At 40.9% G+C, this 140,119-nt stretch overlaps 3 protein-coding genes and 1 long non-coding RNA gene across 8 annotated transcripts; 2 read left to right on the top strand and 2 right to left on the bottom strand.

Annotated features, from left to right (window-relative positions):
- Positions 1-38,798: 38,798 nt before the first annotated feature.
- SLC25A53 (solute carrier family 25 member 53) lies at positions 38,799-49,000 on the bottom strand. The gene is made up of 2 exons (XM_012451648.2): positions 48,943-49,000; positions 38,799-41,312 (listed from the first exon to the last, which is right to left on the bottom strand). Exon 2 carries the CDS (start codon positions 41,279-41,281, stop codon positions 40,358-40,360), a length of 924 nt encoding a protein of 307 aa, XP_012307071.2. The 5' UTR covers positions 41,282-41,312; positions 48,943-49,000; the 3' UTR covers positions 38,799-40,357.
- A 288-nt stretch (positions 49,001-49,288) lies between these two features.
- On the top strand, positions 49,289-52,857 carry ZCCHC18 (zinc finger CCHC-type containing 18). 4 transcript variants are annotated; one of them, XM_012451653.2, is made up of 4 exons: positions 49,289-49,432; positions 49,779-49,830; positions 50,022-50,145; positions 50,554-52,857. In XM_012451653.2, exon 4 carries the CDS (start codon positions 50,672-50,674, stop codon positions 51,794-51,796), a length of 1,125 nt encoding a protein of 374 aa, XP_012307076.1. In that variant the 5' UTR covers positions 49,289-49,432; positions 49,779-49,830; positions 50,022-50,145; positions 50,554-50,671; the 3' UTR covers positions 51,797-52,857. The 4 variants fall into 4 exon arrangements, with proteins under 4 accessions (XP_012307076.1, XP_012307075.1, XP_012307074.1 ...); XM_012451652.2 differs by having other exon boundaries at positions 49,779-49,857; XM_012451651.2 differs by having other exon boundaries at positions 49,289-49,575.
- Positions 52,858-63,540: 10,683 nt separating this feature from the next.
- LOC105716842 (uncharacterized) lies at positions 63,541-95,917 on the bottom strand. 2 transcript variants are annotated; one of them, XR_010337232.1, is made up of 3 exons: positions 95,797-95,917; positions 70,664-70,893; positions 63,541-66,024 (listed from the first exon to the last, which is right to left on the bottom strand). It is a non-coding gene; the product is annotated as an uncharacterized LOC105716842 (long non-coding RNA). The 2 variants fall into 2 exon arrangements; XR_001107377.2 differs by having other exon boundaries at positions 63,541-66,020.
- A 9,128-nt stretch (positions 95,918-105,045) lies between these two features.
- Positions 105,046-134,410, top strand: FAM199X (family with sequence similarity 199, X-linked). The gene is made up of 6 exons (XM_012451655.2): positions 105,046-105,301; positions 114,585-114,804; positions 124,961-125,110; positions 125,358-125,519; positions 126,977-127,243; positions 128,849-134,410. Exons 1-6 carry the CDS (start codon positions 105,105-105,107, stop codon positions 129,017-129,019), a joined length of 1,167 nt encoding a protein of 388 aa, XP_012307078.1. The 5' UTR covers positions 105,046-105,104; the 3' UTR covers positions 129,020-134,410.
- The last annotated feature ends 5,709 nt before the right edge of the window (positions 134,411-140,119 follow it).

Genomic DNA, 140,119 nt, shown 5'->3' with positions numbered 1-140,119 from the left:
GGTCCATTTGATTCGATGCAGAGTTCAGGTCCTGAATATCTTCGTTAATTTTCTGTTACGATGATCTGTCTAATATTGTCAATGAATCTCCTACTATTATTGTGTGGGAATCTAAGTATCTTTGAAGTTCTCTAAGAGCTTGCTTTGTGAATCTTGGTGCTCCTGTGTTGGGTGCATATTAGGATAGATCTTCTTTTGAATTGAACTATTTACCATCATGTAATGCCCTTCTTTGTCTTTTATGATCTCTCTTGGCTTAAAGTCTGTTTTATCAGAAACTAGGATCGCAACCCTTGCTTTTTTTCTGATTTCCTTTTGCTTGGTAGATTTTTCTCCATCCCTTATGTTGAATCTACGTGTGTCATTGCATGTAAGATGGGTTTCTGGAAGATGGCATACCAATGGATCTTGGTTCTTTGTCTAGCTTGCCACTCTGTCTTTTAACTGGGGCATTTAGCCCATTCACATTTAAGGTTAATATTGATATGTGTGGATTTGATCCTGTCATCATAATGTTAGCTGGTTATTTTGCAGACTTGGTTATGTGATTGCTTTGCAGTGTCACTGGTCTGTATACTTCAGTGTGCTGTTGTAGTGGCTAGTAATAGTCTTTACCTTCTATAGTTGGTACTTCCTTCAGGAGTTCTTATAAGGCAGGTCTGGTGGTAACAAATCCCCTCAGCATTTGCTTGTCTGAACGGTATCTTATTTCTCCTTTGCTTAGGAAGCCTAGATTGGCTGGATATGAAATTCTGTGTTGGAATTTCTTTTCTTTAAGAATGTTGAATATTGGACCCAATCTCTTCTGGCTTGTAGGGTTTCTGCTGACAGGTCTGCTGTTTGTCTGATTGGCTTTCCTTTGTAGGTGACCTGGCCTTTCTCTTCAGCTGCCTTTAACATTTTTTCTTTCATTTTGACCTTGGAGAATCTGATGATTATGTGTTTTGGGGATGAACTTCTCATGGAGTATCTGATTGGAGTTTTCTGCATTTCCTGAATTTGAATGTTGGCCTCCATAGTTAGGTTGGGGAAGTTCTTATGGATGATATGCTGAAATATGTTTTCCTAGTTGATTCTATTCTTCCCATCTCTTTCAGGTACACCAAGCAGTCGTAGATTCAGTCTCTACATAATCTCATATTTCTTGGAGGTTTTGTTCATTCCTTTTCATTGTTTTTTCTATATTTTTGTCTGCTTGTCTTACTTCAGAAAGGCAGTCCTCAAGCTCTGAGATTCTTTCCTCTGCTTGGTCTAGTCTGCTGCTAATATTTGCGATTGCATTATGAAATTCTTGTAGTGTGTTTTGCAGTTCTATCCAGTAAGTTACATTCTTCTCTATACATTCTTCTCTACACCAGCTATTTTGTCTGTCAGCTTCTATGATGTTTTAGCATGATTTTTAGCTTCCTTACATTGAGTCACAATGTACTCCTGTAGCTCAGTGAACTTTGTTCCTATATTTCTGTCATTTTGTAGTGGGAAATCAGGGATCTGTAGAGACTGATGGGGTTGCAGGAGGATTTTATTTAACACGATCCCGGGCTCAGCAGAATTGCTTCCTAATTCTGAGCAAAGGACAAAGAAAATGGAGTGCCTTTTATGCACCTGGGTAGTACAGAATGACGAAGCAGAAAGCAAGATTACAGAAGCCAGAACAAAGAGCAGTTAATTAACTTGTGACATGTTTTGTGATGAACTTTACACTTGAAAAGTAACATCTTGAGAAACAAATTTTGCAGTTTTGAGTTTATCTGCTTTGTGACCTTGCAGCTGGTCAGCAAGAAAACCAAGAATATCTAGATGCCTGGGAACTTTGCTAAGAATATAGGGAGGATAGATAAGGTTCAGTGGTTTCCAGAAAGGCAGTTATTCTGCCTTAAACAGAGCTGGGGAGGTATTATATTAAACAGCACACAACACAGCAAAATTTACTTTATTATATAGCAACTACAAATTATAAGGTTTTGTTTTACTATTATTGATATTGTTTAATTTCCTTCTTCATTTTCAACCATCTTAGCCTCAGCCCAGTTCCAAACCCTTGCTGGAGCAGTGATGCAGAAATTTGGAGGAAAGAAAGTACTCTGGCTTTTTGAATTTTCAGCATTCTTGCACTGATTCTTTCTCATCTTTGTGGGCTTATGTATCTTCAGTCTTTGAAGTTGCTGATCTTTGGATTTTTTTTTTATCTTTTATCCTATTTGATGACCTTGAGAGTTTGATTGTGGTATAAGGTGGATTCAGCCAACTGATTTCATTTCTGGAAGATTTTATGGGGCCAACGTTTCAGCTCCCAACCCCTGGACTGCATGCTCTATCTCTGGGGGATTTGTATTGGGCCCTAATTTTGTTCTCTGGTTCCTTGACATTTGGAGTCTGCTATACTGGGGGCAGCAGCAGCAGCCAAGTGCTAGTGAATGCAGGGGTGCCTGCCTCCTTATAGGCATTCACCACAGTGACAGAGGCAAAGCAGCTGTGGGGATCGGGGAGTGGGAGGCCACTGCAGGAGACTGGGCTGTTACAATGGATGTGGTGTTGGCTTGGGGTGGAGTGCTAGCTGGCTCAGGTCTGGGTGCCTTCTCTCTGTCCCACAAGCAGGAGTGATCACTCAGGGTATGGGCAGATCCCATGTTCCCTGTTTGCTAGTGAGGCAAGGCTTGATGGCTCTGTGCCTACCAAGGCTCTATCTCCAGTGGGAAGCAGCAGGAGTTGGGGGCCTACTGCACTCTCACATGCTGGCAGGGCAAGTAAAGCAAAACCCACCTGCATAGACAGATGCCTGCAAAGTGATGTAGGGGGTTGCCATGGGCTTGGGGAAAGCTGCATTATGGGGAGTTAGCATGTGGGCTGGTGCACGGCCATAGGAGCCACCTCACTAAAGCTCTCCACCACTTAGGTATAATCTACCAGCACAGAAGCTATGGTGTGGACCCCCAGGGCACATAAGACTGCCCTGTAAGCAGGTGTGACCAGGCTGGGCCCCTGAAGAGGACAGCAGACCAAGGAGTGCTCAGGTCGCACTAGCCCTGTCTGATGTGCAAGACTGTACTACAGAGATCAGGGCCAACAGTTCCCCTAGTGCTAAAATCTCTTATGGGAGCATGTCAAGCTTAAAGGGATGGCCATGCTTGGCCATGCTCTGCTACAGATGCTCATGCACCAATCCCTCTGGGCTCCACATCATCTGGATTGCTGCTTCACCACTTTGCTTGTCTCCTGGGGGCTGCACCCCAGAGAAACGTGGGTCAGCAATAGCTCAGTGCAGTCAGCCCAGGGTAGAGTTCTTGTGCTATAGGCCCAAGCCATGGGTTCCCTGTCTGGTGACAAGCAGTGGTGAATGTGTGGGACCTATGTGAGACAAACTGGTCTCCTCTCCTTGGGTTGACTGTAGCTTGTTGGAGGTACGAATAAGACACTCAGGGTCTCGCTCATTTGATAGTCCTAGATTTACAAGGACAATTCCACTGCAGAGGCAGAGACAGAAATGCTTTCACTTGCCCCTGGGGACTCTGTCTAGGAAGTTGCCGGGTTGCCACTGGCTCAATAGCTCTGACAGGGGATAGTTGGAGTTCCAGGCCTGGATGACCTGCCTGGTTAGGACAGTATGAGAATGGGCATCCATGTAACAGTCTAGCCGTTTTTCTATAGGGCTGCAGTGGTATGCTGGGGGTCCACTCCAGTCCCTAGTCACCTCAGATGTTCTAGTACATGGAGGTATAACTAGTGAAGGCTGTGAAACAGCAAAGACAGCAGCCTGCCCCTCCCTCTGGGAGCTCCATCCCAAGGAGGTACGGGACTGTTGCCAGCCTGAATGCACCTGTGGGAGGTGGCTGAAGACCTCATTTGGGAGGTCTCTCCTAGTCAGGAGGAACGTGAATAGGAAGCAGTGGAAGAGTTACTTAAGATATGGAGGCAGTGTTGGGAGTTTGAGGAGAAAGAAGTTGCAAAATAATAACTTGGAAAAGTCAGAAAATTAAGGGATGGGGGATCTGTAGCATAATTGCCTGGCAGTATTAAAGTCTGGTTGGAGTTCATGGTCATGAAGTTAAACTGAAATTAGTCATGTGGTTGTAAACTTTTCCCTAGCCAGTTTAGCTGTGTGAGTGCAGGCTCATGGGAATGTAGCTGGATTTAGCCAGGGGTTGTGATTTTGCCAAGCAACACAGAGAGAGGGGCAGGATAGTGGAGGGTGTATGTAGAGGAGTGGTTTTAAAAACTGAGCATGACATCTAAGCTAGAAAAGGAGAAGAAAAAAGACAATAAAGGGAAGAGGAGATAGTAAAAATCTGACAAGGTCAATGGATTGGAGATTCTGGTGAGGTTGAAAGAAAATAGGGTCCAAAGTGAGTGAGCTGAAAAGAGAGGGGTGTATTGTCAGAAAGAGGGATGCTTGAAATTGAGATTACAGAGGGGTTCCCAAAAATTACAGTGACAGGGCTAGGGTATGGCTACATGAGTGAGTACATGAGTGAGCAACTGAGATGGAGTTGAGGACAATGTCATAGAGGACAAATGTTCAAGGAACTGAAGGGGCTAATTTGTCAGATTATCAGAATTATTTTTTTTTTGAGATGGGGGTTTTACTAGGTTATCCAGCCTGGCTCAAATTCCTGAGTTTGAGCCCAACTCAGTCTTCTGGGTAGCTAGGACTATAGTGAGTACCACCATGCCTAGCTTTAGAATGATCAATGTTGACCTCACTAAGAATTAAGATGGAGCAACTACAATTAAGAATGACCATGTTCCCAGAGACAAAATGTCTGAGAAATGAGGGGAGAATATTTCTGACAACAGCAATAAGAGCTAGTTGGTGACTAGCTAGCAAAAGCTGGAAGTTTTTAGGGAAGTGGGAGAGGGATTGCTATCTAAAGGCAGCAATGAGAAGCAGGAAAGTCACTTACACAACCTTTAGGATCTGTGGCACAGTGATGGTAGGAGAGAAAAATCATCTGCTCCTTGTGAGTTGGCTTCAGGGGATCCAGAGTCCTCAGGGAAGGGGCCATTCAGAAAAGAGGCTTAGAATATGGAGGAATTATTGAGGGTACATTGTGTTTTATTTGTAGGGGAGGAATTACTGATGGTGCATTGTGGTTTATTAGTAGGGGAGGAATGAGAGAGTGAAATAAAGCGGGGACGTGGACACAACCTTGTGGAGGTTAGAATGTAGGAGTTGAGAGATGTCTTGGGATTCTTGTGGTGACTGGCACAAATAGAGATAAATGTTATTGTTAGTCGAGTTCTAATAGATTGAAGGAAGATCAGGGTGGCAGGATTTTGAAGTTTGGTCTATGGAGAGGTGGGTATCTGGAGCTTCCTGTCAACCCCAAGATATGTGGGGGATGTGGTCTTAGACTTGGATCACTGGTTCAAACAAGGCTTCATTTTGCTCCTGGAAACAGAAATCACGTTGATCTATAATGACAGAAAACCAGGCTGGAGGGCCACAATGGCCGACTAGAAGCAGCTAGTATGTGTGGCTCTCACAGAAAGGAATGGAAGGGGTGAGTAAATATAGCACGTTCAACTGAAACATCCAGGTACTCACATTGGGATTAATCAAGGAAATAACCTGACTTGTGGAGAACGGAGAAAAGCAAGGCAGGAAAACGGCACATGCAGGAGTGACACAAAGCGAAGGGAAGCTCCCCCACCCAGAGAAGTGGTGAGTGAATGTGTGGCCCTGGGAACCTATGCTTCTCCCATGGATTTTTCCAACCCTCAGGTTCAGGAGATCCCTTCATGAACCCACTCCATCAGAGCCTTCAGTCTCACACACAGAGCTATGTGGAGTCCTGGCAGGGCAGCAGGTGTGTGTGGAGAACCAGGAAATTTAGATACTCTAGCTGTCTGGGCCTCCCAGCAAAAGTAGCTGCAACTCTGGCAAAGCAGGAGGTTAGACCCCTGTACATACTCCTAGGAAAGAGGCTGAATCCAGGGACCAAGCAGCCATGGTCTACTGGCCCCACTTCCACAACACATCACAGGATAAGACCTACTGTCCTGGAATTCCAGCTAACCACCAGTAGTGGTGCTGCACCTACCTGGGACAGAGTTCCATGGGGGAGGGATGGGCCATCATGTTTGCTGTTTGGGTGACTTAGCCCTTCCTGTTTTCAGGCTTTGGAAAATCCAAACCAACTGGGTGTAGAAGGGATCTATACTCTGCTGTAGGAGAAGTTCATTAGACACATTTCTGGCCAAGTTATCTACAACAGTAGCTGTTTGTACTGATTGAGTAATAGAGGCCACAGCAACACAAGAAGATGACTATGGCTGAGACTATAAAGGCTATAAGTGTACCTGTGAATCTTTTCTGTCTGACCTGAGACAGGGCATGGTCTAAGGTGGCAAGAGCAGAGGAACCTTGCAAATCATGTGTCAAATTGACTGGTAGGAATGCCTCAGATTGTCTCCTTAGTACCATGTAATATTTAAATTAGATATATTGTAATTAGTGATACATGAGGCAAACCAAGCCTGTCCCTGCACCTCTGGTCACAAACATGAAGTTTTGGGGTGTAATGGGAATATTGGTTCTCATAAGGAAAATATATGGATGGGTAGTGCAAATTGGGCACTGATCTGTGTGATTATGGATAAAGGTCATAGTATAATTGTTACTAGAATTAGGATATGTCTCATGCTAGGTGTTAAGGGAGGTGCTAAGATGTCCCAGGTATCATAAAGTGTCTTGGTGTGGCATGGACTCTACTTGGGGTCTGGGATATCCCATCCCCCCATTGACCCAAATCAAAGGGGAATGGGACATGGCTATGAAACTGTGATTGATGCCATGATGGACACGGATATCAGTATAGTCACCCTGCAAATGGCCATGGGGCTCCAGTCTAAGATGTTATATTTGCCTAACTTGAGGCTACAGGCTTGTCCCCCGTGACAGACCTCCCAGCCAAAGTGGAATTCATTACTTTCCCAGCTTCATTCTTTAGCATAGAGAGGAATGTTGGGGAAAGTGGCATTGGTTGTGTTGCCCGGTTTGAGGCTATCTGCAACCAAGAATGTTAAGGCATTTCCTTTGCCTTGATGTAGCCATAATTGTGTTTGCATAGGTATACAGTAAGGGTTAGAACTTTTATAACTTACATACAGTGGGAGGATAGTGGAGTGATATGTAGTGTTACCTGGCACCTTAGTCAAATGTGTGCCATTAATGAGGGGCCCCACTGGGGCTAAGTCAATCCCTCCTAGCCAAGCAGTTGTTATTAGAGGCAGGGAAGAAGGTAAGGTAACAGGGCAGAAAAAAAGGCAGATCTAAGAGATGAGCCTAATAGACCATAGCAGGAATGGGTTGCAGGCAAAATGAGAGAATAAAAAAGGTTAATACCCTATGAGATTTGCAGTGTACAACAGAGAGCATAGCAAGGAACAAATTATCTGGAGTGAATGGTATCTGTCTGGAGCAGGATTTGCTCAGCCTCTTGAGTTGTCTTCTTCAGCATTCCCCAGCTAATGTCTGGGGCTTGTGTTGTCCAAGGAAGCCACATTGTCCAGGGCTGCAGGTCCTGCAGGATCATTTCCTTCATTTCTAGTACCAGGTTGGGTCCTAGCCACGCCATGGTAAGGTTTGATGCATTGTGCTGGAATCCAAAGAGGGCCTGAGGAGGTGTGAACGCAAGCATATCCTCTTCCCCATGTCAACAAATCGTTTGGCCGGGCGCGGTGGCTCACGCCTGTAATCCCAGCACTTTGGGAGGCCGAGGTGGGTGGATCACGAGGTCAAGAGATCGAGACCATCCTGGTCAACATGGTGAAACCCCGTCTCTACTAAAAATACGAAAAATTAGCTGGGCACGGTGGCGCGTGCCTGTAATCCCAGCTACTCAGGAGGCTGAGGCAGGAGAATTGCCTGAACCCAGGAGGCGGAGGTTGCGGTGAGCCGAGATCACGCCATTGCACTCCCGCCTGGGTAACAAGAGCGAAACTCGGTCTCAAAAAAAAAAAAAAAAAAAAAAAAAACAAATCGTTTGGACCACACCATACATTACTATTCACATCTTTCCATAAAACTGTGGGTTTTATGTCTTGAGAGGTTTTAGCAAAGTGCTTTTCTATAGCTGATTGAAATTTGTCATTTAAATTTAAGAAACTAAGTATAAATAAGGCTTGTGCTAGTAATATTGCAGGGTCCTTATTCATATTCCCCCTTTTTAGTTTTCTGAGTATATTTTTAAGGGTAGATTGGGCACGTTCTACTATGGCCTGTCCTTGGGGGTTATACAGGATGACTGTGGAATGTTGGATGCTACCTTTATGACAAAATTGTTGAAATTGTGAGCTGGCATAAGCTGGACCAATATCAATTTTATTTTTTGTGGGCCACCCCATAAACGCAAAAGTTAAAAGAAGGTGTTTAATAACATATCCAGTGGACTCTCCAGAAAAAGCATGTGTGCTAATTTGGTGAGAATTGGTATCATCGGATGTATGTACATATCTTAGTTTTCCAAATTCAGGGATATGTGTAACATCTGTTTTCCATACTGATTAGGTTCTAGTCATCTAGGGTTAATACCTGTTGAAGGAAGGGACATGTCTGTGAGCTGGCAATCTGGGCATTGTAAAATAATTGTTTAGCTAGTCTTAGGGTAGGTTGAAATTGTTTAGTTAAGTTTCTGCAATTTTGGCAAAAACAAAATTATGCAATTGGGTGGCTTGATCAAGCAGTGATATCATAACCTGCAGGTCTTCTTGATCATTGCCGTAAGCCAGTGAGCCAGGCAGTGAGCTGTGGGCTCAAATATATGTGATAAAAATAGGATGCGTAAATTGATCTAGCAGTTGCTGAAGTCGAAGAAAAAGGGAACACGGGGTGGGCTTGACAATAGACTTAACAAGGGCTGTCTCAATGTTCTGCAATAAACAGATAAGCACAGTCACTAACAATATTGATGGACTGAGCAGAAAAGGTTTCTAGGGCTAATATTAGAGTTCCAACCTCAGTGCTTTGAATGCTGGTGAATCCAGATCGAGTGAAGGAATTAGGCGGTTCCCACCAAATAGCTGCTTTTCCATTTTTACCAGAGCTGTCAGCAAAAAGCATTAAAGTGTTAAGTATGGGTGAGGTAACTACTTTTGTAGGCAGAACTATAGGAGTATGAGATAAGAACTGAAGTAGTTTGGCAGCAAGAAGGGCTTGTTCTATATGGTCTGCATAATCAGAGAGTGCTATCTGAAGATCTAGAGATAGGGGCAGGACTGCTTTGAATTGCTTTTTACTCAAAGGATTCTTGTTTTTTAATTTATTTATTATACTTTAAGTTCTGGGGTACATGTGCAGATCATGCAGGTTTGTTACATAGGTATACATATACCATGGTGGTGGTTTGCTGCATCCATCTCCCCGTCATCTACGTCAGGTATTTCTTCTAATGCTATTCCTCCCAGATCCCCTCACCCCCTGCTATTCCTCCCCTAGCCCCCACCCCCCAGGCCTCGGTGTGTGATGTTTCCCTCCCTGTGTCCATGTGTTCTCATTGTTCAACACCCACTTATGAGTGAGAACATGCAGTGTTTGGTTTTCTGTTCTTGTGTCAGTTTGCTAAGAATGATGGTTTACCAGTTTCATCCATGTCCCTGCAAAGGACATGAACTCATCCTTTTTTATGGCTGCATAGTATTCCATGGTGTATATCTGCCACATTTTCTTTATCCAGTCTATCACTGATGGGCATTTGGGTTGGTTCCATAGCTTTGCAGTTGTGAACAGTGCCACAATAAACATACATGTGCATGTGTCTTTATAACAGAATGATTTATAATCCTTTGGGTATATACCCAGTAATGAGATTACTGGGTCAAATGCTATTTCTATTTCTAGATCCTTACTCAAGGGAATTCTTATGACATCAGGGTTATAATCTAGCAACAGATTGCATCATCTGAGGCCCATATAGATGATTTTAATAACTAGCTGGATATAGGGAGATAGTGTTTTAGTCCCAGTATGTGAGCAAAAAACCCATTCTAGGAAGCATAGCCCTGGGGCTATCTGTCCTATTAATCCTTTTGGGGAATGTTTAGCAGGAAAAACAAACAATTGGACTGAGTATAATGGGTCTATGTGATCTAGTTGTCTCTGAGAAATAGCTTGTTCTGTTTCCTCAATTTTCTTTTTTTGCTGTGGGGGTTAAATATCTGGGAGAATCTAGGGCTGTATTGCCTTTTAAGATAGAAAACAGATTCTGTAATTTATCAGTCGTTATGTCCAAGATGGAGCAAAGCTAGTTAATATTGCCCAGTAATTTTTGATGATCATTTAAGGTATGTAAGTTGCTAGCATTTAATTTAACCATTTGCAGTCTTACTGACTGGGAAGTTTAGTATGTATCCAAGATATTTCTAAGGAGAAGACATCTGTACTTTTTCAGGTGCTATGATTAAACCTCTTAATTGTGTATTCCTTTGGACAGAGGCATATAAACTTAAAAGTACTGGCTCCATTGGGGCTGCTAGTAAAATATCATCCATAAAATGAATAAACTTGCAATTAGGAAATTCTTTTCTCTCGGGAGCAAAGCCTGATTTACATGATACTGACACATGGTAAGACTGTTCAGCATCCCCTGAGGAAGCACTTTCCAATGAAATTGGTGAGCTGGCTTTTCATTATTGATAGCTTGTATTGTAAACACAAATTTTTCTCTGTCTTGTTCTGCAAGGGAAATAGCATAAAAGCAGTCTTTTAAGTCAATAATGACTATAGGCCAATCTCGAGGAATCACCTTGGGGGAAGGAAGCCCCTACTGAAGAGGCCCCATAGGTTGCAGATTAGGATTAATAGCCTATAATTCATGCAGAAGTCTCCATTTGCCAGATCTTTTGGGAATGACGAAAATGGGTGAATTCTAAGGGCTGTTAGATGGTTCTATATGGTTGGATTTTAATTGCTCTTCAATTAATTCATGGGCTTGTTGTAATTTATCTCCCTTTAAAGGCCATAGCTCTACCCAAACTGGATCTTGAGAGACCTAGGTTAGGGGTAGGGGAGGATTAACAACAGTGGCCATTATTAAAAAAGGGACTGCAAAGTGACCTACCCGCCCCCCCCCACATTGTGTTAATAGGTCCTTTCCCCAGAAGTTAACGGGGTTGGGCATGATTAGAGGTTGTATAACTGCTTTTCTTCCCTCTGAATCACAACATGTCAGGGGGCACGTGCTCTGCTTGACTGTGTGTGCTTCCCTGATGCCGACAATTTTGTTTCTAAGTGACCCAAGGCGAAGTTTCTGGCCAGTTTTAATCACTAATGATTAAAACATCCACCCATGTCCAATAAGCCAGGAAAGTTTTTATTTATAATTTTTAAGGTAATCATGGGTCTCTTCTCAGTGATTAATTAGTTCCAATATACTCCTATGGCTCCCGTGCTTCCAAAACTTCCCTTTCCCCTTTCCTTTCCCTGGACATTGGGGACCCAGTATGATAAGAATAGTAACTAAGCTATTCTTTGATCCAGGGGAAAAATATGCAGACCTTTACATTCCATCATAACTAATATCTCACCTTGATAATCACTATCAGTTACCCCAGTGAGCATATTAATTCCTTTACTGGATAGGCTTGATTGCCCTAGGACTGATCCTACTGTTTCCGGAGGCAGTGGGCCCCAGATCTTGGTTGCAACCTTTTTAGGGTCTTCTCCTTCTTTTAGCACTAATTCATTGGAGCATATTAAGTCCAGTCCTGTGCTCCTAGTGGTGACTTCTCTGAGAGAGAGGACTGTGGGCTTTCTATCTGGCATTGCCCCAGTTTGGAGAAGGGCTGGGGGCCAGTCCCTCATGAAGTTTCTTTTCCAATTACTTAGAGGGTTGCCATTTTCATCAAATTTGGACTTGCATTGATTTGCCCAATGTTTTCTCTTTTTACATCGGGGGCATATAGAAGGGAGTTCTTTTGCTGAGTTACCTCAGTCTCTACTATTGAGGCAGTACTGCTTCATATGATCTGGCTCTCTGCATAGAAAACAATTTGGGTTTTTTTTTCCCTTTTCACTTTAGGAGGATTTAATGCCATAGCCAATATTTTGGCTTTGTGTGTTTCAGTCCCCACCAGTTTACATGCTTGTATAAGTTCTCCGACTGTAGCTGCCTTTCCTCTGATTGCCTGCATTGCTTGCTGGCAGTCGACATTAGCATTTTCATAAGCCAACTGCAACAATATCAGCAGTCTGGGCATGACTAATTTGTCTCTTAATTGCCTGGGTTAACTGATTGATAAATTCAATAAATGGCTCCTGAGGCCCCTGTCAAACATTTATAAAAGATCCCTGTTGAACTCCACTTTTGGGAATTCAGCCCCAAGCCCTGAGAGTGCACAAAGCCACTTGTACATAGGCTTGGGGAACGAAACTAAATTATTGTTGTTTATTGGCATAGGGACCCCTCCCCTGGAGCATAACAGCTGTTATGTCTTGCCCAGCCACTTGATTCTGGTTGGCTTGTTGTTCACACAACTCATCATATTCTGCCTTCCAGAGGAGGTATTGTCCGGGCTTTAAAGTTGTTTTAGCTTGCACTGACCAGTCCCATGGAGTCATACAGAAGTTGTCTGCTATGGCTTCAATTAATCCTTTCATAAATGGGCTAGCAGTTCCATTTTCTCTAATGTTTTTTCTTATCTCTTTATAAACATCAAAAGAAATGGGTTCATATACCTGATTGTCTTGTCAATCTTGCATTACCAGGCAGGACAAGAGCTCCCCTTCTGATACTGCTTGCCTAAGACATGGTCCCATAGCTGTAGTGTCTCCCTTGTTCTTTTTTCAATATATAGGGGAAGGGTCTCAGGGAGAACCTCTGTTTCCTCTGTGGCACTTTTACCCAGTAGTTGCAGGGCTGAAGGAGAAGAAGGAGGCTAATTGCAGGGCTGAAGAAGAAGGAGGCGGTAAGGTAGGTGACGGTTCCTCCTCCCTTCCCTTTTTAAGCTCTTCTGTGTAGAGTGCAGCCAAAGAAGCCCTGACTAAGGCCCATAACATTAAAGATGTTACTGAGACCCATTGCCCTTGTGCATGATGTTGTTTAAGATTTCTCCCCACTTCTTCCCAGAGTTCTATGTCTAGTGTACCTTCTTCCGGGAACCATGGGTTATGGCAAACAACAGTTTGCATTAGGTCCCTTAATTGAGCCTGCAAAACCAAGGCTCTGCTAGCTTCAAGCAGCTGTCTCAATAGTTTTATGTACTATCTATTGTGCTGATAACTGTTGTCCTATGATGAAACCCTAGCTTTAACAATACCCTTAAACTTGGAAATCCCAAGTGGGCACCAATGACTTACTTACTGACTTACTGACTGCACACTCTCTTCACCTTCATTTTCCAGGGTTCCATTGTAATCTGTTGCAGCATTCTTCATGCGGGGGTACCAGCTGTCGAATCTGTCCCACAGACTCTGGCTGAGTGACAGATGAAACGAGTATGCAGACACAGGCATTTTGTTGTGAGCGTGGCTATGGGACTGCACGGCTTAGCACCACTGATGAGAAAGTGCGGCCCCAATAAGCCGGAGATGCTCATATTTATTTTAGTACAGATTTTATGACAAAGGCCTGGAACAAACACAATTTGTGGGTGACTAACATTGTCGATCCCTGAGTAGGGGGCAGTCCTATGTGCAGATGATCAAAGGTCGGTTTTAGGACAACATGAGTAAACAAGCTATTTAGATAAACTCCCCTACATTCCCTTGTACCTACTCCTCACCCTTTGCCTCAGGGTAAGAAGAGCCACCTTCAGCTCATTCTTCCCCAAAGCTTTGCAAAACCTCCCGGCCTTCCAAGAAGGTTTACATCTTTCCTATAATTTCTTCCACCACCCTGACTGATATCCTACAGCCCCGCAACCGCTGAGAGGCCCCAGTGTGTGATGTTCCTCTCCCTGTGTCCATGTGCTCTCATTGTTCAACTCCCACTTATGAGTGAGAACATGCAGTGTTTGGTTTTCTGTTCCTGTATTAGTTTGCTGAGAATTATGGTTTCCAGCTTCATCCATGTCCCTGCAAAGGACTTGAACGAGGATGAACATCTTTTTTAGAGGTTTCCTGGTTATGCATATTTCCTCTTCTGTGAAGTACTTTTTCAGGTCATTTACCTATTTTTCCTTTAAGTTGTTTGTTTTTTAAGTATTGCTTCTTAGGGGTTCTTCACATATTCTGTATCTAATTATTGGTCAGCAATGTATTTTGAAAAAAGTTTCTTTAAATCTGTTGCTGGTCTCCTTTTTTTAAATTATACTTTATGTTCTGGAGTACACATGCAGATCTTGCAGGATTGTTGCTTAGGTACACGCATGCCGTGGTGGTTTGCTGCCTCCATCGCCTCATCGCCTACATTAGGCATTTCTCCCAATGTTATAACTCCCCAAACTCCCCACCCCCTGCTATCCCTCCCCAACCCCCAACCCCAACACACCCCAGTGTGTGATGTTCCCCTCCCTGTGTCCATGTGTTCTCATTGTTCAACACCCACCTATAAGTCAGAACACATGGTGTATGGATTCCTGTTCTTGTGTTAGTTTGCTGAGAATGGTGGTTTCCAGATGCATCCATCTCCCTGCAAAGGACATGAACTCATCCTTTTTTATGGCTGCATAATATTCCATGGTGTATATGTGCCACATTTTCTTTATCCAGTCAATCATTTATGGGCATTTGGGTTGGTTCCAAGTCTTTGCTGTTGTAAACAGTGCCACAATGAACATACATGTACATGTGTCTTTATAATAGAATGATTTATAATCCTTTGGGTATATACCCAGTAATAGGATTGCTGGGTCAAATGGTATTTCTATTTCTAGATCCTTGAGGAATCACCACACTGTCTTCCACAATGGTTGAACTAATTTACACTCCCACCAATAGTGTAAAAGTGTTCCTGTTTCTCCACATCCTCTCCAGCATCTGCTATCTCCAGATTTTTTAATGATCACCATTCTAACTGGTGTGAGATGGTATCTCAATATGGTTTTGATTTGCATTTCTCTAATGACCAGTGATGATGAGCATTTTTTCATGTTTGTTGCACGCATAAATGTCTTCTTTTTAGAAGTGTCTGTTCATATCCTTTGCCTACTTTTTGATGGGGTATTTTGTTTTTCTTGTAAATCTGCTTTAGTTCTTTGTAGATTCTAGATATTAGCCCTTTGTCAGATGGGTAGCTTGCAAAAATTTTTTTCTATCCTATTGGTAGCTGGTTCATTCTAATGATTGTTTATTTTGCTGTGCAGAAGCTCTTAGCTTTAATTAGATCCCATTTGTCTATTTTGGCTTTTGTTGTCATTGCTTTTGGTGTTTTAGTCATGAAGTCCTTGCCTATGCCTATGTCCTGAATGGTTTTGCCTAGGTTTTCTTCTAGGGTTTTTAGGTGATAGGTCTTATGTTTAAGTCTTTAATCCATCTGGAGTTAATTTTAGTGTAAGGTGTAAGGAAGGGGTCCAGTTTCAGCTTTCTGCACATCGCTAGCCAGTTTTCCCAACATCATTTATTAAACAGGGAATTCTTTCCCCATTACTTGTTTTTGTCAGGTTTGTGAAAGATCAGATGGTTGTAGATATGTAGCGTTATTTCCAAGGCCTCTGTTCTGTTCCATTGGTCTATATCTCTGTTTTGGTACCAGTACTATGCTGTTTTGATTACTGTAGCCTTGTAGTATAGTTTGAAGTCAGGTAGCATGATGCCTCCAGTTTTGTTCTTTTTGCTTAGGGTTGTCTTGGCTATGCAGGCTCTTTTATGGTTCCATGTGAAGTTTATGGTGTTTTTTTCCAGTTCTGTGAAGAAGGTCAATGGTAGCTTGATGGGGATAGCGTTGAATCTATAAATTACTTTGGGCAGTATGGCCATTTTCACAATATTGATTCTTCCTAACCATGAGCATGGAATATTTTTCCATCTGTTTGTGTCCTCTCTTATTTCCTTGAGCAGTGGTTTGTAGTTCTCCTTGAAGAGGTCCTTCACATCCTTTATTAGTATTGCTAGGTATTTTATTCTCTTTGTAACAGTTGTGAATGAGAGTTCGCTACAAAGCGAATAAAATACCTTTATTGCTAGGTATTTTATTCTCTTTGTAGCAGTTGTGAATGGGAGTTCACTCATGATTTGGCTCTTTGTTTGGCTGTTACTGGTATATAGGAATACTTGCGATTTTTGCACATTGATTTTGTATTCTGAGACTTTGCTGAAGTTGCTTATCATCTTAAGGAGATTTGGGGATGAAACAATGGGGTCTTCTAAATATACATTCATGTCGTCTGCAAATAAAGACAATTTGACTTCCTCTTTTCCTAATTGAATACCCCTTATTTCTTTTTCTTGCCTGATTGCTCTGGCTAGAACTTCCAATACTATGTTCAATGGGAATGGTGAGCTGATCTCCTTTTCTGCATCCATATTATGTTCATTTACAATGAATGTAACTGGAATAAACCTGTTTATGGAAAAACATAACTTTCAGTATGCATGCAATTCTACTGGTGAGAAAGTATCATGTTAGGCAGATTTTCAAAATGTATCCTGTTAGGCAGATAAGAAAGTATCCTGTTAGCTGCTGCAAGTGATACCCAGGCAAGCGGGCCCTGGAGTGGACCTCAACAGTCCTACAGCAGAGAGGCCACACAGTTAAAAGGAAAACTAAGCAACAGAAATAACTTCATCATCAACAAACAGGACGTCCACTCAGAGACCCAATCATAAAGTCAACAACTACGAAGTCGACAGGTGGATAATCCACAAAGATGGGAAGAAACCAGCACAAAAAGGATGAAAACACCCGAAACCAGAACACCTCTCCTCCTACAAGGGATCACAACTCCTCACCAGCAAAGGAACAAGACTGGATGGAGAATGAGTGTGATGAAATGACAGAATCAGCCTTCAGAAAGTGGGTAATAAGAAACTTCTGTGAGCTAAAAGAACATGTTCTAACCCAATGCAAAGAAACTAAGAATCTTGAAAAAAGATTTGACGAAATGCTAACGAGAATGGACAACGTAGAGAGGAATATGAGTGAATTGATGGAGCTGAAAAACACAACACGAGAACTTCGTGAAGCATGCACAAGTTTCAACAGCCGAATTGACCAAGCAGAAGAAAGGATATCAGAGGTCGAAGATCAACTCAATGAAATAAAACGAGAAAGCAAGATTAGAGAAAACAGGGTAAAAAGGAATGGACAAAGTCAACAAGAAATATGGGACTATGTGAAAAGACCTAATCTACGTTTGATAGGTGTACCTGAATGTGATGAAGAGAATGAATCCAAGCTGGAAAATACTGTTCAGGATATTATCCAGGAAAACTTCCCCAACCTAGCAAGGCAGGCCAATATTCAAGTCCAGGAAATACAGAGAACACCACAAAGATATTCCTCGAGAAGAGCAACCCCAAGGCACATAATCGTCAGATTCACCAGGGTTGAAATGAAGGAGAAAATGCTAAGGGCAGCCAGAGAGAAAGGTCGGGTTACCCACAAAGGGAAGCCCATCAGACTCACAGCAGATCTCTCAGCAGAAACCCTACAGGCCAGAAGAGAGTGGGGGCCAATATTCAACCTCCTTAAAGAAAAGAACTTTCAACCCAGAATTTCATATCCAGCCAAACTAAGCTTCATAAGTGAAGGAAAAATGAAATCCTTTGTGAACAAGCAAGTACTCAGAGACTTCATCACCACCAGGCCTGCTTTACAAGAGGTCCTGAAAGAGGCACTACACATAGAAAAGAATAACCAGTACCAGCCACTCCAAAAACATACCAAATGGTAAACAGCATCAACACAATGAAGAATCTGTATCAACTAACAGGCAAAACAGCCAGCTAGCATCAAAATGGCAATATCAAATTCACACATAACAATATTAACCCTAAACGTAAATGGACTAAATGCCCCAATCAAAAGACACAGACTGGCAAATTGGATAAAAGCCAAAACCCATCAGTGTGCTGTATCCAGGAATCCCATCTCACATGCAAGGATACACAAAGGCTCAAAATAAAGGGATGAAGGAAGATTTACCAAGTAAATGGAGAGCAAAAAGAAGCAGGAGTTGCAATTCTCATCTCTGATAAAATAGACTTTAAAGCAACAAAGATCAAAAGAGACAAAGAAGGACATTACATAATGGTAAAACGATCAATGCAACAAGAAAAGCTAACGATCCAAAATATATATGCACCTAATACAGGAGCACCCAGATACATAAGGCAAGTTCTTAATGACTTACAAAGAGACTTAGACTCCCACACAATAATAGTGGGAGACTTCAACACACCATTGTCAATATTAGACAGATCAATGAGACAGAAAATTAACAAGGATATTCAGGACTTGAACTCAGCCATGGACCAGGCAAACCTAATAGACATTTACAGAACTCTCCACCCCAAATCCACAGAATATACATTCTTCTCAGCACCAAATCACACCCACTATAAAATTGACCACATAATTGGAAGTAAATCACTCCTCAGCAAATGCAAAAGAATGGAAATCATAACAAACAGTCTCTCAGACCACAGTGCAATCAAGTTAGAACTCAGAATTCAGAAACCAACCCAGAACTGCACAGCTTCATGGAAACTGAACAACTGCCTCTTGAATATTGACTGGATAAACAATGAAATGAAGGCAGAAATAAAGATGTTTTTCGAAACCAACGAGAATGAAGACACCACATACCAGAATCTCTGGGACACATTTAAGCAGTCTCTAGAGGAAAATATATAGCAATAAGTGCCCACATGAGAAGCAAGGAGAGATCTAAAATTGACACCCTATTGTCAAAATTGAAAGAGCTAGAGGAGCAAGATAAAAAAAAATTCAAAAGCTAGCAGAAGACAAGAAATAAATAAGATCAGAGCAGAACTGAAGGAGATAGAGGCACGAAAAACCCTTCAAAAAATCAATAAATCCAGGAGCTTGTTTTTTGAAAAGATCAACAAAATAGACAGACCACTAGCCAGATTAATAAAAAAGAAAAGAGAGAATAACCAAATAGATGCAATAAAAAATGATAAAGGGGATATCACCACAGATTCCACAGAAATTCAAACCATCATCAGAGATTATTACAAACAACTCTATGCACATAAACTAGAAAACCTGGAAGAAATGGATAAATTCCTGGAAACTTGCCTCCTCCCAAGCCTAAACCAGGAAGAAGTCGAAACCCTGAATAGGCCAATAACAAGGTCTGAAGTGGAGGCAGCAATTAAGAGCCTACCACCCAAAAAAAGCCCAGGTGCAGATGGGTTCACAGCCGAATTCTACCAGACATACAAAGAGGAACTGGTACCATTCCTTCTGAAACTATTCCAAATAATCCGAAAAGAGGGAATCTTTCCCAAATCATTTTATGAGACCAACATCATCCTGACAGCAAAACCCGGCAGAGATGCAGCAAGAAAAGAAAACTACAGGCCAATATCCATGATGAACATAGATGCAAAAATCTTCAATAAAATACTAGCAAGCCTATTGCAACAGCACATCAAAAAGCTTATCCACCACGATCAAGTAGGATTCATCCCGGGGATGCAAGGCTGGTTCAACATACGCAAGTCTATAAATGTAATTCACCACATAAACAGAACCAAAGATAAAAACCACATGATTATCTCAATTGATGCAGAGAAGGCCTTCGACAAAATTCAACAGCCCTTTATGCTAAAAACCCTCAATAAACTAGGTATCGATGGAACGTATCTCAAAATAATAAAAGCTATTTACGACAAACCAACAGCCAACATCATACTGAATGGGCAAAAACTGGAAGCATTCCCTTTGAAATCTGGCACTAGACAAGGATTCCCTCTCTCACTACTCCTATTCAATATAGTATTGGAAGTTCTAGGCAGAGCAATCAGGCAAGAAAAAGAAATAAAGGGTATTCAATTAGGAAAGGAGGAAGTCAAATTGTCTCTATTTGCAGATGACATGATTGTATATCTAGAAGACCCCATCGTCTCAACCCAAAATCTCCTGAAACTGATAAGCAACTTCAGCAAAGTCTCAGGATACAAAATCAATGTGCAAAAATCACAAGCATTCCTATACACCAATAACAGACTTAAAGAGAGTGAAATCAAGAACGAACTGCCATTCACAATTGCTACAAAGAGAATAAAATACCTAGGAATACAACTAACAAGGCACGTAAAAGACCTCTTCAAGGAGAACTACAAACCACTGCTCAATGAAATAAGAGAGGACACAAACAGATGGAGAAACATTCCATGTTCATGGTTAGGAAGAATCAATATCGTAAAAATGGCCATACTGCCCAAAGGAATTTACAGATTCAACGCTATCCCCATCAAGCTACCAAAGACCTTCTTCACAGAACTGGAAAAAAACCACCTTAAACTTCATATGGAACCAAAAGAGAGCCCACATAGCCAAGTCAATTCTGAGCAAAAAGAACAAAGCAGGGGCATCACACTACCGGACATCAAACTATACTACAAGGCTACAGTAATCAAAACAGCATAGTACTGGTACCAAGACAGAGATATAGACCAATGGAACAGAACAGAGGCGTCGGAGGCAACACAACATATCTACAACCATCCGATCTTTGACAAACCTGCCAAAAACAAGCAATGGGGAAAGGATTCCCTGTTCAATAAGTGGTGTTGGGAAAACTGGCTAGCCATATGCAGAAAGCAGAAACTGGACCCCTTCCTTACACCTTACACTAAAATTAACTCCAGATGGATTAAAGACTTAAACATAAGACCTAACACCATAAAAACCCTAGAAGGAAACCTAGACAAAACCATTCAGGACATAGGTGTAGGCAAGCACTTCATGACCAAAACACCAAAAGCATTGGCAACAAAAGCCAAAATAGACAAATGGGACCTAATCAAACTCCACAGCTTCTGCACAGCAAAAGAAACAGTCATTAGAGTGAATTGGCAACCAACAGAATGGGAAAGAATTTTTGCAGTTTACCCATCTGACAAAGGGCTGATATCCAGAATCTACAACGAACTAAAACAAATTTACAAGAAAAAAACACACAAGCCCATTCAAAAGTGGGCGAAGGATATGAACAGATACTTTACAAAAGAAGACATACATGAGGCCAACAAACATATGAAAAAATGCTCATCATCACTGGTCATTAGAGAAATGCAAATCAAAACTACATTGAGATACCACCTCACGCCAGTTAGAATGGCAATCATTAAAAAATCTGGAGAGAACAGATGCTGGAGAGGATGTGGAGAAATAGGAACACTTTTACACTGTTGATGGGAGTGTAAATTAGTTCAACCATTGTGGAAGACAGTGTGGCGATTCCTCAAGGATCTAGAAATAGAAATTCCATTTGACCCAGCAATCCCATTACTGGGTATATATCCAAAGGATTATAAATCGTTCTACTATAAGGATACATGCACACGAATGTTCATTGCAGCACAGTTTACAATAGCCAAGACCTGTAATCAACCCAAATGCCCATCGATGATAGACTGGACAGGGAAAATGTGGCACATATACACCATGGAATATTATGCAGCCATCAAAAAGGATGAGTTCGCGTCCTTTGTAGGGACATGAAACCATCATTCTCAGCAAACTGACACGAGAACGCAAAATCAAACACCACATGTTCTCACTCATAGGTGGGTGTTGAACAACGAGAACACATGGACCCAGGGAGGGGAGCACTATACACTGGGGTCTGTTTGAGGGAAATAGGGGAGGGACAGTGGGGGGTGGGGAGTTGGGGAGAGACAGCATGGGGAGAAATGCCACATATAGGTGAAGGGGAGGAAGGCAGCAAATCACACTGCCACGTATGCACCTATGCAACAATCTTGCATGTTCTTCACATGTACCCCAAAACCTAAAATGCAATTAAAAAAAAAAACAGAAAAAAAAGAAAATATCCTGTTAGACAAATTTTCAAAATGTTTTATTTAAGTACAATATACATACATACATATCTTAGGTATATATCTTGATAAATATTCACAAAGTAAAGACACCCATATAACCAGCTTTCAGATCAAGACACAGTATGTTACCAGCCCCCTGCCTGCAAACTTCTTTTGTGCCCCTATCCAGTCCCTATGCTCAGGGATGATAACCACTCTCCTGACAATTAGTTTTGCCTCTTTTCTGCTTTAAATAAATGGGATCTTTCAGTATATACTCCTCTGTGTTTGGCTTCTTTTGCTCAACATTAGGTTTGTGAGATTCATCCATGTTGTTGTGAATTTGTAGTTAGTTTATTATCCTTTATGTGCTACATTTTAATGTATGAATATACTACAGTTTATTTATTTATTCTCTTGTTGGTGGACACTTGTTTTTTTTCAGTTTGGAGCTATTTCAAATAATGCTGTTATTACCATATTTATAATGTCTTTAGTGAATAAACATATGAATTTTTCTTGGGTATATACCAAGAAGTGGAGTTGCTGGTCATAGGAAATGCATAGGTTCAGCTTCAGTGGATAGAGTCAACTAATTTTCCAAAAGCTTTTACCAATCATTGCTCATCTTTTAATACTAATGTTAATTCTCATGTCTTTTAATATACAATGTTTGTGGAATCAAATATATCAATCTTTTCCTTTAAAACTTGTGTTTTCTGATGTTGTTTAGGAAATTCTCTACTCTGAGGACATGATTTTTTATTGGTTTTAAGATTTTGGTTGTGTACTTTGGTCTTTTATACATCTGGACTTTATTTTGTAAAAGGCATGGATCTAGATTTTTCTTCAAGAAGGAAACAAGTGTCCCAATCACATTTATTAAATTATTCCTCCTTTTTACACTCCTTTGCAATGTCACTTCTTTCATATACCAATTTACAATATGTGCCTTTTCCAATTTTATAATTAAAGTGTCAAATTCCACAAAAAAATTGGCTTGTTAATATTTTGATTGGAACAATATTGGATTTATGTATTAATTTGAGAAGAATTACCAATTTTCTGACTTAAAGTCTCCCCACATATAAATGAAGTATTGTTGGGAAAGACAACCCATCATGGTCCCTAAGCATTCATGCATGTTCTTGCTGGGGATGCCAAAACTATAAGGCACTGATGGCTCTTTACCTTGGCCATTCTCAGGACCATGTTTGCAGTGAAAAACCCTGAAGGATGAGAAAACATCACAAAAAGCAGGCTTATGTGCATTTTCTATAAAAGCAGTGAATCTTCCAAATGTATTTTTTCTTTCCTGTAATGCAACCCACTGTGCAGCCATCCATCACTGGTCCTTTGCATTGCCCGTATGGGATTTGGGGGGCGTTGGGAAAAAACACAAGCTGACAAGAAGTTCTAGCTACTGCTTTTTCTGAGTAATAAAGTCCTTTGCCTCTCACCCAAGATTCTCATGTTTTCTGACAGAATACATGAAACTGTGTGTGTCAGGCTAATTTGTAAATTTGTAAATGGGGTCCGATTCTAGACCTTTTGTAGTTCTTAACAAGTGTATTCCTCCACTTTCCAATTTTTATTAAATTTCTTTTAGTTCAATCTTATACTTTTCTGTATAATGGTTTATACATCTTTGTTAGCTATCCTCCTAGCTGCCTTAAGATTTTGGGAATATCATGAATGGGCTATTTTTCCTATTGTGTTTTCTAATTGATTGCTGAATTCCACATGCTTTATACATGTCACTAGTATAGCTTCTCATATGGAATAATGTACTGTTTCCCTTGATAGAATGTTGGCTTCTCTTGAGAGCAAAAAACCATGCCTTATTCATGTCTATATTCTCCCAATGAAACACTTAATTCAACTAACATTTATTGAGCATTGTTGTAATTTGAATATGGTTTGTGCCCACCAAAGCTCATATTGAGATTTAGTCTCCAATGTAACAGTGTTGAGAGATGGTGGAACCTTTAAGAGGCTTCTGGGCCACTAAAGATTCACTCTCATGAAGGGATTAAAGCAGTCTGGTAGGAGTGAGTCAATTCTTACTCTTTGTGGGACTGGATTGGTTATGCAAGTGCAAGTTGTTATCAAGTGAGGTTGCCTCTTGTGTTTTGTGTTTTACTGTCTTTGCAGGGAACTGCTTTCCCTTCCATTTCTCTGTCATGTTTTGACGCAGTACAAGGCCCTCATCAGAAGCTACCAGATGCAGCTGCCTCATCTTAAACTTCCCAGCCTGTTGAATCATGAGCTAAATAAACCTCTTTTCTCTGTAAATTGTCCAGTTTCAGGTATTCACTTATAGTAACACAAAATGGAGTAAGAAAAGCATCTACTATGTATCAGTTGTTAAATAAAAAGAGGTATACAATCATAAATAAAATGCCTACTCTCAAGGAGTTTACAAAATGTGAAGAAGACAGACACAGCCACAAAATATTTCTGTTAAGGAAGTCATATTGGCCAGGTGCAGTAGCTCGCACCTATAATCCCAGCACTTTGAGAGGCCAAGGTGGGCAGATTGATTGAGCCCAGAAGTTTGAGACCAGCCTGGGCAACATGGTGAAACCCCATCTCTACAAAAAATACAAAAACTAGCCAGGCATGGTGGTGCACCCCTGTAGTCCCAGCTACTTGGAGGTTGAGGCCGGAGAGTCGCTTGAATCCAGGGGAGGTAAGATCATGCCACTGCACTCCAGCCTGAGTAACAGAGTGAGGCTCTGTTGAAGGAAAGGAAAGGAAAGAGGAAAGAAAAAGGAAAGGAAAGGAAAAGAAAGAGAAGGGAAGGAAAAAGGGGAAAGGGAAGGGGAAAGGGAAAATGGGGAGGGCGGGAAAGAGATATATAAAGAAAGGAAGAAAGGAAGGAAAGAAGGAAGGAAGGATAAATTATGTATTATAACAAAGGTGTGAACAAAGTGCTGTGAGAACAGGGACAATTCATCTTAACTTGGAAGATCCTGGAAGTCTTCAAATAATAAGGAGTGTTTGAGTTGGGCCTCAGACGGTGATCTAGGCTGGTGCAGATGGAGAGCTACGGAGAGGAGGTAACTTCTTATACCACGCCTGGCGTTCAGAGCCTTCCACAATATAGTCCCTAACCTAGCTGCTATATCCTTCAGGAAATAAAAGTTAGCCTTTCATGCCAAATTCATCCATCAATCATATTCTAAACTCAAAATGTTTGAGTTCCCACCTTGTTGTTTTGTCCTATAGCACAATGACTAAGAGCAAAGAATCTGGAGCCAGAGGAATTTGGATTCTGGTCCAGACTCGACAACTTACTGGCTATGAATTCTTGGGCAAATAAGGTTAAAAATGGTGCTTATCTCACAGGAGTGTGTGATCAGATAATTCTTGTAAAACTTTGGCATGGTACTCGGTACAAAGTATAATACTATCAATGCTACCTCTACTTAAACCATCCCTCTCATCTCAAGTCAATTAAAACATACTTATTGTATTATCCACTATGTGCAATAGATTGTATTAAGTATCATGAAGAACATAAAGAGGAATAAGACCCTATTTCTTCCCAACCACATGACAGGTAGAGAATAAAAAATATGTACACGAATAGGCCGGGTGCAGTGGCTCACGCCTGTAATCCCAGCACTTTGGGAGGCCGAGGTGGGCAAATCACTTGAGGTCAAGAGTTCAAGACAAGCCTGACCAACATGGCAAAACCGCATCTCTACTAAAAAAAAAAAAAAAAAAAAAAACAAAAATTAGCCAGGCGTGGTGGCACGCACCTGTAATCCCAGCTACTTGGGAGGCTGAGGCAAGAGAATCACTTGAACCTGGGAGGCGGAGGTTGCAGTGAGCTGAGATGGTTCCACTGTACTCCAGCCTAGGCAACAGAGTGAGACTGTGTCTCAAAAAAATATATATATGTACAGAAATAATCATGAGGCAAGGCAAATTAAAAGACTTGGATTCTTCTAGCTCTGGCCCTCCATAGCATGAAGTCAGACCACATGATGATCAAGACTACTTCTAAGTCTAATATTACAATTCTATGACATCTATGATTTTAAATATTACATCAAGGTTAATAAGTACCAGGGGAAAGTGGAAAAGAGGGAAACCTAATTCTACCTGAGAGAGTCCAAGAAGCCTGAAAAAAGGAAATGACATTTGAATTGGGCCTTTAAAAATGAATAGCATTTGTTGAAGGAAGAAATGAGCGCAATGGAATTCCAGGAAGAGGGGAAAAGAAGAACAAAGAGAAATGTAGGGCACACTTGGGAAACATCCAGTAGTCTTGTGTGGTTGGGACATCAAGATTCATAATATTTAAGTAGAGGAAAGTGAGGTGAAAAAAGTAAGCTGGTGTCAGATTATGGAGGACCTTGAATATCATGCTGAGTGGTTTGGATTTTATCCTGTAAGCTATTCACATTGGAAGGTGACAAGAAGATCCACTAAAAAGAGTTATAGCGGTTGTTCAGGTATAAAATAAGAGATTGAACTGAGGCTGTGGTCTAATAACTGAAAAGACAGAAATTTTTTGGCATTTTTTATATACTACTCTGTGTATATTGTTGAATGATTTTTAATCAAACTTGTTTGGAGGGCAGGGACCATTCTTTCATTCATTCATTCTACAAATATCTATTGAGCACTTACTATGTGCATGACAGTCTGGGCACTGGAAATAGAGTGATGAGTCAGAGACAAGTTCCCTATATGTTAGTACCCTTTGTGTTGAAAATACCAGAAAACGATGATACCATTGGAAGTGGGAAGACTAGGGACAGATTGGTAGGGAGAATAAAGAGTTTAATCTTTGGCATATTAAGTTCGGGATGCCTATATGTCAGTGAAAATGTCAACTAGGCAGTTGGATACAGATATCTTGAGGTTTTATGTACTCTATCTCAGAGTTGACGTTTTTTGTATTCCATCTCCATTATCATAATAAAATTGTTAAGGTTTGCTGTTTACCTTTTGAAAACCTAATGAATTAGTAGCATCTTTATAGATAATAACATAGTACATTATATTGATCAATATATGTTATATTGAATATGTCAACATGAGGCATCAACACATATAAACTAACTTTTTAACAGATATATATTTTTTCTCTTAAAACAAAATAGAAGGACATTATATATAAGAAACTCATTATAATCCCATTATGATAACCCGCTTTACTGTTAGTAATTATTTAAAAATTAAGCAACAAATAAAAATACCACAAAAGATATGTTGAACACTATGAAGAATATTATGAAACTTGGAGAAACATTAAAATTAGAATTTCAACCATTATTTTTGTTTATGTTAAAACTCAACAGCTAAGTTTTGCTCAAATTAAAATCTCAACAGTAATTTTGTGAAAAGAAAATCTCAGCATCTATTTCTGTACATATTGATAAGAATAAGAAACTCTTGAAAAATAAAAATGATGTGGGAAGTCTTTCCCTATCAGATACCAAGACATTTATTATTATTACAACACAGGCAATGCTGTATTGGCATAAGACTAGATAATAAACTAGTGGAATAGAACAGACAGGTCAGAAATAGTCCCAATAATATATGAACACTTGGTATTTGACATAGTTGCCATTCTAACTGAATGGGAGAAGGAAAAACTTTTAAACAAATGATATTGGGACAATTGGATATTCATAAGAAAAAAAATGGACCTCTATTCTCATACTCTACACAAAAATTAATTCCAAATATATTACAAACCTAAATGTGAAAGTCAAAACCATAAAAATTTTAAATGTTATCATACAAAGGAATATCTTTATAATATTGGGGTATAGAAAGATTTCATTGAAAAGACACAGAAAGCACTTACCATAAAAAAGGATTGATAACTTTGATATCTATCTTACAATTAGAACTTATGTTAGTCAAAAGAAATCATTACAATGGAAAAATAAGTGACAAAGTGGGGAGAGTTGTATGGAACACATATAAAAAAGAAAGAACTAAAATAACTTCTACAAATTAATTTGAAAAAGTCATACAGCCCAACAGGAAAAAAAAACGGTAAATATCTAGAATAAATGATTCACAGAAGAGGAAATCCTAATGTTCAACAGGCATGTGAAAAGATGCTCAACATTATTAGTAATCAGGAAAATCAAATTATGAGATGCCATTTACACCCACTAGATAGGCAAAAATTAAGAAGTCTGACAATACCATGTGTTGGCCAGCAGGTGGAGCAATGAGAACTATTAAACCTGCCTATTAAGGGTGTGAATTGGTACATGCCATGAGGAAGTTAGGCATCATCCAATTAAATTGAAGGTGCTTATATTCCATAAACCAGTAATTCCATTCTTACATAAATGCCTTAGAAATACCTGTGTTTATGTACAAGATCAATCATGGTAGCACTGTTTTGTAACAGTCAAAAATTGGATTTCATCTCATCCCAGTTAAAATGGCCATTATCAAAAAGACAAAAAAAATAACAGATGCTGGCAAGGATGTGGAGAAAGGGGAATTCTCATACACTGTTAGTGGGAATGTAAGTTGGTACAGCCATTATGGAAAACAGTATGGGTGTTCCTCAAAAAACTAGAAATAGCACTACCATTATGATTCAGCAATCTCGCTGCTGGGCATATATCCGAAAAGAAATTTTTTTAACAGTATCTTGAAGAGATATCAGCACTCCTATGTTTATTGTGGCACTATTCAGAAGATCCAAGCTATGGAATCAATCTAAGTGTCCATCAATAAATAAATGGATAAATAAAATGTGGTATATGTACACAATTTAATAGTATTCAGCTATTAAAAAAACGCAATCCTGTCATTTGTGGCAACATACATGAGCTCCGAGGACATTGTGTGAAGTGAAATGTGACGTGAAATAAGCTAAGCACAGAAAGACAAATATCTCATGTCTTCACTCATGTGCGAGCTAAAAAAGTTGATCTCAAGGAGATGGAGAGTAGAACTGTGTTTACCAGAGGCTGGGAATGGTACTGCAGAGGAGTGAATGAAGAGAGATTGGTTAATGCGTGCAAAAATACAGTTAGAGAGAAGGAATAAGTTGTAGTATTCAGTAGCAAAACAGAGTGACCACAGTACTCAATTTATTGTGTATTTCAAAATAGCTAGAAGATTTGGAATGTCCCGAACGCTAAAAAAAAAAAAAAAAGATAAATGTTTGAGCTGATGGCTATCCCAATTACCCTGATTTGATCATTACACGTTGTACACATGTATCAAAATATCGCATGTACCCCATAAACATATACAATTACTATATATCAATAAAACTAATAAACTGTAAAAATAAAACCTGCAAACAACCAGAATGTCCCTCAAAGTTATGAATAAATTATGGTATATTTATGCAATGGTAAACTGTGCAACAATAAAAATAGATCAACTACAGCTATCTGCAGTATCGATGAGTCTCACAAGCAATGCGTAGTGAAACAAGATCGTCACAATTCCAAGTTTAAAAAGCATTTAATGTTCAAACATCTGTAAAACAAAACTGTTGTTTAGGGATGCTTATAAGGAAGAAAACCTATAAACAAAAGCAAAGAAATGATTGTCACAAAAGTCAGCATGGGGGCTACCCCTAAGATGGAGGGAGGGATGTGATCAGTGGTGGGAGGAGAGGAGTAGTTTATTAAAGGGTTCTATTTCTTGCCCTGGCTGGTTACTACATGGGTGATGTCTTTGTAATTGTTCTTTAAACTGGCAATTCTCTTCTGAATGTATCTCTTTTCTTAATGAAATAGAAAACAAGGTCACCAGTTGGAAATGATGAGGGAGGGGGTAGTAAAAGATTTGAGGAAAGGAAGATGATATGAAAGAATCAGAGACATTGGCAAGTGAACAAACTAGAGAAATATGGAATTTTTATCTTACTTTTTTTATAAAAGCTTTTTATATTGTTTCTGATTTATTATGCTTTTTCTCTCATATGCAACGTTATTTTATTAACTTCAATATACTACACTATATGTAATTATCCCAGTAAAATTATAATGCCATTTAATGTTTAAAAATAAATTCTAAAAGTGAAATTAAGTCTAAATAAACCATATAATGATTTGTCATAAAATGTTGATTACTTATTATTTCACCTTGAGCTTTAGAAAAGTTGCTATAGTTTGTATTTAGATAAAAATATGTATCATGCATATATTGTGCTGTATGGTGACTTTTTATTCTTTTTTCTTTAACTTTTTATACCAAGTAGTTTTAGTGTTAAGTTGTATATTTTATGTCTTTTTTTTATTGCATTTTAGGTTTTGGTGTACATGTGAAGAACATGCAAGATTGTTGCATAGGTGCATATGTGGCAGTGTGATTTGCTGCCTTCCTCCCCTTCACCTATATGTGGCATTTCTCCCCATGCTATCTCTCCCCAACTCCCCACCCCCTGCTGTCCCCCCCACTTCCCCCCAGCAGACCCCAGTGTGTAGTGCTCCCTTCCCTGTGTCCATGTGTTCTCATTGTTCAACACCCACCTATAAGTGAGAACATGCGGCGTTTGATTTTTGTTCTTGTGTCAGTTTGCTGAGAATGATGGTTTCCAGGTTCATCCATGTCCCTACAAAGGACACAAACTCATCGTTTTTGATGGCTGCATAATATTCCATGGTGTATATGTGCCACATTTTCCCTGTCCAGTCTATCACCGATGGGCATTTGGGTTGGTTCCAGGTCTTTGCTATTGTAAACTGTGCTGCAATGAACATTCGTGTGCATGTGTCCTTATAGTAGAACGATTTATAATCCTTTGGATATATATCCAGTAATGGGATTGCTGGGTCAAATGGAATTTCTATTTCTAGATCCTTGAGGAATCGCCACACTGTCTTCCACAATGGTTGAACTAATTTACGCTCCCACTAACAGTGTAAAAGTGTTCCTATTTCTTCATATCCTCTCCAGCATCTGTTGTCTCCAGATTTTTTAATGATCGCCATTCTAACTGGCGTGAGATGGTATCTCAATGTAGTTTTGATTTGCATTTCTCTAATAACCAGTGATGATGAGCATTTTTTCCTATGTTTGTTGGCCTCATGTATGTCTTCTTTGTAAAGTATCTGTTCATATCCTTTGCCCACTTTTGAATGGGCTTGTTTTTTTGTAAATTTGTTTTGGTTCGTTGTAGATTCTGGATATCAGCCCTTTGTCAGATGGGTAAGCTGCAAAAATTTTTTCCATTCTGTTGGTTGCCGATTCACTCTAATGACTGTTTCTTTTGCCGTACAGAAGCTGCGGAGTTTGATTAGGTCCCATTTGTCTATTTTGGCTTTTGTTGCCAATGCTTTTGGTGCTTTGGTCATGAAGTCCTTGCCTAAGCCTATGTCCTGAATGGTTTTGCCTAGATTTTGTTCTAGGGTTTATATGGTGTTAGGTCTTATGTTTAAGTCTTTAATCCATCTGGAGTTAATTTTAGTGTAAGGTGTCAGGAAGGGGTCCAGTTTCTGCTTTCTGCAAATGGCTAGCCAGTTTTCCCAACACTATTTATTAAACAGGGAATCCTTTCCCCATTGCTTGTTTTTGGCAGGTTTGTCAAAGACCGGATGGTTATAGATATGTTGTGTTGCCTCCGAGGCCTCCATTCTGTTCCATTGGTCTATATCTCTGTTTTGGTACCAGTACCATGCTGTTTTGATTACTGTAGCCTTGTAGTATAGTTTGATGTCCGGTAGTGTGATGCCTCCTGCTTTGTTCTTTTTGCTCAGAATTGACTTGGCTATGCAGGCTCTCTTTTGGTTCCATATGAAGTTTAAGGTGTTTTTTTCCAGTTCTGTGAAGAAGGTCTTTGATAGCTTGATGGGGATAGCATTGAATCTGTAAATTCCTTTGGGCAGTATGGCCATTTTTACGATATTGATTCTTCCTAACCATGAACATGGAATGTTTCTCCATCTGTTTGTGTCCTCTCTTATTTCATTGAACAGTGGTTTGTAGTTCTCCTTGAAGAGGTCCTTTACGTGCCTTGTTAGTTGTATTCCTAGGTATTTTATTCTCTTTGTAGCAATTGTGAATGGCAGTTCATTCTTGATTTCACTCTCTTTAAGTCTGTTATTGGTGTATAGGAATGCTTGTGATTTTTGCACATTGATTTTGTATCCTGAGACTTTGCTGAAGTTGCTTATCAGTTTCAGGAGATTTTGGGCTGAGACGATGGGGTCTTCTAGATATACAATCATGTCATCTGCAAATAGAGACAATTTGACTTCCTCCTTTCCTAATTGAATACCCTTTATTTCTTTTTCTTGCCTGATTGCTCTGGCTAGAACTTCCAATACTATATTGAATAGGAGTAGTGAGAGAGGGCATCCTTGCCTAGTGCCAGATTTCAAAGGGAATGCTTCCAGTTTTTGCCCATTCAGTATGATATTGGCTGTTGGTTTGTCGTAAATAGCTTTCATTATTTTGAGATACGTTCCATCAATACCTAGTTTATTGGGGTTTTTTAGCATAAAGGGCTGTTGAATTTTGTTGAAGGCCTTCTTTGCATTGAGATAATCATGTGGTTTTTGTCTTTGGTTCTGTTTATGTGGTGAATTACGTGCATAGACTTGTGTATGCTGAACCAGCCTTGCATCCCTGAGATGAATCCTACTTGATCGTGGTGGATAAACTTTTTGATGTGCTGTTGCAATCGGCTTGCCAGTATTTTATTGAAGATTTTTGCATCTATGTTCATCATGGATATTGGCCTGTAGTTTTCTTTTCTTGTTGCATCTCTGCCGGTTTTTGCTATCAGGATGATATTGGTCTCATAAAATGATTTGGGAAAGATTCCCTCTTTTCGGATTACTTGGAATAGTTTCAGAAGGAATGGTACCAGTTCTTCTTTGTATGTTTGGTAGAATTCGGCTGTGAACCCATCTGGACCTGGGCTTTTCTTGGGTGGTAGGCTCTTAATTGCTGCCTTGACTTCAGACCTTGTTATTGGTCTATTCGGGGTTTCGACTTCCGGGTTTAGGCTTGGGAGGAGGCAAGTGTCCAGGAATTTATCCATTTCTTCCAGGTTTCCTGGTTTATGTGCATAGAGTTGTTTGTAATAATCTCTGATGATGGTTTGAATTTCTGTGGAATCTGTGGTGATATCCCCTTTATCATTTTTTATTGCATCTATTTGGTTATTCTCCCTTTTCTTTTTTATTAATCTGGCTAGTGGTCTGTCTATTTTGTTGATCTTTTCAAAAAACAAGCTCCTGGATTTATTGATTTTTTTGAAGGGTTTTTCGTGTCTCTATCTCCTTCAGTTCTGCTCTGATCTTAGTTATTTCTTGCCTTCTGTTTTGAGATTTTTTTATCTTGCTCCTCTAGCTCTTTCAATTTTGACAATAGGGTGTCAATTTTAGATCTCTCCTTGCTTCTCATGTGGGCACTTATTGCTATATATTTTCCTCTAGAGACTGCTTTAAATGTGTCCCAGAGATTCTGGTATTTGGTGTCTTTGTTCTCATTGATTTCAAAGAACATCTTTATTTCTGCCTTCATTTCATTGTTTATCCAGTCAATATTCAAGAGCCAGTTTTTCAGTTTCCATGAAGCTGTGCAGTTCTGGGTTGGTTTCTGAATTCTGAGTTCTAACTTGATTGCACTGTGGTCTGAGAGACTGTTTGTTATGATTTCCATTCTTTTGCATTTGCTGAGGAGTGATTTACTTCCAATTATGTGGTCAATTTTATAGTGGGTGTGATGTGGTTCTGAGAAGAATGTATATTCTGTGGATTTGGGGTGGAGAGTTCTGTAAATGTCTATTAGGTTTGCTTGGTCCAGGTCTGAGTTCAAGTTCTGGATATCCTTGTTAATTTTCTGTCTCGTTGATCTGTCTAATATTGACAATGGTGTGTTGAAGTCTCCCACTATTATTGTGTGGGAGTCTAAGTCTCTTTGTAAGTCATTAAGAACTTACCTTATGTATCTGGGTGCTCCTGTATTAGGTGCATATATATTTGGGGTCGATAGCTCTTCTTGTTGCATTGATTGTTTTACCATTATGCAATGTCCTTCTTTGTCTCTTTTGATCTTTGTTGCTTTAAAGTCTATTTTATCAGAGATGAGAATTGCAACTCCTGCTTTTTTTTGCTCTCCATTTGCTTGGTAAATCTTCCTCCATCCCTTTATTTTGAGCCTTTGTGTATCATTGCGTGTGAGATGGGATTCCTGGATACAGCACACTGATGGGTTTTGGTTTTTTATCCAATTTGCCAGTCTGTGTCTTTTGATTGGGGCATTTAGTCCATTTACGTTTAGGGTTAATATTGTTATGTGTGAATTTGATATTGCCATTTTGATGCTAGCTGGCTGTTTTGCCTGTTAGTTGATACAGATTCTTCATTGTGTTGATGCTGTTTACCATTTGGTATGTTTTTGGAGTGGCTGGTACTGGTTATTCTTTTCTATGTGTAGTGCCTCTTTCAGGACCTCTTGTAAAGCAGGCCTGGTGGTGATGAAGTCTCTGAGTACTTGCTTGTTCACAAAGGATTTCATTTTTCCTTCACTTATGAAGCTTAGTTTGGCTGGATATGAAATTCTGGGTTGAAAGTTCTTTTCTTTAAGGAGGTTGAATATTGGCCCCCACTCTCTTCTGGCCTGTAGGGTTTCTGCTGAGAGATCTGCTGTGAGTCTGATGGGCTTCCCTTTGTGGGTAACCCGACCTTTCTCTCTGGCTGCCCTTAGCATTTTCTCCTTCATTTCAACCCTGGTGAATCTGACGATTATGTGCCTTGGGGTTGCTCTTCTCGAGGAATATCTTTGTGGTGTTCTTTGTATTTCCTGGACTTGAATCTTGGCCTGCCTTGCTAGGTTGGGGAAGTTTTCCTGGATCATATCCTGAACAGTATTTTCCAGCTTGGATTCATTCTCTTCGTCACATACAGGTACACCTATCAAACGTAGATTAGGTCTTTTCACATAGTCCCATATTTCTTGTTGACTTTGTTCATTCCTTTTTACCCTGTTTTCTCTAATCTTACCTTCTTGTTTTATTTCATTGAGTTGATCTTCGACCTCTGATATCCTTTCTTCTGCTTGGTCAATTCGGCTGTTGAAACTTGTGCATGCTTCACGAAGTTCTCGTGTTGTGTTTTTCAGCTCCATCAATTCATTCATATTCCTCTCTATGTTGTCCATTCTCGTTAGCATTTCGTCAAATCTTTTTTCAAGGTTCTTAGTTTCTTTGCATTGGGTTAGAACATGTTCTTTTAGCTCACGGAAGTTTCTTATTACCCACCTTCTGAAGCCTGATTCTGTCATTTCATCACACTCATTCTCCATCCAGTCTTGTTCCTTTGCTGGTGAGGAGTTGTGATCCCTTGTAGGAGGAGAGGTGTTCTGGTTTTGGGTGTTTTCATCCTTTTTGCACTGGTTTCTTCCCATCTTTGTGGATTTATTCACCTGTCATTTTTGTAGTTGCTGACTTTCTAATTGGGTCTCTGAGTGGACGTCCTGTTTGTTGATGATGAAGTTATTTCTGTTTCTTAGTTTTCCTTCTAACAGTCTGGCCCCTCTGCTGTAGGACTGCTGAGGTCCACTCCAGGCCCTGCTTGCCTTGGAATCACCTGCAGCAGCTGCAGAACAGTAAGGGTTGTTACCAGTTTCTTCTTCTGCTTTGTCCCAGAAGGATACCCACCAAATGTCAGTCTGAGCTCTCCTTTATGAGGTGACTCTTTGGATATATGGGGGTCAGGGAACTGCTTGAGGAGACAGTCTGTCCTTTATAGTAGCGGAAGTGCTGAGCTGTGAGGTCTGTTGTTCATTCAGAGCTGCTGGGCAGGTACGTTTAAGTCTGCTGCAGCAGAACTCATAAACCACTTTTTTTCCCCAGGTGTTCTGTTGTGGGGAGTTAGGGGTTTATTTATGAGTTTCTGCTGTGCTGCTGCCCTTTTTTTTTCAGGGTTGCCCTGCCCAGCAAGGAGGCATTCTAGTCACTGTCTGCCTGCAGAGGCTTTGCTGAGCTGCTGTCGGCTCTGCCCAGCTGCCGTGTGAACTTCCCTGCACTCCTGTTTATTGGGTATAGTTAGAACTGCCTCGGCAATGGTGGCCCGCCTCTGTAATGATGGACTCTCTCTGTAATGATGGGTTGCCTCAGCAACGGTGGGCTGCCTCGGCAATGGCGGACTGCCTCCATAGTGGTGGAGTGCCTTGGTAATGGCAGATGCCCCTCCCCGCCAGAGCTGGACCGTCCTGGGTACAGCTGTGCTTGCTGTGAAACTCTCAACCCAGAGCGTTTCCAATTGCTGTTTTTTTTTGTTTGTTTGTTTTTGTGGGGGTGGGACCAGCAGGCCTGATCACCTGGCTCCTTGCCTCAGAGCCTTTTTTTGTTTAGTTGAATGGTTGGCTCGCTCCCAGGTGTTCTGGTCGCCTGGTGAAAAGGCGCCGGGATCTGTGTGATTTCCTGTGTGGCAACCCACTGCACTGGCTGAAACAGTGGTGCTGAGAATCGTGGTGCTTTTTTGCCTGGGAATCTCCTGGCCTGGCTCCCTGTTTTGGTTCCCCCCCCCTTTTTTTTTTTTTAATCAGATGAATGAGCAACTCTGCCTTCTCAGAGCTTCCCGGAGCTCCCCTTACTGGCTAACAGGGGACCCAGTCCCGTTTACTCTGCACTGGGAACTTGCACGCCGGGGCGCCGGCAAAAGAGCTGCGTGGGCCAAAACAGCCGCACTGGCCAAAACAGCCGCGCTGGTGACCCATGGGGTTCCTCCGCCTGGGAATCTCCTGGTCTGTGGGCAATAAAAATCCATCTGGAAATGCGGCATCCAGTCACCCTCTGCGCTTTCACTGGGAGATGCAATCCTGAGCTGCTCCTAACTGGCCATCTTGGATCTTCCTTCTTTATGTCTTTAAACAGATATATTTATTAAATCCTTATTTTATTGATCTCAACTCCCAAGTTATTTTTAATATCAAAAATATAGCCACATTAACATCACCAAACTAAATATTAATATTGACATTTAAAATTACCAGAAAACAACTACACCCTTAAATTTTGCTGAGAAGATTTAAGTGGAAAAAGTTGACAGGTCTGTATAATTTTACAATATTGCCTATTATTTTATATGAACCAATTTGAAAATCTCAATTATTTAAATTATAACATGCTTTAGTTGTAAATCCATGTTTATAATTGCATAGCTTCAAGTTTCAACATACATAATGTAAATTTAAAGTTTTTATTAGGGCAAATATAGTAAATTTAAGCAATTATTACCAATTTAGCTTTAAAATACGCTCTGAAGGGAAAACACACAAACTTTTTCCTTTGCTCTCACATCACAGCAATCAACACAGAGGATTTCAATGTCCAAATGTGTGGGGTCTTCCTACACACTAAGTGAGCAATCAATTCTGTAGCAAATACCAGCTGGGTGTTCTCCAATTCCATTCTGACACAATCTACCTGGAGATAGCATTATATCCCACAAGCTGAGGACTAGGTCTCACAAGACTGTTCCCAGGCCCCTCAGACACCAGTTGCAAATCCAGGCCTCCAGAACTTCTGACAGATGGGCTTCAAATTGAGTTCACATGACCTCCCTCTTTGGGTTTAATTTGCCAGAAAGGCTCACGGATGTCAGGAAAATACTTAATGTTTACCAGTTTATTATAAAGGATATATCAAAAGACACAGATGAAGAGATGCATAGGGTGAGGTACTGGGGAAGGGGCTCAGAGCTTCTATGCCCTCCCTGGGTCACCACCCTCCAGGAACCTCCACATGTTCAGCTATCTGGAAGCTCTCCAAACCCAGTTCTTTGGGGTTTTTATGGACGCTTCATTACATAGACGTGATTGATTAAATCATTGGCCACTAGTGATCAACTTAACTTTCCACCCCTCTCTTCTCCCTGGAGATCAGGAACGAGGCTGTTAAGTCCCAACCCCCTGATGGTCTTTCTGGTGACCAGTTCCCATCCTGAAGCAACCATGGGCTGCCAGCCATCAGTCAATCATTAGCATACAAAAAGAGTATCACTTGGGAAACTAAGGATTTTAGGAGTTGTATGCCAGGAAACAGGATCAAAGACCGAGTATATATTTCGCAGTATCACATATACCATGTTAGTTTTCATTTTAAAATACTCTGTAATAACTGTGCCATTATCATAGAGATAAAACACAGTCTTTTAAAAAATAATTTGGATCTACAAACATTGAATCTAGTAATATTGAAAATTAATGTATGCAACTCTCAGATAGTTCAGGGAAAAAATATCCTGTGTGTGTATAGACAAAGGGCACAAGTAATAAAGCAAATGGGGAGAAACGTTAATTATAGGTGAATTTGGGTAAAGGGCACATGGGTGTTCTTTAAGCTTTATTTATGCTTGCAACATTTTTATGTGTTTGAAATTATTTCTATATAAGATGTTAAAATGAAGAAAGGAAAATGGATGGACACAGTGACATAAGTAGAAATCAACTGTGTACTTGGGAGATTAATTTATCTTTTTCCTTTCTTTATGTAGACTCTGTGTTCATACTTTCTTGAATCCACAAGTTGAGTACTGTCCCAACACATCCAGATCTACGGATGGGGAAATTCATCTTCATCTCTCTTGGACCAGCCATTTTCTGCCAACCTTGGTGGCAAATGCTCTCTGACATCATACCTCCAACAACTGTGTCTTTAATTTGTGTAGCATTTAGTGAGAAGTTCTCACTGCTAAATGTACAACCAGATAAGACAAATAAAGGACAAATTTGGTTCAGTAAGGAGATGCAAGTAGAGGGCATTATCAAGATGTCTGTAAGGGAAATCTATAACACATGTCATCTTGGAAATCTTCAAAATCCCAGAGTTGAAACAAATGGGACAGTTATACAGTGTGATTCTGTTTATGAAATTTCAGTTTCTGAACTGGTGCTCATAGCAAACATGACATCAGTAACACAAACTCATCAAATATTCCAGTTGAAAGTATTTTTTTATTGTTATTATTATCAGCAGCAGCATCATTATCATTAGCACAAAACTAAATCCACTATTAAAAGAAAACAAAAACACAGCCCAAAGACACGTGTCTTGCTGACAGTGAGTCAATAACATTATCTTCATGTACAAGGGACAGCACCCTGAGGATATACTATATCACAGCTTGATAATCAATTCAATAATTCAACCAACATTATTGAGCACCCAGGCACAATGGAAGATTTAAAAATGCTTACCAGAATCCCTGCTTTCCATAAGTTTTACAGTCTAGTAGGAGGTATTGAAGAATACAAGAACACAGGGTCACATGAGATTAGTGAAATAATGGAATCAGTACCATGTATGAAGTGCTGTTAAAAAGGGGCATCACAGAGACTAATGTCACATTCATTTGGGGAAAATCAACAGGCTCCATAGAGAAGGTGACCTCTGAGCTGAGCTTTGAAGAACTGGAAGGATTTTGGTAGATTGGCATGTGAAGAAGGAGTACTGCAGGTGGAAAGAATAGTGTGGGCCAAACTATGGCCATGGGAAAGTTCATGGAATGTTTGGGGAGAGAAGAATAGTTCACCTTGGCTAGTGTTTGGGGTTTATGTAAGTGGAGTGACAATATGTTGAAAGCTATATGAGGACCATATATTGAATGGCTCTGAATGACAGGCTAAGATTTCTGATCTTCATGTCATAGCAACTACATTTACCACATCAACAAAATATGGAATTATTTGTGAAGAGATATGGTCACTTCACTTCCAGGTTTCTTAGAGAAATTCAAATAGTTTCTAGGCAATGTTATCACTTTGCTCTCAGAAATATCCTGGCAGATAACACCAAGCAGACAATAATAAATGTTTCTATTTTGCATGTTATTAAATCTCTTCTTTCAAAGTTTTTATTCTTTCCATCCAGGGGCCACACCTCTTCTCACTCCCATCTCCAGCCCCACTAGTTCTTGTGGGACATGATGAGTTTAAGCAAGTCTAATTTAGGATTTCCAGCCACAGCTGATACCCTGAAAGTAGGATCCACAGCCTTGAGAAGTGAGGGGTGGTGATAGAGGAAGTGAACAATATCATAAAAATGAAGCCATCTGAGAAGTTTTATGAAATTCCCATCCTAAGAGTCAAGCATCCTTCTTTGAAGTTGGAGTTCCACTCATTTTGGTCTGGAGGACACCTAGAGGGGTCACAGAGCTCACAGTGCTAAGTAAGCTCATCTTTTTAAGTTTCCTCTTATTGTCAAGGAATTCCTTAAAAGAATGACACTTAATCTGGGTGACATGGTTATCTAAAGGCCTCCTGGCTCTGAGGCTACTGAAGCTGTGGAGAGACCGGGGCGAACGTTTCTTTTTGACTAAGGAATCCTGTTGGGGTTTGTCCGTGCTCAACAGGTTGGTACTCGGGAACTTCTCCCATGCATTGAATTTACAGATGCTAAAGAATGGCTGTATTAGGCAACCGAGCCAAAGAAGTAAGCGGTATAGAACCCACCAGGGAAGATTTAGAATACCAAAGCTGCCATGGCCACACTTTCTGCAGCTAGTCAGTCTTCAGCTCTTTCCTGGAGCGAGACTTCCTCTGCAGGAAGTCATGGATTGCCGTAGTGAGGCCCCATGTCACACTTGACCTTACGATGACCAGGGAGCCTCCACGGTAGATCAGGAGCAGCTTTCGGCCCCGAGTGTTCCACACATCCTGGGCAGAGGCCCACAGGCTTGGCATGTTCTGCCATCCAATATGGGACTGCATATTAGCAACCAGCACAATCAGAGGATACAGAACTAGGCAGGTGATTGTTCCATTGACACTACCAGACACCAAGGCAGGAACCCAATAGGGAAGGCCTTGTTCTGCCAGGCCATCCTGGATTGGGTCTTTGAAAGAAAAATATAGAGCACTCCCCAGGCTGTTCCTGGCCAGGACAGGCCAGAAACCACGATAGTAGCCCAGTGACAGGCGCCCCCAAAGACCGTAAGAGTTGAATTCCTTGAGAATGCTGAAGGTGCTGGGGAAGCGAGCTTGCTTGCGACCATCCTGGAGCACATTTTGCACCCTTTCAAACGGACTGAGTGCCACAGCCTCCACCACACCAGACATGAGCCCTGCAGCCCAGCGATGTCCCAGAGTGTGCGGCCCAACAGGAGAGAGAGAGCACAGCAGGCTATCATAAGTCCCAAACAGAAGAGTCCCTTGCAACGTCTTGGAGAGAAGAGGAGGGTAGATTCCCCGGTAGAAGTATTGAGGACCTTCGTGCCAAAGCTGTCTCACAGCCTCTGACGCTGCCATGGCATGGATCTGTTGCCGGAACACAATCTTATAGATAGGAAAGGTCAGAAAAGTAGACATAAAGTTGGAAACAGCCCCAAGGGCGTAGGCCTGGGAGTGCCAGCTTTTCTTTCCGGGAACCTCTGCTCTCATCCTGTGCTGAAGCTCATTCCCAGGAGAGTGGTTCTGCTCCGCCATGCTGAAGACAACTGGAAGCAGATGGAAGAAACTGGCAAGGGTGGAAAAAAAAGAGATTAGACTGACCATTTAAATCTGTTGGCAAGAATCTTCATTGCTTAGTTAGAAAAAAATCCTAAAAAACTCAGGTCAAAGGAAACAAGCAACTCTTTGAGCCAGTTTCTGATAAATAAGCACACCCTTAAGAAATTAAGAATTCATTAACCTTACATTAAAAGAAAGGAAATCAGGTTTTTGTTTTTTTTTTTTTTTTTTTTTTTGGACAGAGCCACCACTACAGTACTTTGCTGACACAGCAAATATTCCAATATTCAAAGAAGGATTACAACTGAAGAACATGAAACAGAGGAGGGGAAGACTCCAAAACTTAATGCATCAACTTTCACAACACGAAACCGTGCATTTTATAAACTACGAGAATAATAAGTTACTATTCTGTTTCCAAAAAACAAAACAAACAAAACAAAAAAAACTGGCACTATCTTATAGAGGCAGAAAGGCATTTAACAGTTGAAGTGCAATGCTTTCTCTAAAAGTTGGTATTAAATTTGGGGAGGGGGAATCTCCCCCTGCCTTTCTCTCTCTAGATTCCTGCCCAAGTTGTAGCTGTTTCATGGCAACGCCCAGCCCCCATCTGGCAAGTAAGGAAAGGAAAGAGCAGCTGCTCCTGAAAGTTTAGTGCCTAAAGGCTCAGCACCTGGCAATTTCCAAGCCTAACCTTGCAGATATGTAGCTATATAATAGAGTGGGGTTTCTTAACCTCAGTGCTATTGACATTTTGAGCAGGATAATTTTTATCCTTGGCATCTGTCCTGTGCATTGGAGGATAGTCAGAGGCTCCCTGGCTTCAGCTAAGTGTGTGCCAGTAGCACCAGTGGTGACTAACCCACTGTGATGACCAAAAGTATCTCCAGACCTTGCCAAAGGTCTCCTGGGAGGCAAAACTGCTCCCGGCTCAGAACCACTGTACTAGATACAATTGGCAGCGCGAGGACTCCAAACTCTTGCTCCTTACCCCAGAAAGACCAGGAAGCAGATAGCTAGCATGAGAAGCAACTTGGAAGCCAGGACATATGAAGAAACTTTGGGATCAAAAAAAAAAAAATGAATGCTCATGCAGATCTGAGGGAATTTGCTGGGGAGGGAAGAGGGGGTCCCTGGGCTGACGAGACAGGGTGTGCAGCAGCCAGAGCTGTTACCTCAGGGATAGGAGCACAGAGCTGTGTGGGTGTGGGGCAGAAGGACAGGGAAGAGGGGAAGGGGCATGATGGCCAGGCTGGAGGGCTCCCATCTACAGTGACAGGGACAGGAAGCCTGGCAGGAACTGCAGACCCACAGGTTTCACACAGAACCCTGGGCTATGTGGTAGGGGGCATGAAGATTGGGACTCTAATTAAGCTAGCAGGGTGATGGGAGACCAGAGAGTACAGGCTGAAGTCCCCAGGGAGGAGTAGACACCACACACTGCAAGAAGCCCGGTGCAGCCTTCCCGGGGCTGCCAGGCCCAGAATCTGCCTTGGCGTGATGTCCTTCCAGAATCACTCCCATCAGCTCTGCTCTTCTCTAACCCTTTCACCCTGCTCCATCCACGGCTCCACAATCCCATTCCTATCCCCGCTCCTCCATCCATCTCCCCACAAACCCATTCCTATCCCCCCTGCTCCATCTGTATCCTCAGTTTCATTCCTGTCCCCTCTGCCGCATCCACATCCCCACAATCCCATTCCTATCCCCGCTGCTCCATCCATCTCCCTACAACCCCACCCCGTCCCCCCTGCTCCATCTCCCCACAATCCCATCCCTATCCCCCCGCTCCATCTCCCCACAATCCCATGCCTATACCCCCTGCTCCATCTCCCCACAACTCCATCCCTGTCCCCCCTGCTCCATCCATCTCCCCACAATCACATTCCTATGCCCCTTCCTTCATCCAACTCCCCACAATCTGATTACTTTACCCCTGCTCCATCCACATCCCCACAATCTCATTCCTATCCCCCTTGCTCCATCCACATCCCCACAATCCCATTCCTATCCCCCTGCCCCATCCATCTCCCCACAATCTCATTCCTATCCCCCTTGCTCCATCCACATCCCCACAATCCCATTCCTATCCCCCTGCCCCATCCATCTCCCCACAATCCCATTCCTATCCCCCCGCTTCATCCACATCCCCACAATCCCATTCCTATTCCCCTTCCTCCATCCAACTCCCCACAACCCCATTCCTATCCCCTGCTCCATCCACATCCCCACAATCCCATTCCTATCCCCTGCCTCGCTCCATCCACATCCCCACAATCTCATTCTATACCCCCGCTCCATTCATATGCTCACAGTCGCATTCATACCTCACTCTACTCCATCCATATCCCCACAATCTCATTCCTATCCCACGCTATTCCATCCATATCACCACAGTCTCATTCCTATCCCACCCTGTTCCATCCATATCCCCACAATCTCATTCCTATCCCCCTTGCCCCATCCATATCCTCACAATCTCATCCCTATTCCCCCTTGCTCTATACATTTTCCCACAATCTCACTTTACCACCACTCCCCTCCCCACGAGCCAACTCACCTCTTGGTGGAGGGAGATGGAGGCTCAGCCTCCTGTGCTTTGCCCATCACCACCTTCCCCTTCCACCACATTCTATGATGGCCTTAAGCCTCAGCCTTCTTAACGCTCATGGCCAGTACACTGGGAGGGCCCCTCTGCCTTTGACTCTTTAGCTGAGAACTAAGCAGGAATAAAAGCTCAAGAGGCCAACTATTTGCATCCTTCTGGGGCACCTCTGTCCCCTGGCAGCCCCACTTCCATTTCTCCAGAGCCAAAGGGGACTCTTCCCAGATACCCAGGCTGCTAAATCCACAGGAGCCCCAACAGTCCTCAGCTCTCCTACCAAAGGTCTTCTTCCCCAAGTCTTACCTGCACCTAAATAAGTACAGGTGGTGAGGTAAATGTTTGTTCCCTCTTCTACCTCACAGTGCAATAATGTTCCACTTCCTCCATACCATTTATAAACATGTATTCACTGACGCCATGAGGTAGAATGATGTAGCAGAAAGTAAACTGGGCTACGATTTGGCAGCGCAAGGACTCCTGACTCTTGCACCTACCCAAGCAAGGCCAGGAATCGGGTGGGGTAGTATGGCATACCAGTATTCTAAGCGAGTTTTGTTATTAACTTGATGTGTGACCGTTAGAAATTCAATGACATCTTGGAGCCTTACCCACCTGAGCTGTAAATGGAGCAGAAAGGGCAAAATAATCTGTAGTCATCTCCAAAAGGTATCTGTCAGAGGGTGTTGATATGGGGGCATTCAGGTCAATAATTGATAGAGGAATTGTACTTTTCAATTCCCAACTCCTTCTGCCATTTTTTTAAATCATCTTGGGGGATTAAAGGTGAACAATAATCAAGAAACATCTCACCTTAAATATGTAATCCATTTTATAAATACAATCCTTTCCATTTTATGGGAGTGGAGTCCATGTTTCTCCCATGTATTTTCTGTTAAGATGCCAGGCTTTGGGAGCAGACAGACCTGAGACTGAATTTTGCCTCTGCCACTTACTTAGTTGTGTGACCTTGGGCAAGACATTTAATTCAGTCTCAGTTTCTTCAGCTACAAAACAGGGACATTAAGAACCACCTCAAAATGTTGTGGCAGAGATTAATAACATAAAATGAGATAAAGTGGTTGAGAATCCATAACATGGTGGCCTCGATAAAAAGTATCAAAAAAAAAAAATGCTTCAGGACCTCACTATCTGTCTCCACAGAGCACATACTCCTTCAGGACACTCTCAGAACAGCCAGAAGCAGATAAAGTGACATGTGGGAACGAATCTTGTGTTCCTAAGGGAGGCAGGGAAGCCCTTTCTTCCATAAATGGGAAGGCACAACATAAACAAACCAGGAGAGCCTGGCCCCTTCACATGAATTCGAAAGTACAGACCACAGAACGGACCTAGAATTGGCCTTGAGCAGATACCACCTGTACCCTATGACGTGCCTCCTATGTTTACAGCCTAGTAAAATGAGCCCAGGGGATTCCAGACTGTCCCAGCCAGTCTAGTCCACATGGGTAGCCTGTGTGACTGCTCCAGGATCCAGCCACAAATTAAGGCATCTGTCTGTTCATTTGGGGCATCTCTCAGCCAGTCCTTTGGTCAACTCACAAACATGTATTGATCATCCACTAAATCATTGTGGGTAAACTACCATGGAGCTAGAGTGAATAGAACTTGGTGCCTGCCCTCAAGAGCTTGAGAATCTAGTAAGGGAGACAGGTCAGCAATGGGCTAAACTCTACAGAAAGACAAAATAAAGGGTACGCTAATGAAGGTAGAAGCAAAAAGACAAGAGCAATTTATTCCACCTGAGAAGAGGTATATGACTCAATCCTTAATCGAGTAGCATAGAATAGCCTCTTGTTAGGTAGAGGAGTGAGGGCAAGTATTCTAGGCTGAGGAAGTGGCCTAAGGCACATGAGCTTAAAAGTGTGAGTTGTGCTTGGGGCTGGCCTACCCCATGTGGTGAGAAAGAGACAGAGCTGTGGCTGACAGAGAGGAGCCCATTTAGAATGAAGACCACATTTGTCTTCCCCACTGCACTGTGTTGTAGGGCACAGACATGGGCTCTGGATTCAGCCAGCCCTGGGTTTGAATTTCACTCTGTCACTTCCCAGCTTTATGACCTTGGCCAAGTTTCTTCACCTCTCTGATCCTCAGTATCCTTATATGTAGAATGATTGTCATGAAGGATGCATGACGCAAAGTGTGGAACGTGCTTAGCACAGCACCTGGTATTTAAGTTGCTCTACAAGTTATATTATTAATTTCATTTTTTAAAAAAATGAGATAATAGTAATAAAGGCAAGATAACAACTAAATTGTTGTAAAGGCTGCAACTGGTCTAATGAACTGGGTCATCTGCAGAATGCATTTTAGACTGCTTGTTTGGAAGGCAGCAAAGAAGAGTTTTCATGGGCTTTGGAGTTTGACATCCCTGGCCTGAAGTCCCAGTGCCTACACTTACAAGTTGTGAAGCCTTACACAAGTTACTTAATGTCCCTGAAATTCAGTTTCCCTCTCTGCAAAATGGGATACACTGTCGGTCTCAACGGGGTTGCTGAGAAGCTTAAATGAGATAACAGATAGAAAGTTTCTGGCACAAAGGAGGCAGGCAGCCAAAGGCAGCTATTATTGTTTCAACTGAAAGCTTTATCTCCAAACCTTCAAGCTTTTAAGGTTTATTTATTGAAATTAGAAAATGTGGTCTCACTAAAGCCATCAATTGGATCACACTCATACACATGAGGCCAGAGATTGGATGTCCTGTATCCAGCTGGAGCCATGCTGCAAATACTCCCCCCATCCCTACACAGAGTCCCTCGCTTTGTTCCAGTAGCCCAGCCCTGGCACCTTTACACAATCCATTTCCTGTCATTACTTTTGTCAGAGCTCTGAGATCTATTCGTTGTCTTATATGATTCCACCCCTACCAAGTCCAGCAGCAAATACCTAATTTGGTGATGAAGCCAATTTAAACACTGAACAGGAGTCTTCTGGGAGGTGAGAGTCAGATGTGACGGGACAGGGGAGCAGAAGCAAAAGTCTGAAGGAAACCTAAGAGCTACTGCCAGCATCACCCCTGAGTGTGCGAGGTGAGCAACCTGCCTTCTCCATACATCCACACTTTCCCCCCACCAGCACTACCCCACTGTTCCATTCACAGGCCCTGATCCTGAGATGGAAGGTGATTCATCTCCAAATTTGTAATGTTTACTCCAAGGAACTCTTGATCTTGGTGATGTAAGTAAGAGGGCGGAAAAGAGAAAGTGAAGTACCTTGGCAGGCTGAAGAAGAAGCTAACAGCAGCCGAAGGTATCAGACTGTTTACTTGTTTCTAAGTATCAGAAGTCAAGAACAAGCCCCACAAGAGCCTCCTAGACACACTGTACATAAAGGAAGTAATACCTGCTCTCTAAGCCAGAGAAAAATGGAGCAGTTTTCCAGCCACTGCCTTCATGGTCATTCACTTTGGACAGCCCTGCATGCCGTTTCCATGGAGTTGCTCCTTCTCTGGGGCCAGTGCTGCCAAATCCAGCACAGGAGAAGTCCCCTGAAGAGCTCACAGAAGGGCAACCTAGCAACCTGTCCTTGAGCCAGGAAATGAAAGAGCTGTATCAGTGACAGACAGCTGTGGTTTGGGGCTTAGGTCAAACGGGGTTTTATTCCTCACACTTCTTGTTCAAGCATGACTTGAAGAAGGAAGACGTTATGACAAACCCATTTGAAAATCTACAGAACTGTGGACTCAGAAAAATGCACGGAGGCCAGATTCTTTGCATACAATTCTAGGAAATACCTCGGGTAGGAACCTGTGCTCTGGAGTTACATGTCGTGACAGACGTGCCATGGACAAATACACCAACAGCAGGCCCATTTACTTACAACCTTCAACAACACAGGTGGTGTTTAGAACAGTGGTTCACGAATCTCCCGACACCTCAGAATCAACTACAGAACTAGTTAAAACTACAAATCACACTCTTCACCCCTAGTCCTAGTATATCAAAATCCCCCAGGGGGAAGGCCCGGGAATCTGCATTTATTACAAGCTCTCCAAAATGACTGAGGCAGCCCACCTTGTACTCATACTTTGATTAATAGCATGAGTTCTGGCTTCCGAGACTAGGTCCAAATTTTGGCTTCACCCTGTAACTTCAGACAAATCATTTTACCTCTCTGAGCCTTGCCTCCTTTGGGTTTGCAAAGGACTGTAGAAATCATGTTGCTTTTATAAAACAGGCAGCTTGTCGTTGTGTGTGTGTGTGTGTGTGTGTGTGTGTGTGTGTTTAAATGTATTAAAAAAACGAAAGAAAGAAAAGTGCCAAGAAGAGTTTCCACTTCTGTACAATGCCCACCATAAAGGCTGCCTCCATCTGCCCTCAGCCCTCTCCCCACTACCTCCTCACCTTCTCCCTCACCACTATCATCACATTGAGACTGCTATTGAGATGGTTTGAGACTACCTGTGCAAAAATGCTCTCCAGGCAGTGCTGCGGGGCAAAGAATTAGCATCTAGAGAACAACAGAGGGGTGCTAAGTTGGATGCTTAACTCAGGGCAAGATACAGGGCAAGACTCGTAACCTCTCTCTCTCTGGCTCCGTTTCTTCGTCTGTGAAATGGAAATAACAGTCCTTGCTCACTAATTCTATGCAATCCCAAGTTGGTCCTCCCATCCTGGCTTTAGTTTTTCCCCACTAACCCTTAATCTGACAGAATAGAGGAGTGTTGGCAAGGGGCAGTCTTGGAAGTCAGACATGTTGACTTGGGCGTGAGCTCTTAGCTCTGCACTTCCTAACTGTGCTGGCTGGGTGCTTCAGTCCTTTCCTGTTAAATGGGCACATTGCTACCTCCTTCACACAGCTGCTGAGAAGATGCCCTTGCAGGCGCATCTGCACACAGAAAGCACACAGGAAACGCTATTTCCCCACCTCCCCCTATACAAAGGTGAGGAACTCTCATTGTTCACTTGGTTTCTGACCCACCTCGTGTTTAAGGCATCCGGTCTCAAAGCCCGGATGAGCGCCAAGGTGGAAGGGGATGGGGAGAAGGGAAACGACGGGGTAGCAGCAAACTCACGGGTGAAAGGGGAATGGGCCCGGTCCGTGCGTCCGACTTGCACTTGACGCTGTGCCGGCTCCCGCGCCTGTCTGCAGCAGCCCCCGCCCGCCTGCTCCCAGCTCCCTACTCTAGCCAGCCGTAGCTTCGGGCCGGAGGCTGCGCGAGGAGGCCTTCCCCTCGCCCCACTGATTGGCCGCGCCGCCCGGCTCGTCACGCTCTCACGCTCTTTTGTTGCAATGGGCAGAGACTGAAAGCAACCGGGCTGCCCGGAGGGCCGAACTGGAGGGTGGGCGCAGCCGTGGCTGCCTTGGGAACCGCGCTGCCTCGACTCGGCTACCCCTCGCTGGGCGGTCCTGCGAAGCACTCGCTGGGTCGGGCAACCCCGGGTCGTTTAGCGGCCGAGGAGGCGCCAGCGATCCTGTTCCCCTGCGGAGAGCTACGGGGACCGCAAGGCGTTGAAACAGAGCTGTCGACGCGGGAGCACAGGCTGCCCACCAGTGAAGCGCAGGTAAAGAAAGAGCGCGCGATTGCCCTGCGCGGAGAGGGGTCGGGGAAGCGCCGCCCCTGTTTGGAGGAGCCGTAACTGCGAGGCGGAGGATGGAGCACTCCCATGGCCTGGTTGCGCTGAGGAAGGAGTTGTGGTTCACCTGGGTAGGATTTAGGATTTGCCTGGATTGAGGTGGGCGGCGGTGTTGTTGGGGGTCGGGGTGGGGCGTGGTGTTTGGGGACGTGGCAAGGGTCGGGAGGGGACGATCGGAAGCTGTCTTGAACCCCTTGTGCATCTCCTCATCTCTTCGTGGGAAGGAATATGGGGGGTGGGACGTTATCCAACTTCTAGTCTCTCTCCCTGCCAGACCATCAAAGCCAAATCCGAACTTGAATTCTGTGCGACTGATTGCAGAGCTGGTAGGCGGACGGTTTCTCCGAGGAAATGTAAGGGGGTCGGGGGGTGGGGTGGGCAGGAGGCACTTTGGCTTCTGTTCAGAAGATGGGAGACGGAATTTTCCGCCGGTGACAGTGGAGGCGGTGGAGGGGGAAGTATCAGGTTTTCGGATGAGGCTGCTTCCAATCCTTCCTTTTCTTCCTTTGTGGCCCAGTCTTGAGGCCCTGAGGACTGGGATCTGCGACGCCCAGTGAACAAAAGTCGGCCGTACCCCAGAGGCTAATTTTCTCGTGGCAGGCACCTGTTGAGAGGCTGCAAGTAAAAGTTTCCGAGCTCATGTAAGAATCTGAGAAATAACAGGGGAAACGTTGACAAGGGGGTGTGATTGAGACCTGAGGCCATGAGGTTAATGGGTTATTATTACCATACATCTGTGACACACACCATTTAGCTCGGTTTTGAGGGTCCAGTATCAGCTCCAAACACCATGTCATCTCGAATTAGAAGCAACAGTTTCGTCCCTCCTGGAGTGCAGGCAGGAGGGGACAGACGTGGCTCTGAAAAACACCCTACTAGTCCAGGGACACCTGCTAGCTCTGGAATGTCTTAATTGCCAGTATCCTGCAGGGTATTTTTAAGGCACTGGGCAGATATAAAATGCACTGCAAGGCTATTCAGGAAGATGGAGAATGCTACTGCAGACTGCTTCCCCACAGCCTTATTAACCGTTTTTATTTTCTTTACAGTCCCTCCTGAAATACAAAGCATGCAAAGCCCAGGATTCTTGCTCTGGAGAATCCTGCAGATAAGGCTTTTCCAAAAAGTGCGAGCATCTTATATTCAGATACCCTGTCGTCGTCAGTCATGGCTAGCATCATTGCACGTGTGGGTAACAGCCGGAGGCAGAATGCACCTTTGCCACCTTGGGCCCATTCCATGTTGAGGTCTCTGGGGAGGGCTCTCGGTCCTTTAATGGTCAACATGGCAGAGAGAAACATGAAGTTGTTCTCGGGGAGGGTGGTGCCAGCCCACGGGAAAGAAATCTTTGAAAACTGGCTGATCCAAGTCAATGGGGTCCTGCCAGATTGGAGTACGTCTGAGGAGGAAAAACTCAAGCGCTTGATGAAAACCCTTAGGGGCCCTGCCCGGGAGGTCATGCGTTTGCTTCAGGCTGCCAACCCCAACCTAAGTGCAGCAGATTTCTTGCGGGCCATGAAATTGGTGTTTGGGGAGTCTGAAAGCAGTGTGACTGTCCATGGTAAATTTTTTAACACCCTGCAGGCACAAGGGGAGAAAGCCTCTCTTTATGTGATCCGTTTAGAGGTGCAGCTCCAGAATGCTATTCAGGAAGGCATCCTAGCTGAGAAAGATGCAAACCAGACTCGCTTGAAACAGCTTCTTTTAGGCGCTGAGCTGAATAAGGACCTGCGCTTCAGGCTTAAGCATCTTCTCAGGATGTATGCAAATGAGCAGGAGCGGCTTCCCAATTTCCTGGAGTTAATCAAGATGATAAGGGAGGAAGAGGATTGGGATGATGCATTTATTAGACGGAAGCAGCCGAAAAGGTCTGAGCCAATAATGGAGAGGGCAGCCAGCCCTGTGGCATTTCAGGGCCCCCAGCGAATAGCAATCGGCAGTGCTGACTGTAACTGCAACGTGATCAAAATAGATGATACCCTTGATGACTCCGATGAGGATGTGGTCCTTGTGGAGTCTCCCGACCCTCTACTGACACCCACAAGTGCCCCTCCCTTCAGAGGAAGAGCCAGACCTCTGGACCAAGTGCTGGTCATTGATTTCCCCAACAATTCTGGGGCTCAGTCTCTTTCTACCAGTGGTGATTCTGGATATAAGAAGGATGGTCCTGGGAATATTCGTAGAGCCAGGAAGCGAAAATACACAATCCGCTTTTCATATTGTGGTGAGGAGGGCCACTCAAAAGAAACTTGTGACAATGAAAGCAACAAGGCCTGGTTTTTGAGAATCTGATCATCACGCTGAAGGAGCTGACACATACAGAGGATAGGTCAAAAGAGGTCCCTGGAGAGCACAGCGATGCTTCTGAGCCACAGTAAGGATCTAGACCCTTAACTGTTTTCAGAGTCTGGTGATGGGAGTAATGCGAGTGCGGGGTGGGTTTCTAACTGCATGAATTAATCCACAAAGCAGTTTTCCTTTGGGAAGAAGAAGAGGTCTTGCTTACCGGCACAGTGGAAGGGAATGATGTGACTTCTATTCCTGCTCCCTTCTCTGCCAGCTTAAGGGTCTATTATTCATGTGTCTATTTATTTGGTGACTTTATGCTTTTTATGAAAGGAGTATCTCTTCATTAAATCTTCAAAAATAAAGGAAGATACAAAAACTAAAGTACAAATTACCTGAAACTCTGCACCCTTTTGTAACCATTGTCAGCCCTTTGGTGAATTTTCTTCCAGACATCCATCTCCCTGTACCTGTGTACCCAGATAGATATATGTATAAGTAAAGGTGATCAAATATAAGTGCTGTTCTATAGTGTGTATTTTTTTCACCAAATAATATATCTTGTGGACTTCTATGTCCATTAATATATATAAACATCTAATTTCATGTCTCAGTGTAACATTACTTTTAGAAAGATAAAGAAAAATGAAACTAAATATAGAAGCTATAAGGGGGGGTCATACCATGAGGAAAGGTTTTTATCAACCTCATTTATGGGAAAGGAGAAAGGAAGCTGAAATGAACTGAATATCTCCCAAACAGCCCCTTAACACAACTGACCTGTCTCCTAGGTCATAGAGCCAATCCCTGCACCCATGAGTTAATAATGTTCCAATGCTTTCTTCTTGAACATGTCATGAAACATCAGATGGGGAACGGGGTGACAAAAACTGAAAATGGGTATTCCAGAGGCTCCATTCCTGTTTGTATTGGGAAGGGACAACTACTCCTGCCCGATCTCTTGACCTCAGATTGGAGGGTGATAAAAGATGACATGTGACCTCCATCCCTGAGGGTCCCAAGTTTCTTGTAGCTACAGTAGTCCCTATCCCCATGAAGAGATCAAGGCTGGCAAGGGACAGGGGAAATGATTTCATTTAAGGCAAGAAGTGGAGTGAAACGAATGCAGACCTGAGGACCTGAGGGAGTTTGCTGGGGAGGGAAGAGGGGGTCCCTGGGCTGAGGAGACAGGACGTGCAGCAGCCAGAGCTGGCACCTAAGAGAAAGGAGCATGGAGCTATGTAGGTGGAGGACAGGAGGACAGGGGAGAAGGGGAGGGGCATGTCAGCCAGGCTGGAGGGCTCCCATCTACAGTGACAGGTAGAGGAGGCCCAGCAGGAACTGCAGACCCACTGGTTTCAAACAGAACCCTGGGCTATGTGGTGGGGGGAGTGGAGGTTGGGATCTAATTAGGCTAGCAGGCTGATGGGGGACAAAAGGATCCAGGCTGAGGCTCCCAGAGAGGAGTAGAAACCACAAACTGCAAGAAGCCTAATTCAGCCTTCCTGGGGCTGCCAGGCCCAGAATCTGCCTAGGAGTGCTCTCCTTCCAGAATCACCCCCAGCTCTCCTCTTCCCTTGCACCTTTCCCTTGCTTCATCCACATCCCCACAATCCCATTCCTATGCCCCTGCTCCATCCATATCCCCACAATTTCATTCCTATCCCCTCTGCTCAATCCATATCCCCACAGTTTCATTCTTATCCCCCCTGCTTCATCCATATCCCCACAACCTTATTCAGATCCCCTCTGCTCCATCTGTATCCCCAGTTTCATTCCTATCCCTCCTGCTCCATCCATATCCTTACAATCTCATTCAGACCACCCTGCTTCATCCATATCCCCAAAATCCCATTCCTATCCCCACCACTCCATCCATATCCCCACAATCTCATTCAGGTCCTGCTTGCTTCATCCATATCCCCGCAATCTCATTCCTATCCCCCTTGCTCCACCCATTTCCCCACAATCTCACTTTACCACCACTCCCCTCCCATGGAGCCACACTCACCTCTTGGTGGAGGGAGATGGAGGCTCAGTCTCCTGTGCTCTGCCCATCACCACCTCGCATTCCATGATGGCCTTGAGCCTCAGCCTCCTTAATGCTTATGGCCAGTAGACTGGGAGGGCCCTCTGCCTCTGACCCTGTAGCTGAGAACTGAGCAGGAGCAAAGGTTCAAGAGGCCCACACTTTGCATCCCTCTGGGACACCTCTGGTCCCTGGTACCCACCTCCATCTCTCCATAAGCAAAGAGGACCCCACCACCCAGGCAGCAGGCAGCTTATTCAGGTCCCCAAAGCCACAGGGGCCCCCAACACTACCTGGCTCTTACAACCCCTTATTCCTCCCTACCTCTCCCAAAATCTATCCTTGGAGGGGATTTACCCACTCATCTCTCCCAGATTAGAATCTAGTTCCACTTTCTGCTCACCTTTTCTCAAATTCGCCCTATAAATGCTATTGAATGATATACCTAGATATGCTGCCAGAATTTCTTTCTGAAACCAGGTAGAGTGAAAAGAGGAATGAATCCTACACCTACCACCTTTTCACTGGAGTTAGCTTGGAGGTTCAAAATCATTACTTTGAAATCCTGCTCTGTAATTCATCCCCTTTCCTTCCCCCATCATCCTCTCCTCCACTATGTAAACCTGAAACTGTCTAAATTTTTATTTCACCAAAATGATGCAAAAGTGATACTTTTTATTTCACTTTGTGTCACGCTGGCTTATCTTTATTTAAGAAGTATGTATTTTCCTTAATTGGAAGACATAGAAGACCTGGGGTGACTACAGGGTTAAGAGGAAGAAGGCTTTTAGAAAATGTTGTGTTCAATACCCTTCATTTATAATTATTGCTTTTCCCTTTCCTTTCTCCCTTCATTCTCATTAGTCACTAAGAGATGAAAATTGCTCTTTTGTCTTGTCAGAAGAAACCAGCTTTTGAATGACCTCCTTTTGTATTATCTCCCTCCTTCTTGATACTATTTTCCCTTGTTTCCATGACACCCATCTCATGGTTTCCTTCTCCCAGATCTTTTTGATGCCTACTTCTCAGTCTCTTTTGCTGAATATTCTTTCCCTTCCTGATCCTTCCACAATAGCAATAAAAATTAAAATCACTGCAAGTGTGATTTATTCCAAGCTTATTATGTGCCAGGCACCCAGTGCCAAGCCTTTAAATGCATTATTAGCTTTTCATAGCAACTCCCTTAAGTATTACTTTCGATTTCTAATTTGCAATTAATTTAATTACTATTAACTGACACATATTTCAGATGATGAAACAGGCTGGGAAGTTAGGAAACTTAGGGTCATGTGGCTATTTAGTGGTAGAGTCAAGGATAAGACACTAGACTGACTGATCCCAAAGCCTGTGTTCCTTACTTGAGTTAGCCATCACGTGCACAGCATCATATGAGATAGGCGTTATTATACAGAGTAGATACACAAGGAAAGCGAGGTCAACAGACATAATTAGCCAAACGTCATAGCAGCAAGTGGCTAGTGCACCACACACAAGGATGCAGCCTTTAAGGAAATACTTGTTTGACACAAGCTTTTTCCACCTTTCTTTCACATTCTCTCCTTGTTGCAGCTACCCTCCTGCTGCCTGGCAACCATCCCCTCTCCCTTCAGAGTTGCATTATCACATTCAGTTCAAGTACGAAGTTTCCAGTCTATGCTTTTGTTGCAAATGGTTGAGAATTTAATGTATGCAAGAGGAGACAGCTGCAAGAGTGAGTGGAGGAGAGATACATTGTTCAATTCCTGGTACAGGGGGAACTTCATTACCTGATTGGAAAAAAAGGTCAGTTTCCTTTCTCTCATGACACTAAATATGAATCCCAGATAAATTTGAGAATTAAATGTAGATTTTATGCAATTATGTACTAATTCTTCTTTAATCATATACTTTGTTTTTGTAAAAGGAATAAAAAAATCAAATGTTCAAAAGCAACCCCTTTTAAAGCTGCAATGCAATACATATTAAATCTCTGGGTTGGAGGGAACCTTCTATGGTTAAGAGTAAGGAAAGAAAGTATAAAGGAAGAGATCGTTAATTCATCAGACGGTGTTAACAGAAATAAAATACCAACAGTAAGCTGAGAAACATTGGCAACAAATGTGACGGAAAGGGGGCGGGGCTGGCAACAAATAAGAGAAGCAATAATAACAGCAAATCTGCATTGTGTTTAGATAGCTAACATTTCTTAAGGTCTTACAAAGTGCCGGACATATTCTAAGAGCTCTACATGGCTTTATACTTCATTTCATTCCCACGACAATCCCTGAGATAGATCTTAACATCTCCACATTCTAAAACACTCTAATTGTGGTGGGTGGAGATGTGCATAAAATGTAAAAGTGCAGCTTAACAAGTATTATAAAGCAAATCACCACAAAGACCAAGAAACAAAACACACCAGAAATCCAGAAATTCCTGTGAGTCCGTGCCCAATCACAACCTCTCTCTTCTCTCTCCTAAAAACAAAACAAGAACATACTCTCATGACAGTTCTGGCTGTTGCTTTCTGACTTTTCTTTATAGCTTTACCACTCAAATATAGATCCCCAAACACTATTGTTTCTTGAGCTTTATATAAATAGAACTATAATGCATATATCCTTCTGTATCCAGCTCATTTCCCTTACAATTATGCTTCTGAGATTCAACCTGGTTGCATGTAGCATTGGTTCCTCATTCTCAGTGTTGCGTTACAGCTTTCCATTCTATGACTTTACAAGAAATTATTTATCATTTTACTGTTGATGGACATTTGGGTTGTTTCCAGTTTCGAGCAATTATGAAAAATGTTGCTACGAACATGTGTTTAATGTCTCCTGGTACATATGTGCACACACAAGGTATATACGTAGGAGAGGAATTGCTGGCTCATAGATTATGTATATTTTCAGTTTCACTAGATACCACCAAAGTACATACCACAGTTATACCAGTTCCCACTTCTACCATCAGTGTTTGAGAGTTCCTGTTGCTCCACATCCTCACAAACACTTGACACTGTCAACAAAGCTTCATAACTTTTGCTTGAGGTTTTGTACGTCTATTATTACATTTAGTTCAAGGTACTTGATCGTATATGCTACTATAAACTAAATATTGGTTTAAATTTCATTTTCTAAGTGCATGTTGATGTTATATAGAAATATAACTGGTCTTTTGATGTTGATATTGTATACTGACTTTGCTAATCTCTCTTAATAATTCTAAATTTTTATCTGTAGCTTCCTTAGAATTTTCTGCGTACACAAGCATATCATCTGCGAATGATGGCAGTTTTATTTATTCTTTACCAATCCATATACATTTCTTTTTTTTTTTTTTTAATTGCATTTTAGGTTTTGGGGTACATGTAAAAAACATGCAAAATTGTTGCATAGGTGCATACGTGGCAGTGTGATTTGCTGCCTTCCTCCCCTTCACCTATATGTGGCATTTCTCCCCATGCTATCCCTCCCCAACTCCCCACCCCCCGCTGTCCCCCCGACTCCCCCCAACAGACCCCATTGTATAGTGCTCCCCTCCCTGTGTCCATGTGTTCCCATTGTTCAACACCCTCCTATGAGTGAGAACATGTGATGTTTGATTTTGTGTTCTTGTGTCAGTTTGCTGAGAATTATGGTTTCATGTCCCTACAAAGGACGCGAACTCATCGTTTTTTATGGCTGTGTAATATTCCATGGTGTATATGTGCCACATTTTTCCTATCCAGTCTATCATCGATGGGCATTTGGGTTGGTTCCAGGTGTTTTTCTTACCTTACTGCATTGACTGGGACCTAGAGTACGAGAAGTGGTGAGAAGAGATATTGTTCTCTTATTCCTATTTTACCGTAAGTTTTTAAAATAATCAATGGATGATGAATTTAATGAAATGCTTTTTCTGTATCTATTAAGATTATCATATACTTTTCCCCTACTTATTAGTTAAAATGTTAAATTACATTATTTGGTTTTCTAATAATAAACCAACCAGCCATTCCTGGAATAAACAAGATTTGGTCCTGATTTATTACAATTGTTATATATGGCTGGAATCAATTTGCTAATATTTTGTTTAGGATTTTTAGATCTATGTCTGTAAGAGAGATTCACCTGTAATTTTCCTTTCTGTATAATGTCTTTATAAGATTTTGGTATCAAAGATTTGCTGGCTTCCCAAAACTAGTTGAGGAAAACAATTCTCTTTTGGTTTTCTTCATTTAAAAACCAGGCAACTGACCAGGCATGGTAACTCACGCCTGTAATCCCAGCACTTTGGAAGGCCGAGGCAGGCGGATCACCTGAGGTCAGGAGTTCCACACCAGCCTGGCCAACCTGGTGAAACATCATCTCTACTATAAATACAAAACATTAGCTGGGCATGGTGGCGGGCATCTGTAATCCTAGCTAGTTGGGAGGCTGAGGCAGGAGAATCGCTTGAACCTGGGAGGCAGAAGTTGCAGTGAGCTGAGATCACACCATTGCACTCCAGCCTGGGCAACAAGAGCGAAACTCTGTCTCAAAACAACAACAACAACAAAAAAAAACAGGCAACTGAGGTCCAAGGTGTTTAGATTATTTTTCATAACTGCATTAAATCCAATTATTTACTTGTATCCATGATTTATTAAGCCAGCATCTTTAGAGTCAGTCATTATCTTGTTTCCATTGTTTCACTGTTATAAACTCACTCAGAACAGCATCCTTATTCACATACAGGTTTGCACATGTGAACAATTATTTCCTGAGGATACATTCCTAGAGGTGACATTGCTGAAACAAGCACTATGTTTCACAGAAACCAGAACAGAAGGAGAGGTGCCTTTGTGGCACATCCTACTTTAGTAGCTCTGGCTCACATTCAGGGCCCTTCCTCAACTCTGAATTTGGTGGGAATACCCTTTAACTCTGAGCTACTAGAGACTTTAATACTTAATAATATTTAAAGGTCATTTCAGCTCTAAGAAACTCCCCAAATTAAGTTTTCAAATGATTTGGCAGGAGGAGGGGGTTGTTTTTAACATTTTCAAGGGAACTTTCCAAACCCACACAAAATTATAGAAAATGAGATGAATCCCCATGTAACCATCACCCAGCTTCAAGAATTATCAATATGTTACATAACTTGTCTCATCTATAATCCCCCATATTTTGATGAAGTATTTTAAAGTAATTACTAGACAACACATCAAATGTTATGATTCTTCTATATTCTTTTGTTTGCTTGTTTGGTAGAGATGGCAATTGCACTCTGTTGCCCAGGCTGGTCTCTAACTCCTGGCCTCAAGTGATACTACCTCCTTGGTCTCCCAATGTGCTGGGATTACAGGTGTGAATCACCAGGCCTGGCCTGATTCTTCTGTATTCTACCCATAGTTTTATCTCCCCTTTTTGTTCCAAAATTTTTATTGGGGTAAAAGTTACATAAAATTCACCATTTGCTTTAGGAGGCTGAGGCAGGCGGATCACAAGGTCAGGAGTTCGAGACCACTCTGGCCAACATAGTAAAACCCTGTCTCTACTAAAAATACAAAAAAAATTAGCCTGGGTATGGTGGTGTGTGCCTGTAATCCCAGCTACTCTGGAGGCTGAGGCAGGAGAATTACATGAACCTGGGAGGCAGAGGTTGCAGTGAGCCTAGATCGCACCATTGCACTCCAGCCCAGGTGACAGTGTGAGACTCCGTCTCAAAAAACAAACAAACAAAAAATTCACCATTTGACTATTTTAAAGTGTACAATTCAGTGGCATTTAGCACACATTCCAAATATTTTTATTTGGTGCATTTCTTTATTCTGAGTCCATTTCTCCAGAGGTTTATTAGTTTTTTGTATAAATTTACTTTTAGTTTAGCTGATTTGTTTTCTCTTTCATTAATTTCTATACTTCATTAGATCCTCCCTTCTACCTTACCTAAACTACATTGGACATTTACTACATACATTTTCAGTCTTCTTTTTTATGAATATATGCACTTTGGCATTAACTTTTCTTTTGAGTACTGCTTGAGTTGCATTCTACAAGCTTGGCTGAAAAACAGATTTTTCATGATCATTCAGTGCTACATGTTGTATTACCAATTTCTGTGGTATTTCATACCATTTCCCAAATTTACACGTTCAACCCTGACCTCTTCTATGAACTCCATATTCATACAACCCATTTTTTACTTCCCACATCCACTTGGAATTATAATAGGCAACTCAAACTAAATGGAATCATAACAGCTCATGAAAACCTGTTCTTCCTTTAGTTTCCTCTCTTTCAGTGAATGGCACCATCATTTACCAATTGTTCAATCAAATCTCAAGATGGTTGTTGCCTCTGAACTCTCCTTCACCATCCATGTCAGTAAGTCCCATTGTTCTACCTCCAGAATAGTTCTTGCACTGATCCACGTCTTTGCATTTCCTTTGTCACCACCCTAGTGCGAGCCATGATAACCTCTCACCTGGACTATTTTTTTTTTTTTTGAGACTGAGTCTTGCTCTATTTCCCAGGCTGGAGTGCAGTGGCACGATCTCGGCTCACTGCAATCTCTGCCTCCCGGGTTCAAGCGATTCTCATGCCTCGGCCTCCCAAGTAGCTGGGATTACAGGTGCCCACCACCAGGCCCAGCTAATTTTTGTATTTTTAGTAGAGACGGGGTTTTACCATATTGGCCAGGCTGGTCTCAAACTTCTGACATCAGGTTATCTGCTCACCTCAGCCTCCCAACATGCTAGGATTACAGGCAAGAGCCACCACTTCTAGCCTTCACCTGGACTATTATTGCTAACTGATACAGCAAAGTCTATTCTCTTCCATCCCCGACTTTAGGTATGGCTAATCTGCCTGACCACAGGTACTTGAGTACTTCCCCACTGCCTGGAAATAGCTGCAATGCTGAAAGAACAACCTCTCCCTATTAGATGTCTGCTGATTTCCTCTTTCTTCAGTGTCCAGGGAGTGATGCTGGGGAAACATGTATCCCGGCCACCTAAAGATTCTCAGGCATCATTTCTGAAGTGTAGAAATGGGAGAGGTTCTAACTACAATGAGGCCAACTGCCTGGGAAGGTTTGCCCCCAAAACACTGGGCAGAAGTGAGCCCTCCAAACCTGGCACACCTTTGAGAACAGAGGTAACCAATGATCACAGCAATACTTTTCCTTCTCAGTAGATGCAGACACTTCTCTGGCTGAAGACCAACAGCATAATTGAGTCTCAGGATGGATAAAGGCTTCTGTAAACCTCCAGATCCACAGCCCCAACCACTTTCCCTTCACCCTGGCTGAATACCACATCTTGAGGCAATCAACTACTAAAAGGCTGCTCATACTTTCTTTTTCTGTAATGAGACTACATTACCCGCCTTTTTATTTGGCTACCCTAAATTCTCCTTTTATAGGGATACAACACTCCTCAATGACTTCTTGATGAAAAAGAAGATAATCACAAATTCAGTTTCAACAAGCAGGACATTTTGCTATACTGTACCAACTAAGCCATCTTCCTCAATCCAGCTGCTGGAAGTCTGAGGAAATACCTCTCAGAGCAGGGAGTGAAGGAGATATATTTTTATTCCAATCCGAATACTGTACTTTGTATAAAAGTGGCTGGTCAGGTTACCTGTGGAATGGTTGGGTGGCTGGATGAGAAGAGGGATATGATTTGGGCATTGCTGAACCTTTGGCTCCTTTTCCTCAAGAGAGGAAAGGAACTTGGTCAAGGTAGTTAACCTCTCTGCCTCAGCTTACTCATTAGTAAAATAGAGACAATAACAGGAAGTCCCTCGCAGGGTTGTGGTTAGAATTAAATGAATGAACACTTGCAGAGTTTTTTAAAGAGTGCCTGGTGCACTGTAAGTACTGTGCTATAGAATGCCATCATAATGACACTAATTGCTTCTCTCCAAACTCTCTGAGCACCCTTGTAGATGAATTACCTAAACCCTTCCTCCCAGACTCTTCACAGAGAATTTCATTAGTCAGTAGACTTCGGCTTTCTCCCATGTGAAGGGAAAAAGAATATAATCCCTTTAATTGAGCTAACCAAATTAAATTCTCTCAGAGCAGAAACTGCCTTTGTATGAAGAACATACCTCCAGGGATGCTTGCTTAGTTGGGGAGGTGAGTGAGGCTCTCTGGACCCACCTTAGATGGCCTGGGTCTAAAGAAAGAGAGTAGCTGAAATTCTCCACAGAATAACTCAGAAAACTTTGAAGGATGGGAGCTGGTAAGCCAAAGAAGTGAGGAAGCCCAAGGGTCAGGCAGGAAGCTCAATGGAAGAGAAATTGTCCTACTGTTCTGTGTACTTTCCTGATTGGTTAATTTTTTAAACCTTTTTCCCCCCTTTTTTAAATTATACTTTAAGTTCTGAGATACATGTGCAGAATGGGCAGGTTTGTTACGTAGGTATACACATGCCACAGTGGTTTGCTGCACCCATCAACTCATCATCTACATTAGGTATTTCTCCTAATGCTATCCCTCCCCTGGACCCCCAACCCCCAAAAGGCCCCGGTGTGTGATGTTCCCCTCCCTGTGAACATGCATTCTCATTGTTCAACTCCCACTTATTAGTGAAAACATGAGGTGTTTGGTTTTCTGTTCCTGTGTTAGTTTGCTGGGAATTATGGTTTCGATTCATCCATGTCCCTGCAAAGAACATGAACTAATCCTTCTTTATGTCTGCATAGTATTCCACTGTGTATATGTGCCACATTTTCTTTATTCAGTCCATCATTGATGGGCACTTGAGTTGGTTCCAAGTCTTTGCTATTGTAAATAGTGCCGCAATAAACATACATGTGCATGTGTCTTTATAGCAGAATGATTTATAATCCTTTGGGTATATGCCCAGTAGTAATTGCTGGGTCAAATGGTATTTCTATTTCTAGATCCTTGAGGAATCGCCACACTGTCTTCCACAATGGTTTAACTAATTTACAATCCCACCAACAGTGTTAAAGTGTTCCTTTTACTCCACATCCTCTCCAACATCTGTTGTCTCCTGACTTTTTAATGATCGCCATTCTAACTGGCGAGAGATGATATCTCATTGTGATTTTGATTTGCATTTCTCTAATGACCAGTGATGATGAGTTTTTTTTGGTATGTTTGTTGGCCACAAAAATGTCTTCTTTTGAGAAGTGTCTGTTCATATCCTTTGGCCACTTTTTGATGGGGTTGTTTTGTTCTCGTAAATTTGGTTCATTTTTTATTGGTTAGCCTTTCAAAAAAAATTTTGGACAGGCACAGGGGCTCACACCTATAATCCCAACATTTTGGTAGGCTAAGGAGGATTGCTTAAGGCCAAGAGTTTGAGACCAGCCTGGGCAACACAGCAAGACCCCATCTCTACAAATAATAAAAATGAAAAAATTAGCCAGGCTTGGTGGCACATGCCTGTAGTCCTAGCTGCTCGGGGAGCTGAGGCAAGAGAATTGCTTGAGCCCAGGAGGTTGAGACTGCAGTGAGCTATGATCATGCCCCTATACTCAAGCCTCGGTGACAAAGTGAGACCCTGTCTCAAAAAAAATTCAATTAATTTTTTTTTTGTACTTTAGGTTCTGGGGTACATGTGCAGATCATGCAGGATTGTTGCATAGGTACATACATGGCAATGTGGTGTGCTGCCTCCATCCCCCCATCACCCACATCTGGCATTTCTCCCCATGTTATCCCTCTCCAATGTCCCCACCACTCCCGCTATCCCTCCCCTGCCCGCCGCCAACAGACCCCAGTGTGTGATGCTCCCCTCCCTGTGTCCATGTGTCCTCATTGTTCAACACCCACTTATGACTGAGAACATAAGATGTTTTATTTTCTCTTGTGTCAGTTTGCTGAGAATGATGGTTTCCAGATTCAACCATGTCCCTACAAAGGACATGAACTCATCCGTTTTTATGGCTGCACAGTATTCCATGGTATATATGTGCCACATGTTCCTTGTCCAGTCTGTCATCGATGGGCATTCGGGTTGGTTCCAAGTCTTTGCTATTGTAAACAAGTGCCGCAATGAACATTCGTGTGCATGTGTCCTTATAGTAGAACGATTTATAATCCTTTGGATATATACCCAGTAATGGGATTGCTGGGTCAAATGGAATTTCTATTTCTAGGTCCTTGAGGAATCGCCACACTGTCTTCCACAATGGTTGAACTAATTTACACTCTCACCAACAGTGTAAAAGTGTTCCTATTTCTCCACATCCTCTCCAGCATCTGTTGTCTCCAGATTTTTTAATGATCGCCACTCTAACTGGAGTGAGATGGTATCTCAATGTGGTTTTGATTTGCGTTTCTCTAATAACCAGTGACAATGAGCATTTTTTCATATGTTTGTTGGCCTCATATATGTCTTCTTTTGAAAAGTGATAAATTTTTGAACATGTTTAGTGTAGCACACACTCAACTAAAAAGAAACAACTTTTCTTTTTTGTGACAAAGTCTCATTCTGTCACCCAGGCTGGAGTGCAGTGGCATTATCTTGGCTCACGGCAACCTCCACCTCCTGGGTTCAAGCAATTCTTTTGCCTCAGCCTCCCTATACAGGCACACACCACCATGCCCAGCTAATTTTTGTATTTTTAGTAGAGATGGGATTTTGCCTTGTTGGCCAGGCTGACCTCAATTGGTCTGCCTGCCTCGGCCTCCCAAAGTACTGGGATTACAGGCATGATCCACCAGACCTATACCAAAAAATAACTTTCAAACATAGAAAGGGTAAAAAGTATAAGTGAAAGTTCCCTAGCTCCCCACAATCTGGTCTGTGGTGTGTTCTTCCAGATCTGCTTTTACACAAACAGAAACATAACTATTCTTGTTCTTTTTCTATAAAAGTTGGGTCATAGCATGCACATGGTTCTGAGACTCTCTTTTGTGTTGTCTAGTGTGCTAAAATAAACCTGCTCCACTGTCCCAAACCTTCAGCAACATCCTGCTACCTGTCTTGTGCTGCTTATGCTCTTTGGACCAGCTGCTTGACAATTTTCTCTCAGTGAAAGGAAGAAATTATAGTTTCACCTCACAACAATCATAGGGTAACAACAGCTACTGCTTATGGCACCCCTACTATGTCCAGCAGTCTCTTTGGTGCTTTACTTGAATTCTCATACCCATTCCTCACAACAACCCCTTGGAAGCCAGTCCCACTATTATCCTATGTGGGTTCACAGATGAAGACTCAAGACCCAACAGGTAATGAGTGGGAAGTTGAGAAAAGCACATAAGCTGGAGGCAGGACTCGGGCATTCAGCATCTCCTTAAATCTTTACCATGAGCTTATGAGAAAGCTGTCACCACAAATGAGAAAACTGAGGCTGCAGAGTTCACAGAGCAAGCAGCATTCCTGTTCTCTACCTCTATTCTTCATCTCAGGATGAAGCCACTGAGAGTTCATAAGTACATCCCTTTTCATAAAACTTAATGAAAGAAAGCTTGCAAAGATCTGAAAATGTGGAGATACATGCAGTGCTCAGTGAATGGAAAACTCAATATAATAAATAGTCAATTTTCCCCAGTTATCTATAGATTTAACGTAATTACTATTAAAATCCCAGAAGATTTTTCATAGATATAGATGAGCTGGCCCAGCATGGTGGCTCATGCCTGTAATCCCAGCACTTTGGGAAGTTGAGGTGAGAGGATCACTTGAGGCTAGGAGTTTGAGACCAGTCTAGGCAACATTATGAGACCCAGTCTCTACAAAAATAAATAAATAAATAAATCATTAGCCAGGTGTGGTGGCACAATGCCTGCAGTCTTAGCTACTTGGGAGGCTGAGATGGGAGGATCACTTGAACCCGGGAGGATCACTTGAACCCAGGAGTTCAAGGCTGCAGTGAGCTACAATCACATCACTGCACTCCAGTCTGGGCAAAAGGATTTGCTAGGAGGAGATAGAGAAGGAAAAGAAACTCTCAAAATTCAACAGTAAAAAAAGACTTAAAGATTCCATTAGAAGGCTGGTCACAGTGGCTCACACCTCTATTCCCAGCACTTTGGGAGGCTGAGGTGAGAGCATCACGTGAGGCCAGGAATTTAAGACAAGCATGAGCAACAGAGTGAGACCCCATCTCTAAAAAAAAATTTAAAAATTATTAGTCAGGAATGGTGGTGCACATCTGTGGTCCTGGATACTCAGGAGGCTGAGGCAGGAGGATCACTTGAGTCCATGTCAAATCTTCAGCAAGACATAATTGCGCCACTGCACTCCAACCTGGGTGACAGAGTGAGACCCTGTCTCCAAGAAAAAGGAAAAAACAGATTCCATTAGAAAATGAGCAATACATGAACAGAATTTCACCAAAATGAATACACAGATGGCAAAGAACATGAAAAAAATATTCAACATCATTAGTCACTAAGGAAATGCAAATTAAAACCACAATAAGCTAAGCTATCATTGTACACCTATTAGAATGGCTAAAATAAAAACACAGTAATACCAAATGTTCACCAGGATGTGGAAAAAACAGGTATCTCATACAATGCTGTTAGGAATATAAAATGATAAGGCTCTGGAAATCATTCTGGCAATTTCCTATGAAACTAAACATGTACTTATCATATGACCCTGCACGTGCACTCTTAGGCATTTATCCCAGAGAAATGAATACTTATGGTCACACAAAAACCTGCATGCTAATGATCACAGCAGCCTTATCTGTAATTGCAAAGCCAGGAAACAACCTAAATGTTCTTCAACTAGTGATTGGATAAAGAAATTCTGGTCTATTACCCAAGGGAATACTACTCAGCTGAAACAAACTACTGATACACACAACAACCCAGATGTGACTTGAAAGGATTACATTTGGTGAAGAACATCAATCCCAAAAGACTGCATAGTTTTGGATTCTATTTATGTAACATTCCCAAAATTACAAAATTCTAGAGATAGAGAACAGATTAATCATTGCCAGGGAGCAAAGATGCGGCAGGGTGGGTATGATTATGAAGGGGAAGCAAAAGGGAGGTCATTGAATAGTTTTATATCATGACTGTGGTGGTTATTAAATCTATACATGGGACAAGACCACATAGAACAACACACACACACACACACACACACACACACACACACAAACGCATGTAAAATGGTGAAAATTTGGTTTATATTCTAGTTAACAATCTTGTATCAATTTCCTTGATTTGATATTGTACTATAATTACGTAAGGCACCACCATTACAGGAAGCGTGGTTTCAGGTACATGGGACTCTATGTAAATTTGCAACTTCCTGTGAGTCTATAATTATTTTAAAATAATATTTTTAAAAAAACTAGTGTGGGGTGTTGGGCAGTGGCTCACACCTGTAATCCCAGAACTTTGGGAGGCCATGGTGGGCAGAACACTTGAGGTCAGGAGTTCGAGACCAGCCTGGCCAATAATGGCAAAAGCAGTCTCTGCTAAAATACAAAAATTAGCCAGGTGTGGTGGCACATGCCTGTAATCCCAGCTGCTCGGGAGGCTGAGGCACAAGAATGGCTTGAACCGGCAAGGTGGAGGTTGCAGTGAACCGAGATCACGCCACTCCACTACAGCCTGGGCAACAGAGCTAGACTCTGTCAAAAAAAAAAAAAAAAAAAATTTACATTGGATTCCAGGGTGGCAGAAAGCAGCCTTGGTGGATTTCTTTGCTAGACTTGTTCTTCCTGTGTTAGTTGTCCTCCATGCACAGCTGGGGTAGTTTAAAAATTCCTCCTCCTTTTGACAAGTTTTACAAACAGTGCTAAAAGGAAGTGCACCAATGCTTCTTTGTAAAAAGGATTGTTTTCTTATGTGACAGTTATTTTAATAATATATTTACAAATAAAAATTATATACAAATGGTAAAAATATTAACATTTTTAGACCCTAAAGAGCTTTTGCTAATGCAGGTTACAGAGCTATCAATATTTACTATATTAGAAATCAAAACTGAAATTTTAAAACATATGTATTAATGGCCAGGTGCAGTGGTTCACACCTATAATCCCAGCACTTTAGGAGGCCAAGGCAGGCAGATCACCTGAGGTCAGGAGTTCAAGAGCAGCCTGACCAACATGGAGAAACCCCATCTCTACTAAAAAGTACAAAATTAGGCAGACGTGGTGGCACATGTCTGTAATCTCAGCTACTTGGGAGGCTGAGTCAGGAGAATTGCTTGAACCTGGGACATGGAGGTTGCGGTGAGCTGAGATCGCACCATTGCACTCTAGCCTGGGCAACAAGAGTGAAACTCTGTCTCAAAAAAGAAAAGTAAAGAGAGAAGGAAAAAGAAAAGAAGAAAAAAGGGAGAAAAAATATGTATTAATACATTTAAAATAATAAATCCACTGATTATCATAAATAAAATTTTATTAAAATAATTGCATTTAAAAAAACAAAGAATTTAGGAATGTTTTACATTTCTAAAAATCTCCTAAATGCCTCAGTACAAGACAGCTAGATTCTCATATTTGCTTCTTCATTTAATGTTGTAATATGCTGTTTTGGATAAAGTATATGAAGACAAATCCAACATCATGGAGATATGTAGTTGGAAAAAGGATTTCCCAGACACCTGAAAGGGTCTCAGTCTCAGGTGTCACGAGGACTCTTCACATCACATTTTAAGAACCAGTATGTTAGAGAGACATATTGAAACATTTTCAGGTAAAATGTTAAGATGTCAGCAGTTTGCATTAGAGTACTCCAAAATACACAGACAGACAGACACACACACACACGTATGTACACTTGATTCATTATTTGCGGTAGTTATATTCTATAAGGTCACCTCAAGCAATGAATTACCAAATATTGAGCCACTGCTCCTAGTGGAAATACAGGTTTAGGTTCCTGGGAGCCTCTGGTTACATCCTTAAAATGATCAATACACAACTTAAAGTATAATAATAATAAAAAAGGAATAGACATAGCTATGAAAGAATAAAAGCCTGAAAACAGTAAAGAAAAAAAAAAGATCAATACACAACCTTTTTAATGTATGCTTCTGTCTAAAGAGACCATCTTTAATATGTGTTTCTTAAAATAATAAATTAGATGAAGTATTTTATAGCAAAACACTATCCAAGAAGTGTTTAACATTTTCCTGATCCTGGGTTAACATCACCATAAATTTCTTTGGTTTTCAAAAGCCCCACAACCATGCTGTCCACTATGCTTTTTCTAATCAGTAGTCATCTCATGAATCCGCAAATTTTGCTGCTTTTCCATTTATTCCATAGCTTCATTACACACTAAAGATGTTATTTTAGCACCATACAGAGCGTCTTCACATATAGATTGGCAAATTTCCTATTCCTTTTTCTGGATGTACTATATTGCTGATTTATTAACACTGAACTGACAGTGTTATAACTCATGCCTGATGGAAGCCTATGTAAGACATGTATTTTCCCTTATAGGGCACATCACTGCCTTCTGGCTCTTAGAAACAGTAGACAGTACTTCAGCACTATGATTGGGGATCATTTTAAACAGCAAAATCACCAGCAAAAGTCACAAAGATATGGCACTAAATCGACTATGAAAAGGACACTTGCTTACAGTATAAGAGCAAAAACAAAAATATTGCCTTTTCGAACCTTAGCTGGGAACATTGAGTGCCTGACAACTAAATTGTTTTGCCACTCTATGCAGGTCCATGAATGACTATTGAAAGCACTGCAAGTATCGACTTGAGGTTACTGATAAGTTTGAACAAGTAAGTGAACTTACAAATATGAAATCTGTGAAGAAGAATCAACTATATATATAAAACTACAGACACATATATACCCACACACGTGTGTGTGTGTGCCATTCAAATGATGAGCAGAAATTGTAATTGTTGAAGCTGGATGATAGGTATATGGGGATTCATTTTCCTAGTCTAATTTTGTATATGTCTGCAATTTTCCGTAAGAGAAAGCTTTTTAAAGTGGTTCATTTTGGACTGCATTGCATGTACACTTTCTTTGATTCCTTACCAGCACGCAGAAGTCTGCAGCTGTCAAAGGTGAAGTTCAAGTGACGTTTTGGTACAAACAGCCATCCACCACCAACCTACCACATATCCTTCTGAGGGGTACTAATTTAGTACTCACTCTGCTAGAACAGGAACAGTGACAGGCAGAATTGTAACATCAACAGCTCTTTCTCTTGGAGAGAACCTCTGGGTTAGAGGCAATGGAATCCTGTATGATTCTGAGAGTACACTGAGCCCAGACTAGCTGACTCTGTGGAAGTGCGGTTTTAATGTGCATCTATGGCTTTGGCAGACGGTAACTTGGATTTGGTCCAAGGGTGTGGATTCCAATCACTTAACTCCAGCCTGGGTTGAGTCAGCAATCCAGAGAAAGGGCCTCAGTCAAGCAATTCTTAGGAGACCCAGTCTGTCCAACTAACCTTCATATATTTTCTCGACACTAGTACATGGATATACTTGACATTTTTAAAGAACAAGAGGTGGACAGACAATTCCTATTTTAGAAGGTGAAGAGTCCCACTATTTTTGTATGCAAGATCAGTCCCTCCAGCAGAGTTTTGTATCTCATCCCTTCCCTTACCTTCTCATAAACCTCATGCATCAGCCATCTTCTCTCTCTTCCCCATTTTCAACATTCTCTTTCTCCTAACTCAACTCTTCCCCATCAGCATAGTCACACTCCCAAGTCTCTGTCATCTTCATAAAAATTATCTCGCGATCTTATGTGACCCTCCCACTCCATCAGAGCTTTCTCTTTCCAAGTTTAATAGAAATAGAATGTGCATGTATGTTTCCACTACTTCAATGCCCAATGTTCCAGTTATATACTGCTGTGTAATAAACCACTCCCAAACTTGGGGCTTAAAGCAATAATCATTTTATTATACTCATGACTGTGTGGGTGAGGAATGTGGGCAAAACTCACTAGATAATTCTTCTGTCCCATGTAGCTTCTACTGAGGTCACTCAGTGGTATCCAGCTGGTTGGCTTGGTTGTTCTGGAGGGGCCAAGATGACTTCCTTCATATGTGTGGCGCATTGGTGGGGATAACTGAAAAGTTGGTCTCAGTTGGGCTGTGCGCTCTCTGTCTATGTTGTCTCTGGACCTCTCCATTTGGTTTCTCCAGCAGGGCAATCAGACTTCTTACATGGTTCCTGACGGATCCAAAAGACCAAGGCAAAAGTTACAGGATTCTTACAACCTTTCCTTGGAAGTCAAGCAGCATTAATTCCTTGCATTCTTTTCGTTAAACCCTTGTACAAGGCCCATCAGATTTAACAATAGGGGCACTCCACAGAGGTACAGTTACTTGGAGCTTGGTTGATAGGAGCCACATGTTACAGACGACCACCTCCAGGCCCTCCTCAAACTGCTGCAATCTGGCCACATTCCCCATCACTCCACTGAAACTGTAATCTTTGAGGTAAAGACAGACCATTTAGTTGTTAAATTCAATAGATGCCTTTCAGTACTTGTTTTGTTTTTTCGGAATTGGACCCTAATGACCACTAAATTCCTTCTTGAAATTCTCCTCCCCTAGCTTCTGAATATCAGCTTTCCTGGTCTGTTCCTCATTTTCCTAAAGTGACTTATTTCTTATGCTCTCCCCTTATCTACTGGACTTTTCTATCAGCTCTCCTCTCACTCTGCATATGCTACCTGGTTATATCAACTATACCTATAGCCTCATCTACCACTTATCTATTGGTGATTCCTCAATATAAATCACCATCCAAGACTTCTCTCCAGTGATCCAGAATCTTATGTACTTGCCTAGATGTTCAGCAGGTACTTCAAACAGCCATAGCTTAATTCAGCTTCCTTATGCTTGCTCTCTTCCTTGTCTTTTTTCTCTTGTATTTACTACCCATCTAGATGCCCAAGGCTGAAACTTGGAAGTCATCCTTAACTCTACCCTCTCTTCTATTCTCCTGAATACACTTTGTCGCAGATCCCTGACCATTCAACCTGCTGAAAAGCTTGTCAATTTATCTACTCCTCTCCATCCTAAATACTAGGTCTCTGGCAGAAAACTAGACGGGGGTCTCAGTTCATCATTCTGATCTGTAAACCATATAGAAATTAACATTTACTACAATAAACTCAAACATTTTTTTTGTAAAGCAGAGGTGATGCAGAGATATCAAGATAGGAGACATTTAATGAGTTAAACTCATGCGGAGAGGAACTCAAGTTGGTAGCAGTGGGATGTTGTTTCTAAGGTGAGGTTACTTCAGTTCCTGGGAACCCCCAAGTGGGGGCTTACTGGCTAATCAAGTTCCTTATACCCCTGAACATGCTGTCCTGAAACATCATTGCATTTAGTGTATGTGATTATAAAAACTGCCTTTATCAAGCTTATCATCTGGATTTCATATCCAGATCGTGTGTACAATTTCTTAATACATTACCAGCACATTCTAACTACACACACCACAGGTTATACAACAGTGACCAGAGAGGTTTTGGCTTCTAGTAAATGACCAAATAGCTCCTATCAAACCCATCCTCCTTCAAATGTAACAGCTATATACTCTGGACATAATATTTTTTAAAATTACCTCTAAGTATTCACAAGCAACCCAAGGCAGGCAGAACTGGAGGAGAATCTACATTTAAAAGAAGAGATCAGAACTAGATGAGATTCCCATTTTTAAGACTTTGAACCACAGGGTAGGCCCCAATCAATTCCCTGATGGGTGAACCTTACTAACTTGAAGACAAGAGGACAGAGTTCAGTTTCCACAGCAGCTGAAAACTGGGGGTGGGGAGGTAGAGCGGGGGTGAAATTTTGTAATGGAGAAAGCCAGATAGGCAGAGCCCTGAATTCTGCGTAACAACTCTATGCAAATTTCTGGCTGACCTCTGAATTATGCATTCATGGGACAGTCTCCAAACAATCTGTATAAGGCTAAAAGAACTGACTAGAGACTTCAGTTGCTGCCTATCATGAGGGAGGCAGAGCATAGAATTTGAGTTTAGTCAAGTTAAATGCTGCTAAACAAAAATGTCAATACTCTGATTCAGAGGAATACAATGGATCCAGATTCTCTAGAACATGTCCTCTGCAATGGCCAGGAGACAAGTCAAAATGACTGAACATTGTTTGAGACCAGTCAAAATGATTGAACATGTTTCCTGTGGGAAACAGAAAAATGTGACCTATACCAAAGAAAAAAGGCAATCAATCAAGACTGACCCCGGGATGACTGACACGTTAGGATTAGCTGACAGGAATTTTTAAGCAGCTATTATAATGATTCCCAAGGACACAGAGGAAAATATGCTCATAATGAATAGTGACCAGCTGTACTGCAACCATGTAAAGATGAGCAGCCTATAGAGATGGGTGACTGGTTCACAGTCTAGAAGACAGTAAAAGACTGAGCATGGCAAGCCTGGCCAGGACCTACAGCACCCACCAACACTGTCCTAGTTCAGATTCTCATTGTTTTTCATGTAGACCATTAAAACAGGCTCAAAAATTCCCTCCCTGCTTCTGGTTACTATTTACTATGACCCCCAACATACACACAGACCCTAAACACATCTACAGTGATTCCAGAATTACCTATTTGAACACAGATTTAATTAGGACTTTACTGACTGCAAGTAATAGAAACACCATTTGGGCCAAAGAGTGAATTTACTGGAAGTTTCACATAATCATAAGTAGATAAGCCTCAAGGACAAGTACAAGCAGAGACTTGAACACGAACAGGATTCTTTCAATTGCTCATCCTGCACGTTCACTTCATTCTCTGAAACAAGTTTCCTCCCCGTGGCTATAAAAAGTGCTGTCAGCAGTTTCTGGCCACGTATCTCCTAGCTGTGCTACAAAAGCAAGAGGCAATATTTTCCCTCAATTAAATTTTTAAAAATTGAAGAAAAAAATTCTGATTGTCCTGACCTAGACCACAAGCCCACACCTCAACCAATGGAATCAACTGTGGCCAGAAAGACAGGTTCTATGATTGGAAGCCCTCATGAGCACTGAATGGCTGAACAGCAGAGGAGTCACAGAAGGGTTCATCTCCAGGGCAAAGGAAGGATGCTGGGAAAAGAAACTATCAAATGATAAAGTTCTAACAGGTTTCCTGTGGTCTCCAATTTGTGGCAATATCATCCTCCATGCAAATGTCAGTGACCTGGGATTTCTTTTATAGCAGAGACTTCTGTTGCCCCCCGACATCTATTCTCCCCTTCCTCCTACCCAGTATTTTACTGCTTGAAACATAAATGCAATGATCAAAGGACAAGTGTCACATGGTGGAGATGATGGGACAGTAAGCCCACTGTTATTTTGGATGGCTAACAACTCACAGCTGAGCCTAATACTAACTACAACCCCCTCACTCCCCACCTCAAATCAAGGCAAAACAACACTGAAGTTAAGAGTGCAGGTCAGAGCCAAACCACCTGAGTTTGAATCCAGGCTCTGCCACTTACTAGTTCTGTTCAGCACATTACTCTCTCTCTCTGTTCCTTTTTCCTTGGACATAAAATGACCTTAATGTATCTCATAGGTTGGTTGTGAGAATTAAGATCATTCATGTAAGCACTTAGAACAGTGCTCAATGAGTGTTAACTACCATTTCAAGGCGTCTCAATTTTACCCACTAAAGATCTTGGAAGACTGGGCCTTCTTTCACAGCCCAAAAGCCACTTTACATTACTTCAATGAGCCATTGCCTCCTCCACAGCGTCCTCCACGCTACCTCAGCCTGACCTTTCTGAAACACCTTGACCTGACCATGTTACTCCTATCGGAAACCCCTCAATGATTCTTCCTTTCCTAGAAAATGAAACCTTACCTCTAGCCTGGTGACCAAAGTTCCTTGCATAAGAGCCCGACTGGCCTTTCTGGGCCCATCTCCTGCCACTCCTCTATGATGGCCCAAAGCCCAGCCACACTGAACTATTCTCTACCATCACCTTCCTACCTGCCTCTAAAGTACTAACCACTTCCGTGTTCCCTCCTTCCTGAAGTCTTTCCTACGTTGGCTGCTGTCACACCACACCCTCCTGGTTTTCTTCCAATCTACCTGGCTATTCCATTTCCATCTTTCTCATTATTCATGGGTTTCTCATTATTCAGCCCATCTGTGTCAAGGTTAGCGGGTTCCATCCTTAGTCCACTTCCTGTTTTACTGCATGTCCTGCCCCTGAGTGATGGCATCCCCTGGCAAGCCTCTAAGCTCCACCGATAGGCTCATGATTCCCAGATTTTCACTCCTGACCTCTTTCCTGAGTTTTGGTTTCACACATCCTAATAGATCACACCCCCTGAATAGACACCTCAACCTCAGCATGTCCAAAACTGAACTCATGCTCCCCATCCAAACCCACTTCCTCTCTTTATTCTGAACCTGTTGTTGGCACCACCATCACCCAAGCCTGGAACTCTTTGATCTCCATATCTAAGAAATGACCAGATCCTGCTAATTCATGTCCTCAATAACTCTCCAACCTGTCTTCTCTCCATACTCACTGCCATGGCCCTCGTTCTGGCCCAAATCCCTTCTGGCACAGATTCTGCCATAGTCTCCTTCCTGCCTGCCTCCACTCACTCCTCCAATCCAACGGGCAACCTGTTACCCACCTCCAGCAAAAACCTCATCATGTCACTGCCCTGCTTGAAACTCTTCACTCATTCCCACTGCCCAGTGAGACACAATTATCCTGTGTCTCATAGTAATTAAATGTCTACCATGTACTTGAGCCTGTGCTAAGAATGAGGAATGCAATGTTGAATGTGAAATCGCTGCTGCCTTTTAAGGACTTTATCATCTATCTGAAAAGACAGATACATAAATAACCACTAATAACATGATGTAATAAGAGTATTACAGGAGCACAAGACTTAGGGGCAGGGACCACATCTTCCTAATCTTGTATCCCCAATATCTGATACCAAGTTTGATTCACTAGAGAATTTTATTTGCATACTGAAAAGATGCCCTTGTCTGAGCCTCAGCTTCCCACTATATAAAATGGCTCACAACTCACATATCAAATATATATAATTATACATTTGTTACATATAACATAAATATTATATACACATATAATATGCCTACACATTATATATGTATATATGTCTGATATAGTGCCAGAAGTCTCAAAAGAGGTCAGTTTTGCTTCTCTCCTCACCCATTTAACTCCCTCCATGGGAGGCATAGCAGAGGAAACATCAAGTCAGTGATGTCAGAATTAGAAGTCCAACAACTGAACTGGAAACAGCATCATTTCTCTCCTCTGTCTGGTAATGACAGAGTGGCTGGAGCACCAGGCAGCTCCCAAAGCAGCCTTGGGCAGGAACAACAGTGCTCCAAGACCATCAGAACAAAGGGAAAGAAATCACGGCTTGAACTTTTGTGGACAGGAGAAAAAAGCTGACGTGGACATAAACACGGACTCCTGGCTGGAAGAGGGTTGCTTTTTTCCTCTGCTACTTCAATCCTTCTGCAATATCGCCACCTGGTGGCTATCTAGCAGCCCTTCACTTAATTCCCCAGCGCAGTTTGCTCTGACAGCCAACTGAACTGTGAAAATTCTGGAAGGGAACAGCCTCGCTGAACTATTCTCTGAACTGCTCAAAGTTAATCATATCCTTCTCTATGTCCCGGAAAGTGTCTTGTACTCAAGCTCTGTTATAGCACCTCTCATTGTATTATAATTGTTTACCTGTAAGCATTCATTCATACACCCAACAAACTTATTTCATAAGTGTCATGTGTAGAACAGACAGGCAGAGGAGACACAATGATGAACAAAACCAGCTGAGCATGTAAACAAAGAATTAAACATGTACACAGAGAATTAAAATAGCCAGAGTTCCACGTACTATAAAATAATTATTATAATATTTAACATTTGTTGAGTACTGAATACTATATCTGTATTATCCCATTTAATGCTCACAACTCAATGAGGTCGATAATATGATTATCTTCATGTTACAGATGAAGCAAAAGAAGAACAGAAAGGTTATGTAAATTGTCCATAGTCACACAGCCAGGAAATGCTAGAGCTCAGATTTAAGCCTATCCTGGGTCCAGAACCCATGCTCTAGTTTGAAAACAAAACAAAACAAAACAAAAAATTACTGTCACTATAACCCCGCCGCAATGCATGCTTGATAATTCAATAAATAAAAACCTTGTACCTCTCAAACTGAAGGAGGGAAAAATTGAGGTAACAGAATCTCCTAGTAGGAGGTTAAGCTAATCAAGAACTTGACTCCATCCCTATGAGTCTCGCCTAGCCCCTGGAGACACACTCTGCTTGATCCCTGCCTCTACTGTAACCCTGCACCCCCCAAGCTCCAAAGTGAGTGCTCTTCCTTTCATATGTGAACAAACATAAACCTGAAAAAAGCCAATCCTTCAAGATAGATCTTGAGCAGCCAACTGGGCCTAAATGTAAAATAGAACCAACCAGCCATTTGCTGACTAGGGGTCACGCACACACTCTGAGTTCCCTGAAAATCGGCCCTCTTTTATCTTTCAGACTTTCAGCCCTTCCCTGAAACAACCAATCAGAGCTCATCTGCCTCAGCCAATCGGAGCTCAGCTGTGTTGACCAATCAGGGCTCAGCTATATGGACCAATCAGAACTCAGCTGCATTGACCAATCAGAACTAAACACATTTCAATCCTTCCTTATAAATGCACTTTTGTTTTACACTGGAGGCTGTGACTACTGGGTTTGCAAACTGTTCACTGGAATAGTCTCTTTCCTCCAGTTTCCTTTTCAGAGACCTTTTGTTCACAGATGTCCTGTCTCAGATGTAGACAAAAAAAAAAAAACCATGATTCTTCCTAACATCATGGAGACAGTTGGCATTTTCAAGATGCTACCAAATTCTAAAAGTGAACAGAACAGAAATAAATTTCATAAAATATTCAAAAAGTTTCTATTTTCACCACACTTACATGGTTTTTAGGCTTTGTGCATTTGATATTTGGATTTATGGCTAGACTCAGAGATTTAAAATGTGACTGCCCACCAGCCAGCACAGTGGTTCACGCCTGTAATCCCAGCACTTTGGGAGGCTGAGGCAAGAGGATTGCTTGAGGTCAGGAGTTTGAGACCAGCCTGAGTAACATAGGGAGACACAGTATCTACAAAAAATACACAATTTAGCCAGGCATGGTGGTGTGCCTATACTTACAGTTACTGGGGAGACTGAGGTGTGAGGATCACTTGAGCCCAGGAGGCACAGGTTGTGAAACAGGAGAAGTTCCCTTGTCCCCCTCGCAGGGCGTGCAATAGGGCTGTGGCTCACTTCTTCAGTGCCCCACTGCTCAAACCTCTATGGAAGCATACAGATGGGCAGGGAGCCCCATGGCAGTGTTCAGGGGTGAATGTTTACAGCTGAAGCCCCAGTGGGCATGTGTTACAGGGTGTTCTTTTAGTTTAGCTGCCCATAGGCAGCTTGTGTTAGCTCAATTAGACCCCTGCCTTATCACAAGGACAGAAGTTTCTGTATCCCGAGTTCTTGCTTTGGTGTACTGGAGGAATCAGATCACACATGGGCTTGGAGAATGAGTGCAAGGTTTCATTGAGTGGAAGTAGTTCTCAGTAGACAGGGGAACCAAAAGGGAGACGGTTTTCCTCTAGAGTCAGGCCATTTGGCGGCCCAGGCTCCTTTCTTACTGTCCTAGTCAAACTCCATGTTGTTCTGCTGGTCGGTGGTCTGTCAATGCGTTCCTCTCAACATCCAGCCACCTGTGTGTTCCTCCACTGATGTGTTCCTCTCAATGTCTAGCCACATGTGTCTCTGCCTACCAGGGTTTCTGGGTTTTTATACGCACAGGATGGGGGCATGGCAGGCCAGGGTGGTCTTGGGAAATGCAACATTTGGCAGAAAAACAAAAATGCCTATCCCTCACCTAGGTCTATGGGCACAGGCCTGGGGGTAGAGCCCCAGCCAGGGACCAGGTCCTTCTCTCCTTCCATATCATTTAAAGGTATCACCCTTCCCTTCACCCTTCCGTATCAGTTGCAGTGAGCTGTGATGGCACGACTACACTCCAAACTGGGTGAGAGAGTAAGACCCTGTCAAAAATAAAAACTGGCTGGGCGCAGTGGCTCATGCCTGTAATCCCAGCACTCTGAGAGACTGAAGCCAGTGGATCACTGGAGGCCAGGAGTTCAAGACCAGCCTGGCCAACATGGTGAAACCCTGTCTCTACTAAAAATACAAAATTAGTGGCCATGGTGGCTCATGCCTGTAATCCCAGCTACTTGGGAGGTTGAGACAGGAGAATCACTTGAACCTGGGAGGTGGAACTTGCAGTGAGCCGAGATTGCACCACTGCACTCCAGCCTAGGCAACAGAGTGAGAATCCGTATCAAAAAAATAAAAATAAAATAAAATGAGGAATTTAGTAAACAATCTGTGCAAGACATTGTGCTTTGCACTAGTGATGCATTACCTCATTAAACTTCTCACCAAACCCGTGAAGCAGGTAGATATTCCCATTTTACAAAGATAGTAGGACCAAAGAGGTAAAGTAAGTTTCCCAGGGTCACACAGCCAATAAGCAGAAGATCTCGCATTTGAACTTAAGTTGTCTGACAACAGGTCTTTAGTTTTTTATGACTATGATATACAGCCTGCCCTCCTTATTTGTTTACTTATTTGGAGACAGTCTCACTCTGTTGCCCAGGCTGGAGTACAGTAGTGGGATCACGACTCATTGCAGCCTGGACCTCCGAAGCTTGAGAAGCAATCTTCCCACCTCAGCCTCCCAAGCAGCTGATACTACAGGCATGTGCCACCACATCCTGATAATTTCTATCTTTTTTTGTAGAGACAGGATTCTGCCTCTTTCTTGGTGGGTGGGGATCACTGCATAGTTTCTGGCTTTCTCCCAGGGATAAGCCTGGGTTTTATTCTTGCATTGGCTCAGTGAGGGAAATTAATTACATATATTTCCATGGCTTGTGTTAAATTGAACTACTTCTTACTCACCACCCATTTTCTTCCACTAATCAGCTCTCACTCACTCTGTAGGACTAGGTCAAAACTCATGCCTCCTGCAGAAAGCCTTCCCTGGTCTCTCCAATTACCCCCTTTAACATTGGTCTCTCCCAAATTCATTGTAAAGGAGAGGTCCAAGTCTAATCAACTTTCTGGGGAATACCATCCAGTAGAGGGAATTGGCGGTCCATCTCTGGGGAAAAATTTATCTCAAACATATCTCCAGATGTTTTCATATGTCTATGAGCAAAGAAACAGTCTGGCAGGGACAAGAACATCATGGTCTCACTGGCTGCCTATAGTTCACACCCACTGGCCTGCTCATGAATACAGCACAGCTTCCACCCAGGACAGTCTTTTAGACAGGAGAAGGATACCTTAAGCATTTTGTGGGTCAGTCCAAATCCTGCCCACTGCTAAGAAGTTCTGACCTAAGTATCCACATATATCAAAATTATTATTTCTTATGGAGATCTGATGCCCCAGTCAAAATAGAAACCTGAGTAGGGACTTTCAGAATGGCAGAGTGAAAACCTCCAAAAATCTGCTCCTCAAATACAGCAATGAGAATATTGGCAAAAATTGTTAAAATCAAGTTTTTCAATATTCTGGAAATTATCCAAAAGCTTGCAGCAATCTAAGGAGCAGTTATTCAAGAAAGAACTGAATCTTGGTAAGAACACTGATCTTTGTGGCCTTTTAACTTGTTCTATTCGCATCCCCCTTTTTTCGGCTCAGTGGCAGCCTTGAAAACCAGAAGCCTCACAATCACAGTAAGCTGTGAAATCCAGCTGCTGGGACAACTAGATATGCACCTGGAAAACAAAGCTGGGCTCCAACTTCACACCACATGCCAAACTTACCCCAAAACAAAGGCACAGGAAAGAAAAATATAAAACTCCTAGAAAACATAGGTGTAAATCTTCAAAACCTTAGATATTCACATGAATTTTTACAATGAAACAAGTGACTGAGACATTTTGTACCTTTGCCCATAACCGTGTGGTCACTTGGTAGCTGTACTCAACATTTATAACCAATATCTTTGAAAGCTCACTGATTAAGCAATTCCAACAGTACAAGGACTTCCTCTTCTCTTTTTTTCCAGGGTCTCACTCTGTCACCCAGGCTGGAGTGCAGGGGCATGATCACAGTTCACTCCACCTCCTTGGCTCAAATGATACTCCCACCTCAGCCTCCAGAGTAGCTGGGACCACAGACATGCACGACCACATCTGGCTAATTTTTGTGTTTTTTGTAGAGACGGGGTTTTACCATGTTGCCCAGGCTGGTCTCAAACTACTGGGCTCAAGCAGTCCACCCCTCGACCTCCCAAAGTGCTGGGGTTACAGGTGTGAGCCACCACACCCAGCCCTACGACTTCTATTCTTACCTACAAATAGAATAGGTTACCCAGCAAAAACTACTGATGTAGATAAAATATAAAATGTGGACAAGTATGGAGACTTTAAAAGTGAACCAGCCTTCTCACTACTATGCTTGACTAGTCTTTTTTTTTTTTCTTTTTAAAGTGCTCATGATAAGCCTGGGCAATGTGGTGAAACCCTGTCTGTACAAAAAACACAAAAATTAGCTGGGCATGGTGGCACTGTCCTGTAGTCCCAGCTATTTGTGAGGCTGAGATGGGAGGATTGTTTGAGCCTGGGAGGCGAGGCTGCAGTGAGCCATGATCTCACCATTGCACTCCAACTGGCAACACAGTGAGATCCTGTTTCCAAAAAACTGAACCAGATTTTGCCAGATTAAAAGAATGAAACTTCCATACATATCATCGGAAATAACATTGTGCTTTCCTCTCATACAATGAGACAGAGATGAGCAAATGTCCTTTCAATCTCTGTTAACTAAGTACTATTACCAAGGAGGATTGAAGAGCTAAACATCTTCACAGTTTCAACACTAACGCTAGCCAAGTGTCATATGTTAAACACCTCAAATAAGGTATACTGTGGCAAACATTCACATAACCACAGCAAAGCAGATACCGTTTTTTATGAACAACTCAAGATAATTGACTGAAAATGATTAGTGGGACTTCCTCAAAGGCTTATCAGCACAGGCGACTACAATATTAAATCTTGTTACTCACTGAACAGTTTATGTTAATATTATTTACTATTATTACTATTTTTACTTACAAAAATATTATTATTTAATATTTTTATTAAATATTATTACTATTTTTACTTACAAAAAACTCCACACACTTCTGTTGTTTTTAATAAAGATGTTCAGGTAAAAAATAAATCGTTCAAGATCTTATTTTAAAAGGAGGCACAATTATCTAGAGATGTTTCATTTATCCAGAGCAGTTTCATTTAGCATGATGGATAAATTCTCTTTACATTTTTCCCCTCTACTGTCTACTTCTGTCCACTCTGAAGTCTCTGGGATCAAAGAGCCCCTCATCAGCAGCAAAGCGAAATGCTTTGTCTACCAGCCTGTTTCTCCTCTACCTACTATTTGCCTTCCTTGCTCCTTTTACTTCAATCCTTTTCTGTTAACCAAGCTCCTCACCTCTGTTTGAATTACTATTGCTTCATAATAAACCAATCCAAATTTTAGTGGCAATAAACAATCATTTTACTTTGTTCTCGGGTTTTGTGGTTTAAGAATTGAGACATCATGGAGCAGAGATAGTTTGTTTCTGCTTCATGATGTCTGGGGCCTCAGCTGGGAAAACCAGAAGGCTGGGGGCTATAATCATCTAGGAGCTTTCATTCACAGGCTACTGGTTAATGCTGGATATTAGCTGGAACCTCAGCTAGGGCTGTTGATCAGAGGACCTACAGGTGGCCTTACCATAGGCCTGGGCCTTCTCACAGTATGGCAGCCTCAGGGTAATCAGACTTTGTAATGGCAGCTCAGGGGTCTAAAGGTGAATGTCCTTGCAGGTGAGCCAGAAGCTACACTGCCTCTTATAGCCTAGCCTTAGAAGTCACAGTCTCACTGCATCCTATTCTATTGGTTAATATAATCAAAGTCTGCCCAGATTCAAAGGAGATGAGACATCTGACCCTACTTCGCAATGGAAGGGTAGCAAGGTCACATTACAGAAGAGAGTGTGGGATGAGAGGTACTATTGTGGTCATCTCTGAAAAATACAATCTGCCACTTTCTCCCATGTACTTCTCATGTTTAACTATACTTTGATCTTATTTTTTAAGGAAAAATCACCTCAGGAGGCTAATATTTTAACTGAAGCTCCTAAGCTCTGTTAGAAGGCAACCAGAAGGCCAGGCACAGTGGCTCATGCCTATAATCTCAGCACTTTGGGAGATCGAGGCAGGTGGATCACTTGAGGTCAGGAGTTCAAGACCAGCCTGGCCAATATGGTGGAACCCCAACTTCACTAAAAATACAAGAATTAGCTGAGCGTGGTGGTGCATACCTATAGTCCCAGCTAGTTGGGAGGCTGAGGCAGGAGGATCTCTTGAACCCAGTAGGCGGAGGTTGCAGTGAGCCACGATCGCACCACTGCACTCCAGTCTGGATGACAGTGAGACTCCATCTCAAAAAAAAAAAAGGAAGGTAACCAGATGCTTTCATCCACATCCAGTCCCAAGCTTTCCTGTTCGGCACATCTGACTATTTATGGGCTATAAACGACTCTTGGCAGAAAGGAAATCTGGCCTCCAACAGGCTGCTGGACCCAGCACTGGTCACTCTGGAGGAGAAAAGCAGCCACTGACATGTGGCAACTGGCCTGGCTCTTGCAGCTGGGCCTTGGTGTTCTCCCGATGAACACAAACGATTTCATAAACCGCCACTATCAGACAAGGCCACTATGTGACCACAGTGGCCAAGAAAAAAAACAATACCACCTCACAATTGTATCTGAAGAAACAAAACATGAACTTTGACGAAGCCACAAAAATGACCACTCTGCTATCCTGGCTAACAGTAACTGTTGCTACTTTACCAATTAGCCTCCTTGTGGATAAGATTCAGTAAGATACCCAATCACAGAATTATTCCCATTTCCTAACAGAGTCCAATCCAGAGCAAAGCCACGCTTCTCTAAATCTTCCTCAAATTAACCTAACACAGGTTCAAATCCCACAATAAGTCCTTTCTGACACCCTCCAACAGAGAAGCACCACAGTGCCCATGGTGTATGCTCTCCCTCCATGTGATGCACTGAGCAATCAACCCAACCTGTTCAACCACAGGTGTGTTCCCGGTAGTCTTGGGCTAGAGGGCATTGACAAATCCTCTAAGCACCTTGCATAAGAGAACTCATTTTTGGCAGAGGTCACTTCCTGTCCCCTGAATTCTAGCTTTCAGTCAGACTTTCAACTTGGCTCTTTTACATTGCAGTTTTGGCAGACAATTGTACAAACTCCTTAGACTGCCAGAGCTATTAAAATGCCCCTAAAGTGATATATACATACACACACACACACACACACACACACACACACACATATATATATCTTAGATATATGTGTATATGAGATCTGGTCCCCCCGGTTTCCTCCTCATCACCTTATCAAGTGCAGAAACGTTATTCCAATAACAGTGACAACAGCTACCCTGCCCCCAGCACGGTCACAGGACCTAAAGGAAACCTGGCTTCACACACACAGGGTGCTCAAGCCTTTGCTTTGGGAAAAGCAATAGGTAGGCTTTTCCACAGTTGCAGATCCCAGATTCACAATCCTATTTCTGCCACCTCCTCCTCCTCCTCCTAGAGGGTTATTCATTTTTCTCCTAATCTTATTTTGTAAAGAAAAAATGTGACATTATGATAATTACCCTTTTCTTCCTCTCCTTTACAGTTCTCACTCACTTGATGCAATGACTCTTACCCTCAGAAAAACCGCTCCAAAGAAAACACTGACCTCCATAGCCTAGTAGTTCAGTGCCAGACCAGAAACCCCACCCCACTTCAGGTAAGACACACAAACTGATTTAAAGTTTAGTTTAAGGAATCAACTGTAGCACACAGAATATATGGACTGGAAACAATCCCATCTAAACTTAAACTCTGGAGTAATTGTGTTTGGTGCTCTCATACCCATGGCCCAAAATTCTTCTTCACAACCATCTATTTACTCTCAGGGTCCCTGAGATACTGGATGTTCATGCAACAAAATTAAATCATTCCTACTCAGGCATCATTTAGGAAATGGAGCTGCAGAGTTCAAATTTACATAGGCTTCTTTCACCTCCTCACATTTCATGGAAAATAACACTGTCTGTAAGGCTAGGTGTGGATTTAGGCAGAGATGAGGACTACAGTGGAGGGGAAGAATAAGTGCACAACAATAAGTGAGAGGCTCACCAATCACATGCAAAATTTGATTAATTTTCAAGACTCATGTGTGATTGTCCTGCTGACTCCTTCGGAATATGGGTATGATAGAGAACATAGAGAACAGATTTCTTTTTTTTTTTTTTTTGAGACCAGGCTAGAGTGCAATGGCGCAATCTTGGTTCACCACACCCTCCACCTCCCGGGTTCAAGCAATTCTCCTGCCTCAGCTCCTGAGTAGCTGGGATTACAGGTGCTTGCCACCATGCCCAGCTAATTTTTGTATTTTTAGTAGAGACGGGGTTTCACCATGTTGACCAGGCTGGTCTCGAACTCCTGACCTCAGGTGACCACCCGCCTCAGCCTCCCATAGTGTTGAGATTACAGGCATGAGCCACTGCACCTGGCCCGAGAACAGATTTCTGAAACATCCAAGGCACTGGCCATCTTAGCACTTTGCTGGCCCCTACAAAGACTCACAACAGACTCAGGCCAGTTCATATGTACTTTTTGGTTGTCTTTTTATGTGTGTCTGAGTATTTGGTTTCAGTTTTCATTTATTTTCTTTTGTAACTGGCCTAGGGAGATTTGGGATGAAGCATTGACAAGAGTCTAGAATGATCAGTGACATTTCTGAAAATGTGTCCTAGCATTTTTCAGGCTCATGGGAGGGGGTTTGAACGGGAAATACAACTGTGGACTGCCACCCTCCAGGAGACTGTTTAGTGCCAACCCCTAAAGGAAGGCTTCAAATTAAGCTCTAACACAATGAGATTTCTGATTCTGTGTTCTGGAATAAATAAAATGATTACAGTCACAACTTGCATAGCAACAGGAATATATTCTGAGAAATGTATCATTAGGCAATTTCATCATGAGAACATCATAGACTGTACTTACACAAACCGAGATAGAATGTGTGTGTGTGTATATATATATATTTCTTCTCATATGGAAAACCAAATGTCCCAGCACCAATAATGAATATCAATCATTACCCCAATCAATCTGCAATGTCAATATCAAGTGCTATGTATCAGGTTTCTATATATACTCCATTATAATCTAATGGTATTACCATCATATATGTGGTCCATCATTGATCAAAATGTCACTATGCAGTGCATGACTGTATTCCTTCTAAGGGGAGGGTTTTATTGGTGGGGGGAACTACCTACCAATTCTGACTTCTTATACTAATCTTTCTCTATCAATTAGATTGTCACATGGTCTTTTTAATTTTTAACCTCAAACATAATTTGTTACCAGAAATTAGGAACACTTCATTTTTTGTTGTTGATGACACAGTGGGGGTGTGAGTTCCACTGTAAATAATTACTTGAATATAAATCAGCAAGGGATTTGAATAGAAAACAGCTACTTTGTGTCTTTAAACAATTTATGATATAAGTCACTGTGACAACTACAATGGAAAAAAAACAGATTTGCTTTGTTTAGTTCAGGAGGATGATCTTTGCTCGACCATCCAAAACATACAAACACAAAAACAAATCCATTTTATTAAAGATTTAAACATATGACCTGAGACCATAATGCTACAAGAAGCAAACCTAGGGAAGAAACTACAGGACACTGGTCTGGGCAATGAATTTTGGGATTTGACCCCAAAAGCTCACGTAACAAAAGAAAACTAAACAAATGGGATTACATCAAACTAAAATGCTTCCACACAGCAAAGAAAACAATTAACAGAGTGGAGAGACAGCCTACAGATTGGGAGAAAATATTTGCAAGCCATACTTCTAATAAGGGGTTAATGTCCAAAATATATAAGGAACTCAAACAACTCAATAGCAAGAAGACAAATAACCTGATTAACAAATTGACAAAGGACCTGAATGGACATTTTTTAAATCAAGACATACAAATGGCTAACAGGCATCAGAAAAAATGCTCAACATCACTAATCGCTAGGGACATGCAAATTAAAATCACAATGATATATTACTTCACACCTTTCAGAATGGCTATTATCAAAAAGATGAAAGATGTCAGGCCAGGATATGGAGAAAAGGCAACCCTATACATTGTTGGTGGGAACATAAATTAGTACAGCCATTATGGAAAACTGTATGGAGGTTCCTCAGAAAACTAAAAATAGAATTACCATATGATCCAACAATCCCACTTCTGGGTATATATCCAAAGAATATGAAATCAGTATGTCAAAGAGAAATCTGCACTCTCATTTTCATTGCAGGATTTATCACAATAGCCAAGTTATGGGATCAACCTAAGTGACCATCAATGGATGAACAGATAAAGAAAATGTGTGGGGAGATCCAAGATGGCCAAATAGGAACAGCTCTGGAGTGCAGTTCCCAGGGAGAACAATGCAGAGGGTGAGTGATCACCACATTTCCAAACGAGTTTTTACTGCTCACAGACCAGGAGATTCCCAGGCCAAAAAGCACCACGAGTTTCCAGCATGGCTGTTTCAGCCGGGGCCGCGGGTTTCCGCACAAAAACTCACACAAAATCTGGGCGGCCGTTTCAACTGGCGCCTGGAACACCTGGGAGACAGAGTGGCCCATTCAACTGAAAAAGAGGGGGCTGAAACAGGGAGCCAGGTGATCTGGCTTGGTGGATACCACCCCCACAAAGACCAGCAATCTGAAACGCTCTGGATTCAGAGTTTTGCAGCAAGTGCAGCTGGACCTGGGACAGGCCAGCTCAGTGGGGGGAAGGGCTTCTGCCATTACCAAGGCTGTCCACCACTACCAAGGCAATCTGCCATTACCAAGGCAGTCCATCATTACCGAGGCAGTCCGCCATTACTAAGGCACACCACCATACCAAGGCAGTTCTAACTGTACCTCTGTAAACAAAACCGCAAGGAAGTTTGCACAGTAGCTGGGCAGAACCTGTGGCAGCTCAGCAATGCCTCTGCTGGCAGACTGTGACTAGACTACCTCCTTGCTGGGCAGGGCATCTCTGAAAAAGGGAAGCAACACGTCAGGAACTTATAAATAAAGCCGTACCTTCCCAAGATAGAGCACCTGGGAAAAGAGGCGGTTATGAGTTCCACTGCAGCAGACTTAAACGTACCTGCCCAGCAGCTCTGAATGGAAGAATGGAGCTCCCAGCACAGCACTTGAGCTCCTATAAGGGACAGACTGTCTCCTCAAGCAGCTCCCCAACCTCCGTATATCCAAAGAGATACCTCATAAAGGAGAACTCAGGCTGACACCTGGCGGGTACCCTTCTGGGATGAAGAGAACAGAAAAAGAAACCAGCAGCAACCCTTACTGTTCTGCAGCCCCTGCGGGTGATCCCCAGGCAAGCAGGGTCTGGGATGGACCTCCAGCAGTCCTGCAGCAGAGGGGCCTGACTGCTAGAAGGAAAACTAAAAAACAGAAAGAAATAGCTTCAACATCAACAAAAAGGACATCCACTCAGAGACCCCATCCGAACTGCAAAGACCACAGGTAGATAAATACAAGAAGATGGGAAGAAACCAGCGCAAAAAGGATGAAAACACCAAAAACCAGAACTCCTCTCCTCCTGCAAGGGATAACAACTCCTCACCAGCAAGGGAACAAAGCTGGATGGAGAAAGAGTCTGATGAATTGACAGAAACAGGCTTCAGAAGGCGGGTAATAACCAACTTCTCAGAGCTAAAAGAACATATTCTAACCCAATGCAAAGAAACTAAGAACCTGAAAAAAGTTAGACGAAATGCTAACAGAATAAACAGCTTAGAGAAGAATATAAACAACTTGATGGAGCTGAAAAATACAACACAAGAACTTTGCAAAGCATACACAAGTTTCAATAGCCGAATCAACCAAGCAGAAGAAAGGATACCAGAGATTGAAGATGAACTCAATGAAATAAAACAAGAAGGCAAATTAGAGAGAAAAAGAGTGAAAAGAAATGAACAAAGCCTCCAAGAAATATGGGATTATGTGAAAAGACCTAATCTACGTTTGATAGGTGTACCTGAATGTGATGGGGAGAATGAATCCAAGCTAGAAAACATTCTTCAGGATATTATCCAGGAGAAATTCCCCAACTTAGCAAGGCAGGCCAACATTCAAGTCCAGGAAATACAGAGAACACCACAAAGATATTCCTCAAGAAGAGCAACCCCAAGGCACATAATTGTTGGATTTGCCAGGGTTGAAATGAAGGAAAAAATGCTAAGGGCAGCCAGAGAGAAAGGTCGGGTTACCAACAAAGGGAAGCCCATCAGACTCATAGTGGATCTCTCAGCAGAAACCCGACAAGCCAGAAGAGAGTGGGGGCCAATATTCAACATCCTTAAAGAAAAGAACTTTCAACCCAGAATTTCATATCCAGCCAAACTAAGCTTCATAACCAAAGGAGAAATAAAATCCTTTACAAACAAGCAATTGCTGAGAGATATGTCACCACCAGGCCTGCCTTACAAGAGCTCCTGAAAGAAGCACTAAACATGGAAAGGAACAACCAGTAACAGCCACTCCAAAAATGTACCAAATGGTAAAGACCATCAACACAGTGAAGAAACTGCATCAACTAATATGTAAAACAACCATCTAGCATCAAAATGGCAAGATCAAATTCACACATAACAATATTAAACTTAAACGTAAATGGGCTAAATGCCCCAATCAAAAGACACAGACTGGCAAATTGGATAAAAAGTCAAGACCCATTGGTATGCTGTATTCAGGAAACCTACGTCATGTGCAAGGACACACACAGGCTAAAAATAAAGGGATGGAGGAAGATTTATCAAGCAAATGGAGAACAAAAAAAAGCAGAAGTTGCAATCCTAGTCTCTGATAAAATAGACTTTAAGCCAACAAAGGTCAAAAAAGACAAAGAAGGGTATTACATAATGGTAAAGGGATCAATGCAACAAGAAGAGCTAATGATCCTAAATATATATGCACCCAATACAGGAGCACCCAGACACGTAAAGCAAGTTCTTAATGACCTACAAAGAGAATTAGACTCCCACACAATAATAGTGGGAGACTTTAACAATCCACTGTCAATATTAGACAGACCACCGAGACAGAAAATTAAAAAGGATACCCAGGACTTGGACTCAGATCTGGACCAAGCGGACCTAATAGACATCTATAGAACTCTGCACCCCAAATCCACAGAATATAAATTCTTTTCAGCACCACATCGCACCTACTCTAAAATTGACCACACAATTGGAAGTAAATCACTCATCAGCAAATGCAGAAGAATGGAAATCATAACAAACAGTCTCTCAGACCATACTGCAATCAAATTAGAACTCAGGATTAAGAAACTAACTCAGAACCGCACAACTACATGGAAACTGAACTGGCTCCTGAATGTCGACTGGATAAAAAATGAAATGAAGGCAGAAATAAAGATGTTCTTCAAAACCAACGAGAACAAAGACACAACGTACCAGAATCTCTGGGACACATTTAAAGCAGTGTCTAGAGGAAAATTTATAGCAATAAATGTCCACATGAGAAGTGAGGAAAGATCTAAAATCGACATCCTATCATCAAAATTGAAAGAGCTACAGGAGCAAGATCAAAAAAACTCAAAAGCTAGCGGAAGACAAGAAATAACTAAGATCAGAGCAGAACTGAAGGAGACAGACACACAAAAAACCTTCAAAAAATCAACAAATCCAGGAGCTGGTTTTCTTGAAAAGATCAACCAAGTAGACAGACTACTAGCCAGATTAATGAAAAAGAAAAGAGAGAAGAATCAAATAGATGCAATAAAAAATGATAAAGGGAATATCATCACCCATTCCACAGAAATATAAACTACTAACAGAGACTACTACAAACAACTCTATGCACATAAACCAGTAAACCTGGAAGAAATGGATAAATTGCTGGACACTTGCACCCTCCCAAGCCTAAACCAGGAAGAAGTTGAAACCCTGAATAGACCAACAGCAAGGGCTGAAGTTGAGGCAGCAATTAATAGACTACCAAACTAAAAAAGCCCAGGTCCAGATGGGTTCACAGCCGAATTCTACCAGATATACAAAGAGGAGCTGGTACCACCCTTCTGAGACTATTCTAAACAATCCAAAAAGAGGGAATCCTTCCCAAATCATTTTATGAGACCAACAGCATCCTGATACCAAAACCCAGCAGAGACTCAACAAAAAAGGAAAACTTCAGGCCAATATCCATGATGAGCATAGATGCAAAAATCTTCAATAAAATACTGGCAAAACAATTGCAACAGCACATCTAAAAGCTTATCCATCACAATCAAGTAGGCTTCATCCCGGGGATGCAAGGCTGGTTCAACATACGCAAGTCTATAAACGTAATCCACCACATAAACAGAACCAAAGACAAAAACCACATGATCATCTCAATAGATGCAGAAAAGGCCTTCGACAAAATTCAACAGCACTTTATGCTAAAAACTCTCAACAAACTAGGTATCGACGGAATATATCTCAAAATAATAAAAGCTATTTACGACAAACCCACAGCCAATATCTCACCACTCCTATTCAATATAGTATTGGAAGCTCTAGCCAGAGCAATCAGGCAAGAAAAAGAAATAAAGAGTATTCAATTAGGAAAAGGGGAAGTCAAATTGTCTTTATTTGCATACCACATGATTGTATATTTAGAAGACCCCATCATCTCAGCCAAAAATCTCCTTAAACTGATAAGCAACTTCAGCAGTCTCAAGATACAAAATCAATGTGCAGAAATCACACTCACTTCTATACACCAATAACAGACTAACAGAGAGCCAAATCAAGAGCGAACTCCTATTCACAATTGCTACAAACAGAATAAAATACCTAGGAATACAACTAACAAAGGAAGTAAAGGACCTCTTCAAGGAGAACTGCTAACCACTGCTCAAGGAAATAAGAGAGGACACAAACAGATGGAAAAACATTCCATGCTCGTGGTTAGGAAGAATCAATATTGTGAAAATGGCCATATTGCCCAAAGTAATTTATAGATTCAATGCTAAACTCATCAAGCTACCAATGACCCTCTTCACAGAACTGGAAAAAAACCACCTTAAACTTCACATGGAACCAAAAGAGAGCCCACATAGCCATGATAATCCTAAGCAAAAAGAACAAAGCAGGACGCATCACACTACCTGACTTCAAACTATACTACAAGGCTACAGTAATCAAAACAGCATGGTACTGGTACCAAAACAGAGATATAGACCAAGGAAACAGAAAACAGCCCTCAGAGGCAACACCACACATCTACAATCATCTTATCTTTGACAAACCTGACAAAAACAAGCAATGGGGAAAGGATTCCCTGTTTAATAAATGGTGTTGGGAAAACTGGCTAGCCATGTGCAGAAAACAGAAACTGGACCCCTTCCTGACACCTTACACTAAAATTAACTCCAGATGGATTAAAGACTTAAACATAAGACCTAACACCATAAAAACTCTAGAAGAAAACCTAGACAAAACCATTCAGGACATAGGCATAGGCAAGGACTTCATGACCAAAACACCAAAAGCATTGCCAACAAAAGCTGAAATAGACAAATAGGATCTAATTAAACTCCAGAGCTTCTGTACAGCAAAAAAAAATAATAATAATCATTAGAGTGAACTGGCAACCAACAGAATGGGAAAAAAAATTTGCAATCTACCCATCTGACAAAGGGCTAATATCCAGAATCTACAAAGAACTAAAGCAGATTTACAAGAAATAAACAGACAAATCCATTCAAAAGTGGGCAAAGGATATGAACAGACACTTTTCAAAAGAAGACATATATAAGGCCAACAAACATATGAGAAAATGCTCATCATCACTGGTCACTAGAGAAATGCAAATTAAAGCCACATTGAGATACCCTCTCACACCAGTTAGAATGGCGATCATTAAAAAATCTGGAGACAGATGCTGGAGAGGATGTAGAGAAATAGGAACACTTTTACACTGCTGGTGGGAGTGTAAATTAGTTCAACCACTGTGGAAGGCAGTATGGCCAATACACCAAGGACCTAGAAATAGAAATTCCATTTGACCCAGCAATCCTATTACTGGGTATATAGCCAAAGAATTATATATCATTCTGTTATAAAGACACATGCAGACGTATGTTCATTGCAGCACTGTTTACAATAGTGAAGACCTGGAACCAAGCCAAATGCCCATCGATGATAGACTGGACAAGGAAAATGTGGCACATATACACCATGGAATACTATGCAGCCATAAAAAACGATGAGTTAGTGTCCTTTGTAGGGACATGGATGAATCTGGAAACCATCATTCTCAGCAAACTGTCACATTAACTGAAAATCAAACACCACATGATCTCACTCATAGGCGGGTGTTGAACAATGAGGACACATGGACACAGGGAGGGGAGCGTCACACACTAGGGTCTGTTAGGGGGGCTGGGGAGGGACAGCGGAAGGTGAGGAGGTTGGGGAGGGATAACATGAGGAGAAATGCCAGATGTGGGTGATGGGGGGATGGAGGCAGCAAACCACATTGCCATATATGTACCTATGCAACAATCCTGCATGATCTGCACATGTACCCCAGAACCTAAAGTACAATAATAATAAAAAAAAAGAAAATGTGCTATACATACACAATGAAATATTCGATCTTCAAAAATAAGGAAAATCTGTCAGTTGATGAGCCTGGAGGACACTATGCTAAGTGAAATAAGCCAGGCACAGAAAGACATACTTCATGTTCTCACTTGTATGTGGAATCTAAAATAATGGAACCCGCAGAAGCAGAGAGTAGAATGAAAGAGATATTTCAAAATTTCATATTCTAAATTAGAGAGTACATTTCAAATATTATCACTACAAAATATGGTAAGTTCCATTTTGAGTCATTTTGTGTAAAAAAATATTTTAGGTAATGAGTTATTTCGTTTGATTTAATTATTCCATATTGTATACATATAACATCACTTTGAACTCGACAAATGTATACAATTTGTTAATATACAATATTATACAAATATAAAAAGATTTTCTAAGCAATGTCAAAAAAACAAATCAATTTTATTTCGTATTTACTACGTTTGAATTCAGACATACATGCCTGACCTTTAGGAGTGTGCCTAGCCTTCCCTACAGAAGATATTCTTTTTTTTTTTTCTTTTTTAGAGACAGAGTCTTGTTCTGTCACCCAGGCTTGAGTGCAGTGGCACAATCTCAGCTCACTGCAACCTCTGCCTCCCAGGTTCTAAGTGATTCCAGGAGATGTTATTTGATTTATTGTCAACTCTGTTTAGACTTGCAGTTCTGCAAGTATGGCTCCATGTCCAGGAATATCAGCATCTCCTGGGAACCAGTTAGAAATATAAATTCGGGGGTCCAACCCTGACCAAATGTAGGGGCAACTTTGTGGATGGGACCTGGCAATCTGTGTTTTAAGAAACCTCTGACTCTTGATTCACGTGAAAGTTTGAGAGCCACTGACTTAGACTGCTATACTGTTGTTTCTTTGGTAAACAAAGAGGCTGCTTTTCTTGTTCAGAAGCTTTAAAATATTGCTTAGGATTTCTGGTGGGTGCACGATTCCCTGCTGTGAACTGAGCTTGCTGGAAAACCAAATAACTGGCACTGCATTGTAGTCCTACCAAGAGCTTGCAGGCGTTGCTCTCATACAAGACTGATTCTTCTAGAGGGGCCTGGAAATACCACTGTGATGGGCAAAAGCTCTTACCAAAAATAAACTAGTTGTGGGGGCTGGGCACAGTGGCTCATACTGGTAATGCTAGCACTTTGCGAGGCCAAGGCAGGTGGATCACTTGAGGTCAGGAGTTTGAGTTTGAACTGGCCAACATGGTGAAACCCCGTCTCTACTAAAAATATAAAAATTAGCCGGGCATGGTGGCGGTCACCTGTAATCCTGGAACCCGGGAAGCTGAGGCAGGAGAATCTCTTTAACCTGGGAGGCAGAGGTTGCAGTGAGCCGCGATCATGCCACTACACTCCAGCCTGGGCGACAGAAGGAGACTCCCTCTCAAAAGAGAAAAGAAAAGAAAAGGGGGGAAAAAAACAGTTTTGGGCCTTAAGTGTTACTCAGTTCTCCAAGTAGCTGAACTTGACCTCAACAGAGAGGAAAAGTGCCTGGAGGAAAATTGTGCTTCGTTTTTGCCCTGCTTATTTTGTCTTCAAAATACATGTTAAATCACCACATCAAACAGCCGTCCCAGATCTCAACTCCCAGGTGAGTTCGGTTGCCCTCAATAGGTTTTCATAACACAGGATCTATCTCTGTCTCCTTGTATTCTAATTGCCTGTCTCCAAATGCAGATAGCAACCGGCAGGCTGTAAATGTCGAGGAAAAAGCCCAATTCCTTTCCTCGTCCGGGGCCTCTAGTGTAGTACCCAGCACAGAGTAGGTACTTGGTATTTCGGTAAAGGAAATCAATCAACGCATCAATAGCAGAATCTGAAACCAGGGACCTAGATCTTTCCAATAAAATCATCTTGCCGAGATGTGACTCAGATGTATTGGTGTCCGGCAGACAACACGTTTTCGCCCTGATTTTATCCTCCATTCATCCATTTGCCGCCTCCCCGTTAGACCCCGCCTGTTCCCGACTACAAATAACCAGTAGATTCACACATCTCAATATCAACACACACACCACAGTTGACACACCCCTTAACCCTACAACTACGCCATCAATTGTCGCCGCCGGGTCCGTCCGCTTGTCAGTTCCCCCCACTCCTCATTCCCTCGCAACTTCCGATCCCCATCACTTCCGTTCCCCTTTGCCCGCTCTGCTGGAAGCGGGATGTGTCTACGCCCTCAGTCCCTAAGAAGTGCCACAAACCTCCGCCTCGCTCGCTGTCCTGGCGGCGGCCGATGGCCCCTGTCCTGTGGCCTCGAAAAGCAGCGGCAGTCGCAGTGACCGGACTGTCACCCATCCGCCATCCTCACTTAGGCGACGTACAACGGCGCTCCCACAATCCTCTTCGCTTCCGCTCCCTCCATTCCTACCCGCCCCCACCCCCACCCCCACCCGCCCGCCAGGCCCCGACATTAACCCCTTCGCGACCATGTCGTTGGCCTGTCTGGTTGGGAGAGCCAGGCGACTAATCTGGTAAAGAGACCAAAAAAACAGGTTAAAAAGACTTAAAAGACTTAGTCATCTTTTGGAACATTTCCCCAGTTTGTTTGTAAGTTGCCTTGCAAGCTTATCAATCATTCTCAAATAGGAGCTTAACTTGTTTGGTGAACAGTTGATGATGATGCCTTCAAGCTGCTAGACCAACACAAACTCCGAATTTACAGTTTCTGACCTTTCACCTTAAACTGTGCCCTTTCTACCCTCCATTCCCCATCTCCTTTGGTTCTTGTCTGACTCTTAACTGCATGTGTAAAGAGCACAGACTTTAAAACCTTAGCTCCCGCGTTCGAATCCCCAGTGTACCACTGTCTAACCATGACATCTTGGGCAAGTGATTCAAGCATGCTATTCTTTGGCTTTCTCATCTGTTGAATGGGTATGATAATAGTACTTACCTCCAGGGTTGCAGTAAAAATATTAAAATTTCACATATGACGAGCACCTAGAACATTGCCTGGCACGGAGTTAAGCAGTATATTGAAACGGAAATTATAATGACTGAATTTGATCTCACCTAAGACCTTCTGGCTAATAATAATAAATGATAATAATCATTTCGCCTGGGACAGAGGGGACTGCCCTTTTCTCTCCAGGCTGAGGCAGTAATACCTGACTCTAGGGACTACTGATATGGAAATTACTACCGCTCTGGCTGGAGTCAGAAGAGTATATCAAAGAGTCTCTTTGTACTGCTCTAAAATAAGCAAAATCCAGTGTTTGCGATTCTATGGACCAGGCACTTAGGATAAGTGCTTTAAACCCATTTTGTTGTTATTCCTTCATCCTCACAAGAACCCATTGCTGGTAGTTAAGTGTATTACCCTCTCCTGTCCCCTTTGTTTGCTTAGAGCAGCTAAGAAAACTCAGATTAGTCAGATTGCATATAAATCAATAGCTTGGCCACGGTCACAGAGCTAATAACAAATGCAGCCAAGACTTAAACTCAGACACATTCAGATGTGTCCTGGTGTCTCCCAAATATCACTGAGAAAAAGACCACCATAAATTCTTTTCAAGTGCTCTCTCTCTCCCAATTACCCACCCCAAGAGTTGCCTCAATGCCCATACAGGAAGACTAGGTTCTCTTCAGAAGCAGAAGGGCAGCCCCTAGTAAGGCAAAGATGTCTCCCTTGAAGGCTGGCAGCCAAGGAGGTGACTATAGTAGGAATTGGCATAACCAGCTCACTCATTGCCCTCCACTGTGCCACACAGCCCCGATTACTGCCTATAGTACTGAAGGCCACAGGGGATAAAGATACAGGGCCTTCACCTTACCCCACCATTCTGTAAAACTTGGATATTAGCAAAGATCTTGCTTATTTTAGGACAGTACAAAGAGACTTGTTAATATACTAATCTGACTCCATCCAGAGTGGTAGTAATTTCCATATCAGCAGTCTCCAGAGTCAGGAATTACTGCCTCAGCCTGGAGAGAACAGGGCAATCCCCTCTGTCCCAGGTTAAAACAAAACAGGAATTTCCTCTATTCCTTCAGAGTGTACAGTACCCAGGATGTTGTTATTCTCGCTCCACACCCACCCACTCTCACTTCCCAACTTATCATCAGGTGGTCCACAGTGGTTTTTTCAGGGGAAGGATTGGTGATGGTGAAGGGACTGGGGACAGTGAAGGGACTGGGGATGAAGGAGAAGGTAAATCCCCAAGTTTGCTGAAGGTAAATGAAGCACTGCCTTCTCCCTACCTCTGTACCTCTTTTGTAGCTCCCTGAACTTCATTTTCACTTGGCATTTCAGAACCCATCACTGAAAACCTAGGAAAGCCTCTCAGGCTTGAACTGCAGACGAATCAGCTTGTCTTTTATTTTTTTCCTGAACACCCAATGATAGTGCACATGTCTGGGCTTGGCTAAATTTGAAAACAAAAAGGACAGAGATAGCATGGGAAGACTTTTTACATAATTTTCTTCATTATTTCTAGCTGTCAAACTATTAGAAAATGTCAGTGTAAGGGGTAGAGCTGTGAGAAGTCAAGTTTCAGAGGCCGGGAAAGAAAAATACTGGTGCAAAGCAAAAGTGTGGGCAGAGGAAATAAAAGCTGACAAGAGTGTCTCTAGGGCCAGTAGAAATAAACAAATGGTGGAGATTGGTGAGTGGGTCTCATACACAAAGAAACCTTGCCCTTTTAGCTCCTTTCACCATACACACCATATCCCCATTCCACAGACTTCATCTGCCTTAAATTCTCCTAACCAATCCAGTTCTTTCATTGCTGGGCATCTTGCCCTAATGGCAGAATTCACCACCAGCTACTACTGCTAAGCAAACCGAGTAGTTGAGGGGAGAGGATGTTTGTAAACCCAGTGTTAGAAAGGGAGATGTGTTCATAGCATCCTTAGTTATACTCATAGCATATTTTTAGAAGTCATGTTCTAGGGCCGGGCGCGGTGGCTCACGCCTGTAATCCCAGCACTTTGGGAGGCCGAGGCGGGTGGATCACAAGGTCAAGAGATCGAGACCATCCTGGTCAACATGGTGAAACCCCGTCTCTACTAAAATACAAAAAATTAGCTGGGCATGGTGGTGCATGCCTGTAATCCCAGCTACTCAGGAGGCTGAGGCAGGAGAATTGCCTGAACCCAGGAGGTGGAGGTTGTGGTGAGCTGAGATTGCGCCATTGCACTCCAGCCTGGGTAACAAGAGCGAAACTCCGTCTCAAAAAAAAAAAAAAAAAAAAAAGTCATGTTCTACACACATAATTTATGTATTCAGATTCTGCAGTGCTCTCTTCTTAAATGTAACTTCTAAAGAAATGTAATTTCTTTATTGTAACTTCCAGCTACAATAAAAGAACCAAGATAATAATTTTCACTGGGATTAAATAACTTCCACCTAAATAAAGACGCAATCATATTTGAAAACCCATTTCTGAATATATTTTAATATATTACTTTTGCTATAACTTTTTGTAATTGGTTCCTTTTATTATTTTACATACACATATTTATTATAGATAACTTATTTTTATTCCTTTTATGCTATTTAGCAAAATATATGATCATCTTCCTTTCTACAGAAAAATCAGATTATGGAGGGTCTTTTAAGTGGTTACTTTTGATTTGGTAACAAAACAAACATTTTCATAAGAAAACATCATTAAACTAAAAATTCATACTGATCTGAAAAATGTTGGTTGTTTCTGAAAAGCCCTTTCTACATTAGTCAAATAAATTACAATATTTATAAGTCTCATGGAGTGTTTAGTTGTGTACAAGATTTTCATGCATAGGAAAGAATATACCTACTTGCTTAACACACGTGTACATCAAAGAGGAGATATGACTTTATCTGTAACAATGGTTAAAAAAGGGCTTGGTAAGAGCAATTGAAGAATGGTGATTTACCCCATTCATTAAAACTTTTAAAGTACTTAAACATTATACTGAATAGAATTTTACAGGGGAATGTATCTTATGTTCTTTTTAAAAAGAAGAAGAAAATTATACAAGGACAAATATAAAAATGTTATGATAGTTTCCTTGGTTGATATTTCTCAAAATTTTTTTTGCCATCAACCCTTAAGCGTGTGAACAAAAGTTCTTTGCAAAGGAATTTGGAGGAAAGAGACTTTATTCCACTGAACAGTTTGCAAACAGGTTTAAAATGAAGGTGTGTTCCAGAGAACAAAAAGAGGGTTTGGGTTTTATTGCAAAAGTTCACACTCAGGTTCCCAGTTACATCCATTTATGCAAATGAAGGATACAAACTTCCATTTATGCAAATGAAGGATATAAACTTGCTTAGTTTTGATTGGTGGAAGCAGCTGAGCCCCCAGTTGGTTGATATGGCTGAGCTCTGATTGGTTGATACAGCTGAATTCTAAAAGTCCCAAAGTTAAAAAGGTGATTTTTTTTAGGAGCTCAGAGTAGGTGTATGACCTCTAGTCAGCAAATGGCTGTCTGGCTCTTTTTCTTAAATTTAGGCCATTAGCATTTCAGGATCCATCTTGAATGACTGGCTCTTTCTGGTTCACATTTGTTCACAAGGGTTTCTATGATTGTATATATAATTAATATCACACCATTTATAATCAAAAACATCGTTTCTAAGTCCATCATCTATCTTTCAAAATTCACCAGTTTCACCACAGAAACAATCCATAATTTCAGTGTCACAATGTTTTATCTAAAATGCCCATCTTTTGTTGGCCTACTCTTCTAAAAGCCCAGGCCAAATGTCACTCACTGTAAAGCCCTCACTAATCTTTCTCGCAAGCCAAACTCATCCTTTCCTTAAACGTGCACTGATCTTTGACAAAGGAGCAAGGGCAATACAATGGAGGAAAGATAATCTTCAATAAATGATGTAGGAACATCTGGACATCCACATGCAAAAAGAATGGATCTAATTCCTACATCCTTCACAGAACTTCCTGAAAGACCTACCACCTCTTCAATGGAAAGCATCAACAGTTTGCACCCTACAATTCTCTGAATTCCTCCCCTCAAAATCCTCACCTTGCTGCTTCCACCAATCTTGGATTATTGTAAAATGATTCTTATCCAATCTTAATCAAGACCCCACATTGAAATATCCACCTTAAATCAAACTTCCAATTCTTAATAAATTCTAGCCAGACATTCCCCTCTGAAACATTGCCAAAGCTTTGTGTAAGTGGAGGTTTTCCTTGCCAAAATAAGTAAGAAACTCAAGCTTTGTTTTATCAGCAGGTTTTGTTGGTGATATTTGACTTAGCTAAACACACACACACACACACACACACACACTTTAAGCTCATTAATCACATGAAAAAATTATAAGGGTTAGATCACCGATTATGGGGTCAAGTGCAGTATATTTCTATCCAATGGTAAACAAAACGATAAAAGTTAGTTGACAAATCTCAATACTACTCAGTCTCTCCTGCAGCCATCAGCTCTCTGGTAGGTAAATTATACATCTGAAAATTTCAAGGCAGATTGCTCCAGGGTTTGCTCTCAGGCTCAGATCTTCAGAGAAAATAAGGAACTGCTATACCCACCCACATTTTCAGAGAAACAGAAATTAGGAAGGATCTTGCAGAATGGAAGGGAGAGATGAATTGGGTAAATCCATTGAGGTGAACTACACCCAAGGGACAAACCAAGCAAATCAAGGTGAGACAAGAAGGCAGGATGCCCAACAGTCATGAACTCTAATGATTAAGAACTTGGTTAAGATGTATTAGTATGTTATTACCACATATTTAAGTAAACATTATATATACAGTGCACAAACTCTATGTACTGCTATCCATATCTATGTCAGTATTTCTTACTGAGAAATATATGGACGGACCTCTTTTTTTTGAGACAGTCTCACTCTGTGGCCCAGACTCACTGCCTCCACCTCCCAGGTTCAAGCAATTCTCCTGCCTCAGCTTCCCAAGTGGCTGGGACTACAGGCGTGTGCCACCATACCCAGCTAATTTTTGTATTTTTAGTAGAGACGGAGTTTCATCATGTTGGCCAGGCTGGTCTCGAACTCCTGACCTCAGGCAATCCACCTGCCTCGGCCTCCCAGAGTGCTGTGATTACAGGCATGAGCCACTGCGCCTGGCTTGGGACTTCTTTAAAAAAAAAAAAAAAAAATTCTCTCAGACCCAAGCATTTGTGTAAATTCTTTTTATAGTATTTCTTAAATGTAAACAAACATAAAACTAAATATAAACTCTGCATGTTCATAAAGCTCTTGTACAAACTTAACACCAAAGCAAATTTACAAATTGTGCACAAACTTTTTTACAAAGTCAATGTAATGTGGTATATATGATGAAACAAAACTACCCTAGAAACGTGAACATACTACTGACTGGCAAGCATATGCTCTTGGCCTTCAGCATGCTTGTAAGTATGTCTTGGGGTTGACTCCACTTTCCCATCACTTTCTTCTTTTTAGATTACTGCAACCCTTTATTTGTATAGGAAGATGCCAAGTATGAAGTTCACCTCATTTGTCTTTTTACTAGATTGTGACAATTAAAGTAGTATTACCTTGTGCTAATTCATTGTGAAAATAAACTCAAAAACGTGTCTTAATTATGTGGCACCAGTTAGCTTTCATGTGGTCATACAGATACTTCAGAATATGCTTAAAATTAAACAGAAAAGTAAAACACATACTTGTAGAAACCTCACAGACCCTATCATTAGACTGCAGTTTAAAAAACACTCACCTTTTGTAGTACGTGTAAAAAGTATATATATTTAATTACAGTACCAGGTGCGGTGGCTCACACCTGTAATCCTAGCACTTTGGGAGGCTGGGGCCGGTGGATCACTTGAGGTCAGGAGCTCAAGACCCGCCTGGCCAACATAGCAAAACCCCATTTCTACTAAAAATACAAAAATTAGCCATGCATCGTGACATGTCTGTAATCCCAGTTACTGGGGAGGCTGAGGCAGAAGAATGGCTTGAACCCAGGAGGTGGAGGTTGCAATGAGCCAAAATCGCCCATTGCACTCCAGCCTGGGTGACAGAGCAAGACTCTGTCTCAAAATAAATAAATAAAATAAATAAATTAGACTATTTTGTTAGCTTATTAACAGTTCCTGGTGCTATTACCTGAGTACCTACATTATCATGCAGCATTTGACTCCTGTTTCTTTTGGATAATCAAGTCTCTTGTTTGTGGGAACTAAGCCATGGCCCATTCAGCCTCACTGGCCTCAGACCCCTGGGGATTGATGAATTAGGGACCATAGGCCAAACCATCACCAGCCTCACTTCCACAATTTTTAAATTGGTCAGCCCCATTGTATATTAATAAATGATTCATTTTGAAGGTACACAATGCAACATACCTTCTTGCAATCTCAATGAAAGAAAGCAGGCAAGCTCAACAGTCAAACAACCAAGTAACTGAAGCAAGATAATGAATACATTTTTAAAGGCACGGTTGAGGAGCTGTTTTCACTGTAAGGTGCATTGGTAGGGCATGGCACAGAGTTTAACACTGAATGGGGCTTGTTTTAGTGACAACCACCACTTCTCTTGCTCTCTTTCTTTTTCCTCCTTCCTTCTTTCGCCTTTCCCCTCATTTCCACCTATCTTAGTTCTCTGCTTTCCTGAAGGATGAACGTAATTGTAAGGCTGGTTGCCTCGCCGGGAGCACGGACACACACCCCCACCCCCTTTTTTCAAAAGCTCGGACAAGCCCGGATGAGCCCAGGCAACCTCAAACATGCTCAGGCTTTTTCCCTTCTCCCATGCTCGCACAGCTTGACCTTCCCTTAAAAGAGCCCAGTATGCAAACAAGGTGCGGGAACTGTAGCCTCTTGCTAACCAATAGCAGCCGAGTCTTAACAACCAATAGCAGTTGAACCTTAACAACCAATAGCAGTTGAGCCTTAACAACCAATAGCAGTTAAGCCTTAACAACCAATAGCAGCAGAGTCTTAACAACCAATAGCAGCCGAGTAATTCCAACCAACAAGAAGCCAAGTCCTAGGTCAAGGCTTGTAACTTACCCAATAGCAGTCTTGCTCTCCCACAACCAATTGAGTTGTTTCACTCCCTATAAAACCCCCTGTCTGAGAGGAGTCCGTGTGACTTCTCCGGCCCCTCCTGTCCGGATCGTAGAACCTAACCTGGAAGCCTGAATAAATTCCTTCGCATTGGCTTATTTTCGTGCTGGCCTCAGTTTCTTCGTTTTAAACGCGGCAAGAACCCAAGAACAAACCTTACAGTAATTAGTTTTTCAATAAAGCTAAATATAGTTAATGCAAATAATTACTTTTGAAAAATTATGCTCACATGAAAATGTGCTTCCATTTATAAATTAGTATTAGGTAGTTTTAAACATTGTCTTCTTTGGGCAAAGCAACTAATTAGCAGTCTTGGGGTTTCCTCTGAATAAGTTTTTTTTTTAATTTTACGCATCCGAGAACGGGAACCACTTGTCCAGAATACAGAGAAGAGAGATGAGCTAAACAGGAAAGAACAGTATATGACACCTAACAAGTTGATTCAAGTTGAACAAGTTAAGCTCCATGATATATTTTCTACCGGAGAGAGGGGGCATATTAGTAGGAGTGCTTAAGTCTCCTTTGGGAGTCAGGGAAGGTTTCACAGAGGAGATAACGTTTGAGCTGGAGTTTGAAGGATTAGCAGGGGAGAAATGGCAGAGCATTCTAAACAGAGTGCCTAATACGAGCAAAATGCGCAGAGCACAAGAGTACTACGTGTCCAGCAGCTCTGAGTAGGCGAGTGGCTGCAGCGTAGGGTTTTTGCAGTTAGGTGATCAAGGGTGAGGCAGGGACTATTTTTTCCTGCTTGGACGATTTCTCCTACAACTCATTGCACGGTGCTGGGCACACACACTGCTGGAGCTCAATAAATACTTGTTGAATTTGGACAGGGTGATCGAGTGTGCTGGGAACCAGGGCATCTGGACGCTTTCTCACGCACCCGCAGTGTGACCCTGGCCAAGTCCCTTTTCTGGGACTGCCGTTCCTTCTTAGTTATCAAGTGCGATAGAGAAAGCGGAGGAGGAGGTTGGCCAGAGACGCCGAGCCCTTGCAGCGGCCTGAATCCCTGATTCCAGGCATAGTGGGCGGGGCGAGCCGCTTTGGGCTGCGGCGGGCGGAGGTTCAGTTCCTCCTCCAGTCCAGTAGGGGGCAAGGGAGCGGCTTCCTGCTGCCCTTCCCCTCCTGGCCGGCGCCGGGCGGACTGCTGCAGTCGCGAGCGGCGAGCGCAGTGGGCGGGGCGCGCCTGGCCCGGACGGGCGGCGGCGCTGCGCTGGCGGGTTGAGTTGGGCGGCGGCGGCAGCTGAGGCTGCAGAGGCCACCGAGGCGCTAACTGGGTGGCCGGCGGGCCGCTGTGGCCTCGAGCAGCCTCTTCGCGCGGCCCCGCACCACCCAAGCAGCAGCGGGCCGCGTCGCCCAGCCTGCCGGTGAGCTGCCGCGGGCACACCCCGGAGCGGCGGCGACTGCGGACAGGTTAGAGTGGGGGCAGGGGCGGGCGCGGGAGCAGTCCAGGGCCAGAGAGGGAGCACGAGCCAGGCTATCTTCAACCATGTCCGACGAGGCCTCGGCCATCACTTCCTACGAGAAGTTTCTAACCCCCGAGGAACCTTTCCCGCTCCTGGGACCCCCTCGCGGGGTGGGCACCTGCCCGAGCGAGGAGCCAGGCTGCCTGGACATCAGCGACTTCGGCTGCCAGCTGTCCTCCTGCCATCGCACCGACCCACTCCACCGCTTCCACACCAACAGGTACGAACTGCAGCTGAGGGCAGGGGTGGATTTTCCACCGATGGTTGCCCCCCTGCTCCTGGTCCTTCTTCCCGGGCTGCGCTTCCAGTCTCCCCCTCCCCCACCTGCCTTTGACCAGCGCTCATTCCCGGGCTCCTTCACTGTCCCCCATCCGTATTTTCACCCCTGCCCTCTGATTTTCCTTTTGACCAGCGTTTCACTCTCTTTTCCTCATTCATCATCTGGCCATAGCGACTCCTCCATTCCCTACCTTCTCCCTTCCTCCCTTCCCTTCCCCCACCTGTATTCTACGAACCCCAAACCCCCACCCTTGATTTTTAAATACGCCCCTGTTTCCATCCATCTGCAAAAGTTTAACCCCTTCCATTTCCGGTACGCTGTAGAGGAATTCGGATGGCCCCAAATAAATCCACAGATCTTTTGAAAAGTAGAGTTGAAAGGTGGCACGTTTAAAGCTAGAAGCCTTATTTTCCCAATTTTTAACCTGTCTCATAGTCCTTTCTCCCCCTCCCCCCCCACCCCTGCCCCATTTTTTTAGTTTAGCGCTAGGAAACTAGTGGATTCTCTCTCTCTCTCTTTTTTTTTTTTTCCTCCTCTGTTAACTGTTTGCCTTAGCGCTTTAGGCTCTGCCAAAATGGGTAAGCTTAAATCTGGAAGATTCCTTCATATGACGTATCTTTTAATTTGCTTCCCCTTTGAAGGGAGAGAGGCTTAGGCTGGACTGCCTTACACAAATTTATTCAGAGATTGTATCTCTTGACTGATTTCAGTAGAAGGTAGTGTTCTGGAGACTTCTCTCATGCGTGCATTTACGTGTTAGATCAAATGTTGTGGGGGGTTTGAAGACGTTCTAGATACAGCCCCAACTTTTAATATAGGTGGATATTTGAGATATGTATACAAAGGGCTGGGAGGTTGTGTGGATAAGGCCTTGGGAGAGGGGTTCAGCTATGGAAAATACTGGAGATAAATCTAGTTCTGATTTCTGATCCAAGTTTATGATGTGAGTTTGATCAGATTCTTCTATATCTTAATGTCTTCAGCATATTTCTCCCCTCCCTTGCCTTAAATCGGTCTATAGATTGAATGAGCTTCTACCAGGTACAAGGAATGTATAAGATGATTCTTATTCTTACATAAATGAAAGTTACAGTCTATTGGAACAAGGTATTATAGTTAAAGAGACAGAATATCAGTATAACACATCTCAAAAGGAAGTGGCAGTAAATTTATGACTACTCTAAATCGTCATTGCAAAAAATGAAGAAACAGGCCCAGAAAGAAAAGATTGAGTTCAAGGTCATAAAACCTAGTCAAGCAAATCCAAGACTATTCCTTTGAAGTTAGTGATTAAACTTGGAACAGAACTAATGGATCCAGTGTTATAAATAGAACTTATGGTTTCTTAGACTAATTCACAGAAGCCTATTTAACCCCTAATGCCACTGTAATGTGAATGTAACGTATTCATGAAATCAAGTGTGCTTAGGGTTATTTATGTTGGAAAATAATATAAAAGAATACCTTTGTACATATTTGGCATTTAAGTTTTTCAGCCATGGAGCAAGTCACATACCCAGGAAAGTTAAGTGATTTCAGAATGATCCTGCTGTGATGATGAGGGCAAGGGAGTGAGGGTAGAGGCTAAGGGTAAATACTGCCAAAACTGGGTGGAGGTGATGGGGAGTGAAGTGATGAGAATAATATGTTTCTTACAACTTGTTCTGTTCCTCTTCCTCCTCCCCATTTTTTTCCTGTGTTTTCTTCCTCTTAAAGACTGTGGTGAGGTCAAGGCTGTTTTTCAGTGGGTCAGTGAGGAGGGGAGAAGGAGGTTTTTCACAAGCCCCAGATTTTCCAAGTCAAACATTTTTCCCCTTCCATTTCCGGTACGCTGTAGAGGAATTCGGATGGCCCCAAATAAATCCACAGATCTTTTGAAAAGTGGAGTTGAAAGGTGGCACGTTTAAAGCTAGAAGCCTTATTTTCCCAATTTTTAACCTGTCTCATAGTCCTTTCTCCCCCTCCCCGGTGCTTTTTTTTTAAACTTCCCTCTCCTACCCTACTTTTCACAAGGCTTGGCATGGTGGCAGGGGTTCTAATGCTTTGTATTCTTTTCAGCAGAGAGTATGGGAAGCAAAATTAGCAATATTCACAGCAGATGATGTTTTTGCCCTAGGCTACCTTGCCTTTTAAATCTGTTATCCTTCTGGAATGTTCTGTCTGCTTACCCCTCCTCAAGATGGTGCTTGAGAGGACCATAGGCTTCCAGCCATTTCTTTTCAGGGAGAAGCACACAGCTAAATCATATATTGGGCAAAGTATAGTTTAGGGAGTTCTTTTATTTTGGAGTTGTAGGTGTCACTTTTTTCCACATCATTTGCCAATTCAGAAAACAACCCCAAAATTAGATTTCGAATAATTGAGTGCTGAAATTCTGACTTGTATTTAGTCATTGTGAAACAAATTTCATTGGAAGTAGGAAGCTTGTTAATGGGTAGATATTTGACTTAACCTTTATTTTGCTTCCTTCTTGTTACCTGATAAGAAAAATGTGATTTAAAAACTAATGCCCTTGATAAGGACCTTATGATTATGACAATTTTGTGCCTACTCATTTACTGGATTCTGGGCTATATTTGCAATTTTCATTAACCAAGACAGTCACAGCACTAACAGTCCCTAAGGATGAATGCATGCAATATTCAGATTTTTTTTTTCTTAAGGCGGAGTCTCCCTCCATCACCCAGGCTGGAGTGCAGTTGCACAATCTCAGCTTAGGGCAACCTCTGCCTCCTGGGTTCAAGCAGTTCTCCTGCCTCAGCCTCCCGAGTAGCTGGGACTACAGGTGCATACCACTATGCCTGGTTAATTTTTATATTTTTAGCAGAGACAGGGACCAGACTGGTCTTGAACTCCTGACCTCAGGTGGTCCACCCACCTCAGCTTCCCAAAGTGCTGGGATTACAGGTGTGAGCCACCATGCCCAGCCCAATATTCAAATTAAAGTCATTTGTGACAGGTTGGTGTGTCACTGGTCTAGGTTCAGTAGAAAATACATCACATGGATACAGCCAGTTTCCTAAGAATTCTTACTTTCTAAAGAGTGTCTTTTAGAATCTTAAGACCTACCTGGATTGGTCTAGAATTTTAGGAAAATAGAACAAATTTCAGTAAGCCAAAAAAGTGAATGAATTTTTTAAAAATGTGAAATGTCAGTGCGGAACATATGTAGTGTTTAAGACATTTTCTTTGGTTTGAAAGACCGGGATTTTCTGATGTAAATGGGGATTTTCTCTTAGCACTTCCGAGCTATTACATAAATCAGTTACTCGCTCATGATTTTAGAGCTCCATTTTCAATCACCTTTAACCAGAAAAACCTGAAGACAGAATTAGAGGTGCAGAAGAGCTGTGGGTTGCAGGTGGGAGAACCATGTTGGAGGAGTTTGGTTTGGGGACTTGCTGAGACAAGTTGAGAATGGGGGTTAGGATTTGGAGAAATATCCAGACTAGAAATACAGATTTGGGAGTAATCAGTAGAAATCTGTGACATGATAGTGGAACTACAGGAACTACAGGTTACAAAGGTTGAGAAAATGGAAGTTTTTCAATGAATTTAGCAGGGAAAGAAGAAGGGGATGTTGTGAGAATTTGAAAGGGAAGTAAAGGTTTTTTGTTGTTTTTCTTTAGTTTTTCTTTTCCAAGAATAGACATGTTAGCTTCTTAGAAGCAGGCCACAGGAAAGAAATTGAAAATATAAAAGAAGGTGGGATGAGAGATGGAGATGATGAACTCAGAAGTCCAAATGGGATAATTAGCCTTAGAAAAGACACAGTGTTTTTTACTTCTAAGGCAATAAAGAGGGTAGAAAAGATGAGTAATGAACCCAACACAATTGAGGTAGCTAGGAGGAAAGTAAGGAACTTAAGTTGGTAGAAGTAGGGGTTGTATCTTCTCTAACTGGAAACCTTGGTGGCCTGTTGGACTCCAGAATAGCAGCAGAGGTCAGGTTGGCTATATGGAGATTCTGGCAGAGTCAGTGGTGAATGCAAGTACTGATGGGGGACTATCCCCTAAGAATGAATATGTAGCATAGACTTCAAATGACCTTCATCAGCTTGACAGTTAGGAGTTTATTCAACAGTGCTCATTGGCTGGATTCTCATCCTCAGAGGTGGCGGTTAGGTATACCTGAGAAAAACGGGCAGCAGAGGAATGTGTACATGGTGCACATGCTTTTCTTAATTTTTTTCTTTTTTGAGACAGAGTCTCGATCTATCACCAGACTGGAGTGCAGTGGTGCAATCTCAGCTCACTGCAACCTCTATCTCCCGGGTTCAAGTGAATTCTCCTGCCTCAGCCTCCCGAGTAGCTGGGACTACAGGTGCACACCACCACGCCCAGCTAATGTTTGTATTTTTAGTAGAGACAGGGTTTTACCATGTTGGCCAGGATGGTCTCAATCTCTTGACCTTGTGATCTACCCACCTTGGCCTCCCAAAGTGCTGAGATTACAGGCATGAGCCACTGTGCCTGGCTCCTTTTCTTCATTTTAACATTTAAATGGCTATTTACCAAAATACCATTGAAAGCCCTTAGTCTGTATATTCTTGCTAAAACACCTTGCAGAGAAATGTTCTTGGCTTTATTTTTTTAATTAAAATTAGGGCAGCAAGCCTAGTTATTGAGTTAAACGCCCTTTTACTGGAATTCTTTTCAACATCTTTCAAGATTTTGGGGAAAGTCTCCTCTGAGAGTAATACTATGATTATAGCTAGAATCTAAGTGTTAGGTAGCTTTCTCTTAGTGGAATAAAATGAAAGAGCTTGTAATTTTGAGTACTTTGGTGGTGCGCACACAATAGACATTCATTACAAGTTTGAAACTGACAAAACAGTCTAAAAGAATCCCACTTAAATTTTTATTTAAAAACTTATTATAGAAATCTGAGGGCATCTAAAAAACTATAAAGACCACTCATGATCCTTTTCCCCAAAGGTGTAACAACTGTCAACATTTTAATGATGTTTCTTTTAATATTTCTATGTACATACATAATTTTTAAAAATCAAGATCAGTCTGTATATACAATTTGTGATCTGCATATTTGCACTTATATTGTTGGGTGTTTTCCTTTAGAATAAATAGTCTGAAAATATGATTATTAGTGATTATAAAAATAACATTCAGATATATCATTTAATTATTCCCTATATTTTAGGGGCATTTATTTTCCCTTTTGGGGTGTTACAAATATTGTTTGGACATATTTGTACACACATCTTTTTTCCAAATTTCTGTTTGGGGAAGGGAACACAATCCTAGAAGGGAAATTACTGATTCTGAAGGAATGAACCTTTTAAAACTCTAGATGTACGTAATATTGCCATATTGCTTTTAAGAAAGATTATGTCAACTTATACTGTCACTAGCAATGGATGAAAGTACTTCCTACTTTTTTAAATCTATATTGCGTTAAAATTATAATTTTAAAAATTTGCAACTTAGAAGATACAAAAATTTTCCCAGGCACAGTGGTTCATGCCTGTAATCCCAGCGCTTTTGGAGGCCAAGGTGGAAGGATTGCTTGAGCCCAGGCGTTTGAAACCAGCCCAGACAACATGATGAAATCCTTTCTCTACAAAAAAATTGCAAAAATTAGCCAGGCTGGTGGTATGTGCCTGTAGCTGCTGGGAGGCCAAGGTGAGAAGATAAGTCAAACCCAGGAGGTCAAGGCTGCAGTGAGCCATGATCATGCCATTCACTCCAGCTTGGTTAACAGAGCGAGACCCTGACTCAAAAAAAGAAAAAGGCCAGGTGCCATGGCTCAAACCTGTAATCCCAGCACTTAGGGAGGCGGAGCTAGGTGGATCATGAGGTCAGGAGTTGAAGACCAAGCTGGCCAAGATGGTGAAACCCTGTCTCTACTACTAAAAATACAAAAAAAAAAAAATTAGCCAAGTGTGGTTGTGCATACCTGTAATCCCAGATACTTGAGAGGCCGAGTCAGAGAATTGCTTGAACCCAGGAAGCAAATGTTGCAGTGAGCCAAGATCGCACTGCATTCCAGCCTGGGAAACAGAGCAAGACTCCATCTCAAAAAAAAAAAAAAATGGAAATGAAGCTATAAAAAAGTTACCATCTTTGCTACTAAAAAATACCATTATTCTGTTTTATACATGATTTGTTTCAACTATGAGCCCAGTTTGCTTGCCACTGATAATTAAAAACAAAAGACAAAGACTTCTAAGAACATTCACAACCTTGTTATGATTACAAATCTGGAAAACTGAGGAACACAGTGACTTTACCCCATGGTAAGAGCACAAAATGAAGCAAATTCCTGACTCCTTGGGCAGTGATCTAATGGTTAGATCACTAAATATGGCATCTTTTTTTTTTTTTTTTTTTTAAGGAATGCCATTATCACTCATGGAGAGAAACATATTTTTACAGAATTTTTATAAGCTGAAAAAAATCTAATTTAAAACAAGTATCTAACAGTTTTTCCTAGCACTGAACCTAGTATTTGGTACATAGAAGATACTGACTAAATGTTTGTTGAATGTGTGAGTGAATAAAGGGAAAACAAGTCACATGTAATTTGAAGACACAAGAGAAAAATAGTTTGCTCAGAACACAATGTGGATAGGGTTTACTGTGTCCAGAACGTATTTTTGTTTTGTTTTGAGACAGGGTCTCTCTCTGTCAATCAGGTTGGAATACAGTGGCAGAATCAGCTTGCTGTAACCACAGACTCCTGGGCTCCAGGGATCCTCCTGCCTTAGTGTCCTGAGAGTAGCTGGGAATACAGAAACATAACACCATGCTCAGCTCATTTTATAATTTTTTGTAGAGACATTGTCTCCCTTTGTTACCCAGACTGGTCTCAAACCAGGACATGATTCCTGTTCATGACTTTTACTGCAAGATCTGGGATAATTTGGTTAATTAAAAATTTTTCTAAAATGAGAATACTGTCCATCTAGCAAGCATGTGATGGAACTAAGTAATATTACAAGGCATTCTAGGATTCTTAGATGAATTTTAGGTTTTTTGCCTATTTATAAAAATTTATTGACATCTTTTTATTTACTGAACTATAATAGTTTGTGTGTGTTTCAGTGTTTTAAAATGCTCTACCTTCAGTTAAAAAAAAAAAAGTACCATAAAGTTTTTCAGGTTGTCCAAATTTTGTATGTAAATCAAGAACTTCTAAATTAGAGATTAGCCATACAAAATGGAGGAAGTTAAAAAAATGAAGTATATAATTTAAGAAAAAGTAAATTTAATGAAGGATGAGACACAACCTAATAATAGGTAAATAACAGACTTTGCATCAGGAAGTCATTATTTCAGGAGCTTGTTAGTACTGGAAATACTAAATCATTATCTTAAGGATTAATTCCCTATGCTACTGGCAAACCAGTGAAGGTTATCTTATTAATAGTATAAAACTAGTGGAAATTTACAAAAGAAAACAGATTGATAGACTTCAGGAGCAAAAAAAAAAAAAAAAACCCACCAAAAAAACCTGCAACAAATACTGTAGACAACATGATAATATCCTTAATGCATAAAGAACTCTTACAAAATCAATAATGAAAACATTAACACATAGAAAAATACCATAGCAAAATAGCTAATAAATATTTAAAAATTTGATCTTGTTAGTAATTAAATAAATAAAACTTGATATAAAAATGTTTCTGTGCAGTGTAATGCCTGTAATTCCAGCACTCTGGGAGGCTGACACAGATGGATGGCTTGAGCTCAGGAGTTTGAGACCAGCCTGGGCAACATGGTGAAACCCCATTTGTACAAAAAATTCAAAAATTAGACAGGCGTGTTGCACCTGTGGTCCCAGCTACTTAGGAGGCTGAGATGGGAGAATTGCTTGAACCCGGGAGTTAGAGGCTGCAGTGAACTGTGTTTGTGCCACTGCACTCCAGCCTGGGTGACAAAAGTGAGTCCCTATCTCAAAAAACAATTTCTATCTTATAAGATAGGCCAAAAAATTTTTTAGCAATTTTAGTGCGGTTAAGATTGTGGTGAAATGAGCACTTTTATATACTGCCTTGGGGAATGTAAATTGATGCAGCCTTTCAGAAAGGTGTTTACTAAATTGGTCCTTAGAAATGTTCATATTCTTTGACTCAGTACCTACCTTTCAAGCAACTGTATCCTGAGAAAATACATTTTGATAAATAATTATTAACAAGGCTCATCTCAGTATTATTTCTAATATTAAAAAAATTAGAAACAGACTATTATTGGAGGAATAATGTTAAATAAATTATGCAGTCAATGGAATATTATATAGACATTAAAATGTTTTCAAGTAATAAACTTAGGAAAATGTTTAGCATATTAATGTTAAGTGAAAAAAGCAGTATACTAAAATATATATACACAGAATGGTTGCTGATTCTGTAAAAAATATGTATGCATGTAAAAATAAAATACCAAAATATTATAGATTAGTTATTGCTGGATAATGGAATTATTGATCATTTTATTCTTCATTCTTTTCTTAACAACATCTTTGCAATGAGCCTGTACAACATTAAAATGGAAAAGTTACTTAAATATAACAAACACTTCTTGAACCTCTACCTGTGTAGATGCTTGTTGGTGCTTTTTCTGCCCTGCAATGGTGCCCCTCTTCCTTTAACAATAATAATAGCTGTCATTTATTGGGCACTTTTTATGTGTGCTACAAGTGCTCTGTATGCATTCTTATGTGATCATCACAATAGCTCCATTGGGACACAGACTTGGAGAGGCTGTTATTTGCTTAAAATCAATTAGCTGGGAAGTGACAGAGCAAGAATTTGAACTGCCTGATTCCAGAGCTTACTCATAGCCACTATGCTATATGTTTTTGTTTATGGATGAAGATTTTACTTTAGTCCTAATTTAAATACTTCTTTCTTTTAAAATAGTGTACTACAAAAATTTTCAGACAGCTACAAAAGTAGAGAGAAAAGTGTAATGGACCCCATGTTCCTGTCACCCAGCTTCAATATTTATTCACCTATGGCATCATGCTTCATCTGTACCCCATCCACTCCCCAACTCCTTCCTTATTTTGAGGCAAAGCCTAGACATATTTCATTCATAAGTATTTTAGTATGTTTTCTTAAAAGGTAAGGGCTCTTTTAAAAATACCAAAAAATCCCTCACATTCCTTATAAATGTTATAAATATGTCCTGTTAAGTAAGCCTTAAAATTGTGTGGATTTTGTAGTTCTTGTGATTTCTTTTGTGTTGTGTTTTTAAAGGTGGAACCTAACTTCTTGTGGAACAAGTGTTGCCAGCTCAGAAGGCAGTGAGGAGCTGTTTTCATCTGTGTCTGTTGGAGATCAAGATGATTGTTATTCTCTGTTAGATGATCAGGACTTCACTTCTTTTGATTTATTTCCTGAGGGGAGTGTCTGCAGTGATGTCTCTTCTTCTATTAGCACTTACTGGGATTGGTCAGATAGCGAGTTTGAATGGCAGGTAAGTTTTTTTTTTCCCTTTTATTGGCATTATTACTACAGAAGTAGAAGTATAAACTTCTCTTTTGATATTTTCATCTCTACTTCAAAGTACATTTCTCTAATGTTTATACAGTCCTGGAGATTCTCTGACAACATGTTTTAAGGTTAAGAATTGAATGAGATATCTTTATTTTTGCTAATATACCTTTTAGGCCTCTGATGCTGTAGATATCCTTTTTTAGATTTTTATGTAATTTAATACTTGTGTAATATTACCATTATTATATATCATCAGTACTTTTCTATGCATGAATCCAAGCAAAATTAGTCTTCCTACCTTATAATAAATAGCTTTTGTGTTTTTATAGGACACATATCAGTCACATTATGTATCTAATATCATAAACCATTATAACCATAAATACATAATTTTTGGTTCTGTCATCAGAAATATATAATTTCCCATTTTGTATTCTGTTTGCATGTAGAGATGTTTTTCACCTGACACTTTTCTTGTGGCATATATACCATGTAAAATAGCTTTTTGGTAAATTATTTGAAAATGCTGCCTTATAATGAGTGCAGTTTATCAGAAAATTTAGATTGTGTTATTACAATATCCATGTTCTGATTGTAAAAACAATAAAACATGTAAAGACGTTTCCCCTGCATACAGCAAAGATTTTATTCACTAGATAAACTTGAATGCCTACTATGTTTGAAAGCCATCTGAATACTTGAAGTTTTATTCCAAAAGAGGAATTGAATATTATAATTTCAAACAACTTTCAAATAATACAGAATGGCATCAAATTAAAAAAAGTCTCCAAGTCCCACTCTATTATGGTTACAACTGTTAGTAGCTTATGCAGATACAAGTATGTTTGTACACTGTTAAAAACACACATGGGATCATACTTCATCCACTGTTTGGCCCTATCCTTTTCTCAACTAACACATCTCATTCTTTTCCATAACCAGATCATAATGTACTTAATCCATTTCCTAATAATGGCTATTTAGGTTCTTTTCAGTTTGATGTTGTTATAAACGATGCTACACTGAAAATATGACATTGTCTTTAAGAAAAAAAGTAATACACAACGCTTCCATTTTTGTTTTTCATATTATTTGGATTAAAAATTTATAAAATTCTTAAAACTTTTTAAAAATTTGAGATGAAATTCACCATTTTGAAATGTATAATTCAGTAGTTATAAATATACTCACAGTATTGTGCAGCCATCACCGCTATCTAATTCCAGGACATTTCTGTCACCTCCAGAAGAAACCCTATACCCATTAGCACATAGTCCCAATTCTCTCCTCCCCCTTATCGCCTGGCAGCTACTAATCTAATTTCTCTATGGATTTACTTTTGTGGATATTTCTTATAAATGGGCTAATACGTGGCCTTTTGTATCTGGCTTCTTTCACTTGGCATAATGTTTTCAAGATTTATCCATGTTGTACCATATAACAGTACTTCATTCCTTTCTATGGCTAATATTCCACTGTGTGGATGTACAGTACCACATTTTATTCATCTGTTCATTAACTGATGAACTTTTGGGTTGTTTCTACTTTTTGGCTGTTATAAATAATACTGCTGTGAACATTCAGATACAAGTTTCTATGTGGATTTATATTTTTAATTCTCTTGGATATACCCCTAGGAGTGGAATTGCTGGATTATATGATAACTTGATATTTAACTTTTTGAGGAACTGCCAACATGTTTTCCAGAGTGACCATACCATTTTACTTTTCCACCAGCAATTTATGAATTTTCCCATTTCACCACATTCTTGTCCACAGTTGGCATTGTCTTTGTTTATAGCCATCCTACTGGGTATAAATTGGTATTTCATTATGGTTTTGAGCACCTTTTCATGTGTTTATTGGCCATTTGTATGTCCTTTTTGGAGAACTATCTATTCAAATACTTTGCCCCTTTTAAAATTGTGTTATTTTACTTTTTATGGTTGCGTTGTGAGTGTTCTTTCTATATTCTGGCTACTAGACCCTTATGAGATATATGATTTGAAAAAATGTTTTTCCATTCCGTGAATTGTCTTTTCGCTTGATAGCATTTGTTCACTTGATAGTGTCCTTTGACACCAAAGTTTTTAATTTTGATGAAGTCTAATTTTTTTTTTTTGGCCGTACTTATGATGTCATATTTTAAAAACCATTACCTAATCCAAGATGAGGAAGATTTTCACCTGTTTCCTTCCCAAACTTTTAGAGTTTTATTTCTTACATGTAGGTCTTTGATCCATTTTGAGTTACTTTTTGTATATTGCATAAGATAGGAGTCCAGATTCAATCCTTCTTTTTTTAAGAACAGAGTCTCACTGTGTTATCCATGCTGGTCTCGAATTCCTGGTTTCAAGCAATTCTCCCACCTCAGTCTCCTGAGTATCTGGGACTGCAGGCATGTACCACTGCATCTGGCTCCCAAATTTATTCATTTGCATGTGGGTATCCAGTTGTCCCAGCACTATTTGTTGAAAAGATTATTCTTCCTTCATTGAATCATCTTGGCACCCTTTCAAAAATGAATTAATCATAGATGTGTGGGTTTATTTTTGGACTCTCAGTTCTACTCCATAGCTTTTCAGTAAGTTTTGAAATCAAGATGTGTTAGTTCTCCCACTTTGTTGTTCTTTATAAAGATTGTTTAAGCTCACATCTGTAACCCCAGCACTTTGATAAGCTGAGGTGGATAGATAGCTTGAGCCCAGAGGTTCGAAATGAGCCTGGGCAACATGGCAACACCCCATGTCTATAAAAAAATGCAAAAATTTGCCAGGCATGGTGGCATGCATCTGTGGTCTCAGCTACCCAGGAGACTGAGGTTGGAGGATTGCTTGAGCCCTGAGTGAGCCAAGATCACACCATTGCACTCTAGCCTGGGCAACAGAGCTATTTGGAGACCTTGCAGTTCCATATGAGTTTTAGGATCAGGTTGCTCATTTTGCAAAAAGGGTAGTTGGAATTTTGATGGAGATCACATTGAATCTGTAGATTGCTTTGGGGAGTATTGCCATGTTAACAATATTAACTATTCCAATTCATTAATATGGGACGGAATATCTTATTTATTTAGGGCTTCCTTATTTCAAAGATGTTTTGTAGTTTTCAGTCTTCAAGTCTTCCACTCTCTTGGTTAAATTTATTCCTGAATATTGTTTTCTTTTTGATGCTGTTGTAAGTGGTTTTTTTTTTTGTTTTTTTTTTTTTTTGAGATGGAGTCTTACTCTGTTGCCCAGACAGGAGTGCAGTGGCACGATCTCAGCCCACTGCAGCTTTTGCCTAACAGGTTCAAGCAGTTCTCCTGCCTCAGCACCCCCTAGTAGCTGAGATTACAGGCATGCGCCACCATGCATGGCTAATTTTTGTATTTTTATTATAGACAGGGTTTCGCCATGTTGACCAGGTTGGTCTCGAACTCCAGACCTCAGGTGATCTGCCTGCCTCGGCCTCCCAAAGTTCTGATATTACAGGCGTGAGCCACCATGCCTGGCCAGTGTTGTTTTCTTAATTTTATTTTCAGATTGTTAATTGTTAGTCTATATATAGAAATACAATTGTTGTTTGCATATTGATTTTGTATCCTGCCAACTTTGCTGAAATCATTTGTTAAAAAATTTTCCTCTGTGTGGATTATTTATCATTTTCTATACAATCATGTCATCTGTGAATAGAGATACATTTCCCTCTTTTTTTCTAATATGGATGCCTTTTAATTCTTGCTTGATTGCCCTAGCTAGATCTCCAGTACACTGTTGAATAGAAGTGGTGAAAGTAAGCATCCTTGTCTTTTTCCTAATCTTAGGGGAGAAGTTCAGTCTGCTTCTGGATGTGGTTTTTTAGTATTTTGTTAAGGATTTTGCATCTATATTCCTAAGGGATATTGGTCTGCAGTTTTCTTTCTCGGTTGTGTCTTTGTCTAGCTTTGGTGTCCAGGTAATACTGGCCTCATGAGGTAGGAAGTATTTCCTCTTCTGGTTAAACATTTTTAATAAGATTTTCTCATTTAAGATCTTATAAACTTTTTCATGATATTCATAATGAATTTTTCAGTGTCTCTTTTTGTTTGAGATAAGACCTCACTCTGTCACCCAGGCTGGAGTGCAGTGGTACAAAAATGGCTCAATGCCACCATGACCTCCTGGGCTCAAGCAATCTTCCTGCCTTAGCCTTCTCAGTAGTTGGGACCACAGGTGGGCACCACCACGACCAGCTAATACTTTTTTATTTTTTGTAGAGACAGGGGTCTCTGGTGCCCAGGCTGGTCTTGAATTCCTGGGCTCAAGCGATCCTTCCACTTTGGCCTCCAAAAGTAGTGGGAATACAGGCGTGAGCCACCATGCTCAGCCAGTGTCTGTCTGTCTGTCTGTCTGTCTGTCTGTCTGTCTGTCTCTCTCTCTTTTTGTGTGTGCAGACTTTGTATTTAAAATCAGACTATAAGGATTCTTAGTAAAGCATAATCAGATTGAGTCCTGGTGATTCTAAGAAATATTTTTTCTGCTTATTTTATATGATTTATTTAGAGTTATCATCCATAATGTTACAAGGTGGCAGGCATTTTAAAATTTTAATTGCTGGCTTCTTCACTCATTTTATGAGTAGAGTGGAAAACCATCCCCAGCTGCTCACTGTTAATGTACACGAGTGACTATGATGTTGGAACAAAAATCAGACCTGCCTTAGTATGTGTTTTCTGACTTGTGAAATTGGAGTATGGGTACTCTGTTACCATGGATATCTGCTATTTAAATATGCTGAAAGATTTAAAGTGCTATCTTGTCTTTGTGGGATTTCATAATGATGAGCAGTAAATTATCCAAGAAGATAATTAAAATTATGTTAGGATTAATATGGACTAAAAATCATTTACTATAGTTTAAAAATTTGTATTAACTTCTGTTATGAATAAAAACTACATCTGTTTAAATCTTTCTTTTTAACAGATGTTTCAGTTACTAGTAAAGTAAATATAAATGATTTATAGATTCTCTGGGCAGAAAAATGCTCACTACTTAATAAGATGAGATTTTAACCTTAGAATTAATTAGCATCTTTGCATTTTGCTTTGCTGATAATTTTCTTTGCTTACAGTCATTTTATTATTAAGGATATGTTTGACTAGTCTTAGAGTCTGAGAGATTATTTCTGTTGTTGAGCAGGAAAGCGTAGATAATTTAAAGAGTGAGTAATCAACTGTCACACTTGAAGCCTAGAGGTGCAATCTGAAATTACACATCAGCTATTACAGAAACGAGCTTACTCATAAAATTCTACTGCATTCTGCAGAAAATATGGCAGAGATTTAAGTCTCCCTATGTTTCACAATTACTGACTGTAATATAAATATGCCAAATATTGCCCATGAAAAATATGGGCTGGGAGTTATTAAGCATTTATTCTGAAATGTATCAGTTATAAAATGGGAAATTGCTAGTCTAATAAATATACAGGGGCCCATACAATTCTGTTGTACAACCACTAGTCTAATCCCATATCTCCAATTGACTACTTGACATTTCCACTTAGATGACCTTAATATGTAATACCCATTATTTGATGCTGAGTCCTTGATCCAGTGTTGCAACTTCCAATTACAGTGTCTCCATGGAAAAAAATAGACTGTGCTTTGTGACATGTCTTTTGTTTTGTTTTGTTTTTGAGACAGAGTCTTGCTCTATCGCTAGGCTGGAGTACAGTAGCGCGATCCTGGCTCGCTGCAACTTCTGTTTTCCAGTTTCAAGCAATTCTCCTGCCTCAGCCTCCTGAGTAGCTGGGACTACAGGCATGCACCACCACACCTGGCTAATTTTTTGTACTTTTTTTTTTTTTTTTTTTTAAGTGGAGACGGGGTTTCACCATGTTGGTCAGGATGGTCTTGATCTCTTGACCTCGTGATCTGCCCGCCTCGGCCTCGCAAAGTGCTGGGATTACAGGCGTGAGCCACCAGGCCCGGCCGACATGTCTTAAAACTTAGTGAAAAATTACTATTGTCCGTCCAAAGGACACTTGTGCTTGCTTCTCCTGTTATCACTACAAACCCTCTGTATCCCAAATTGCATTCCTCTCTTATTACAAAGTTGCCAGACCGGCAAAACTGTCTTGCATAGTTGAAAGCATTAGATTTTTGTCCTACTTTGGATTCTGCCACTATTTGTATGACCCTCCCCAGACATATTTTTTATAAGACATTTTTTCTTATATGTAAAATGAGGGTGTTGGATAGAAGATCTGTAACATCCTTTCAGTTAACTTGCTGTGAAAATTGAGGTCTTTAAGTATCTCCCTCTGGGTGGGTTGTATGACCTGAAATGTCACCAGTTTTTTTCCTACCCTCAAAATGAGACTCTTTTACCTTATCCATTCAGTTATCAAACAGCTTCGTAAATTTTCTTTCTTTTTTTTGAGATGTAGTCTCACTCTGACACCCAGGCTGGAATGCCAATCTTGGCTCACTGCAACCTCTGCCTCCTGGGCCCAAGCGCTTCTCCTGCCCCAGCCTCCCACGTAGCTGGGACTACAGGTGCATGCCACCATGCCCAGCTAATTTTTGTATTTTTAGTAGAGACAGGGTTTCACCATATTGGCCAGGCTGGTCTCGAACTACTGACCTTGTGATCCGCCTGCCTCTGCCTCCCAAAGTGCTGGGATTACAGGTGTGAGTCACTGCACCACACCCAGAGTGATACACTTAAAGACCTCAATAACTGTAAATTGTTTTCATCTGACATTTTTCCTATCCCCATTTTTCTTTCCATTTTTGCTTATTTTGATCCAGGCCTAGATTACAAGAGCTTCCTATCTAATTTCAATCGTCCCTCACTCTATTTTTTCCCCATAGTGCTTTTTAACTAATCTTCCCCAAAGACCAGTTTCATCAAGTTACTTCTTAGAAAATGTTATCAGCCCACTTCTACATATCATATGACAGTTTCTGGTTCTTGTGTTGAACTTTCAAATCCCTAGCATGATTTTCTGTGTTAATTAAATTTGGCATGATTAAATGATATGATATATGATTTCTAGGATATATGTCACCTCACACTATGTTTTCGCTATTTTTGACTTTACTAAATTATACACCTTACCTGAATGTCTTTTCCTTTTTCCCCTGTCATTCTTAAACACTACCTTGTGAAACAACCCAGGCACTTGAGCAACATGTGACATTCTCTTAGGGATTGTGCTACTTTTTTTAAAGGGTCCAAAACCATGGCAAAGGATGGAAAAAGAAAAGTATATCTCTTTATTGAGTGTTGCCTGTGTGCCAGGCATGTTACCACGTTTAAACCACTCAACAGTCCTTTGAGATTGATGGTACTGACCACATTTTACTCCAAACTCTGAGGCTCAAAGAAACAAACTAGCCTACACAAGGTCACACTGCTAGTGAGCAGTGGAGCTGGGATTTGAACTCTGGGATCTTTTTACTTCTCCCTGAAAAAAATGGCCAAGGTACAATTAATTACCTTTTTTACACCCCTCCATCCCCATCAAACAAACAGAAGTAAAGGTACAGATTTAAGTGCCTAGCAGATACTCTGTGAAGATTTAGGTGAATTTTTTTCTTTTTTTTTTTGAGACGGAGTTTCGCTCTTGTTACCCAGGCTGGAATGCAATGGCACAATCTCGGCTCACCGCAACCTCCACCTCCTGGGTTCAGGCAATTCTCCTGCCTCAGCCTCCTGAGCAGCTGGGATTACAGGCACGCGCCACCATGCCCAGCTAATTTTCTGTATTTTTAGTAGAGACGGGGTTTCACCATGTTGACCAGGATGGTCTTGAACTCGTGACCTCAGTTGATACTCCACTTCCGCCTCCCAAAGTGCTGAGATTACAGGTATGAGCCACTGTGCCTGGCCCTTACTGAGATTTTAAAAGAAGCAATACAGATTGTTGGTAGTCACTTATGTACTTGGATACGTCAATAACTTTCATAGTGAAAATGTGGTTTTTAAGAGTAGTAGCCACTTATGGGGATGTAGAAAGAATGGCCTCTCTCTTTGACAATTTCATTGTAAACATCATAGTCATCTTTTGCATGGTGATTGACTCCTATCTTTGTGGTTTCATTTATTTCTTTGTGATTGATTCCCCAGTGCCTGCCTGCAGTCCATTGCAGCTCTCCCAAAAGTTAATCCTGCAGCTTCAACCCACTGCTAGATATTTCCATTGGTGACCTGTCATCTCAAACCTAACATTCGTCATGTGCTGTGTTGTATAATTATATGTTTGTGTTTTGTATTACTTTCCCAAGTAAAGTTTTTATGTAGGGACTTAACACTCCTTTGAATCCCCTGTACCTATTATACTGCTGTGTACACAGTAGGAGTTCTAATACATGGGATCAAAATCGTCTTCATGACTAATGTAGCTCTTCTCTTTTTGGGTAATCGCAAAAGCCTAGAAATCATTCAGAGTTCAGATACAATTGCAAACTCTATAGAACCGAAAAACAACAAAAGGTACTATTTTATACCTTGTAAAAATGAAGTCAGTATATTTGAAAATTGTCATGTGTTCCTTATAGAAGAAAAGATTTTATCTTTTTGATGAATGACTTAAATACATTTATTTAAAATTCATTCTAACTTTTGGAGGTAATGGATATATTTATTACCTTGGTCCTGGTGATGACTACATGAGTATATGCCTAAGTGCAAAAATACACATAAATATGTATAAAATTATAGCACATATTTTTGCTGTTTATCTCACTTTAAGTTGATTTTCTGTATGTTAGACTTGCTTTTATCTCTCCTTTGTCTACACTTTGTCTTATATGATGTTTTTATAATTTTTCTTGTACAATACTTCCGGTCCTTAAAGTGTTTTGCTTTATATTAACGGCATATTTAAAATTATTTTATTTATTTATTTTTTGTGACCAATCTCACTCTGTTTTCCAGGCTGGCATGCAGTGGCACAAACATGTCTCACTGTAGCCTAAACCTGCCAGGTTCAAGCGATCTTCCCACCTCAGCCTCCTGAGTAGCTGAGACCACAGGCATGTGCCACCACACCCAGCTAATTTTTTTTTTTTTTTTTTTTAATAGAGACGAAGTCTCGCTATGTTGGCCAGACTGCTCTCGAACTCCTGGGCCCAAGTGATTCTCCCACCTCAGCCTTACAAAGTTGTGGGATTACAGGCATGAATTTTTTTTTTTTTAAATAGAGACGGGTCTTGCCACATTGCCTAGGCTGGTCTTGAATTCCTGGGCTCAAGCAGTCCTCCTGCCTCAGCCTCACAAAGTGCTAGGATTACAGGCGTGAGCTACTTTGCCTGGCTTTAATTTATTTTAATTGTCTTGAGGTCACTAATACAAACTTGAGAACAAGGACCAAGATGTATTTGTCTTTATATTGACAGTATGTTTAGCACAGTCTCTGGCAAAAAGCCAGTTAGTGGCATATCATTCGGGTCTTCCCAGATGGAGACCAGTGCTGCTTATTCATTACAGTATGGAGGCCCTCCTCAGATTCTCATTATACATTAAAAACTTTAGTGATGATTGACTCTTCAGTTGCCATTTTAATAAGTCTTGATTACGAGTCTAAGCTTTTCAAAAACATCTTTCATTGAATAACTAAATATATGCAAAGAATATATATTATATTGCTGCTTTGTATAAATAGGCATGGATCAGAATTAATGTCCTCTGATTCTATATTTGCCATTAGTGTTTTTTTTTGTTTTGTTTTGTTTTCTGAGATGGAGTCTCACTCTGTTGTCCAAGCTGGAGTGCAGTGGCACAGTCTCCCTCACTTGAGGGTTCAAGCGATTCTCCTGCCTCAGCCTTCTGTGTAGCTGGGACTACAGGCACACGCCACCACACCCAGCTAATTTTTGTATTTTTAGTAGAGACAGGGTTTCACCGTGTTGGCCAGACTGGTCTCGCACTCCTGACCTCAGGTGATGCGCCCGCTTCCGGCCTCCCAAAGTGCTGGGATTACAGAAGTGAACCACTGCGCCCAGCTGCCATTAGTCTTATGTTAAAGTTTAAGGAAGCCCTCTTAGCACAGCTGGCAGCAGTCAGTCTCATTACAAGTAACTTTAAATGTTGAAAATACATTGTGGTATTTAAAATGTAGTCTGAAAAAATTTTGCTTTCCCTCCCCCTCCCCTCCTTATTTTTATAAAGTTACCAGGGAGTGATATTGCCAGTGGGAGTGATGTACTTTCTGATGTCATACCCAGTATTCCAAGTTCACCTTGCCTGCTTCCTAAAAAGAAAAACAAGCACCGGAATTTAGATGAACTCCCTTGGAGTGCAATGACAAATGATGAGCAGGTAAAGATCTTGACATTCTTAATTAAAAGCTCATATGTGGAGACAAGGTGAAGCTCAGTTTATTGCCTGTTTAAAGCTACTGGGGAAATGTGAATTGCTTAGTAAATCTGAATTTGAGCTTTAACTGTTTTTCAGGAAACAAATATAACCTTCAGTGCTTCTGATATGTAAACACATTATAATTGACATAATAAAGGATCAGAAGTTTCAGCAATGATCTAGTTTGTTGTAATTTTTCATCACATAGGTGGAATATATTGAGTATCTAAGTCGGAAAGTGAGTACTGAGATGGGTCTTCGGGAGCAACTTGATATTATTAAAATCATTGATCCTTCTGCTCAAATCTCCCCCACAGACAGTGAGTTTATTATTGAACTTAACTGTCTCACAGATGAAAAACTGAAGCAGGTATGTAAAGAAAATATACATTATTTACCTATTAAAAGTACCACTGTCTTATAAAATGTAGACTTGAATAACATATTTAAATACATAGATAATTAAGGCCAAATCGCTGCTGTGAAAGGTAATATTAGAAAAAATGATGTTCCATAGTTTTAAGAGGTTTTATGTACATCTCACCTGCTAGTACCTTTCTGGGATCAGTATAAATCTAGAACCTGCTCTTCAGTTGTCTAGGCTTTGAAATTTAATGTCACCACTTACGGGGTGGTTAGGTTAAGGGGTGGTTAGGTTAAGATATAGATTTGTTCTAACTCAGTTTACAGGAGACTAATTGACAATCAAAATACTAATTAATGAGAGCTATTCTTTGGTAAACATCTGAGCTGAGGGATTTCAGAAGGTTTATAGAGTAATAATTGAGCCAGGCTAGGGTGAAACCTAGTGAATTTTCCCTCTGCTGTTCTGAAATATGCATCTCTGGTATCTTCTCTCTCTCTCTCTCTCTTTTTTTTTTTTTTTGGGACAGAGTCTCACTCTATCACTCAGGCTGGAGTGCAGTGGTGCAATCTCAGCTCACTGCAACCTCTGCCACCCAGGTTCAAGTGATTCCCCTGCCTCAGCCTCCTGAGTAGCTGGGATTACAGGCACCTGCCACCATACCCAGCTAATTTTGGTATTTTTAGTAGAGACAGGGTTTCACCATCTTGGCCAGACTGGTCTTGAACTCCTGACCTTGTGATCCACCCACCTTGGCTTCCCAAAGTACAGGAATTACAGGTGTGAATCACTGCACCCAGCCTCTGGTATCTTCTAAATACAATTTTTGCTGTTCTTTTTCTCTGGTACATAGCTGAAGAATACTTACGTTCCTATGTTCTACTTTTGATTTGTTTCTTGTTTTGCCTTTATCATTATTTATGAAAAATTTCTCTCATTGCAGTATTTCTCCCAGCAGACATACTATAATTTTCTACATTCCAGCAAATTTTTCATTCATGTGGTAAATTGATGTCTTGCATTTGAAGACAGGTACCATTGGCCCTTAGCTAAGATTTAGGAAATACCTTAATCTTAGATAAAATCAGCAACTTACTTAAATTTTCTTAAGTGGATACCTTTAACAAATGCCTCATCTCATCTATTTTCTTTTATTGTTAGTTTCTATTTTGAGTGCTGTTTTTTTACAGTATTAAATTATGAAGGCCAGTAGCCTTCCATTTACTGATTATATTTTGTGTGCTTTTAAAATCCAGCTCTATAACGTTTTCTAGAATTTTGAACATTGTCCATTTTTTCTTGTACTGATGTCTAAATTTAGCCTTTCTATTCTACCTTATATATTCATCTGCAGCATTTTTGACAATCTTTTAGATCAAGTACAGTATGATTTTTTCCCCAGCATTTTGAAGGTAGAACCATCAAGGTTCAACACTAACCAGTTTCTGTTTCTGCGTCCCAAGGTCAGAAACTATATCAAGGAGCATAGCCCTCGCCAACGGCCTGCAAGAGAGGCCTGGAAGAGAAGCAACTTTAGTTGTGCAAGCACCAGTGGAGTGAGCGGTGCCAGTGCCAGCGCCAGCAGCAGCAGTGCCAGCATGGTCAGTTCTGCAAGCAGCAGTGGGTCCAGTGTTGGAAACTCTGCTTCAAACTCCAGTGCCAACATGAGTCGAGCACACAGTGACAGCAACCTGTCTGCAAGTGCAGCAGAGCGGATTCGGGATTCAAAAGTAAAACGTCTAATCAATACAGAACTTTACCTTTCAATATTAACATTAGCACTCCTTCATATAAATTTCTTGAAGAGTTTAAATGATCCTGCTATCTAGATGCCTGTGGGTTTTGGTCTTAATTGAACAAGCAGGATGCTCTGCTGTTGAACAAAGCACTCTAGGCTGTGCTTTGAAATGCTGTTTTGACCGACAACCATATTGCATTCAATTTTATCTGATTTTTGTGTCTGTTTTAAATAAGATAAATTGGTGGAAATAATGAGTTATTCTCAAGATTGCAATATTGACTGCAACTCGACTACTGAGCGAATCTCACTATGTTGCTGATGTTGCTGTCTATTAGCTCCTAAGAATGTTTTGTGTGTCTTTTGTGTGTGTTAAATGTTTTCTTAATGTTTTAATCTTGAATGTTTCTTAGCTAGTTTAAAAATGTAATACTTTTCTCTAATTTCTACTCTTTTCACAATTGAGAAAATTCTGTATAATAATGTCGGGCACTTAAAAAAAGAAGGTATAAGTATATTTAGAATGGCCCTGTGGCTTAGCAGGGGAGTTCGATTCCTTGCAATGGCAAGAATCTGGAGCCAGTTTAAAGATGACAAGACAATCTCTTTAACTCTTTGGTGAACCAGTGGTTACTTGAAGATACACAATGATTCTTTCCCTGGTTCTTAGGGAAGTAGCAGAAACATAGCTAGCTTTGTTGGTTGCTAAGGAATTTTTCTAGATATGTGGTCATTCCTTTTTAGTATCAGTTCACCAGGGACAAGGATGGGAGTACCCACTGAGTTTCTGATGGATATTTTTTTTTTTTTTTTTGGAGATAGAGTCTCTCACTGTCGCCCAGGCTGTAGTGCAGTAGCACGATCTCGGCTTACTGCAATCTCTGCCTCCTGGGTTCAGGCAATTCTCCTGCCTCAGCCTCCCGAGTAGCTGGGAGTACAGGTATGTGCTGCCATGCCCAGCTAATTTTTTTATATTTTTAGTACAGATGGGGTTTTACCATGTTGGCCAGGATGGTCTTGAACTCCTGACCTCATGATCTGCCTGCCTCGGCCTCCCAAAGTGCTGGGATTACAGGTGTGAGACACCGCCCCCAGCCTCTGATGGGTTTTAAAGATGATATTTGCCTAATACGAAAAAGGCATGATTTTTTTTCCCTGCCATTGTAAGATTGCTAGTGTTTTTGGATGAAAGGCACCTGAGAATCATAAGCATTAGAGATTTAGGCAATGCTCTCTACATTTATATTCAGTATTGTCCCCTAATATTAATTGTGTGTTCACTCTGCATTTACACCAACGTACCTTAATTGAATTTAAAAGAGAAGTCTTTGAAGTGACTCGTTATCCATCACTAGCCAAAATGATTGCCTCAATCCTTCCTAACCTAAGAGTCACTGTCAAATACCACAAAATTAGAATCTTAAAGAATCATTTTTAAGCCTAAGCCAGTGGCTCACTTATTGGAACAAGGTTCATACTACAGAAGGATTTGAACAGCTCTTAAAGTTAGAAAATAGAGAATTTGATTCATAAAACATTTTTGGGTGGATATGCCAAAAACTAAACCTTACTGATTGAGAAATTTTTATTTTGACAGAAGCGATCCAAGCAGCGGAAGTTACAACAGAAGGCCTTCCGCAAGAGGCAGCTGAAGGAGCAGAGGCAGGCCCGGAAGGAGAGGCTCAGTGGGCTCTTCCTTAACGAAGAGGTGCTGTCCTTGAAAGTGACTGAGGAAGACCATGAAGCAGATGTTGATGTTTTGATGTAATAAGGGTGAATTTATCAGTGTTCTTTGTGAGCGTTAACATACTCCATCCTTATTGGTTTACATGCATCTTGACCAAAATTTTGGTTAGGGCTGTGCTGATATACCATTAATAATTTAGGCCAGTGGTTATTGGCAGGTGGTCCCAGGACCTGCCTCTTCAGCATCACCTGAGAAGTTGTTATGAATGCATACTAGTGGGCCCCACCCCCAGACTTAGTGAATCAGAAACCAACAGGGAGGTGCCTAGCATTGTTTCTTAACAAGTGCTGGGTTATTCTGATGCACAGTCTAGTTTAAGAACCACTACTTGAGTAAACATTTTGACTGTTTAAAGTTTATGGTGGTGAAGTGGGCTTCTTCAAAGACTAGTACTTATACTGTTTAGAAGATTTCAAGGTACTGCTGACAGTAGTTTATTATGTCAGTATAAATACATGTGTAGAGATCGTAATTTAGTTCCCTTCTTAATGTTATGATTTCTTAGTTTACTTTTCCTAAAGGGCCATAGCATGATTCTTGATTGCTGGTGGAAATCTTATTCTGAGGTGTGGGGGTGGGCAAGGTGTGGATTGCTGTTTACTATAGTGCCTTCATTAGGTTTAGTTCTGTCTGTTTTCATTCATTATTGAATCAAAGGTATAAGAACAGGCCCTAGTCTTTTTCCTATTAGATTTGTTTTTGTTTTTTACTTTATATAAGTTCAGAATCCTTTTTTGTTAAGTGATGACTACTGATGAAACAATCTTACTAGTAGCCAAATTTTAGACTTGATGCTATGTTGATTAATATTTAAATGGTGAAAGTAATTAGGCAAAATAAGCAATTCTGCTTTTCTGTTGCTTTCAGAAATTTTAGACTGTAAAATTGTCTCAGGCAGGAAATCAGTCTATATCTCTCTCATGTTCTTATTGTAGTAATTTTTTTTTCAGCACAGCTCTAATTTTTAAATATTTGGTATAACAGCTTTTGGCATGTGACCTAGTTAAAAATGTTGAAAATTGATGAAAACCCTTATAGTTCTGCTAAACTTCTCTATAAATTGCTAGAAATATACAGAGCAATGAGATATAGAAAACACCTTAGCTTGTTGGTTATTAATAGAGCTCTAATTTTAACTGTGAAATCTTGGAGTTTCTTTAAATGTTTTCATAGAGAGTTTGTTATGAACATTAGAAATAGCGTGATTCCTTTTCTTCTACCGCATGTCTTGAAAATTCACATGGGTTGAAGATGGAAACTGATACTACTGACAATCAAGCTGCTTTCTGACTTTCATAATTTTCATATTGTGGATAGCATTTTGAAGGTGATCGTGATTCTGTAGGAAGAGCTGTAATTAATATTTTTCAAACTCTAGAGTACAGAGGTTAATTAGATTTCTACTTTTTTTTTTACTTTTTGTTATGTCAAGTAGCTTATTAAGAAAAAGATTCATGACTTAAATTCTTAATTCTCAGTTGATACAAAGGCTTATAATCATATATTTTAAAATTTTGATTTCATTTTGGTTCCTGAAGGTTAAAGAATGAAAACTGAGGATAAAAATTAATACATTGCAGCTTTGCCAAGGTCTGTGGTATGGCCGTAACCTTTTAAAGACTACTAAAGTGATAATATGAAATTTTTACTAAAATAAAACATATATGTGTCTATGGTTTTCAATTGGAGTAGTCCTTACTTTCCCCCTCCCCTTCTTTGGTTCTCCTAACCAGCTTAGAGGACCCAAAGAGAGCTTGGGGATAGACATCAGAATATTCTGTGGAGATGGAACAACTTAACCTCGTTGTTTTCCCTTCCAAGTATAGAAAGAGAGCAGAGTAACTGTATCTAAGTTCTCTACCTGCTCTTAGCAAAAGCAAAATCCCACAAAATGATTGCCTGCCATCTATACCTATTCTTCAAGGGCAACAGGCCACTTTTGGAGACCATAGAGCAGCATTATCTGTTCAAATGCTTAGAAATGATTTACTTAACAGTGACCAGTAAAAGAAAATCCTAAACAAGATTATGATGTAATTTAAGATGAATTCCTCTACTCTCCCAATAATCACAGTTTTATTACTTTCGGTTTAACTTTAGTCACTAGTAAACAAGTTTACCAAAGTGCCACAAAGTCAATTTTTAAAGTTTGTAAAGGTTTGAATGTTTCTAGAAGTGTATCATGAAATTTTGTGTAAATCCAGATGAAGTGTCGTTATAGTACTATAACTTAGAGATCGTCCATAAAGTTGGGTTGAAGGAGATTGAAAATATTTCCTTTGATTAAAAGAAAATAATTAAATAACTTGGGCTTGCTTATGATCCAAGAGGGAGATTAAATAGTCTTCTGTCCCCCTCAAAAAAGAAACTAGCAGATAAAGACATAGAAAGTTCTGTTGTCTCTGTTCATGTGCTATACTTCTTTCCTGTTTTAATATCTCATGTAGATAATTCGAAGTTTGAACTATTTCTTTCTTGGAGCAAGTAATAATTTATTCAATATGGTATATCTCTGAGTTCAATTTAAAACAATCTAACTCAGTAGATTATTTCAATTTAAAACAATCTAACTTAGTAGATTATTATATTAATTTAAATATAAATACTAACTAACCAGTTAATAAAAAAGCTAGACCAATACCTGCTCTAGAATTGGTTCTCATCTGTAGAGAACTGACATTGGAGCAAATTTTAAGTCTCCCTTTTGAAAATAAACCTTGTTAACTGAGGGTGTAATAAATTTCTAACTGAGGGCATAATAAATTTCCCACAGATTTATCCAGAAACATTTTATTAGCGATCTTATAGTGTATCTCAGTTCCTACCACAGCTTTTTTAAAGGATGAGACTTGTATTTAACAAAACGACATATATAATATTTTTCTATAGTTTTGCAACTGAATTAAAGGAAGGTGGTATATTATAATGTGTAGTGAGGCATAAAGGGCTAGTTCATTCTGTCCCAACAAGAACTTAGAATAAAATAACACTTTTTTTCATGAGACTTACCTCATTTTTGTTACACTATGGCAGATTTGTCCAGTTCCTCCGTCCCTTGGGTAAATTAGATATTGCTGAATTAATCTCAGAAACTGACTTATAAAATAATGACTCTTTATAGATTGGATGAACTTCTCATTTTATTTAGCTTTTAAAAGTGCTAAATCCTCTCATAAAGGAAAAATTACAGGAAACTACTATGTAAAGGTATCCAGATTCTGATGATCTTTAAAAATTATAAAATATAGCAAGTGTCTTCATATTTTAGCTAGAAATTTAATATACAACCAATAAGGAAGTCTTGTTTGTTTCTGGGTTCTCCAGCAGGGACTTTTTGTTTGTGGCTTACTCTGTATAGCCTCATGTGCCTTAAAGGGGTGAACTCTGTACTTTTTGTCAATATCAGGCTTTTCAAAACTCAAAAACAATCCAAATGTTGTAATTTGTTTTGCATAATGCCCATGGAATTAGATATCAGTAAGCAAAGCCATTAAATTGAACCAATCGATGGTAATAGAGTATAAAAACAAAAACCTTCAAATCTTAAATTTCATTTGCGTAATGTTATTTTTGGCCTAGCAATATCATTGAAGAGCCTTGAAACTTATCTAAAGTGTGGCTTAATGTATTTTTTTCTCTCTGAAAAAGATCATATGCCAGGATACTTCTTCAAACCAGATCACTTTTAATATCTGGAAAGATAATTTTCAAGGTACAGACAAAAGCACTTTAAGGACAGAGATTATATAGCAAGTTGATTCTCTAGGAATTCTTTGAATTCATTTGTGTAATAGCTGGAACACACTCCTTTACTTTAACAGATGACCTTTATAGCACTTCTATCTTCAAGAAAAACATTTGTTTGGAATTGATGGAGGGTACTCACAGTTTGTTTATAGTTTGGGACGATTAATAGGAAAATTACCAGTTGCATTCAAGTGATAGTGTTGATGTTGAGTGTACTGACTCATTCAACATGTCTGAACTAGAAGTAAATTTAATCCTGAAAAGTACTATTAGGAAATAAATATTTGTATACACATGTACTGTGGTAACTTTGGATTCATTTTAAGTCTGATAAAGTAAGATAAAGCTTGTCTTAAAAATAAAATTATGATAAGTGAATAAAAATCATCTGAGATATTTTAAGCTAGGCATCTTTGTTAGCATAGTATCTGGAACATAGCTACTTATAATGCTTAGGTCTTATTTCTTTGGAAAATAATTTACTTATTCCAAAAGGCTTAGAAGGAACTCTGATAATTCTTCTAAATGGCCATTAAGAATAAGGAAGTTGCATGGTACAGCTGAAGATATGAGTTGACTCCCTAAAATTTTATTTTCCTATTTTTTTAACACTAAAATTATTTATTTTTGGCTTTCCCTCCAGTTATTTTTTAAATTAAGGTAATTAGTGTTTTAACCTAGATCATATAACAGTAAATTAAATTTTAATTTGACACCCCTACCAAATTCGGAAAAACTTGTTTTGTCTTCTCTACATTCAATATATAGTACTTTTTTTAATTGTCAGATTTCTTTGTTACATCTTTGTGGCCAAGAAAACCTGTGGAAATTTGTGTTCATTTTTGTGGTGAAGGATGGAGGAGAAAAAGGAGAGACTTGCTCTAATTATGCATATACAGACTATATTTATAAATAACAAGTTAACACTATTCTGAATTGTTCTAAGAACAGTGGCCTGAAGCCATGACTTGTTTTGTGGAGCTGCTGGCTTTTTAACAGTAGCTGACCTATTGCATTTAAATTGAGACTGAATTTGAGGTTTGTGGTTAGGTTATCTAGCTGAGACTTTTAGCAATGGACCGGTAATGTCTTTTCCTGTAGTGGATCCATTTAATTTCCTATTTGAGTACTAATGTAACAAGTATTATCCATTCTGAATCCATTCTGAATCTTTGCGTTGGGAATTTAAGGACTATTATCAAAAGCTATTAATGATAAACACAAGTAAATGCAAAACAATTCACAGATGGGTAAAAATTTCAAATTGTGGGTTTTTTGTTTTTGTTTTTGCTTTTTAGTTTCAAAGATTAGTTATGTAGCAGCAATATCATAACCAAAGCAAGTAGGAAGTTGACTGGTTTGGAGAATCTTCAAGTAGTCATAAATGCTGTAATATATCAGATTGTTAACCAGGATTTTTTTTTCCTGTATTCCTGCTAAATGTATTACTACATTAATGCACTTTTGTATATATACCTGTCTTCTGTACATTCTGTACTTACTACAGTGTATATAAAGCCTGTTTTCCCTGAAGCTGTGAGGGAATAACAATAGCTGTATCACAAGTCGTTTCTATTTTGAGTTCCTTCTTGTACTTAAAAGTAGTTCAATAGTGAAATCTAAATGAGTGTGTATGGTTGCAATTAAAACTGGCAATGTGGCAGAGCTGTCTTTTGAAACTGAATACCAGAATGAAAAGTGTTGTTTTGGTTAAGAACTCTTATAATATCTTACTGTTTCTTTTGATGTACACTGAGTTGTTTCAAACCCCACTCACTGCTGCTTACAACTTTATATTTCTGAGTAAGCTCCTTTCATGCTCTATCCCAGAGTATTTACCAACAGAGAAGAACTGCTTCCATTTCTTATGCTCACAGTTTGGTTATGGCTTTATAAACCTTTATTTGGTGAAAGCCCCAGATATCCAAATGTCATTGGCAAAATACTTTTTTCTGGAGAGATCAGATTTCTAGAGAGGTTAGCATTCATAGTAGGTGAAAATTATGTCTAATTTTTAAAAATCCATACTATTACTGGGAAGCAGGTCTTATTTTTGTTGACAAAAAATAGATTTTCCTTATATATTGATTTAGAATCTTAAGTTAGAATTTTATAAAAGAAAATGTCTGAGCAGTTTTATGTATAGAGGAGCAATTGAGCTTTTCAGCAGCAACTTTATCTTTTGCCACTAGAGGGAGATCTGTGGTTGCTTTCTCCTTTGGAGAATAGCTGCTTTGCTTTTGTTTTTAATTTCTAAGGTCAAAATATACCTTCTTCTCAAAAATCCTTTAGTGTTATTAAATACTTTCATTAATTAGTCAAAGGTAAATTAATTAAGCTTGCTTAATGACGCCAATCTTATTCATGCTTTTCTGTAATCTTCAATTTTTAATAAATGTGAGTTAGATATTAGGTGAAATGTACGTGTGTGTGTTTCTTTTCTTAGGTACTCTAGAGCTCCATATTTGTCTAGTGACTACCATAATGGGCAGTATGTTATGTACTAGTCACATATGGATATTTAAATGAATTAAAATTTAAGTAAAATTTAAAATGTAGTTCCTTAGTCTCATTAGCAATACTTCAAGTATCCAATAGCTACCATGTGGCTACAGGATATTTACTGTATTTAAAAGCATGGAATATAGAACATTTCCATCATCACAGAAAGTTCTGTTGGACAGTGCTGCTCTAGAGATTTGCTGGTTTATGTCATGACCATTATCACTATTTTATCAGTCAACAGTAATTAGTGGCTAAAAACTGCTGCCCATAGTTAACTGTTGTAGGTCATTGGTGTGAGAGGGAGAGCAAACTGTTTTTTTCTTTTTCTTTTTTTTAAGACAGGGTCTCGCTCTGTCACTCAGGCTGGTGTGCGATGGTGCGATCATAACCCATAGCAGCTTTAACCTCCTAGGCTCCAGTGACCCTCCCACCTTAGCCTCCCAAGTAGCTAGGACCATGGGCACATGCCACCATACTCAGCTAATTTTTAAATTTCTTTGTAGAGATGAGGTCTCTACAAAAAGTTTTTTTACGTAGGCTAGTCTCGAATTCCTGGGCTCAAGCAGTCCTCCTGCCTTGGCCTCCCAAAGTGCTGGGGTTATAGGTGTGAGCCACTGTACCAGCCTGTATTTCATTTTCTGCTTCATAAAAGCCACTGTCAAATTTGAGAACTTGGTGGTTTAATGGAGAAAGTTCTCAGAGTGACCATTTTATTTGACTATAAGATTTAATGTTTGAATAATGTGAGAAGTTTGGGCCAGTTTCAGTTTTTATTGTTGCAGAATGCTGCCATACAGCTTTCTCTATGAGTTGATTCTTTGATGCAAAAAAATAAAAATAAAACACTTGTAAATGACAGTGCTGGGACACAGAACTAAATACATTTTAAAAGACTCCAGTTGTTTAAAACTATTCTTACAAATCCATACAAACGTGAATTTCGGAAACATCCCTCAGGGTGTCTTTTTTTTTTTTTTTTTTTTTTTGAGACAGTCTCACTCTGCTACCCAGGCTGGAGTGCAGTGGTGTGAGGACTGCACATCTCTGTAACCTCTGCCTCCTGGATTCAAGCGATTCTTCTGCCTCAGCATCCAGGGTAGCTGGGACTACAGGCACCTGCCACCCCACCTGGCAAATTTTTGTATTTTTAGTAGAGACGGGGTTTAACCATGTTGGCTAGGCTGTTCTTAAGCTCTTGATCTCAGGTGATCCACCAACCTCGGCCTCCCAAAGTGCTGGATTATAGGCATGAGCCACCACGCCTGGCCCAGGGTGTTTTTTGTTTATTAATTCTTGTGAGAGCCTTCATAGTCACTGTTACTTGGGTTGGACAATCTGCCCTCTCACCATGAGTTTGGATCTCATGGTAAGTGGGATGTTTGTATTACGGTATCCTTGTTTCTTAGTAATTGGTTAGTAGACACTATATTTAGGTACAGTGTTGCTTCTCTTTGTAATGAGCTAACATTTTTAACATTCCAGTTTATTCCTTTGGTTACCAGGATCCTTTATATGCTTTTTTTTTAATCTTTAAAATATGTATTTGAATTGGATTTATGTATTTTCAACTTTGTATTACAAAGAATTTTGGCTGGGCGTGATGGCTCACACCTGTAATCCCAGCACTTTGGGAGGCCAAGATGAGTGGATCACTTGAGGTCAGGAGTTCAAGACCAGTCTGCCAACACGGCGAAACCCTGTCTCTACTAAAATTACAAAAAAATAAAATTAGCAAGACATGGTGGTGTGCACCTGTAATCCCAGCTACTCGGGAGGCTGAGGCAGGATAATCACTTGAACCTGGGAGGTGGAGGTTGTAGTGAGCCAAGATCGTGCCACTGCACTCCAGACTGACAGGGTGAGACCCTGCCTCCAAAAACAAACATATAAACAATTTCAAGTAGAGAACAGTAAGATGAATCCACACATACCCGTATCTACTTCAGCTCTTTTCTCACAATCTTTTTTCTTTTACTCCCACCTACCAACTCACCTTACCTCAACTCCCAGTGATGATACTAAAGCAAACCCCAGGTGACATATTTCATTTTTTAATATGTGAATATATGATTTTTAAAAGGTAAAGACACTCTTATTTTTTATTTTTTTGAGATAGGGTCTCACTCTGTCACTCAGGCTGGAGTACAGTGGTGCAGTCATAGTTCACTGTAGCCTCGACCCAGGCCCAAACAATCCTCCTTCCTCAGTCACCCAAGGTATTGGGACCACTGGTGTGCACAACCATGCCTGACTAATTGTTTTATTTAGAGATGGAGTCGCTGTGTTGCCCAAGCTGATCTTGAACTCCTGGGCTCAAATGATCCACTTACCTTGGCCTCCCAAAGTGCCGGGATTACAAGCGTTAGCCACCACACCCGGGCTTCCTATTTTGTATATAATTACGATACCATTATCATACCTCCTTAATATTTATGTAAATATACCTTGCCTATTTATAAAAATTGTTCCATAATATCAAATATCTGGTCTACTTATTTGAAATCACAATCATAACCATTTGTATTAATTTCAGAATCATTCTGCATTTTGCTAGCACCAAGGTAGAACAGTTATTTTTACTATTACTTGATAGGTCCTGATGGTGTCTTGAGCACATTTTAATTGAAAGTGAAGTACCTATTGTTCTTAGATAAAAATAAATTCCAGTTGTTTTCCTCACTGCTTTGTTATTAAAGCCACAGGATAATTTGAGTACCAGGCAGGAAAGTAACTGTTCAAGATAAGCTGAGCCAGGTATTTTCTGTCCCACCATAACCTCTGGGCTTAAGAATTTTCTTTTTTTTAGCTAAAATTGGCCCACATGGCACAGATTTGAATACCTAGTATTTATTTTTTAAAAAATTAAGGATCTTGTGGGGGATATAAGGAAAGATAGACATTTTTAACCTTTTATTTATTAGAAATTAAATCTTTTTTAACGTATAACTGAGACTAATGGTTTTTGTTTCGTATTTTAACTTACCAGAGTATGCTTTCCAAATAAATTGTAGAATTTGAGAACTTGAAAGGACTTTTGAAATCATCTGTCTTAGTATTCAAACTTGAGCAGTGGATCAGAGTCCTCGGGAGGGTTTGTTAAAACATTGATGGTCAAGCTCCACCCCCAGAGATTCTGATTGAGTAGGTCTGGGATGGGGCTTGGGAATTTTCATTTTTTGAAGAGGTCCTCCTATGTGATGCTGCTCATCCAGTGAACACACAGAATTATTGATGCAGCTCAGTCCTTTTTTCTCCCTCCCTGCAAATGAGAAAAATTACACTAGGAGGAAAGTTACTTCTTTGTCCAAAACTGGTTAGTGACACAGCCAAATCTAAATCTAAATCTTGAGGTGACTTACCCTAAATCCAGGGCTTTTTCTGTTACATGTTTTTTCGCTTCTGAGTAGTTGGCTCCTGAAGCTTTCTTTCAAGTCTCCTCTACATATGTGAATTTTCTTGGTAGTAGTAAATCTTCAGTCTTTCTAGGGCAGAAGTTTCTAACCTGGAGTCTAGCGATCAAAATTTGTTTGCTGATAGTTTTTCTAGGGAGGGTTTCACATCTTTTACAAGTTCTCAAGTGAATTTCCTTCCCACTAATGACTAACATTGTGTTTTTAGGGCAATTTTGGTTTTTGCAAATAACCAAGGGTCATTTGGAAGCTGTCTGGTGGTTGATGGGAGTGAGAAAACTGGAAATTTCTGGATTTGGTCAATGAAGTATAATTGTTTAAATAATGACCCTGGTTTTTTTGTGTGTGTGGCCTTAAAACTGGTGTTGATATATATTAAAGAGTTCCAGAAATATCTTGGGAAAGACAGCATTATTAGACTAGATGTATCAGGGTAACATAGAATGAAGATGATATTAATTTGCATGTATTAGCTCTGGCTTATTGATTAAAAATAGTTTTTATTGCTTTATAATCATAAAATGTACTCTAGAGAAATCTTCCACTAATGTTTTAGAAATATTGGGTTAGATTTCACATAATCACTTATCAAATCTGAGATAACAGAGCTAGTTGATAATCTGAAAACTTGAATGAGATATAGACTTTTTGATTTAATGGTCATTAAACTAGTCTCTTTATTTTGCAGATGAGAAGCTTGAGGTCCAGAGAGGTTAAGTGCTTCATCCAGATCACATCGCTAGTTGATGACAAATTAAGGGCTAGAATCTAATTTGTCATCCAAGCGATACACTTGGATGTGGTATATCACGCTGCATTATATCATGCTGCTACTTTTCACACTGGTTTGCACACTTGTACAACTCACACCAAGAAATTGGGAGAAACCACCTTAAGATTTTGGTATAGAACAGTGGTCCCAGTGTGTGGATCAGCAAAATCAGCATCACTTGGCAATTTGTAGGCAGTACAAACTCTCAGGCTCTACCCTAGACCTACTGAGTAATACATTCCGGGGGAGGGGCCCAGCAATCTGTCTTTTTTTGGTTTGTTTTTTGAGACAGGGCCTCACTTTGTCATCCAGGCTGGAGTGCAGTGGGGCGACCACCACTCACTGCAGCCTCGACCTCTTGGGCTCAAACAATCCTCCCGCCTCAGCCCCCCAACTAGCTGGGACTACAGGCATGTGCCACCATGCCCTGCTAATTTTTGTATTTTTGTAGAGACGGGGTTTCCCCATGCTGCCCAGACTTGTTTGGAACTCCTGAGCTCAAGCGATCTGCCCGCCTCAGCCTCCCAAAGTGCTGGCACTACAAGCATGAGCCACTGCGTCCGGACAACAATTCGTGTTTCAACAAGCCTGCCAGAGGATTCTGATGGACATTCAAGTTTGAGAACCACTGGTACACAGTAGTGTATTTTTGGCTGAACATCAGAATCATCTGGGAACTTTTAGAAA

This window comes from Aotus nancymaae, unplaced genomic scaffold (genome assembly GCF_030222135.1).
Source record: "Aotus nancymaae isolate 86718 unplaced genomic scaffold, 86718_ANA_hifiasm-v0.15.2.pri h1tg000004l, whole genome shotgun sequence".
Classification (NCBI taxonomy): Eukaryota; Metazoa; Chordata; class Mammalia; order Primates; family Aotidae; genus Aotus; species Aotus nancymaae.
This window is presented reverse-complemented; position numbering and strand designations above follow the sequence as displayed.

Bases quoted from the DNA above. Each gene is read 5' to 3' on its own strand.
- SLC25A53 (XM_012451648.2), bottom strand. From the start codon at position 41,281: ATGGCGGAGCAGAACCACTCTCCTGGGAATGAGCTTCAGCACAGGATG.
- ZCCHC18 (XM_012451653.2), top strand. From the start codon at position 50,672: ATGGCTAGCATCATTGCACGTGTGGGTAACAGCCGGAGGCAGAATGCA.
- FAM199X (XM_012451655.2), top strand. From the start codon at position 105,105: ATGTCCGACGAGGCCTCGGCCATCACTTCCTACGAGAAGTTTCTAACC. The intron at 114,805-124,960 runs GTAAGTTTTTTT...ATTTTTATAAAG, and splicing joins ATAGCGAGTTTGAATGGCAG to TTACCAGGGAGTGATATTGC. The intron at 125,520-126,976 runs GTATGTAAAGAA...CTGCGTCCCAAG, and splicing joins CAGATGAAAAACTGAAGCAG to GTCAGAAACTATATCAAGGA.